The following is a 125,170-nucleotide window of genomic DNA, read 5'->3' as shown; positions in this document are numbered from 1 at the left end:
GAGTGTATTGCATGGCAACTGCATTCACACTTCTCTTTAATAAAAGATCCTAGCAGATGGACCCACTATTAATGTGTGTCCCCCAGATTTGCATATTTCATATTCATGCCAAGATGGCACTAAGCACACACGGGATGAACAAGGCTGATATAAACACAATTGCACCAGATAAATGCAGTGATCAAAGGGTATTGTCCCAGCATCCCCGTTAGGAATCCAGTTTAATATTAGTTATTAATATTGCTAAACTCCTACTGGAGTCAAATTAAGGTCTTCCAAATACAGTCGGACAGGGCTCTTAGGTACTACAAGCCGATGAATATGTTATGAATTCCTGAGAGAGAGGGCTAAGAAACAGCATTTGCATCTGAGCTGTGAAGAATCCAATGCTGGAAATGTGCAGACCTCAAGGTTTGGTCCAGCGTGCTGTGTAATTAGCACTCACTTGAAATTCCAATCTTATCCAAGATCTGTACCTGAGTTTCTCAGAATTCAAGTGCAATCACATCCAGGCAGAAGACAAGCCTATCTGTAATATCTTATCAAATATTAGGCATTACAAAGTGATATTCTGGAGCCCAAAATATATTTGATCCCATTGTTCTAGCCCATTAATCAAACACCACGCTGCACATACTAATAGGGTCAAACATTAGGAAATATTTATGAATGAGCATTGTTGTGACTGCAAAAATTAAACACAGCAGGTTTTAAATACACAAGATCTCAAAAAGGAAAATTTGATTATCTCCTATATATCTGGTGCCAAATTCAGAGTGAATTTTAAGTGAATCGTAGGTAGTCTGTGCTTGAGTAATTTACACCTTCTTCCAGCTCCCTTCAGCGTGTAAATTATACCTGCTTCCACCTATATTGAATCTGACCCATTGCAGCGAGGACACTAATGAAATGATGTAGCACCAGATAATGCAGTTTCAGAGCAGCAGGGGACTGTGTGCACGCAAGGCGATGGTACCTGGGGTGTACAAAGCTCAAACCCATGTATGATGTCCCTGTACTATGTTCTGCATCTGCAGCTCTCAGTGGAAAAAACCCATTGCTTACCCGTGTGAGCACTAGCGCGACGGTATTTCCACTCTTCTGCATGCTGGGTGGAATCTGGACGTGGTAAAGTCCTCCCTGGATGCTGGGAGTTTTGTCCCTTACATCAATGGGGACAGAATTTTGCTTGCTAGATCCAAAGGCAAGGCAGTGGCATAAGGTATACAGTAGCCCCACAAGCTGTGGTTTTGTCAAGAATAAATCATGTCAAACCAATCTAATTTTCCTGTGACAGGGCAGCAGGTCTCCGAGAGGGGAGAAGCTGGAGATGTGATAGATCTTGACTGCAGTAAGGCTTTTGACACTGTTTCATATGGCATTCCCAGGAGCAAGGTGGGGGAATACGGTGGAGGTGAAATGCTGTAAGGTACCAAACTGGCTGGGAAAGCATACTGAAAAACTATCGGCTGTTTGTTGTCGAAGTGGAAGGATGGCTTGAGTACGGCGCTGCAGGGGTCTGTGCGGGGTCTGGTATTATTCAATATTTTCATTAGTGACTTGGGTAATGGAATATGGAGTAGACTTATTGCATCTGCTGACAATACCAAGCTGAGAGGGGCTGCAAGTGCTCTCAGAGAACAGGAGAAAGATTCAAAAATCATAACAAACCGAAGAAACAGGCTGGAAAGAATAGATTGACATTCGAAAAGGACAAGAGCAAAGCAGAATGCACGAGAACCATCAAAACGTGTGTCAGGAAATGGCTGCATTGGCAGCATTTCTAAGGAAAAGGGGTAATATCGTGGGCAAGAATTTGTGAGCCAACTGTGGTACCCTGGTGTGAGAAAAGCAAAGCTGCCACCGCGGTACGTAAAGAGAGTGTGGTATGGTACACTGCTCCCGTCTGTACGGAGCGTTGGGGAGGAGCGGTTTTAGTCCTCAGACTTTCAAAGAACTGCGGTCGATTACTTAAGGCTGATGAAAATACAGTAATAATCTCCCCAAATGTAAAAGATGCTACAAAAGTAATAAACTGTTGCCCACATCTATTGGGGTAAGACAGAAGTAAGTGGGATTAAACTGCAGCAAATACAATTGGGGTTAGACTTTGGGGAAAATATTCCATCTATAAGAACAGCCAGCACAGACCGTCTGGGGAGCTTGTGGAATCTCCTTAAAAACCTCCAGGGATGAACAGGTAGGAGGAACTCCTGTCAAAAGCGGTTTAGGCAGGGTTGATCCTACCCTGGGGGAAGGAGCTGGACTAGGTGACCTCTCAGGATCCCTTTTCCTCTTATTCCCTGTGGCTCTCTGTGTATTTCGCGTGGCGGTGATAATGTGAGAGCGGAGAGCTTGATTCTGCATATTGGGTAAACATTTTACATTTAAATTGTGAGGTCTTGTTTACTTGTCAGTCTGTTGTTGTTTCAGTTTAAATCTTACTAATTTAAGTTGAATACTGAATTATAAATTACAGTGATGGGTGTATGAGAAATATCTGAGGAGACAGATACTGAAACCTATTAATCTATCGATCACATTGATTGGAGTGTTTGATTTAGAATAGCGTACTCCTATTTTTCAATATGTTTTAAAAGACTCTTTTAAAAACAACTTTGTTTTATCACAGTGCAAGAGTTCTCCTACTCTCTGATAGGTGTGTATCCTTTAGCAGGCACACAGAAAAAATTTATGTTGGCATATACAAAAGACACAGGATGAGACCTTGCGCTACCACAATAAAAGGAAACCATTGGTTTTTTAAATGAAGTCGGGCAGCGGTCTGGCTGCCAATTAATGGAACACATTACTGTTAAGTGATAGCTTTAAAAAAAGTTCCCGAGTTCTCATAATGGTTCTTGCTCCCCTTTCCTCCAAGCATTACACCGACTGCTCGTTTACGGGAAGCGGGATACAGTAGCTCAGGGCCCGGCAATGAATGAGGATCCTGTACTGTAACTGTAAGGGGGGGATCCACGACAGCAGAATGTAATTCCACAAATTAATTTGTTCAAGACCCAGGGGTTAGCGCTAATTTTGCACTAAGTACCAAGAGAGCTTTAATGACCGCAAATAGCAAACGCTTCAATTTTTACTTCGTCCCACTCGGAAGCCAAAACTGCCAGGTTTACAGTGCCCTCTAGTATCGCGCCGGAGCATTAGCTTGCATGTGCCACCTGCTGAACTGCCACATCGCAGAGGCATTGCTCACGACAGCAGATTCTTCCTTCAGTACTTTTGCAGCGTAACTGTCCCCGCTGTGAGAGCGGGAGCCGCGCTCGGAGCATCGCCTGCCTCTGCGGGCAGGCAGGCAAGGTTCCCGGCTCCTACCCTTACGCACCACCGGTTTAGGATAAAAATGCATGTGAAGATAAAAATGCATGCTCTGCTTAGAGGGTTGCAGTGACCAGGCTGCTTGGAGGAATGATGTTCAATAGTTTGTGGCAATTTGGCACAATTATTAATAATATTAATAATAATTTGCCTTAAAATGGTACTTTGCAGCTGTTGCTGCATAACCGCTAACTAGCAAAATGCACACTGGTGAAGGAGAGGGAAGGACAAAGGAGAAAAACCTGAGTCATATGAAACCCATTAGACATTACCCGGTACCACATCCTAGCCAGCTGAGGTCACTTAACGCAAGGACTTCTCAGAGCTGCGACCTTCAGCCTCGCATGGATTTCTCCATGGAGCAGATGCAGGAAAATTCCTTGGTGGAATAAGACATGGCACCTGCTGTAAGAGCAGGCATATTTATAAAGCACCTCTAAAGATTTCCAGCTGCTGAAGTAGCCTTTGGAGGCTGCCTGTCTAATGCTGAGCCGATGTTGTGCGGTGTTATTGCTGCTCTGAACGGCGCTGGGGGAAAGGCACCGTTCCCAGGGAGTCGTGGAGGCGGAAGGAAATGTTAAACTCCTGCTTGCCTCCAAAACAGAGCGGTGCCGCGCCCGGGAGTTCTCCCCCAGAAAACCCTTTTCACAGGAGTTGAACTTATAGTTATACTGATTTGTAGGAAAGCTGCCCAGATTGTGGTTATTCTAAGAAATCTTGCCAGTTCCTGGCAGTGAATTAGTTGGTTCAGACGATGCCCATGTTACCCGGAGATTTTTCCTATGGGGAGAACCACTTGACTAGTGAACTCTAGCAGGTGCAATCAAGCTGTTGGCACATGGAAATTATTAAGTTACATTAACTAAGCAAATTTAAAAATGGTTAACATCCATTTTCAGATTTTTCACATCGCTTTATGTGGCTGCCATTGAGAAATTGTTATGGACAAAAAGTGGTATAAAGATGGAGCTCTTCTAGTACCTGTCACAACTGGCGTACACACTTTCCTTTGAAATACATAATGATAGGAGAAATCTTCCTGTCAACTTAGGCATCAATGTGTAGTTACTTCAGTTCCTGGGTTATAGCTGCTGAAGACACATGAGCTACCCTTTCCTGACTGCACCGAAGAGACCAAAATCCGGTTTATAGTAACTATTGCTATTTTTTGAGACAATAAATGATTCTTCCTGCTTTTAAACCATGTCTGAGGGTATAACAGAAATCAAAAATGAAAATATTGTAAGGAATAATAATCAGTGTGTCTAAAGGACAGGGAGAGGTTAGGAAAAGTGTTAGTAAAATAATAGTAAAAGTAGGAAGTGTAAAAGGTAAAGAGGAATCATGAGATGAAACCATTGGTATGTATCTAAGGGCTGAACTGCATCTTATTATTCTTACTGACTTTCAGAAATCAGCCATTTCAGAGTTTTCTCTCTTTTGTATTGTAGGTCTGTGTGGTACATACAAATGTATTTATTTTTCCAAGTGTCACTGCTGAACAGCAGGACAGAAGATGTATGGGCATAACCTGCATCCCAAACAAGTATCGTCCCTTCACACCCCCCCAAACTCGTAGTGTGCTAACCATTTCTGAAGCACAGGACGGAAACGTTGTTGTATCTAGGCAGATTCTTTTTCATCAAAATATTTTCATGCCCTCTCATGTACTATGCATTCAGTGTAAACGCTGAACTTTCATTATTGCCAGTGTGATTTCCGCACATGGAGCCACAAGAGTCTGGAATAAGAGGTCTAGAGCCCTTCTGCTTTAAATTCTAACTCCTGCAACTACTGTGCTAGAAATGAAGAGCTATCTCATTGTATATGCAATATGTAAGTAGTTTGACAAGGATGTCTCTTTACAGCTTAAGTGTCAGCTCTGAATAGATGGATTGGGGGTCTTGAAAGACACACTACACATCTCTGCATCATCGTTCGTAAAAACTTCAGTAAGTATCTTAAATTCCTTGCACAGCAATAGAAGCAACTGCCTCAGCTTCTCAAGGGCACTATACCTTTGATAATGAATATATTTAAACAAAAGGGGGAAAAAAACCTTTGCTGAATATAATAGAATGCAGCTTTCTACTTTCATATTTCATGGGACATGAAGGTTCATCATTTATTGAAAATGAGATGTGGACCATCAGTAACATCCTGTCTAGTTTTCATTTTCAGAGTAAAATGCCTTTCCAGTAAAATTACAAGAAACTGTTTTTCTCAGACGAAACCCTTGTGTTCAAGCTGTGTTGCAGTATTCTCTAGACTATTTTCTCCCTTTTGCTGTGCTCTTTGTTATAGCTTGTTTTGCCAGCTAAGAAACTTCTTTTGCAAATCCATTTTCTCCTTTATATTTAAAAATTATATGCTCCGTGTGGGCAAATTTCCATAAGCCTTCAGGACTTCAGATTTACTGTTATTCCTCACTGGCCAACAGACAAATTAATTTGATTACAGCTCAACCCTCAAGAGAGAATTTTGAAGGAGGCAGAGTCCAATCAAGGAATACCTGGGGTCAGCTAACGAGCAAATGCCCCCTCGGTAGTATATTCCCCCTCTTTCATGAGCTGAACTCACTGTACGTGAGCAACATCTCCAGCTGCAGATGTCACAGGACATCTTCACTGCAGTAGGAGGACCAAGACGTGTGCTGCCGGAGGGGTCCTAGCTACAGTAACGGGCACTGCGGAACACACCCCGCAGGGGTATCGGGGGTCAGTGAGCTGATGTGAATGAGGCAACTGAGTGTCAAGCCCCAGGCACAAGCACCCAAGGAAGAGGGCTAAAAGTGGCACCTGATCTCATCCCATGGCAACCAACTGATGCCAAACAATAGTAGGGACTGGGGGCTGAATGAGGGGTGGAAATGGCAAATAGCATTTTCTAGCAACAGAAAAAACAGGAAAACTCTCATCTGTTTCTGAGGCAGTTCTCTCACCTGCAGTACTTCTCTGACATCCAAGCTGAATTGTGCGATGGATGCATTCCCAGAGGATGAGGATGAGAGCATCAAATCAATGGGCTGCACCCGCATCACCTTGCAATGTGGTATTTGCAGCTCTCACAAACTAACAGGACCGCTGGGTCAGTGGCTTGAGGACAGATCTCAATGGAAACCTTTTGTGCTGCAAAACATTGTTTGGGTGGCTCATAAGCTCTGTTTCCTTAGAATCAATATTGGATTAATGCAGTGGTATTAGATTGGAGGCACCATGCTCTGGGAGATGCTAGCTGTAAGATGAGATATGGAACTGAAGTGTACTTGTAATACCTACTTGTAATATTTTAACAATTCAGCAACAACTTGGTAAGGCAGGTTATTAGCCGGACTGCGTGAAGCAATTCTAGCCAGGGTAACTGAGTTCTCTCACTATGAACCTTGCCCTGCATTTTTATTTCTGTATAATATTCCTGACTTGAGTCCTTGCATGGTGTTGCCATGTATTATTAAAATCCCACTATTTTCCACTCCAGAAATGGCTGCATTTAGGTTTAGCTTAACTTTCAGTGGAGAGGTTAATCTGCAAAAATGCTATATAAATGCAAACTATTAATTACTACTTTTGTATTTTTAAGCTGAGAACCCACGGCTGCAGGGATAAAGTTGGTGCATTGGCTCACCAAGTTACTAAATACTCATACTCTCCCGTTGGAAGAGCAATTTGTTCTCCCTCTTTTCTCTTTTTCTTTTCCTTTTTTTTTTTCCCCCAGAAAAAATGCAATGATCAGATTTTTTATTCTTTTTCTCATTGTGAATGGTCTCCTAAACACTGAAAGATGGCTTGGGGGTTTGTTCAAAAGATTAGCATCTCTTCTCAGAGCTGGTCCCCAACTGTACTCACATTTATGAATCCATACAAAGAACCCTGAAGAATAATATATAACCTGATGATGCAACAAGCCAGGAGACAAAAAAAATAGCCCATTAAGAGGACAAAGCTAATCAATACTAATAGCAAAGACTAAGATTTTAAAAGCCTCTCAATGAAGTCAGGCACAATCTTACCAGTCAGTCAATGAAAAATGAAGTGTGCCTGGGGGGAGGCTGGGGGGCAAGTCAGAGAGAGAGAGGAGACCCTTTTTTAGGAGAGCCTGGGATGGGTTAGTTCCCCAGGATGGTGCAGCATGTCCTGGCTGCAGCTGGGTGAGGTGGAGGGGGTAAAATGCTTGAAGGGGTAAAATGCTGACGGCACATGGGAGAGATCAGTTTGGGCTCCTCCTTAGTTCCTCCTGCCTCTCCTTCTCCTTAACTCTTCCAGGTGCAGTTAGGATCCGAGCAGCAGGATTACAGACCCTGTGTCAATGCATCTGTGCTCAGCCTTCCTCTCCCGCTCCCCGACCTGCTCACTTTTCAGGACGGGAGGTATTGTGGTTTCATTCCCTACCTGGTAATAACTAATCCACCCGGGAAACTGGCAGGTTAAAGTGGTTCCTTCTCACTGCTCATCCCCACGAGGAAGGTTGTGGATTCAGTATTTCCCGGTTGTGGAAAAGACATTTCAGATGGTCTTTTTTTTGCTTATTTTGACTATATTTGTTTGTTTGGCTTCCAGAATTCTTTGAAAACTTTCCTAGCCCCTTCTTGCTCTAGTTAGGCTCTTTGGTACATTCCCTTTCATGCCATTGAAAGCTCATCTGGTGTTCCCAAAAGGCAAAACCCACGGACTTCCCTTCACCAGTCATGCCAATCCTTCACTCAAGCCTGCCGCAGTGCCCCATCCACCTTGCATCTCCCGCCCTGTCCTCAAGTCCAGTTTAGATCGTACGGATTTTCTTCTGTGTAGCATCTCTAAAATGCAGCTTCTGATATCCATCCACATCGACGAAATTCAGGCCTAGACTTAATCTTGTGGTTTGTATTCCTGTGTGTTGATAACGCCAACATCCTTTCTCTTGGCCGTGGCTGACGCAGCCTTGTCCTCCTGTGCTCTTACAGAAGTTGATGGTAGAAGTGTTTTCCTACCTTTCTTTGCACCCTTTCTCTGACTTCCCAGTATATCCCCATGACGGAATTCCTCCATGAGTGTTTGAGAAACCACCTCATGCTCTTTCAAATCCCTCCTACTCGCTCATTTTCTATCCCGCTCCTGCCCACCACGCTGACCGGTTGCCTTGTATCCTCTCTGCTGTGTATTGCACTCCCGCTCTCTCTCCTTCTCCCGCTGGAGGTAATCCCCACCCCGCACCACCCTCTGCCTCTCCAGCCCTGCTAGACAACTGCTGGCCCTGTGACCCACCACATCCTTCCCTCCCGCCCTGCAGTCCGGGCAAGCTGATGGACAGGAGGGAGAGCAGCGTCCTCCCGCAGGGATGGGCTTCCAAACACAGCCGCCACGTCAGCCAGCCCAGCTGCACCCAGAGGAGATCGGGTAAGCAAGTCCTCAACTCTCAGAGGTAACTGAGAGCTCCGAGCATCTCTTCGCCCTGTGTTTGTGTGGTGCACGGCAGAGCAGAGCCCAGGTCTAAAGGCATGGGCACTACAGAATTAGTATCAATAAGGTAAAATGGCAACCAAAGCTTCCCACCCTGTGCGCCAGCACCGGCGGCGAGCTGCCGGCGAAGAAGAGGAAGGTTGCTCAGCTGCTGCAGTTCTGCCAGTCCCTGGCCCCTCTACGGAAACTGCTCCAAAGGCAGCAAATCACTTCAGCTAGGACTGAAGGCAGCAGCGGTGCTTTGGGGCTGCGCTGGGATCATCAGGGTGGTTAATATTCAGCAGGCATATGGCTAAAAAGACAGCGCATGCTAAGAAAAAAAAGCAACAAAACCCAACACTGCACATAGCTCTTTCTGTCGGGGATGTTAACAGTGACGATGTTTTTTGTACAACTGGTATCCATTAAGACCGGAACCACTGCTCTGCCGTGTCTCCCTGAGGTCATCGTGGAGTTGTGAACACAGTCCTGAGTAACATGGGCCATATGTAAGCCCAGGAATTAGAGATTAAATGCTTTTTACTGCTTTACTGGTCCTCCAAAGATGACTTCTCTACTTTGGCACAAAATATTCCGGTCAAGCTGACATCGTGGCTTTGGACAGGGGTCCAAAATAAATGGTGCTAAACAGTACCTAAGTATTATACAGATATATATTTTGCAAGAAATCTTATTTAATTCATTAAAAAAAATCAGAACTCAAGGAACTCTTTGAAAAGGCCCTCAACTGGAGATAAAGGCTGTCTGTCATCATAAATACAATGTAGCTGTAAAAGGAATTTTCAATGTATATAGAGACTCTGTAGTCCAAAATGTGTTATCAGGCAGAAAACCCAAATCCCTGTAAAGGGCCACCTCTTGCTATAATGCAGGTCTTTTTTGTAATAGAGTCAGCTCTGATATAGGACTATTGCTGCACTGCAAGCTGTAATAAATATTAATGTGTCAAACTGTACACCATCTCTATTTCAGGATGGAGGCAAAAGACAGCCTTACAGAGGATGAGTCGCAGCCCTGGAAGGGAGCTAGTGCATTCCCAGGGCTTTTGGCAAGGAATTTTTCTCTTTGCAGTGATTGCATCCTGCATTTCTCTAAAGAATCACCAAAACCTCCATTTTACTCTGTAAGAAAGGCATGAAACCTGCCTGTGCTTGGGGCTACGCCTTGGGGGAGTGATAGTTGCACTTCATGCTGCGTTCATTGAAAATCTGCCCTCGTGCCAGTCCAGCATTTTGTAATGCAACCCCCCAAGGTCATTCCCTACCAACTGACAAGTCGTATGTTACAAGCCCAACATACACCACCTTGCAAAGAGATGCTGATATTTATATTGCATTTGTTTCTCATAGTGCAATTACCCTACAAAGAAAACTGAACATGTATATAGTTGTGTGTCTGTGTACATATCTTATAACCTAATCCTTTCATTTTCTTGCCTGCATCATGACACTGTATTAAATATCTTACCTAAGCACGTCTATGAGTAGTATTACTAGACCAAACATTGGAAAGTATACTTGTCTTTAGACATAATATTATTCTAAACATAGGATATAAATGTAAATAAATATTATACTAAATATTTATGTTTACTATCCCGTGCAACAATAGTTTATCAAATATTTACTAGCTTACTTACCTGTGCTCTTGTGGGTATAGCTTGTGGGCATATGCTACGGAGTGTTTTTGTGGTTGATTAAAATGCATTTGTATGTATATCTGCAATGTTTGGGAGGCCTAGTTAAACAGCCACTTACAGAAGCAAGCAGAGAATGGTACTCCTTTTAAAAAAATGAAGCTTCTTGTTACAGATTCTGCAACATCCCTTATACGAGCTCTTATTAGCATTATGCTAGGTACCAGTGGAGCAGCAGGTTATTTTTAAAGTGTTGGGATGCCACACACAGTGTTACTCTGCAAAAAAACGAAAGGAAAAGCAGCCTCCATTTGTAATGATCATTAGTTTCAGCTCACAACATGTTGCTGAGAGAGAACAATTTTCCTTTCACAGAAATGTGTGTTTCTGTCTGGGAATAATCCTGTTAGGTTAGGAGACAGGAGAGAATTGGAAGAATACCCCGATGTTTTCTTCAGCAGAAGATGGGGTAACATTGAGATGGGATGACGATCCCACTCTCCTGTATCACAGGCTGAAGAGGAAAGGGGATTCATACACTTCCACTGCAAGAGGATTCAGGCAGCATTTAGTGTTTATTCCATCCTTGTTAAACTTACTGTTTGCAGCAGCAAACGCTGTTACTACTGTTCACCAAACATACATTCCAGCAGAAGCAATTTGCCTGCAATTAGTCAGCAACGAAACTCAGTTCTCAGGCAATCTCAGGTGGCAGCAATCACAGCTCCTACTCCCCCTGTTCTCTCTCTAAGCAAAGTCTCATATTCTCATGATGCAAAAGGACTGCATTTGCCAACAGGAGATGACCAGCCCTACTTTTTGAAAAGTTTTCTTATAAGACTCCCAACAGAAATTACTGCTTTGGTTCAAATTTAATGGTAAAAAGGTACTTTAAAACCTTGTTCATGAAGCTCATTGCTAGCTAAGTTATTCACAGAAATACAACAGGAATGAGGAAGAAGCACAAGTCTTTGCTTTTTATGGTAGATTGTAAGCAAATAACCTTAAAGGCAATAGGTTGATGCGGTTGCAATTTCATTAATTTCAAAGAAATTAGCTTTTCTGGGTCAAATTATAACCTGATGGCAGGTTGTTATGCTGGAGAAAACCTGGCCAAGCACTCCACAACCACGTAGTATCAGCCAGCAGGGCTGAGGGAGGTGAACTTTGTAAGGAAGAAGAGGCTTTAATGAACATGAGAAAAAAGACCTCAAAAGTAAGCCATTAAGTGCTTTTTCATCCCAACTAAGTTCATTGTGAAGGGTGGTTGGGAAAAGGGGTAATATGAGAGTTTCTTATTGAAAAAAATATTGATTGTTAGGAATCAATAGCATTAAAAAGCTGTGTCTTAAGCACCAAGCTTTGAAGGACTCCACAAGCTTTTCCGTTCCCTGTCTGTTCTCCTGCCAGAACTTTGATAGCTTTAGCCTGCAAACCAGCAAATGCAGTGATTTGATGGTGCCCAAGATATATTAAAAAAATTAAGGTGTCAAGCATGAATTTTATTACATCTGCAATCAGATGTACTTCCTTCAGTCAGCTCATTTGCAAGTAAGTCCAGCTGTTCTCAGTGGAAAGGACTCTTCCAAGGAAATTGCTGTAAAATTTAATGGGAAGATTTTCCTTGGTGCTTTGTTGTAAATATTGTTTTCCTAATAGGCTTGTAAAGGGCTTTGCTTTTTTATTCAATGGGCAAGAGAAGATCTGTATTTTTTCAGGCATTAGAAAATGAATAGGTCAGTGATAGAGCTCATAAAACTTACAAAAATATTCTCATTGTCTAGCAACAGAAAGAGCTTTAATAACTTGAAGGAGAGGAAGTTTTGGAAGATTTTTTTGGTCTGCGTAGTTTTTTGTTTACATATGAAGGGCTATTTTTTAACTGACACATCAGACAGAGTTTGATCAATATGCCTTATTGGGTTTCTTCTGTCTAGAATCAGGTACGACAGCCAGAGAGGGGCACCAGATTGCAGACTTCAGAGTGTGATCCTTCATTTCAATATTGCAGTATAACATCCCACAAAGGCCAAAATATTACACCATGAACTCACGGTACTGCAGTGCTTTAGTTTACTGTCACAGAATCCTGTTTGGGCTTTAAGCAAATGATGAACATTAGAAACTTTTTTATCTCCTTGCTACTGTGTCCAGAGAGCATCTCCTTCCTTTTTACCAGCTAGGCAAAGCTTAGATGTGTTTTTCCTATCTTCCAGCAATCTTTTCAGCAACATTTTCAATCTGTGTGCTTCTGTCACTCCGGGAGAACAGTGCCTAAAATAACACAGTGAGATTTGTAATTATTGACATTATTTTAAGATGCAATGCTGAAGCATTAAATATAACAAAATGAAACTATTTTGAGGGGGACTGTTGAGACATGAATGATAGCAAATACTGTTATTGTGGATTTATTTTCACCCAAGCAAAAATCAGACTCCTTCTCCAATGGTAAAATATGACCTGGCTCTTGCAGAGAGAGTAATTTGCTAATTTGTTTAACGTTGTTATCTATGCAGGAAAGCCTTGCAAGAAAAAGAATTTGGAATGGATCAAAAGTGCAGGTTGGTTTTGGGGAGAGAATTAAGCCACTTTTTATTCTTTAAGACAGTGATCATATTCCTTTTTTGGCAGCTGTGAATACTGAGGAGAAAACAACTCATCCTGGTCAAAAGCTGTGTTATCATTGCTATATTGGTTTGCAATGCAAGAGGGAAACTAATTTCCTATCAACAAAAACCTTCTGCTGAGGCAGTGGAAGTCCTTCTACTAGTACAGTTTATTTGAAGAATGGGAATGAGCTATACAGTAGGAGAAATATCCTTTTGCTAGTATACTCATATAGCTACCTTGGCAAATCCTCATGGTTTAGAATCCCATCTCCTATGTCTGCAAATAGCAAGAGTTAGCTGGCACAGTTTGGAACAGTTCTCCAAAATAGTGTAGCAGAGAAAGTTATAGAGGAAATATCTGCTGAACATATATGTTCCTGTGTACGGGCTTCAGAACAGATTGATAAACCTGTTAAGAGATGATTAATCAAAAGGGTTTGGATCAGGAAATGACAAGGGAGTCAGAGCTAGCTGCAGAGGAGTGTAAAAAGATTAGGTCTCTGTAGGAGAAGAATGTCTTTCATAGAAGCAATTAGAAAATGAACATCAGACGCATATGATTAACAAGGAAGGAGAGAAGGGCTAGAACAATGTAAAGTTCATACTTGGAGTGAACCTATATACGTGTGTTTTATTTGTATACCTTGTTTGGTTTTGGTTAAGTCACTGCCTCTAGAATGAAGATGTGATTTTCATCTCAAGGTAGTTCCTGCGGTTACAATGTTTGGGGCTTTTTGCTGTTGTATGAATTAATCTGCTGGGTCTCCCCAGCAGGAGTGGAAGGCAAAAGCAGGGGACACAGGAATAGAAAAGGTCTTCTTGTCCAGGCAGTGCCCAGTGCTTGCCTCTCCTTTTTCTAATCCATATGGGCAATATCCAAAAGGGAGTGACCCAAAGTCACAGTGGGGACTGTGGATAAACGGCATCACTTGCATGAGAAAGCTGTGAATAGCTCTGGGGCACCACAGTCTGTTCATTCATTGAAGTTCTTTGTATGCCTCTTTTCCAGCTTATATTTAAAACTTACACCTGACATATAGAAACTTTACAGGTGTCTGGGTCACATTTCAGCTAGTACCTGGTAAGAGAAACAAGCACAAATGCACCTTTTAGCTCCATAACAGAGCAACAGCTGTCCTGACTGCTCCCCACATTAAGTGCATTTATGGTTTATGAGCTGTGATCCATCAGGGAGGTGCATGACAGCTTCTAGAGAAAGCTTTCTTGGTCTCTTAAGGATTCCCGCAAGCATTATTCAGCCATCAAATTCACAGCCTCTGTATCAGCACTTACCGATGTATTTGGCTTAAGCAAAGAAGAGCATATATAGAAGTCTGGCTCTGTTTAAAATAGTAGATGTGTTTGAGACAGGAGTCTGGGATCCAATATTGTACTGTTTGAGAACAAGCAGGTTCTACCTTGCATCTAAATGTTTTAGGTTTTTTTCTCCTTCAGCTTCGCACTGAACTCAGAAGGTGACCAGAATTAATCCCGTGTCTTAAGTATAAAAATAGCTCATGGATCTTTGGAGGCTGGAGTGCTCCAAACCCTCAGGATAATAGTTTCCATTCTCTGTGGGCTTCAAAAAGCAGAAGGAATCTTTCCATGATGTGATAGGAATCCTCACGAGAGTACAAGAGAGCGTCTTCACCACAGGAGGTCACGGGAGGTTTGCTTTAGGGACCTGACTGGCAGCCCCTACTTTTCACAAAACATCTGTCCCTCCGATACCTGAAGTTTTCATTTGCATCTGGTGTCTTGAACCAGTTCCCTGTGACACCTCGTAGGCTGAGCTACCCAGGGAAATGGCACTTATATGCTGTTCCTTTTGTCCAGCAGGAAATGCCTTGTGTCCGTAAACAAATTACCTTCCAGCAGTTTATCTCACCACTTACAGGGAAATAACTGAACAGCTTTAGAATGAAAACAAGATTGCTTGGCACCACTCTTGTCCACTCCTTTTGCATTTCTTGCTGCAGTTCAGAAGAGATACAGCCAGGTACCTGCAAACAGCTTAGCCCCGCACACGATCAATAGCAGAAAAGATAAATCTGCTGCAATTGACTACAGGCTGTACTGTCACTAAGTGACGATGAAAAATGATCGCCACTTGAATACACTGCATTTTTATCTTTAAATCTTTCAATAGAAGCAGTGTCAATAACAGAGCACTAAATAATCTCTAGATAGAGGGAAAATCTTTCTTTCTTTCTTTTTTTTTTGAGACGGAAGATGGATGTAACTTTTTTTGGAGACCTTAAATACTGAAGTATGGAATTAAACCTGCAAAATCCAGGATGTGATTGTCAGTTTAGAAAATCTCTGTTTCGTTTTAGGAAAGACTGGCTGGATTCTGCTTGAAAACGTAGCTCAATTCCACAGCGTGAATGCACCAGGGTAACTGTAAGTGGAATATGCAGAAATAAAATAAATAAGTATTTTTTTTCTCATGTTCCTTTGGGGATAATATATCCCTCTGAATTGGATACATCTGCCAGAGATGGCCTTTCTTTACTTTAAAATATCTCTGACCTTTCCCTGAGCTAACTGGACACAGTTTACCATACTGGCCCAAGTATAAAGCAACATCTTTTTCAGATAATAGCCTTTGGAAAAAATCCAATCTGTTCTGTATCTGCTGACCATGCCACACACGGCTCTGGTCCTTCCCTTCCCATGGACACTGTCAGCTGGCACGCCAGTGCAGCAGCAGGCCAGCACCTACAACGCACGCTCCTTCATGCTGCTTTTGGGTCTGCTGCTCTTGGTGGAGCAACACCCAAACGGGGCAGATACTCGCTGGGGATGGTGGTAGCAATCCGGCCCCACTGTGTGTGCATATGCTCGTGTTTCTGTCCTGACAAAATGAAGGCAGTCTTTTATTTGAAGCCAATTTATTTCCACATCATATGGTGCCTCCACTGTCTCCAAGTATTGATGTCCCTTTTATCCCATATTATGAGACAGCAAGAAACACACTAGAATGCCTTTGGCAACACCAAATTGATTAACTTTTTTTTTTGCTCAGCAGGACATTTTCCATAGCAATTTCTGTGGGAGTAGAAGCTTCTGGGTAAATCCAGTCTGGTGGCAATTTGAGCAATGCTGGTTGTGTCCTGCTAACCTGTAGAGTGCTGCAGTGACTCTGGGATGCTCTGCGCAGTTTTCGGATGTGTGCCTTATATGTGGAGCCCACTCCAGAGGAAATGCTCTTTTGGTTGCCGACTCTGTGAACTGAGTTCAGTTTAGCTGCCCTACAGATTCCAGAAATAGGGTCTTGAAGGAAGCAGCAGGGCTGTAGAAAGGCTTATCGATTTAAAAGTCCCTTTGTATGTACTCCAAGTTTGGTTCAGGCGCTTTCTTGAATAAAGGTCAAGATGAAGTACTGAATTTCTGAAATGCTGAAGTTCTGAATATCCCAGAACTTTGATTTATTCTGCCCGTTTTGTCTGGATTTCTGTTAAAAAGCATGGTTGTCTGTCCTTCTTAATGGATTGATGAACAGTACTGAGTATGAAACAGCTTGAAAGAAAATACTGATCTATGCAGTTGCTAGAACTGCTTGACTTGTCTGGAAAACTGCAGGTTTCCATGCCCTCATTCAGCCTTATGCATATTTGACTATATTTATTTTTGTTGTTGGCCTCTCTCTTTTACAGCTGGAAAAGAAATGAAAGAAGGCATGCAAGAAAAGCTAAAAAGTGAAAAATAAGACCTTGTTGTTTCAGGATAGCTGGTGCTTTAAGGGGAGATCAGCCCAGTTTCATCTGTTAAAAATCCTGCTGAGACTGATTGGTTTAAGGAGAGGTGATTATAAAAGCCAGCAAGTAGCTTAATTAGGATGGAGAGTTATGAGAAGTAGCTTGGCTTTTGTAAGAAGTACTGGAGCAAATGACTCTTGGCAACTGGCTGGTGGAATGGGGAAAGCTAAGCTCAGGAGTTAGCCAGGATGCTGCATTCGTATTTAGAAGGAATAAAGCTGAAGATTGCCAAAATCATGCCTGAATCTGGTTCAGGTCAGGCCTTATTGTCCTGAGATTACACTTTTCTCAAATAATGTTTACTAATCAGAACACTTTGAACTTGTCTCAGTGATTGTTACTGTGTCAGGTTTTTTAAAGAGCCTGGGGAAAAGCAACCTCTGCTTTTCCAAGCTGCATGTTAGAGTTTGCTCCTGGCAGGAAGAAATACCATATATCGTACCATGAACTCCATCATATTTACTGTCATAACAGCGGATACACTGCCATCTAAAACTTTCATGTGCCTGTTCAATGAAGAGCAATAGCTAGTGGATGTGCTCAACCATGTATTGAATAACCATCATGTTTCAAGCTTCCCCTTGCCTGCTGCAAAATCCTACCTCTGCAAGAAACTGGTAAGGAGAAGAATTCAAGCATTATATATTCAAGCAAATTCTGCTGACTGCTGCTAGGCAGTGAAGCTGGAATATTTGTGCCAAATCCTGGTCTTTCATGATAATGGAAGCGGAATTTTCCCTAGAGCAAACCAGTGTCAGAGAGAAAACCCAGGGGACAAGACAGAACATTTGAAAATACAGCCCAGGCATTAAAAAAGGCAAATAGGCTTTAACTAGTTAAATTACAGAATACACAAATATCCCAGAGTTATGTAAAAGCCTGATCCTGCAGTCTTTGGATAGGGAAGACAATGAGTTTAACTGACTCTAATACTGCAGAATCATCAATATATTCAAGAAGAAGCAACTGGGTCATTCTGTCTCAGCCACTTGCATGTTGCAGAACTACTTGTCTGTTCCTGCTACTATTTCATCCCTGCTAATGTCTTATTTAACCTGCTCAGGATAGTTGTCATTTTGCAAATGTGCAAAATATATTAAATTTTAACGGCGTAACTTAAAAATACATGTATTTGTGCTGATTTTTCAAAGTGACTAGGATCTGAATGTATAGGGCAACAGAACACGACTCAAAGCCCAATTTAAAGAAAGTATGTTTTGAGCAGGCATCAACAGATAGACTGAAAAGCAAGGCAAAAGCATAGGTTTTTTTTAGATGTTGAGTGGACTAAATGCAATGTGAATTTATCTGCAAACCATCTGTGATTTCTGGTATTTTTTGATGCCTTCACAGGTCTAATTTTAAGCAGTTATGTAGCCTTTAAATAATGATATTTTCTTCCCATTCGGTTTTACATCAGATTCCGCACTTGATCACTGAATGTATAAAGAAAAGAAGTGGCTGAGTATACTTCTCTGCAGATTGCACACATACAGAATAAAACAGCAGCCTTTTATTTTTGCAAGTAAAATTTGACATATTTTGGGACAGAATTCCGCATGCATAAAATAACACCATGAGTTTTGCTGGGTACGGTTTACTTTTTGTATTTTGCTTTACACTTCTCATGTAAATTCAGTGCTGGGATAAGGTGTTAAGTTGACTTCCCCAGGGACCGAAACTCCAGAAGCAGCACAGCATAACAGCAGATCTCTCTGAATTATCTTAAAACTGATATCAAGAGTGCCAGTTTCATCAGACACGGGGGAATTGAAGAGTCATAATCCATCCAGTCCTTAGTGGTTCTGCAGACAAATCTGTTACGTGCTGGATTTTCTGTGTGTGATGTGGACACTTTATAACCGAAAACTGAAACAAAACACTCTAGATAAGGAACTGAATAGCCACAGGAAAATTGTAGTTCCTACAGTTACAGTGACCCCCTAAGGGGACTGGGAGGCCTCCAGGTCTGTTTTCCACCCACCATCATGTGGGGGAAGATCCTTTCCAATGTGAGCCAGGTCGCCTGAGAGCCTGAAACAATACTAAGTGAACTCTATTCATCCCACAGGAAATCTGATGATAACTACATCATTGTCAGCTCAGTTCATTATTTCACTGTTTCTTCTGGCAGGAGTGTTCAGATAAGATTTTCGCTCACTATTGTTGGATATAGTGGGAGATTCTGATTCAGGGAACAATAGGAGAGAAATAGCACGGAAGATCAAGGCTCCCCCCCATCTGAAAATGTCTTGCCATTCCTACCTTGTCTAAAAGGAGGCAGGGCGCATTCCCTCCTTTTGGCAGAAGCCTCAAACATGAGTCAATAACCCCCCAGCTTCTCTTCTGTTTCAATAATGCATCATGTAGTAAACTCTGTGGCTAACTAAAGGCTGCAAACCTGAAAGAAATTAATGGGAATGTAAAAACAGCAAGAATATCTTACCAACTGCACTATTGAGCATCCCAATTATTTGAACAACAAAAAAATCAGTTTATTATATTTATCTGAAGGGCTGTCAAGAATGCAGCAATGAAGTATGAAGAAATGAAGAGGCCTCGCTGATGAATATCAGTCCAGCTTGCCACAGAATAAATACCAGCATTTATCTATCTCAGAGGAAGAAAAAGATCATTTCTTATGATGTCAGTTATTCCAAATGTTGAGTCCTGTCCAGACATTTCATGAGAGATTATCTGCACTTGGTATGAAACCCAATAGTCACCATTAGTTGTCTCTCCTGACAACAAAATTAATTTCTCTTAAATGAGAATGCATTTCTAATTGGGCACTTTCTTCCCTAACAAATTGTTTACAGTACCTCTGCAAGGATTCTTAACATCCCTTTTCTTTGATGTTGCTGATTAATTACAGCCCACTTGCTTCTTAGTAGCTGCAATTTGAGTAATATTGCCATAACATACTTTGCTGTGAAAGGTTCATCTTAATTACATGCTCCCCAGTCAAGTTTCTGCTTCAGAAGAGAACTGTACTGCTCTTGTCAAGCTGCATGTGATGCCAGGTTGGATTGTTACTTTTTTTTCCCCCTTTCTCTCCAAGTGAGTTCAGGGCTTATGTATGTTACGAGACTGACAGCACCCAAAATGAAATTCTCTCTTTAGCCACAGAACAGATCCAGAACTGGCAGTTCATTGCAGTTGTCTCTATTCCATCTCTTAGTCTATCTACAGGGCACAGTGCAGCAGTGTGTGCAGATAACTGGGCTAGCTGTACTATCACCGTGTTAGCACAGTGGTCTGCCAGAGCTAATTAGCAGTGCTGAGAGGCAGGGTTTATTAGTCTGGTCAGAATGCTGAACTAACAGAGCAGGCTGCTTCCAGGACTGCAGTTGCTGTTTGCATCTCTTTACATGACACTGCGTTGTGCAATGTGGATGTAACCCATATGCTTTAAATGTCATCTTTTTTTGGAGGGAGATCACTAGGTCCTTGAACTTCTGGTGGAAAGGATAAAAGATGTCAGTTCTGATGCTTGCTCAGATGTGGATAAGTGTCCATATTGGGCCACCCAAATAATTTTGCAGGAGTCCACTCAACAACTGTCAGTAAGATTTCTGGATGTTTTGAACATCAGCTGGATTCTTGCTTTTATGTTTTACTAGTGATATTAAGGCAGAAAAATTTTTATTGGTACCTTGGAGATATCCTGGTTTCACGTATTTTATATCCATAATGCCCACTTGCAATGTACCTATAATGAAGATGAAATTAGCATACTGCCTTGGTTTGGGCAAGCTGCCACTTAAGGAATATTGCTTAAAAGAAAGCAGTGAGCAACTTAGGCAAGGCAGTGCCCTACAAATGAGCACACCAAATTATGCAGTCTTTTCCTTCTAGATGTGGCAAAACAGGAGGAGGAGTAATAAGAGGAACAGGAACTCCTGCTCTCTTCTTTAGCCGTTATCTTTAGGTGTTGAAGCAGAGTTTGCCTTAACTCCCCACGGAGCCAACGGAGTTCTTAGTGCTCTGAATTGCCCGTTGTCTGTTCAGGAGAACTTGGCTCCTCATTTATGCAACGAAAAGCAGATCCCTGGAGCAAAAATGTGAATGCCCTCCTTTGAGTTTCTAAGCCAAAGCTATGCTGTGCTCTTTGTTCTTTAGGGGCAAGTTCCAAATGGTTCCTTACACATTTGTGGGTTTGTTTTCAGGCCACTGTTTTGTCGTTACAGTTTAAAAATAGTAAAACAACTGTCAAGCCCTTTTACTGTTCCAGGTAGGATGTAAAATCAGAAATCCTTGGACTTGGGCACCACAATGATGGGGATCTTGGAGATAGTTAAAATAAATGCGACATTAAAAGCTGAAAAGATATGTTTAAAAATAATAAATCTTACATCAGAGAGGAAGAAATGGAAAAGAATCATCCTATTCCAAGGGATAATATACAAAATAAGTTAGACATCTGCAGCGTGCATCCAGAGTTGGAACTTTGCAGTGAGAGGAAAAAAGAATAATGCCGTGCAGGAATGATCTTCCAGCCTACAAGAATTCCCTTAAAATAACACAGAGCCTTCCTGACCAATCTATTATAGTCCAAAGAAAGGTATTTTATGTCTAACATAACTAATATTATAGGTCCATAAACAGCTTAAGCTGCCAGTCTGGCTGAGATAGTCCTGTCCTTCCTGCCTCTGGCTGCTATTCTTTGATTCAGTGCTTTTTTACATAAAGGACTATTCTTATCTTGTTCATATTTGCCTTACTAAGTGTGCTCAGTCCATTGCTGATTCTTTGAAGTACACCACTATATATTTTCCTGTTTATGTAGACTGAACTACATTGCTTCGGACTATATTGCTTCCAGGTTTGCTTTTATTCCGTGCTTAGGTACAACAGCATTACTAAGCTCAAGAGAAGTAGAACCGCAGCCTTTTCATTTTCTCATTCTTCATGCTAAGTAACAGGGTTTCACTTATCAATACCTTGCACGTTGTCTGAGAACATTTAATTGATCGGATGCAATTTTCAGAATCCGTCGCATGATAGACAGAAAAGTGTCGCTGAGCGGAGGGCACAGCCTCGCTTCACTTGGCCACTGACACATCTGCCGGTCCTGTCATATTCATTTCCATTTTACATATTAAATAAAAAGCATCCCTGACTAAAGAATCTGATTCTGTGGATTGTGCCTACTGAATTTAATTAATACCTTTATGAAAGAGGTTGTTATTTCCTTTAGAAGTTGAGAAGACAAAAAGCCTAGCCCTGTACTGCAATTCACTCTGTGTGGAGTGACTATTGGCCTGCACAGCGCTTCATTTATTTTAGCTCTGTTTATTTTAGCTGCACTCTAAGGGTGAAAGGAGCTGGCGGTGGCATCGGAAACACAAGCAGCTCCTACAAAATCCGACTAGCGCTGCTTAGTGCTATGACAGCAGTCTCAAACTTTGCAGCTTTGCAAACATTCGGTAACGAAGGCCTGTTGATGTCAGCAGTAATCACGACGGAGACATGAACTGTAACGTGGGGCCCAACCTTAAAATCTGAGTTCAGTCTGTCCATGAGCATAAGGCTTATAGAAGTATTCTTGCCTGCTTAAAGCTAAGCACAGTTGCAGCAGGACGGGGGCCCTGGATTCCTATTTTAAATAGTTTTATTTCTGGCTCTATGCCTGGAAAAATCCATATAGAGCATCCAGAGGAGGGAATATGCCCTGTACTATGAGCAGAGAAAGACGCACACCACAGGAAAATAGAAGGAAAGAGGCCATTTGACTGGAAAAAATTATTCTGAGGAAGGAAAGAGGTATTTCAGAGATGCACGTGCCAGTGCTCATTTCTTTTGCCTCTGGCTCCCGCCCGGGGCCGGGCAGAGATCTCCTGCCACAGGCGGTGGGCGCAGGGCGCGCGGGGCTGACCCGCCTTTGCTGAAGGAATCCCTGAGGTTAGAAAAAGAGGCTCAAAGGCTTAAAAGTGACCTGTTGTGCCGCTCAACCGGCCCCCCGCCCGGGGCAGCCCCTGACGGAAGCGCCATTTCCCGCCGCTCGCTCCCGCCCCCCTCAGAGCCCGGACTACATTTCCCAGCCTGCCCCGGGCCGCCGCGGCCTCGCCGCGCTCCTCACGGCCCGCCGGGCGGAGGCCGGGCCCGGCCGGCCAAGATGGCGGAGGGGGTGCTGAGCCCTGGGGTGAACCTGGAGGCCTTCTCCCAGGCCATCGCCGCTATCCAGGCGCTGCGCTCCAGCGTGACGCGGGTCTTCGACTGCCTGAAGGATGGGATGCGGAACAAGGAGACCCTGGAGGGCCGCGAGAAGGGCTTCGTGGCCGCCTTCCAGGAGAGCCTGCACTCCGTCAGCCGCGACCTGGGGTGAGCAGCCGGCCCTGAGGGGGCTTCCCCCCTCCGCGTCGGTGTGCAGCCGGGCCGCCGGCCCCGGCCCGGCGGTGGCGGCGCGGTGGGGAGAGGGGTCCCGGGGTTCCCCGGGCCTGCCCCCTCGGAGGCGCCCGCCGGTGCCGTTTCCACGCCCGGAGAAAGTTTTAGGCGAATAAATGCGAAAACGCTCCGGTTTATTCCATCGTGCGCGTTACCCCTCCGTGGTGTTTCATTCCAGAGCCTCCGAAGGGATGAGTGCTGCTCATAACGTTTACCTGGGTTTTGTTTTAAAAAAGGAGCTGTCGGTGGGATTGCCTTGGCAAGCTGAATGCGTTTGGCTGTAGGGAGATTTTTCTCTGTTTTCTGAAGTATTTAAAAAAAAAAAAATCACTTTCTAGGCTCTGACTATTTAGTAGCTTCCAAGTGGTTCAAGAATGACCATTTTATTACCAAAACTTGGAAGGCTGGAAAGTTCGTACAGGGTAAGTACAGTTGTTTAGTGCCAGCAGGTGTGTTTCACGGAAATAGAGACAAACTGTGGATCCTGTGGACTCTTGGGTTCAGTTGTATCCTCTTGGCAGCCCTCAGGGCTGTCCAGGGAGGTGTCCAAGGGCAGGGCCAGCGCGTAACCACCCTTTCCCAGCACATCTTCTGGCCTCCTGGGATTTAGGGTTCAGGGTCTTTTGTGCAAGAATTTGTTTCTTGCTGATTAGTTCTGATTGTGGTAATATAATTTGTTACCTACTTCTTCCCTTCTATTGGGAAAGATGGTAGATAATCGTTCTTACGAATGATGTTGTACACAGCTTTATAGACTTCTGTTGTACCCCTTTGGTTTTTATTTTTTTCAAGTTGAGGAGGCTTCATGGTTCCCTGCATGGAAGCTGTGCGGTTCCTTTCATTACCCTTCTTGTCTTGCTCTGGAGCTTTTTAAAGAATTATCTAGTATAACCCCAAAATCTTGTTCCCAAACAATAATAGATAGCAATTGTCTCTGACCTATCTTGTCTCGTGTGCGGTACTTTACACTCCTCTACGTTGCAGTTTATCATCCAGTATTTCAGTGCTGTGAAGTTCTTGTGCGATTCTTTGCAGTCAGTCCCTGTCCTTACTACCTTACCTGAGAGTAGCTTCGTCATCAAACTTCACCAGTTCCTTTTTCACCATCTCTTCCACATCATTAGTGGATATGCTTATCAGTGCTTTGGTGATCATTTCTTTCCTGATTCCTTGCAAGATAACTTTTTAAAAATATTTTGGAGTATATTTAATTTGTCTTTTTTGAAACATAACTGCCCCAAAATATTGTAATTTATATAGCATTTAAGTGTTACATATTCTGTGACATGTTTGGGAAGCACAGATTTCGAGTAGCAAGGGAATACTCCAAGGTGGATTGAAGTTAATGATATCAGTGGACTTGGCTCACGTCATGAAAGTATTGACTGGGATCCCTGTTCAACAAATCATTAGTTGTTATGTCTGTTCACATTTATTTTATTGTATTCTTTTGTCAAGAAATATTAAGCACATTCGTGAGTGTTCACAGCACCACAGGCTTAGAAAGAATGTAGGCCATGGCAACTTGAAGGAATGATGATTGATAAAGGAGAATTTTGTGGTAGTAAAGTGGGGAAGTCTCTTAACTGTCAGTTCCCTGATGGTTGGCGTTTATTTTCGTAACCTTCATTAAATGCAAATTGAGATATTTGGGATTTTTCTTTACAGAGATTTTCAGAAATCACCCTTTGAAGGGTCTGAATTGGTGCTTTTAATCTAGTGGAAGTTCTGAAGTTCAGAGTAGGATGTAACATTCAGAAGTCAAAAGGAAAGGCATCTGATTAGTCATGTCACTTGAAAAACTGCATTTTATATCTGTGCAAAGTAGCCAGTCTTTCTTCTACAGCTGATTAATGCAAGTTTTAAAAATTGCTTAACTTTTGTTATTATTTAATGTAGTGTTTGACAAATGAGATATGAAGCAATAATAGATCATTTCACAGTGAGCTTTTTTCGTGGGAAAAGAGTGCTTATTATGCTTTAGTTGAGTATTTTATACACATCTACAAATGTACAAATTGCTTGTGGAAAACAGAAGATGCTTCCTTGCCCGGAGAACTTGGAATGTGTATACTTGCTGAGAATAGTCACGGACTTTGCAGGACCATCTCCAGCCTTAGGACTAATGCCAGTTTTTCTGTATATTTATATGAGGGCAATTTTAATTTCTAGACCTTTAATGAAATGATAAGGCAGCTGCCTGCTTGATGGGTAAAAAAATATTTCTAGTATTGCAGCCAATGCTTAAGTCAGAATTTTGAAGTTTCTGAGGGTGTGCATTGCTCAGGAGATGCCTTGAATTCTGGAAGTGCTTGTGGACAGGACCCACCATAATTTGACTCTTTCCAGGTTGTCTTACAAAGACTCTTGACTTGTACTTTCTCTCCTTAGAAGCACGGAGCTTAACGACTAACAGACCACTTTAAATTGTTTGGGTAATGACAGTGATTAAGTTGTGTTTTTTTTTTTTTTAATCAAATTGAGCAGGTATTTAAAACTCACATAAATATTAAATTAGAGTTCGCGCATGATTGCTGTCCCTGCAGGAGGATTGTACATCTCAGATATCTGTATCTGCAGATCTGACTTTAAAAAAATGCCATTCTGTTTTCTTTCAGTGAACTGGAGCGTCTGAGCAACCTAGTTGGTAAACCATCTGAGAATCATCCCCTGCACAATAGTGGACTGTTGAGCCTAGATCCTGTTCAGGACAAAACACCTCTTTACAGCCAACTTCTTCAAGCCTACAAATGGTCAAATAAGGTAACAGAATGTAATTTAGTTGTGTATTCCTACAGAATGTTTGATTTGTGATACGGTAGACATCTGAGTGTTTGAGACTGTCAAAATCGCTGAGTTTGTTATAAAGTTGAGGAGCATAATATGTACCTAAATGTGCTTTTAAGGTTAATTGTTCTTTAATTGAGAGGAGACTTTTCTGCGATACCGAGGTGTGCCCTTGTTTGTCGAAGGGGGTGTTAACTCCCAAGCAGAATAATCATAGAATCATAGAATGGTTTGGGTTGGAAGGGACCTTAAAGATCACCTAGTTCCAACCCCCCTGCCATGGGCAGGGACACCTTCCACTAGAGCAGGTTGCTCAAAGCCCCATCCAACCTGGCCTTGAACGCTTCCAGGGATGGGGCACCCACAACTTCTCTGGACAACGTCACCACCCTCATAGTGAAGAATTCCTTCCTTATATCTAATCTAAATCTACCCTCTTTCAGTTTAAAGCCATTACCCCTTGTCCTATTACTACATGCCCTTGTAAAAAGTCCCTCTCCAGCTTTCTTGTAGGCCCCCTTCAAGTACTGGAAGGCTGCTATAAGGTCTCCCTGGAGCCTTCTCTTCTTCAGGCTGAACAACCTCAACTCTTTCAGCCTGTCTTCGTAGGAGAGGTGCTCCAGCCCTCTGATCATCTTCGTGGCCCTCCTCTGGACTTACTCCAACAGGTCCATGTCCTTTTTATGTTGGGTGTCCCAGAGCTGAACACAGTACTCCAGGTGGGGTCTCACGAAAGCGGAGTAGAGGGGGAGAATCACCTCCCTCGATCTGCTGGTCACTCTTCTTTTGGTGCAGCCCACGATATGGTTGGCTCTCTGGGCTGCAAACGCACATTGTCAGGTCATGTTGAGCTTCTCATCAACCAACACCCCCAAGTCCTTCTCCTCAGGGCTGCTCTCAATCCATTCTCCACCCAGCCTGTAGTTGTGCTTGGGATTGCCCTGACTCATGTGCAGGACCTTGCACTTGACCTTGTTGAACTTCATGAGGTTCACACGGGCCCACCTCTCAAGCCTGTCAGGGTCCCTCTGGACGGCATCCCTTCCCTCCAGCGTGTCGACCGCACCGCACAGCTTCGTGTCCTCGGCAAACTTGCTGAGAGTGCACTCGATCCCCCTGTCCGTGTCACCGGCAAAGATGGTAAACAGCGCCGGTCCCAATACCCACCCCTGAGGAACGCCACTTGTCGCGCCCCGCTCTCCACTTGGACATCGAGCCATTGACCACAACTCTTTGAGTCCAACCATCCCATGTTAGCTGTTTAACATCTTACGTAGATATAAAATAAAAGTATATTGTGTCCTTGCATCTGGCAGTAAACACAGTAGCAGAGGGCAGTGGGATATTAGAACAGAGAATCAAGAGCTTATGTCACCTCCAAACCTATTTCTAGGAAAGAAACGTATAGGGAGGTTGTCATCATCAGAAACCTTGATGCCTTTCCATACCATTTGCTGCTGCTAAAAAACATTTGCACCTGGTCTCAGAAGTAACTTTGTATTCAACAGCTTTGGCATACCTAGTGTTTTCAGATTGTATATATTGCACTGAATTTTAAGTGAGGTTTAAAACAAAAAAAAAAAGGGGGCAAATAATGTTAATGCAGTTTTTTACATTTTTAAAAAATTGTTTTTGTTGAAAGAATCTTCTTTCTCATGAGCATAATTCAGTTCCATAAACCTGTATGCTGACTATATCTAGAGACAGAAATTGGATGGGTATCTTTCCTTCTTTGCTCTGAACGTAGTCTACTTGTGGGTCAAAAATATTCCTTTCCTCACATCTGATTTTATTAAATAAGTAAACATTGCATCAAAGTAAACATTGCGTTATTGCGATTATTACTGGTCTCTGTTCGAGCACCATATGTTTCAGATTGCCTGTTCCCATCCTGAGTTTTTTGAGCATACTTATTACTTTTTAGAGAAATATTTAAATGAATACGTATTTAAAAGCTTTCTTAAAATTATCTTTGAAATACTAGTGAGCTGTTACAAAATCTAAAAGATGGATTCAGTTCTGTTACGGTAATTGTTACTAGTGAGAGATTCCAGAGTTGTAGCTTTTAACGACCTTATACAAGACAGCAGGAGTAAGCAAGAATAATAAATCTGAAAATATTTAGGGCATTAAAAGCAACAATTCCACTTTAAATTATTTATTGTGATACATGAGTAAGGAAGACTTTCAGACTACACAAGTACTTCACAGGCAAATTCTTGTTATACATTGAGCCAACCAATCTAATATTACTCAGATTTAAAATAGAATATTACAATAATGTTTGTATGAATACCACAATAATGTTTGTACAGTCACTTTTCAGAATACAAATATGTGTTAACATCTTCTAAAATCAGTAGAATTCAGCATTGACAGAAATTTGGTATGGTTGGAAAATGGGGAACAGGAAGGATTTTTAAGTAGAGATTTATTGATTGAGAAAACGCTTCATGTTTGCTTGTGTTTCTTGCTCTTAGCAGCAGATTATTGGCACTGAAGAAAAAATAATTCATTTGCTACTTTCAAAAAAAATAAAACCATCTAACATTTATACATGAAAACTTCTAAACTTGTAATGCAGTTAAGTCTTCAGTGATTTAATTACTTCTTTAGGTCATTATCAAAGTAAACTCAGCTGGAAATGAAATAGCTTTGGCAGAGTGGTTCTAATGGAGTTTTTTATTAACTTAGAGTGTTACGGAGCTTTGAAGAGCAGTTTTTTGTAATCCTGGATTCTGATTTCAGAAGGCAGAAAGTTTTACCGTCCTGTGCACTCATATACACAGTGAAACGTTCCAGGAGAAAACCAGTGGTTTTTTTCTTTTATCATACCATATATTATTTATGGTTTATGTCTTTGACTTCTGTTTTACAGCTAAAATAAAAGATACTGTTTAAGTTGTAGAAAGTAGCTATTTAAAAACCTAATGGTTCTTCTGAACTTTACTAGCATCCTTTCTAGGGTTTGCAATAACCAGCAGGCATGGATAGGTCGCCCCTGTTTCTAACAGCAGATGAGTTGCCTGTGTGAGGGTATTAGCTGCTGGATTTACCATTAGCAGCAAAGACCTTATTGATGCTCGTGTATATTGCTGCTTAATTCTTCATTGCTAAATGCGCTTCTTGAATAAGTGTTATTTCATTACAACTTTTGGCCGCCTTCTATTCTTGTTATGTGTGTCTGGTGTTTTCTGTTGCTTCGAAGCGAGGATTTAGATGTGGTGATGTGTCAATACACTTTATGTCTGTCCGCATTTAATTTTTAATTTGTGACCCCTTTGTGGCTTGCTTGCTTGTATTTTTGATGAGCTGAGATAAGGGCATTTTCCTATCTCTTTGATTGTTCATGCGTTACTGATGGCATGAATAGCCACATGGCTGCCAGGGGAGGATAGGTGGAGTAGAGTTTTGGGGCTATGGTGCCATTCAAAAACAGCATTCAGGAAATATAGGAAAAATGAGTACACAGACTGTGTTGCATGTTTCAATGCATTCTGTTTATTTTTAAAACATGGGGAGGCTGGTAGTAGTAGCTTGTAGGACAAGAATGAGTAAGGTAGGTAGTAATAACTGGGCTATCACATGAGACGTAAATTATTGTTCAATATATCAAAGCACTATACATAGTACTATATATTTAAAAAAAAAAAAAGCTTTGCTGCATTATTTTTAATCTAAAACTGAAAGAACAATTAGAGGCCTGAAATGGTAATTCTTAAAAAAACCCAAACCAAAAAAACCCCAGCATTTCAAACGTTATCCTATGTAATAGTCTGTTTGTTTAAAAGCTGAGATTTTTAGTTGGTCCATTTATATCAGTGTTTCTGCTTTAGAAACTATAGCCTCAGCCAGTTTTTGGAGAATATAATGACAGTAACCTTCCAAATACCATAAACCACATGAAGTTCTTTAAAGCATACTACTACCAAATCGGTTCTTTTTTTTTAGTGTATGATACTTAAGCAGTTTTGTAAATCTGGAGGTGGATCACATCTATCTGTGTGACTCTTACTTTTTCTGCCAAAATTGGTTGCACAAGGAATAGCTTGTTTAGTTTTGTTTTTTTAAATTTCAGGTGAGGCTGTATTAATCATCATTCCTTGTGGTTCATGAGATACTGGATGTTAGAACAGTTATTTGTTTATACTTGCAGCTTTGTTTTGATGCTGGGTCAAGCAAATGCCCAATTTTGATCTGGTCTTGGATGCATGGACAAGCTTTTTGGATTAAGTAGCAGTGCTGGGTGAGAAGTGTAGTGAAGATCATACTCACAGGCATAAATAGAAAATTTTGTTTAAATTATGAATATTAACATAGGAGATTAGACTTACCTTTTCAACTTGTTTTATTTACCACATTTAATATGTGTACTTGCGACTGGTTATGTATTGTGAGGAGACTCAGTTTTAGGTGCAAATTTACTGACTTAACTCTTTGGCTTAGTGCAGTAGAGGTTAATTGTATTTAATTGTGATTTCAGAGATATTTGCCCCAAACCTTATTTTACTGCTTCTGTGAGTCTCAACGCTAGTTCCTTTGTTTCTAAGTATCTTGAGTTTCTGCTCCAGGGGTATAGAAAAGTACAATGGGAAAAGGTAAAACTTTCCTTACAGAAGTGTGTTATCTTGGCAGCGCTTGTTATTTATTAGCACCTGCTATCCTGATATTTACTTACTGTAGTTTACCCAATAGTTTTGCAGATGGTAAAGTTGTCCATATAATGGAAGCAGCTGTTTGGGAACACGACAGCTTGTCAAATGCATTAATTACATACACATGCAGCTGTAAAGGAACTTTACTTTTCTAGGTGTTTAATAGAGCTCACAAGCTATAGCTGAAAAACACAGGAAGTTTAAGTTGATCTTATTGCAAGCAAGAGCTAAATGGTTTTTCTTCTGTGCTTTAGCTTCTTTTATGTATCAGTAGAAATCGTACAAGTAAATTACTTTGACTGTAGGGTGCGTGGAGGCATATAGTAGCCATGGAACAGTATTTAGGTCTACTTGATAAATTTTTTTCCCCTTCCTCTTCAATTTTATTTAAGAAAAGAGGTTTTCTTCATTACAATTGATGTGCTGTTTCCCAGAAGGATCTATATGTGCCCTCTAATGTAATACTGAAGATACAATATTAGATAAGACAAAAAAGAGCTATCATTCTTTATGGATAATGTAGATAAAGTATTATTGGTAAGTTAGGAAGTTTGTAGAAATCAGTAGTGGGTTTTTTTGGTTGGTTTTTTTTTTTTTTTTAATGTGGACTGTCTCTGTCTAGTAATTGTAGTTGATTTCTGGTTTTAGTAACTATGTACATCTCAGCTGTTGAATTTTTTGTAATATGGTGGTTGTGTCTGAGCAGCTGAAATCCAAGGTGACAGTAGCAGTCAGAAAGGTTTCTGGTTTGCACGTGCGTGGCCTGATACTACTTGGAACAGTCAGGACTGGACCTGCAGGGTGCTACTGTCTTACCTCTCGTTACCAGGTGCTTGCTGCTTGAATTATATTGGAATTCACAGGAAACCACACAGGGGAGAATGCATTTGCTATAAGTTTAGACAAAAGGAATTGTTAAAAGTCGCTCACTAAATTAGACCGAAATACTGATAAAGTTTTGATTTTTAAAAAAAGATGTGACCTCACGTTTGTGACAGAGCACTGGAAGAACTCACTTCTGTTCTCTTCAGGACATGTCCATAGCAAGTACCCTTACGCTGGCCTTCCTTGTTCCTGGGTGCTTCTCGTTTTCCACAGTAGATGAGATGTGATCTCATGAATAAGCATCATTTACTAAGCAACTGCATGTGTCTTGATACTTGTTCTCAATACTGGGTGACAAAGGGGTTTTGTGGGGGGAAAAATACTTTATGATGATGTGATTAAACCAATATTATATACTTATCCATGTATGAAATGTTTAATAAAGCTTGTGATGGCGTGGTTGCCTGATCCAGCTATAGTAATGCTGGCAGTCAGGATAGATGCAGATTTTTGGAATCCGGGAGTTTGAACTCATTCTTTGGGTGGTATGAACTTTTGTTTTCCATCTGCTGCTTTGGTGAGGTTATTTATCGCCTGTAGTATGTATTTGTTCATCCTCTTTGCCCTTGGCAAAGCATTTGTGTACCCTAGCCCTGTGCATGCCCGAGGCAGTGCCTGTTAAGGTGTTTCCATTGACGACAGTGGAACAGAAAATATACAGCGTATTGTATGTCCACTGAGCAAGGCAAATGCATTTATAGGGCACATTTCCCCTCTCTTAATGGGGTGCTGTCAAATAGTTCATGCCCAACATTTGAGCTTTAATCACTGGTAGAGATTTTTTGTTTATTTGCTTTTGTTTGTTTATTTGAAGAGTATATGTGAAATGGACCAACCACCAAACCACACTATAGAATTACTCTCTCTGCCAGACTTGAGAAACATTGACTTTGTTGGATAGCAGCAAACTATCTTCCCTGAGTTGCTGAGTGATAGCAGTATTAGAGTTTACTGGCTCAAGTGAAAATACTGTCTTCTATCAGTCATCTTTCTTCCCCCTCCCCCCCCCCCCTTTGCAGTAAAGAGTTTGTTTTCAGACTTTCAAATAATATTATTAACAGCAGTAGAAGTGGGGGAAATTTGGAACAATTGTAGTCTTGAGCAGGTGATGTTACTTTAATTTTTTTCCTTGACTTTAACTTCACTGAATGCAGTGTTGTATGCTTTACTGTTTTCAGAGTTGCATTTGTCCGTTTACTATATTCCAATTCCAGTTCCTTAGTTTGAACCTGTGTGGGTAGGTGTATGTGAGTGGTGGTGGTATTATTTTATCATCATGAGACGATACTTAAAAAACGTGATAACTGTGTGTTTGGGAAGGCTGTTACCTACCCCTTCAAGCAGAAAGCAAAAAATCAACTTTTCTGATTGGGTGACTCTCTGAGTGAGTAGTATTTAGATCAAATTATTTAATTTACTCATCTGTGAAAAGAAGATTGTGGCAACTTGCATAAACTTTACAATATCAGTGTATTGTAAATATTCCAAGTGAACAAAGCTGGACAGGAGTTGTCATAAATTTATTTAAAAGTAATATGCTGGCAAATACAAAATGAAAAAGAATTACTGTTGATCTGCATGTTGAAATACACTAAAAATATTTGGATTTAAATTTGTTACTTCATAGCTTCCTCTTGTTTTTACATAAATTGAAAATCGAACTGTTGAGATAATTACCATTAATGAGTTAAAATGATTTTCTGTCACATGATAGAAGAGAAAAAGAATATATAGTTTTTGTTTATTAAATTATTTTGATGTGTTCTCTGATAAATTATTTGTATAAATTGTGTTTGTTGTAGGTCTCAAAAACAGAAATCAATAGAGCCTGTAGAGAAAGTCGAGACTTGTTACGACTGCCCTTGGTAGTTTAGTATTGATTAGACACAAATATTGAGTTTAATGACAATAAATGACATTAAATGTTAACCATAATAGTAGAGGAACACTGTTGAAGTAATTTTTTTTTTTGTTCAACTTGACTGTAAAACGAAGTATTCATTCCAAGGAACATTAATTTTAAATTTTGGATGCGCTCAAACATTTTAATTCAATGTAGTTTTACAGTAGCATGGACAATGTAACTGAATTACTATGTTGGCAGTTCTTTGGAATTTCAGGCAGATGGCCAAGATTTTGTCCTTTCAGGACTTTTTTTCTACAAAAGTGCGGTGTTGTAATATTGTGACTTACTGTTGCATGGAGATCCAGCTTATTCTGCTGAGATTTCATCCACCCAAATTGGGAAATATTTTCTTTTCAAGTATACTGTAATATTAGTGAAAGATGTGTAGCACTGAGGAAAACTGTATCATCTGCTTGCCTAATGCTTCTGGAGGTTGCTTTTGAAGATCCCCTGTGCTTGCTGGGGTAAAAGTGGGAAGGTTAGTGGTGCAGCTTCAAATACTGGTGTTCTCAGTGAGCAGGAGCTCTAAAGAAGTTATTTAAAGAAAAGATTTGAAGTGACCAAAATCCCTTGGTTTGCTCACAGAAGGGAAGAAATGAAAAAATAAAATAAGATTTTAATTGAAGCAAAGTGACAAGTCCCTACAAGGATATCTCTGTTGCACTCTGAAGAGCACATTTTAATCTGCTTTGTAAGAGCAGGATCAGTGCTTCATAGAGGGAGCTGGAGTGGAAAGGCTCTTGCAGATTATCGGCTGTGGACTCCTTTCCTCTGCAGATAAGCCATGGGCGTTTATATTCCTGTCACGGGAGAAATGAGTGGTGCACGAACTGGTGTTTTCTTGTACACGGGGCACAAAATAGGAGCTGGGCCACTTGGATTCTATTCTTGCATTTCTTATTAATTTTTGTTGTAACCTTGAACAGGATGCATGATTTTTCTATGCCTCACTTTTCTTATGGATAAAATAGGATAATAATACTTACCCTACTTCTTGGGAGAGTTTCTAGTCTAAATGTGTCTCAAGTGCATTGGTTCTTTGGACAGAAATGCTTTGTAGATGCCAAGTATTATACAGCTAGTGACTAATGTTGTTTGCCTGGCAGTCTGGAAATTGCCCTTTATGGGCTTTTAATTTTGTGCGATTTTAGGCAAATGTTTTAGTGAAATGCCCTTGCTGTTCGGAATTACATTAATGTTCGGTTTTGTGTGTGTTTTGTTTTTTTTTTTAAATATGACTAGGAAACAGGTGGTTACCTCTTTGTGTCCAACTGCCATGGTTATTAATTATTGCTCAGTTATCTGCCTGGAGAATACCAAGTTTTATTACTGCAGAGTAGATTTTTAGTGAGCAACTATTCAGGGGTGGCAAATTCAGGTAGTGTGCTAATTATCCTTGATATTACAGTGCTGCGGGACAAAGCACTGGAAAATCTATGAGGAGGAAAAAAGAGCTTGTACCAAAATGTAAGGGAGGGCAGGAATTGCAATAGTCTATGTATACTTTACTGGGAAAGGGAAAAGGTGGGACAAGAAATTTTTCTGAGGGTCTCCGAGCTATGCAATGATAGTTTAATTAAAAAAAAAAAGTGAGAGGGAAAAATAGTAAAAATAGTGAAAACCATAATGAAAACAGGGAAGCTTGTAATAATAGCAACAGTAGAAGTAAAGGCAGAATCACCAACTACTGTATGTTGGGTGGGTTTTATTCTCCCTAGAGATCCTGCCTAAAGCAGCTTCTGGGGGCGTTGGAGATGGGTAACACCAGTGTCGTGGTTTAACCCCAGCCAGCAACTAAGCCCCACGCAGCCCCTCACTCACTCCCCCCTGGTGGGATGGGAGAGAGAATCAGAAGAGTAAAAGTGAGAAAACTCATGGGTTGAAATAAAGACAGTTTAATAGGTAAAGCGAAAGCTGCACGTGCAAGCAAAGCAAAACAAGGAATTCATTCCCTCCTTCCCATCGGCAGGCAGGTGTTCAGCCATCTCCAGGAAAGCAGGGCTCCATCACACGTAACGGTTACTTGGGAAGACAAACGCCATCACTCCAAACGTCCCCCCCTTTCTTCTTCTTCCCCCAGCTTTATATGCTGAGCATGATGTCATATGGTATGGAATATCCCTTGGGTGAGTTGGGGTCAGCTGTCCCGGCTGTGCACCCCCAGCCTGCTCGCTGGTGGGGTGGGGTGAGAAGCAGAAAAGGCCTTGACTCTGTGTAAGCGCTGCTCAGCAGTAATGAAAACATCCCTGTGTTATCAACCCTGTTTCCAGCACAAACCCAAAACATAGTCCTGTATGGGCTACTCTGAAGAAAATTAACTCTACCCCAGCCAAACCCAGCACAATCAGTTATGTCCATCTTCTTTTTGGAGGGTGCATCTTACCTCCTCTGCTGCGAGTCCCTGGAATCTGCAGCTCTTGGACTCTTGTGTTTCTTTGTCTTTGATTCCCATGCTGGTTTTGAACAAAAGTCCAACCTAGGGCTATCCTAACTATTTTATTGTTACCATATGTAACTATGAAAGTGTTTTTGACACCTAATAATTGGAACAAAAGGAAATGAAAATCACCAGTTTCTTTTTTCTTTGCACTACCGGAAGGATGCTATGGCATGTGAGAATTTGCCACATTTGCCACCTTTTGCCGGTATAATTCCCTTGAAGGTTAGTTGAATTTCATTGACATTTTAGTAGACAGTTTAGTTTCTTACTTCAGGAAGAGAAGAGTGATGATGAACCCCTTTGTTGCTTAAAAAAAATGAGAAATAATTAGCCTTTGATTTGGGCTTGTTTGTTACGTAGTTGGATGTTTTGTATCTGTGATCTTCCCAGAGTTATAATAGTAATAATTCACACTAGGATGCTATTGTGAAATAAGGTTATATGTGTCCAAACAGAATTTGCTTTTCTTACTGAATTTTGCGAGAATATTTTGTTTCAAATCTGAAGCAGCCTGAGAGCATGATACGGTGTTTTTCTGTTGTTGTGCCTGGTGTTTGTTGTTATTCATCAGTATTTTTCAAGGCTCTGATCAAAATAATGCTGTAAGCTGTACCAGTCTCACTTTTCCTAATTATGGGAAGTGATATATCAATACACACTATTATAAATCACAGCCCCCTTGTCAGCTGGTGGGAATTATTTAATGCTTTGCAACACCTTTATTTGCTAATGAGTGGGTTTTTTTTCCCTGTTTCTTTGAGAAGTATTAATGTTCTAGCTGTTAGCCTATTTCAGGATGGAAATGATTGATGTTGCTCTATTTTAACCAAAACACTTCTGCCCACTCCCAGTTCTTCCTCCCCTAACTCCTTTTTTTTCCTCTGCAAGAACTCTTCATACAGTTCATGTTGGATGGCTGGATTATGTAATTTGTAAGTCAGTGATCGCTTTCCCTTTCTAAGCTGTATAATGTGGTCATCAAACCAAATTGGTTAAAACTGTATTTGTAATAATAACAGACTTTGAATCAAACTAAGCCATGTGCAGGCACAGAAATGCAGTGTGTAGCTGAACAAGTTATGGTACAACCATTAGGTCGGAAGAAAAGTCTTTGCTTTTAGAAGTTGAGAAATACAACAAAGTATAACTGGAAATCCATGTTGTCTAGGGATTAATTGAAGAATATGTAGGACTGCAGAACAAGAAGATCATTGTAAGAAACCCTCAGACCCAGCACTCCTTTGAATTTCATATTTGCCTGCAATCTCAGCTCTCGGTGGCTCAGACTGGCTTGCTGCCAGTGATGAAAGCCTGACTTATCTTCCAGTGGGTGGTGGCCACCATGAAAGCACAGAGGATGTTTTCAGAGACTCAAAGTTGCGTCTCGCTTTCTTTGAGGCAAATTAAAGATGTTTGTAAAGCGTTTGGGGACCTTCATATGAAGGACATTCAAGGAATATGAACACTAATATAAAATAACTGATACAGGTGATAAGCATCCTATTGGTATTCTTTATATGGAAAAGATTTTTTTATAGCTTCTAGAGGAAATCAAATAAAATGGAAAATTTAATGATGTCACCCTGTTGCTCTCTACTATTGTTGTTGTCAGGTCTTTTTGTGTGACTGTTATTTGATTTTTTTAATGCAGAAGTGCGCTCCTCTCTCTAATCTTTTTTGGAGTTCTCTTTTGGAGTTACTAAAGTTGGCCCCCTCAGACAGTTCACAGGGTAATTTAATTGTTTGAATTACATATAAGCAATACTCAATTCTTCCTCATTCTATCTTAATCAGATACTGTTGCTAACTGGGCTACAAAACATGGAAATCGCCTAAAAGTTAATAAAATGCAAAATAGTCTGTGTAAGGAGCTATATGTAATCAAAGTGCAGTTCAGACCACTGGTTTGCTACTGCTTCATGGAAACGTACATTTGGCAAAAATGTGGGAACAGTTTTATATTCCGCAGTAGTTAATACAGAGCCTCTGATGTTGAAGGCATGTAACCCAGAAGGTCTATAGTGATTCTTGAAATCTCTTGCCTCTTGGGATCAATGCATACTGATTTTTATTTTCCTGTGAGGAAAGAATAATCCTGCCCTACAGGAGTGGTGTTGTATTGTGGCTCTGATGCTGTGATAATTGAAGAATGTGAATAAGGAATTACAGACCATGACATCAGTACCGTTACTGTTCACATCTGTGCCTGGTTTTTGGTTTTAACATAGGTATAGGTGTATTGTAAAAGATGTGCAGTTGATCTCAGATGACCTTTCAGAGTGAATTTGCTCTTTCCAAAATATTCCTGTTAATAAAATAAAATTTTTCTTGATAATTTGAAGCAAGTTGTCTGTTCTCCCCAAAGTTGTAAGATTTCACTAATAACATTAAGGAAGTCCACACTTTGCAGTAGATGTGGTCATTTTACATTCTTCTGAAAATGTTTTTGCAGGTGAACTTTGTTTCAGATTTGGCTGGATATCTGACCCAGCTTTTAGGAATACTTGAATTTGGTGTTCTGCTTTCTGCAGGAGCTCTGATGAATGACCCTTCTATAGAAAACCAAGACTTTGCTTCTGTTGTAAACTGCTGCCTCTTGAGAAATGGGTGTGGGTTTTTTTCCTTCCCCCAGCCCCCTATAATTATGTTCTTCTGTCTTGGGTCAGCTGGGAGTAGAAATGTGGAAAAACAATATTCTAAACGTGGTGCTAAGAATGTATATGTAACTTTATGGCTGACTGTCAGGCTTGTTCGGTAGTTGCAGAAACGTATCTTGGCTCTCCTAGAACTTTGAATAGTGTCCCAGTCGGGCAGGTTTGGAGGTTGATGGGAGAATAGAGATGAGAATATGAACATTGCACTCAGAGCTACTTCACTCCTCACTCCATTTGTTGTTGGTACATCTCCTTGGTGTGAGCTAGCATTTAAATCAATTAGAGTTGTAAAATCCTGAAGTTCTGGAGATCAAGATGACTTATCAGTACATGTTATCACTTTCTCTGCCGATACAAGATTAGCCCAAGCATGTATAGCAGTTCATTTTATAATTTTAAATCCTGAATGTAAGGCTTCCACTTGCACAAGAAACAAAAAACATGAATAAAATCTTTTAGCCACTGACATTTGTTCAGTATACCTAGAAAAAGATGTCCTCTGAGTTAATAAAAGAAGATTTAATGAAAGCTGATTGATGCTACCAAGTGCTAGTCTTTCACATTTTTGATCTTTTTGCAGAAAGATCAAAAGTTTATGTATCCTGAGCAGCAGTTACCTTGTTGTGCTCTTTTGTAAGGTTGTTGGCTTAGTGTGAAGCATTGAATCATGCTCTGGTGCTCCACTGAGTTTGCTGAGAACTCGAGTACTTAAGTTTAATGCCTAAAACTAGACCGTGTGAGTAATCTGAAAACTGATACGGCGCATGACTGCAGTTGCACGCTTGCCTGGTGTCTTAGTGAGTTAAAAATGCATTTCTTGGAGCGTGCATTTTTTACATGCTCATGAATTGGCTTGTTCCCAGATACCTCTTCTGCAAAAGCACATGTACTGACAAGCTGACAGTAACAACTAATGTACTTATTGGGTAGAATTAATATATAACATTATTATTAAAAGTAACAAACATGTTGAAATGCCAGGGATATTTTCAAGATTACTTTAGATTTGATTGGAAAGCAGAGTATCATGGCTACATCTTACAGCATGTAATAAAATCACAGGGGTCTTTGATGTTCAGAGATGCGCTTTGGAACAAATAGTTCTATTCAAAACCAGCACCAGTCTTGATTAATTTGGTTGTTGTATTTGGATTCTCTAAGCTGTAACTGGCAGCGACATAGCATAAAGGGTGCTCTGTATACTGCATGGGCCATTAGACACAAAGGAATTACATCTAGATGTGACATTTTACAGTCTATTCTAAAATAGATGTATTTACTTCTCATTATATGAAACTGCAATTCCTGTGGAAATCGATATTGAAAATACCCACTAAAAGCCTCCTAGGATCTGCAAGCATGCACAAAAAGGAGCTGTATGCATGTACTGTTACTCGCAAGTGGTGGGTTAAAGTGAATTATTTTCATCTTTTCATGTCAAGAGCAATTGAGTGTATTTTCCTTATTGCAACATCCTGTAACTGGTACAGAAGATGCAGAGAATGTGGACTAGAGCAGAAAGAGTCTTCAGGTGTCTTTAAACTGTTTTAAGCTGCCCATGGTTTGAAAATATTCAAGAATCTGTGATATGAGCTGTTTGACATTTTTCCTATTCCAAATGCTCAAAGGAATAAATCTACATAAAGAGTGTTAAAAAAATGAGAGAGTCTTTGCGACAATGTCTGGAATCTCAGAATGTTACTTTATTTCTCTTTTGGCTGACCACCACGATAAAACAGCTGAATCAAATACGTTCTTTTATGTATAAAATATATTTTTTGGGTCTTGACGGCTTGTTTCCAGTTTTAGTCTAATTCAGTTTGAAACAGCTGTTGCTAATCTCTGCAAAACAGTTTTTTGATGGAAATCATGACATTCTCAACTACTGCAGTGTTACTGGGCTCTATCTCATTTCAGAAGTTGGCTTTTCTCTATGTTAAAAGAATTCTTCATTCAGAGAAAATGTCACTTTTGTATCAGATAAGCTGCAGTTAAAAGAATAATAGCTGCCTCCTCCCCCCAAGGTTATCTCTCAATGAGTTGGATATATGTTTCTCTTCCTACATGACTTTTAAGAAAAAACATTACTGTGTGTTTTACCATTAGTTAGATTTTTATTCTAATGTTCCCTGCCCTACCCATATGCTTTCAGTTGGGTTCTATTTAGAGTTTTCTCTGCAGTTGTCTCTGCACTCAGATTTAACGAGTTCTCTGGCTTGCCTTATGGTTCAGTTTTACTCTGGAGTCAAATCTTGTATTTTCAGAATTTTCAATGTAGCATTTTCAGTTTGCTCAGTGCTATCTTTTTTTTTTCTTTTTTTTTTTTCCCCTCCTCTTGGTTGGCTGCACTGCTTGGTGCCTCTTCCAAAGCTGTTTGTAGAAATTTCATAGATCACAGAGGCGATCAAGTCTGTAAGCTCTCTTGTGCCTGATAAAGCTAACCTTTTATTTCCAATTTCCTGGTTCCTTTTGGATAACCTAGCATATAATACGGAGTGAAGTTAATGACTTTCTGCATAAAAGAACTTTGCTATCTACTTGACTGTGTGAACACAAGTGTACGATGATACCGTGTGTGGACATTTCAAAACATTTCTGATGGGGAGGCTGAAGGTTTCAGGAGTGGCCGTGTTGCCAAGTTTATAGTGGGACTGGAGAGACTCTGGAGTTGTGCATCCTCTTCTTTCCTCTGTCCTTAGCTTGCTGGATGAGGTTTCACAAGTCACTTTGTTATGCATGTCTCTGTTTTCCCGTCTATAAAATGGAGATTGTGCTAGAGAGCGAGTACTCTGAGAAATCTGAGACACACACTGCAAACGAGTAGGATCACTAGTGGTTGCTGATCGCGCTTCTGAGCCCACTGTGGATGAATACCATCCTGAAGCCTCTTTTGGCTTATTTTCTTAAAGCACAATTTATCAGCTGACATAAAACTAACATCTAACACGACACAAAAGCTTTACTACTTAAAGAGCTGTTAAATATGTTTTCAGTTCCAAATTCAGCATTTTGCCTGGCAAATATTTTGGAGTGTTTATTGTTTTCCTTGCAGATTTTTTTTCCCACAGTCTAAAGAACCTGACTTGGGGCTGCGATAGGATTAAGTGAGATTACTGGCATCTTCTTTCCATTCCTCTTGTGTACCTTGTATGAATACATCCTAATAACTATTGATACTGCATTCATCCTGCAAGAAGCAAAGACCTTTAGTGTCTGCTGATGCTGCAGTTTTGAGATTGTGTTTTTCTTGCAAGTAAAATCAATTGAGACAAATCTTGGTAACTTTTACAGCAAAATAAAATGACTATGCCAGGCAGCCATTGGAAGTTTTTTAAGTATGGGTGTGCTCTTAGATCACATATACAGGGTTGTTCCAGCAGAATTGATTGGTTGATCTACTAGATTTAAAGGTCAACTGTAATCACATTTCAGGAAGATTGAAGAAGATACAAAATTGCTGCTATGCTTTTCTGGGTCGTGTACCTGCTTCTGGTGCTCTTTTCTTTTCCCCTGTACATCTTAATTTACTCAGCTAAAGCATCAATACGTAAAGGGCACAAGTCAATGTGCTTGGTTTCTCCTGTCGATGAGGGAGCTAGTTAGTTGTATTTCCTCCAAGCCAATACCTTCCCTCTGGAAGACCTGAAGCAGAGAGGAGGCGTCTACTACACTCTACAGAAATGGAAGAAACAAATCTTTTTTTCAGGGGAAGGCGGTGAGGAAAGCTGCAGTCTAGCTGTCTTGTTAAATGATCCGTTCAGTTGCTAGAGTTGACGCATCCAAGGGATGATATTGTCTGTTCAAAGCACGGTACAGATGGAAGAGAGAGACGGCGTAACCCTCTTAATGGGTGGAGACCTTTGATTGTGGGGAATCAAAAGAACGTCTCATTAGTAGTGTTTTATGTGGCAGCTTGGTATTATACAAATGTCCATAGAGACCAAGTGCCTTTGGAATATTGTGTTTTGTAAATATGGTATTTTAAAGTCATATTTCCATGTACTAGGCAACCATATCTGCATACAGAGGTGAATAAATTCCTTATTAATTTTTTGCAACAACCCAAATGAGACAACTGCTTTGCCATAGCAGATTGCATGGACTAAAAGCAACAGGGACATGAAACATTCACCTGCTCAGATACAATTCATTTTCCCTGCATCAAAGCAAAAGGAGTCCTGAAATAAAAAAGGGGTTGATGGGGAAAAAGATGATTTAAGTTGATAAACCAAACCAGATTATTCTTCAAGATTTTTCCCTCATGAACCATATTATTGCTATATTAATTTGATAGGACTTGTTCATTGTTAAGTTTTGCTCTTTTCTGGTACTGATAAACTTGCTGTCCTTCTGTGTGGATCTGCCATAGAGCAACAGAGGAGAAAAAGTGTTTAAAATGGAATAGACTTTAATGGCATGGGAAACTGTTCCTGAATCAGAGAATACTGCATTGGAAATGCTTTTAGCTAATCTTCAGACAAATTTCAAAGTGACTTTATGATTTTGTGTGGCTAGTAAATGCATATTTGATGATGGTCATGCTATAGTAAGGGGTTTGTTGTGTTAACATTACACGGAAAGATGACTCTTTTTAAGAGTCGCTATCCCCAAAAAAGTCTGTTATAGTGAATGTTAACTATTTTACAAAGGTTATTTGTAGTAGAACTCCCAGAGTCTAAATTAACTCGGAGAGTGCTGTCCTTAGTGCATTTTTGTATGTGCTAACTTGCAAAATGTAGTAATTCCCAGATGTGTAGAAATCAAGAGTCTGTGGCTTTTCTGTAAGCATCCATGACCTGCTTTTAAAATAGACACTGACATACAGCAGTGGCTGAAGACTCTGCTTGAGTGGACGGAGAAGACATTTATTGTGCATTTATTTAAGGTGGCCTTTTTCAGAGATTCTTGCTCTGATGGCCATCTAACTTTAGTATGTGTTTTGCTTTGTCAGCCACAATGTGAAGTCTGGGAAACTAATGTCCCATGTTTGCTATGCTTATGGTAAATATGGAAAGAAAATTTTTTTAAATAAATAACGGACCAGGCAAAGTTTTCAGAGGCTTGCATGATCAAATCAGAGTAGCAGCAAATCCTCTGTGATTTTCCCAGTGGCTGATGAAGTCAAACAGTGCCTTGACTGACTGATTTGGTTTTTGTTTTCTTGCAAGTGGCTTAAATCTGTTGGTTGTTTTGGGTTGTTTTGTTTTGGTTTGTTTTGGTTTTTTTAACCCTTGATGATGTCTGCCTTCATTAAAAGGGTACTTATGGAAACAATTTTCTGAAGCGCAGAAGTAGTGCATGTATGGTACTGGAAATGTGATTGCTCTTTTCGTGTGTGCAGTTGCATGTCATCCTGATCAGTAGGTTAGAAAGACATTATTGCAAGGACTTCAAAGAGATTCAAAACAAGAATACACAATACATTCATGAAGCTTCCAGGTTACAGGGAATTGTCAAGTTATAAAAGAATGCCTCTGCGTGGAAGAAAGTTTGTGTAAAAAAATTGTCAGCAGGAATATTACAGTGTCGTGCAAACTTTATGCCTTTTTCCTCTCTTGTTTTCCCTTCAAATCACAGGGCTCTAGCATCCCTCCTTCCTTCAGCTTGGTAATTGTAGCAGTGGATTGCTGTTTTGAATGAAAACAGTTTAATATAGGATCCGTTAGTTGCCAATGTAAAAACCTATTAGAAAAGGGGAAGAAAAATCCCTTTATTATCAAGAGTATTTAAGCAAAGTAGGTATTTAATCAATCTCAATAGTTTGCTTTGTTGAGGAGAGCAATACCAGTAGCAGCAGTCATGGCAGGCAAAATGCTGTGAATATACATGCTGGTAATTAGTTTTCAGGTTCTGTTTTAATTCTTGTTGTACAATGTACTCATCAGGCTTAAGTCCAGAAGAAGAGAAATGTATTTTGAAAGCGTCTTCCTTAAAATGAACTTCCTTTAATTTCTTACTTGATTATTACTTTAAAGAACAATAATATTTGATTGCTTACTGAGAGCAATAATAAACTTGTGCTTTCATGTTTCTTTTACAAGTGAAACACAAGTGCAGTCAGTTGTGTTTTAATGCTGACTTCTTTCATAACACTGCTGAGCTTATGCCTTCATCAGTGTTCAGACAGTGCGCTATCCCTGCACTTCGGAAATCCTTCAAACCAATTTATTCTGCTTTTTTTATTTTTTTTGAACTCCAGTTGCTTCCAGTTGTCATCTGTAACAACATGTGTATGTTGGTGTATTTACTTACAACAAATTGAACTTTTCTCATCTTCAGCAGGATTTATGGTGGAATTTGCATTCCAGAAGTTGTTGCAGCAGGGAAACATTTGGATTTCAGGAAACACTGATAGGTAATGTTATTGAGTAAACAATACCTGGAGATTGCTTTAATCAAATTCCTGAACTATGGAAAGTTTGAATGTGGAAAATATTTCACAGAGGCATGGGGGGGCTGGTGCTTTGGCAAAAGTTTTCTGGCTCTAAACCATATTGTAAAACTGCATGCTGAGGCCTTTGGTTCCACTGCCTTATACCAGCATCAGCAATTGTGTCAGTGAGTTTTGATTTAAGAAAAATAAGAGATATTCTACAGTAAAACACTCATTTTAATGGATTTTTTTAAAATTAAAATGGTCTTGTTGCTAAAACAGATAATATGTCAGCATAATCTGTAGCTGAATAGCATCACCTTTCATGGTGTGCAGGGCAAGATGATACTTCCTCTGTTAACTCCAGCTACAGACCTTGCCCTTTAAACAACCTGGTTTATCGTAGGAAAGTTGCAGAGGAAGAAGAATCTTACACTTGGCTTTAAACCTAGCTTTTCGTCTATGCTCTGATTCCCTAGAGAGCATATATATATTTTAAGAGGTTCCTGTGGTCAAAGAGTTTGTAATGATTTGGCCTTTCTGAAAAGTTGCAGGTTAGATTTTTAGATTATTGGAAGTCCTTGCATGACTGATATATTGCTTAGTCATGGTGGCCTTGAAATGTTGTACTTAAAGAAACAAATTAGTTTGAGCTCCTTATGCATTTGTCAAGAAGTCCTTCACCTGTTCGTCGTGTTTATGTGAGCACGTGCCCTGCGAGTCCATTGCCTCTGAGTATGTCCTCAAGGTCTGAAACAGGACTTCCATTTCAGAACAGCCAGCTTCTTGTCTGCTCCAGCATGTAGTTGGAAACTTCCCTTAGCAAATTTTGGTTTTGTTCCACAAATTAAATAAGTCTGCCAGAAAGAAAAACAAAAAATAAAAACCCCACAGCTTGGTAATGCTGCCCAATTGCAGTCTGTGCCATCTCCATGGTGTTGAGCCTTCATTACGCAGCTTGCACTCAACACACTTTTATTTAAAGCAGAGCTAAAAGTGGAACTAAATAGCTGACGTTCATAGCCGTTTGGTGTGATGCAGAATTACTGGGAGGGGGACGGGACAGGAAGAGGAACACTGCTAGTGCCAGGTGGATTAGGCTCATTTATTTGTACAGAACTATGCAGGAGTGTCCGAAAAAAAACTACATTGGACCATGCTTTATCACGGAATGTAAGCTTACTGAACTAGGAAATTTTATTTTGTTTTACTCTTGTTAAGTTTTGCTTTGTTTTATACCCTGAAATGATGCAATTCCGTTTGCTGTGGCTGTTGCAACAACGAGACAAACTATTGCTACTACGTTATTGCAGCATCCCTGTGCCGATTGCTTTTCATGGAGCCATCTCCATATTGCAGAGCCATCTGTTTTCCTTACTGCCCAAGCATTAGGCTCAGTAGTATAAATTACTAACTGCTTCGTGGCTTTCAATTGTTCCTGTTTGTTTAGTGTGCGAGCAGCAAGTCTTCAGCTCTTTCAGCACCATTTATAAGTTTTCCTTGCTCTTTTTTCTTTTTTTTTTTTTTTTCCCCCCTAATGCCTCAGGCAAAAACTATAGTTGAGTGAATTGTTGGTCGTTCATGTTGCTGAATTATTGGCTTGATAAAATAAACTGGGAAGTAGGTAGGTAGGGTCCTCATTTACAAAAGTTTTTGTAGCTAGAGAAGTGATAGAAACAAGTTAAAAAATCATGGTTTGCGAAAAGCAGTATTTTTGCTCCCCCACCGCCCCAGTTTCCTTAAATGTACACCAGTTTGTCATATTGCTGGTGGTATGATCTCATACAGAAAGATCCTTTTGGGCTGTGTAAGTACGTGCACTGCTGAAGAGTTAAGGATACTTTTGGAAAATGTAATGCTGAATTTATCAGCTTGTGCCTGTTTCAAAACCTAATTATAAGGTAACGATTGTGTAGTTTCTTTTAATGTAATTTCCTTGTCTATCTTTAAGACCAAAAAGATGCAGGTGTTTTGTTTTTTTTTTTTCTTATATGTATAATATGTTTTTACATTCTCAATTCACTGTTGAGGCTAAACTAGTCACGTCCAACAGGGCTCTGATGTTCTGAACCCACTGTAGCTGCAGCGATGGGCATGGTGGCATGCTGAGCTCCATAAGATGTTTGCTTCTGGGCAGCTCAAAACTGTTGGAGGAGAAGGGGTTGCTTTGGTTTGTGAGGTGAGAAAGGTAAGAATAAGTGAGAATATAGGGTACAGCATTTTGTGGCTGTTCAGGACTGGCAAGTTTTGGAGGGTGGCAGACCATGTATATTGGATGCATTGTGATTTTATAGGAAGAAGTTGATAAGATGAGGTGGATACCAGTTCATAATAGCGTGGTACTGAAATTTTGGTACGATGGAAACTGTAGGGAAGTCAGTGCCAGCTGGACTTTGGAGTTTTCCCACCCACGTTAGAGGAGTGGTTTTGATAATATACCATGAAATGAATTGTTCAGCAAGGAAAACATTTCTGCCCTCTCTATGTTTCAGATACTATGTCAGATAGCTCGAATGTAGCTGAAGGCTTTGAGTCTCTGTAGCATCTGAAGCCTCGTAAGCTGCTGCTGCTATTTCAGTCAGGCTGTGAGGTACGGCAGCGTTGCGCGGGGCAGCCTCTGCCGCGGCGTGCCGTGCGTGGGGTGGTTCTGCCGTTCGCTGTGGGCTCCCTTCTGGGGAGCTGTGAGCTGGGTGGTAGAGGTGTGGGGAAGGAGAACCTCCTCAGAGCCTCCCCAGCTTTTTTTAAGAGACTAAGTAATATTGTGATTATATATTTTTTTTTTTTTCTCTCAGTAATGGGAAGCATTCAGAAAAAGAGAAAAAGGCCAGTAGTGTCCATTTGTTCTGATCAATATATCCTCAGGGCTTGTTGGCAGCGTGGCCTTCAGTAGTTGAAACAATCACAGAAGTTTGTCTTATGGTTTGAGGGAGGAAACACAGCTCTTAGTCAGATGAAGCTGTATAGAAGAATCTTCTATTCCAATCCAGTGTTATTACCTTGCTTGTAGCACTGTGGTCATTAGTGCTCTTAATTTGCCTTCCAGTAAATATTCCAGATAAGCCACTGTGGCCAGCCACATTAACTTTCGATTTATTTTTCTTATGATGGCCACCTGAAGCAATAGATTGATGTCTGCAATTTTTACTTCATTAATAATGAAGTCCACAAAGCAGTGAGAGGAGTGTCTGTTTACTTGATCCCTTAAACTGGGCTACTGATGAACTTCTGGTTTTTGATCCGGTAAGATTTTCGTAGTGATTATCAAGATATAGCAATAAGGTATATCCAGATTTAGATGAGGAGCTGAAATGTCTGTGGGTTAGATGGTAGACATTTAAGTGGTAATTGGGTTATTGAAGAGTGCCTGCAAGACAGCCGATGCATGAAAAGTCAAATGTATGTCAGTCTCCTTTGAAATCCATAAAAATAAATCATTTAGTTTTCCCGTGGTTTTAACTGTGTCCCACAGGAACTTAAAAATGGCTCCGTCTCAAAGTCTTAAAATTCTTCTGATAACATCAGTGCAAATTCCTAGCTAAATAAAGAAACTGTAGTGTTTATAATTTGCAAAAAGTATTTTTCAAATTCTATTGTGGCAATTAGTGTTAGGAGTGCTGTAGAGCTTGTGTGGGTGCGGACGTTTTGTGCTGAATACAGTGACAGCTGCAAGTCTGGTCTTCAGAAACCCAGGTTTGGCCCTAAGTATCATTCTCTTTCCCCTCTATTCCTATTTTGAGTCCAGTAAAGAGAAGCATATGTTTTCTTGCATCAGCTACGTTGGTGTTACCTTGTGAAGCATGACAAGGTTATGTGTTTGTATGGCAAAAGAGGAAATCTCAAATTGTGTTTGAGCTATCTTAGACCTGCTTTTTTTTCCGTGATGAATTAAAGATTTCCATGATATACATGGTTAAATTCCATTCATGTAGGTATGCGTGTGTTGATGCTACATTGCTGCTCCTGAAATTGGTACTGTTATATTATTAATATTGCAGATCATGCCAAGAAGGTGTCTTGCATTTAATATAGAACATAAGAAGGTTTGCCTACCCCGTATGAAAATCTCAAATTGGAACTGAAAATGCTATAAAAATTTAAAAGGGACAAGGTCAGCCTGAAAATCGCCTATTTTAAAAAGCAGAAAATAATCTATTTTTAACAACAAACTTCCTTACCTGTTAGTACCTGTATTAATAACGTTTTCAGTTATTAAAGCTTGAAAATAGTTTTAAGCATTATTTTAATGTAAAACTACTTCGTTACCATTTGTCTACGTGCCTGTTAATTTTGGGTTTTCTAGTTGAGAGACGTGAGAACTGATCAAAAGCATTTGGGTTCCTATGCTCCTTCTGTATGATCAAACAAGTTCAATTTATTTCACTCATAAAAGAAAAGATAACGGATGACTCGCTTGCTTTGTACCAACATCTTTATTGAGAGGGAAAAAGTGGATAAGAGGGTTCTTCATTATAGCAAGCAAAGACAAAAAAAATTCGGTAATTGGAAATAGAAGTTTAACAAATTCAGACTACAGCTGAGGTGCACGGTTTAAACACTCTTGGTAATTAAGCACTGTAACAATTGGAGAGGAATAGTACGGGACTCGCCTTCCTTGGAAGACTTGAAAGGTGAGCACACGCATATTCTGTTTTTTCTAACTACGTTTGTTAAATTTGAAACACAAAAGTGACTTGAATTAGGGAAGAGGCAAGACTAAATGTTCACAAAGGTTATTTTAGATTGACTTAATATTTCCTAGGAAGCTTGTGGAAAGGATCGACTCCAACCATCCAGGCTCTTAACCATAACGTAACTTTTTTTTTTTTTTCCCCTCTCTTCTTTTCTCCTTTGCCTGTGCCGTGATCACTAACTATATGCCTTCTAATTTGAGGACTCAAAATGAGAAGGGTCTGCATCCATGAGAACATGCCGTCCTCCAGAGCATAGAATTTAATTTGGAAGTTCAAGAATCTCAGTTTTTAACTTATTTTCAGAGAATAGATGGCAAGATGTGCTTCAGTTCCAATTAATGGCTGATCAAGACAGAAAGTAATGGTGAACTGCTACCGACTAATCCTTTATTTCAAGTGATAGAAGTGGGGGTAGAGATTCCAACCTTGCCATGATCTGGCTTAAAGCCTTTTCTGGCTGCTTCGAAGACTTGCTGAGCACCTGACTGCAGTTATTAGCTATAGGAAGTCTACTATAAGTATAGTAAGTAGTAAAAACATTTAGTGTTCTTAAAAATCTGAGATTCCTCAGATCCACACCTAGCATGAGTGGAATAAGAATTGTGAAGGTAAATTTAACAGTATTTGTAAAGAAGCATGATAAAGGAGAATATAGAAGACATCTGAGAAGATAAGTGTGGATATTGTGTGAAATACTGTAAATAACATTCTGTGCATGAAAATGGGTGCTGAATACCTGCCTCTTCATCCACGCGATCCTGCAGACTATGGTAACTTGAGGTCCTGTGGAAAGAAGCGCGTAATCAAAGTCTGAATCCTTACCACAAGCAGACTGATTTAGATTGCATAGGCAATATGAATTCAAGCATTTCCTAGTTACTGAATTCTTCATTTGTAACCTTAACCATTTTAATATAACTTTTTTAGCATATGTAACAATACAGGAAAAAACACTACTTTTCTCCTCCTGCATGTTAGCCTTTGAATATGAAACGTTTCTTGGGTCAGCACAAAACCTAAGATCTCACTGTAAGCAGTGTGTTATAAATACTTAGATAAATACAATAAAAAGCTTTTGGAGAGGGTTTCTTCCTTTTGGTTCCAGTGAGAGAGGGGTAAATAAAATAATTGATGTGCCCTGTTAGCTGTCGACCAAGTTTCATGTGGCATGTCTTTCCTTTGGCATGCATATAGCAGCAGCGCATTTTAGCACCTCGCCTACAGCATCCACCTCCTGACAGCAAAACTTGCCAATAGAAAAGCATTCAGCACTTCATTATTTCTACAACCTGAGTGCATTTGCAAATTAATTGATGTGTGGGAGGAAAGGCATCTGCTATTGTAGAAGACCTTAACTGTTGCAGCAAAACTAGAAATAAACTGGTTAGCTGTAGTGAGCTGATACGCTGTTGCAGGTGTTGAAGCCTCTCAAGTGGCATCTTGTCCATTTTTCTTCTGTCTTTGATATTTTTTGAAAACAAACCAAACGGCTCACTGAATTGTGAAAATGGAAACAAACAGCATGATAAAGATAATACCATATGTAATTATATATGGGTAGTTAGCAAGTAGTTTCATATTTCTTGCTGGCTCAGCACCAAAAGAGAGTTTTAATTAGGCCTATAATGAATGACTGGGAGCGTTTTAAAGGCTATTAATCTTGTGGTGTAATTGAGTTAATTATAATATCATTATAAGCTCCCATGAAAATAATATGAAGTGTATTCCATTTGTTTTACTCCTAAAGATATTTCTGAGGTCCCCCAGCTCAAATTTCTGAAATGCTCCTTTTGGAAGTCTTCAGCGCTGACAGAGAAAACTGTAAAACCGCTTTACGTGCCGTTCCACCAAACGTTCCTGTCCGGTGCCTCACCCTGTTCCTGGTCTTGAGTGTTCTAAGCTGCTGCTTTACCTGTAACCTGCGGGTAACTTCTTGCAATGGAGTGTGTCTTTTTTAGCTTTCATTGCACAGTGTAGTATTTCCTTGTTTTTCTGGTTTCTGATCGGTTAGCTTACCCGAGCGCGGCAGATGAGAGTAAGAATATGTGATCTATTTTCAGAAATAAAGATTACAGCAGCTTTCGAACTGTTACTCTTTGTGCTGTGGTAAAAAAATGTGTAGCAAAAGAGGTGTTTTTGCAAAGCATATGGCTTTTACACTAGTTCAGACTACAGTAAGTTTTGGATTTGGTTGTAAAACATTTCTGTGCTTTTTGCACTCTCTAGTCAGAGTGTGACATCTTCAACAGATGGACAGATAAACTTTCCATAATCCATGTCTTTCCTTTCAGAAGAGGAGATGAGATTCTCATTTGTAAAAGTTGTTGAGGAAAACCTCATCTGTATAAGTCTGTTGTATGCTTAGATGTCGGGGTGTGAAAATTTGATGGATACGCAGCTAAGCACTGGAGTTACTGATATTTTTGGGCCTGTCTTTTTGCAGATGCAAAGTCAGCCCTGCTTTTGTATGTACTTCAAGCCTTATTAGAGCATTTGCTTTATCTATTTTCAGAACCGTATGCTTAATCGTGGAACAAGCGTGTTGCTCAAATCCACCTTCTCTGTGTTTTGGTTGATATACTGTCTTGTTTGCTTCTTGTAATCCTGCATTATCAGGATTGTTTTGATTTAGTATTTTTAAATTCTACAATCAAGAGTTGTTTCCAACCTTAATTAACCCTGCTGGGATGGTAGAAATGCCTTTTTTTCTTTCAGTAACTTTGCTGGTCACACTTCCATATTTTCCATCCTTTTGACTATTACAGATTTTGTAAATAGTTTAGAAATGCCAGCTTGTGATGTATGGGCTTCTTTAACATTTCTTTGATTTATGTGCACTGTGCTGAAAAAAAGCAGAGGAAGCATATTATTCTGGAAAAAATGTTGCCAGTCTTCAGTTTTTTCCATCTTAGTTAAAAGCTATACTTTTATCAATCAAACCTGATAGATTCTTTTTTCATTCCTAAAAACATTCATAACTTAACTCTTTGAAGTCTAAAGAAATAATTTGACTAAGATTTTTGTAAATGTCTACCTATTGTTTGGATGTCTAACTTGAAATATCTTTTAAACTGATTTTTCAAAAGTCGGCTTTGTCATGCATTGACAGCTTGGTCATCTAAAAGTAGAGGCTTTCAAAAATCACTAAGGGTAGGGAGTTTATTTATTTAAAATAAAGTTTGGCCATATGTTGCTGTTACCAATAGTGCATTGCACAAACTGATGTAGTAAAACACATTTTGGTCTCTAGCAGTATGGAGTGAGATGATTTCTCTACCTTGTATACAAATGACAAGGATTGCAGACTTATGATTATCCAGCTTCTCATATAAGTGTCCCAATTAAATGCAGAGAACTAATTTTTCTGAAGTCTGGTGTTCTGTTTCAGACAGAATGCCTGAAAGTCCATGTTGTTAGCCATAAATGGCTATTCTGAAGGGGTTTTGGGGGGGGGGGGGGGGAAGTAGTAATTGAGTTTTAATTTAGAGTTCTTAGTTAATGCATAATATTGTTTTAGCTGGAGAAAATTTTCAGTGAAACTTCTCAGAGAAGGACGAGCTCGCACTGCTGGTAGTGATCGGCAGGATTGACTTCTGTCTCCCAGAAGTCAATGAGGGGTTGAAGGCAGGATTCAGATACGTATATCATTAGTTTTTGAACACAGAAGAGTTGAGTAAGGGCAGAAAAGCTCTTTTTTAATTGCCTTGTTAGGGAAAAAAAAGTTTCAGGTTTTGTTGACCATTACATTTCGGCATTCAATTTGCAAGTACAGTGGTTACGGTCATCTTTTCCAACAAGTATTCTAAAGATGTCCGTTCAGTGTTGAATGCAGTATGTTTTAAAGGGGGAAAATGATGTGTTTCTTTTTGATACTCATCCTCTAGAATGCAGTTGATCTCTAACTTCTAGCCACCTATGGTGATTCTAGGGTTTGTCTGTGCAAAAATCTGCGTTGTTACAAGGGAGGGTGGGAACTTAAACCTCTTTCTTTAACCACTTATAACAGTGACCTGTATTGGTTGCTCTTATTCGGGTATGAATGCTTTCTGTGGGTTACTTTATACTTTATTGGAAGGAGTATAAATTAATCCGATCATTAATATTCTGAAGCTATAGTAGGAATATTCATATAGGGAAATAAGCCACATACATTCTGTTCCAGATCTAACTGTCCTGCTTCGAGCTTTAATTGGTTGTCCTTGCTAGTGGGCTGGAAATTAGCATTCTCAGTAGCATTGCTTCGGGATGCCTGCTAGATGTAAAGAAAGAGGAGATTAGCAGAAGTAACCATTTAAGGAAGAATTCTTTCCTAATTTGGCAAGTTCAGCTCAAACAGTTTAAACCGTATTCATGCAACCTGTTCTGCTGGCACGGTGGTGTGATAACCTCTAGTAGAAGAGACCGGTGATGTCTGGTATAGCTTTGCAGGGTGTATCTGTCTGCCCATGGCATACCTGCCTCAGGATGAACTGTGTGCTGGAGTTCCGATCTTGGAGTACAACTTCCCCTTTGGGAAGGCCACGGGAGACTGAGTAAAGCCAGGTTTCCGTATGCTGGCAGAAGGACCCACGGCTAGGCTAATAGCTACTGCCTGACACTCAGTATGGATATTTGCTAGTCTAGATGTATTGTGCATTTTAATTATTGTGCGAGTGACCAAAGCTAAGGAAAGGCATTTAACAGAAGTTAAAATAATTAAATTTAATGAGTTAGAAAAAAAATAATTTAGCAGCACAAGTACCAGCTGGGGACATTACTGATACATTGCTTATCCGCTAATAGATTTCCATCTCTGTTCTTTGACCGTCTTTCTCCCCTTTGTCTGATGGTACAACTGGACTAGTTGGATTTACATAAGCTGCACCTTGTAGACATTTTATTGAAGAGTATTTGTTTCTTTATTCATCTGAAAAAGTAGTTTGTTTGCTATAGTGGTAAAGTCCAACCACAGTCCTGCAAATTATGGCATGCTGCTAGACAATTTGAAGAGTGTTTCTGTAGCTGATTCCAGCCCTTTATTCTACCACTCCAGTTTTAAAGTATCTTCACATTTCTTATATAAGCATCTGAGCATCCCCTGTCACCAAGGCAGCAGGCCATTCTTTATACCGACATAGCTGCCACCTGAGCCCCTGACACCAAAGATTTAGTCTAGGGCTTTAGAAAATATTAATTTTAGCGTGAGAGCCATGTCTTCAGTTCAAAGTTCTGGTGGCTGTTTAAGGGAGCACAGCAGCACTGGGGGAAGGTACTAATTGTGTCCTTATTCAGTTTTGAGTTTTAATGATGACTTTTCCCTGCTACAGATTATTTGTCCTATGCAAAGATAATACTTTTGTCAAAAAGGAATTCAGATTTTCTGTCAAATATTGATCAAGTGCACTTGATCAATAATCAATAAAGTCTTTAGACTTTAATGAAATCCATTAAATGAACACAAAAGTGTGAATATATCACGTAGAGTGACACTAAGACCATTTCTGTATTAGTGGACAACCTCCATACCAACTACTACCCTTGAGCTCAAGGTTACTTGAAAATACTACTGTTTGTTACTGCACGAGGTTTTATTTTGACGCTTAGATGCAGAATGCAACGTAACAATTTTACTCTGCTTTTTGTGATTCTGTTATGTGTCTGGGTTATAGTTGCAGATCCAAGGAAATGCCAGTTCATTTAGTTATCTTTCAGGAATATATATGTTCAAGCCCTTCAGAGCACCTGGAAGTATTTATGAACATCTTAAGCATAAAATAGTGTTATTCTTCTGAAGAGGTAAATAAGGTAGTGTGTAGCCTCAGATTATTACTTTGCCTCTTTATCCATTTCAAATACTAGATGTCTTTAAACCTCAGAGCCTGTTGGCTGTGTACTGTCCCTTTGTGTTAACATTATCCAAAAAGCAAGAATATGTCACTGATGTAACTATTAAATGGATTCCAGAACACTTTTAAAAAAAAAAAAAAACAAAACAAAACCTAAAACCTGGAGGAGGAATACTGGCTTTTGCAGAGACTTAGAACAGCGCAGATAATTTTATTGGCAGCAAGGATGCAGATGCTGAAGTTTTGACCAACTCCTTGAAGAAAGTGCCACCAGATTTGCTATCTCTGCATGGTAAAAAGCCAAAGACTTGCAAGCAGTATTGGAGTGAGGGAACATTGATGCAGTCATTCATCAGCAGAACTTCAATGTTTTCGAAAGAAAAGTATGGGAAGAACACACTTTAAGGCTGAAATCTGACAATAATTAAAACATTGCTCTCAGCAAAAATAGGAATTCAAAGACAATGCAATAAAAGATGTAGTGAAGACAAGACGTTAAAAGAAACAGGGATATGTATCAATGCATTTCCTACTATTGTATCTTTATATATATAGTCTAAACTTGTTTTTCAATGCCCTAGCCTTGGGGGGAGGAGGAGAGACTTAAGGGAGAAGCAAGATTGCCTGTGCAGGGGCATGTGCAGGTAGATGTCCTCAGAATGCTCCGTATCTCCTGGTTTATTGACCAGGGTGAGGCAATGGCACTGTGCATCTCAATGCAATGCAAATAAGAGCAGTTGCATGCGAGAGGTTTTTAACAGAAGTGCAAGCTCATTAGTTTCACAGTTTAGTTGGATCAGGGTGTTTAGGAAAAGATGCAATAACTTTTGTAGAGGGTTTAAAAAAGAACGGAATGGGAGTAGCCTTTGTTCCCATCATGGAAAGGTATTTGTTGTTTAAATATTCTTGTAAACTGGAAAGTGTTTGGGGGGCATAAATGCTTTAAAAAAATAGAACAAAGTGTACTAATTAAATTGTAAACTAAAGCAAAGGCACAGTGTCTAGCTTTCCTATTAATTGAAAAGCCTACAACCCAGTTCCACAAGAGGAAAACCAATGACTAAATAAATTGGAGACTGCTCTTTTGGTTTATTGATGCTGGTTTGGCCAAGTCAAGAATGCAGCTATCCTAAAATGATCAAATATTGTTTGGAGAAAAAGAGAATTTCCAAACTGGCCTCATTATCTGAGAGAAGCTTAAAAATATCAATTAAGGTAGTGTAATTTCTCTCTTGCCTGCTTTAGTCTGCAGAGATGAAACTGTGGGAGTGTCCTGCTTGCTTGCTCATTGCTTTTTTCAAAAGAACGACTAGAGTTTTATCATAATAGACAAATGCCTTGTTAGCTGCAAGGGAGAAATAATTTAATGATGAGGGGCAAAGTACTGTGCATCTTAAAAGGAGGCAAATGTGCATGCATTCACCAGTATTACACTGAACTCGGAAAGTTCCATGATGGGCAAGTATCTGTCAGCCACTTCTGTAAAACTCCATTTCTTGGAGGAATGGAAATAAACATTTTTTTTTTATATATTACCTATATCTGAGAAAATCCTTTTCTGTTTATGTAGGTGGTCTCTAAGTATTTACATGAGAATGGAAAAAATATCACAACAGGGTAATGTGATCACAAGGAAAAGTCATTCTTCTAATTTCACTGTTAAAGAAAACCTATTGGTGCTTAAAAAGCTTTAAATAATGGTAATATGTAAATTTAATGTGCAACTGTGAGTTGACATGATCAATTGTTAATGCTCCAAGTAATTGGTTTTTTCTTTTTTTCTCCCCTGATTCCTACCTTCTTCCTACCCAACCAATTTTTGCAACTTTAAATGGCTTTGTAAGTAAGTGGAGTGTAATGGCTTGTTTGGTCAGCAGTCAGCACATGTAAAATCTCCAGCCCATGAATTATGTAAACAAAAGACCTTTAGTCCCAGCATGATTCTAATGATGAAGCTTTAATTTTAAAAGTTTTAAATTAGCACTGTGTACGTGTTTGTTGTTTCATAACATACACTGTAGAGTAATCCTATAGGCCAAAATATAATCTGTCACGATACGGTCAGTACATTTCTGTTGAACGAAGGGGCCTTACTGCATTGTTCTGGTTTAAGACCTTTGGCTGTAGCAAGAGTTCTCTGTCTGCTCCAAACCTTAAAGATCATCTGCAGAAGACCATGTCATCTTTCAGGGGGGTTGGAGGTGTTCTTTTTTGTTTGTTTCGATTGTTTTAGTGGGTGTGTTGCCTTGTTTCTCATAAGAAGAGAGTCACCAGGGTAGAATAAATAAAAGATACTAAGTGATTAACTTTTAAAAAAATATTAATGCTTTCGGGACTAAATCCTGTCTGTATTTCTCTAATACATGCTCTCTGTTCAAATAGTTCATGTGAAAACCAAAGACATCTTATGTGAATGAAGAAATTGCCCTCCTTAAAATTACAACTGTGAGAAGAGTGACTCTAAAGTGCTATCTCTGTTATGATGTATTTCACTTTGTGAGGAAGATTGAGAGCCGTTAATATATGAATGTAGTTTTCATATACTCGCGAACACTGTGAAAATGTGAATTATGGCACCAGTAAAACATTAGTGATAATCTTTTCTTCTAGAAAATACAGGCCATGTTGCCATTAACATAGAAAAATAATGAATTTCAAAAATAATGAAATTTTAAAATAATCCAAGTTCTGTTTTTATTTACCTTCAGGTAGAGCTTTTGTACGTACTGAAGTATTATTTTCAGTAATTTTCCTACATCCTTGAGAACTAGAGTCTCTTGATTTTAAAATGTGGAATTCACACATCTACTTGGAACCACAGTTTTAAGAAAAATATCAGCTATCATGAGACTCATCATAAAACTGTACAAGTTGGCTCTGGTGTATATCCTAGCTGCTAAGTGTTATAAATTGATTTTTTTGTTGTTGTTGTTTTTTATTTCTTGGTTTTCTGAAATAGATTTGATATTTCATCTGCATGTATTGGGAAAAAAGATCAATCTTGTTGAAATTTTACGGAGGAATATTTCATTAGGAAGTAAAGAGCTTAGCTTCACATAAACCAGTTGGAATTCCCCAAAGCTGAAAGACATGGATGCTTGCTGTAATAAAGCCTCTGAATGACGGGGAATTCCTTAGCGACTGATAAAGAAATGATTTGCAATACTACCTGGTGCTGCACCAATACTCAAGTTCAGGGAGTGTTTAGCATATTTTGTGGATAAAGCTATTGCTGTTTACCATTCTGCTGGTTAAAATGAGCACAGTTGTCAAAAGCAGATGGAAGGTCATTGGGAATACACTTACAGAAGGCAGTCGTGACCATCCACAAGTGCCCAATCTTGGCTGCGTTGGGTCGTGGGGTCTCTTAGACCTGCATGGGCCACCCCTCTGTAGACATTGAAACACACAGCATCTCTGCTGGGTCAAACCAAAGGCTCATGTAGCCCCATATCTCATCTCCAGCAGTAGCTATAAGCACATGCCTTTATACAATGTTCTCCCCGATGTTCTTCCAGCCATCAGCAGTCTCTGGCTCAGGGACTTCTTGAGCTAAATACGGTTTCTGTGTGTTTATTAACCCTCAAAGGGTTTGTGTCCCACGAGCTCATCTCAGCTTCCCTGCGTGAGCCTTTTAGCACCCTTAATATCCTCTGACAGTACATTTCATGTGGCTTCCCTAAGGTGAAGATAATATGTTAGGAAATGGCATTCTTTTGTTAGTAAACAAAAATTTTGAGGGGATTGGTACGTTTTTAGCTGAGATTTGCTGTCATGGCCGATGCTGGCAGACAAAGGTGTTTATTTTGCAAGAGGAAAAACGATCTGAATGGTACGTTTATTGTCCATCAGGACTGTTGAATCTTCCGGCTATAGTTTTGATGCTAGTAGTACTGCTTTGGCACTATTTTCAGTCTTGTTTCTGTTCCTCAGAACAAATGATTAAGAAACAGTTTCCTAATCTCTTCAGTTAACACCCCTCCACCCCCAAAAAGGAATGCATTCTGTGCAATACAGTATGTGATACTTTAATAATGTATAAATCAAGCTGGACAGAAGCTGCCTGTCAGTTTTATTAACTTTGACCTTTTCTCCTGTTATAAGAATGATTTGGTAAATATTTAATGGCCCTTATAGATTTTGACAGTTGGATCTGCATTCCTGGGAGCAAAGGTAGATCATAAAGAAATACTTGCAATTAGTAAAAACAGCTTAATCACTGGGAGTGAGCTTTCAAGGACAGAATTGTTTTTTAGAATATATTTATTTTTAATTCCATTTTTTTTTTTTTATGCCTGACCACTAAATGTCAGACTAGCTGGGAGGTTATGAAATGTTTTTAAAAGGTTGCATTTAAAATTCATTTATGATTAGCACCTGTGATTACCTCCATCTCTGAGCAAGTGTCCAAATGATGTTATTTACTTGAAATACCTGCCAGTGTCATTTTGCGCAGTGAACATAAGTGAATGGTGTCAACAGCACAAGATGGCTAAAGGAGGGCTGCTCGTAATAAGATGCAAGAAGAAAAGGGAAAGGCGTGTTCCTGGAGTCAGAAGGGTCTTCTGCCAGAGCTGTCTTTCCCTTTAATTCCCTGCATATTGCACTCACTGCAAATTCTGGTAGTGAAGATTGAAAACTAAGCCCCTGACACTTTGAAACATTGCCTTTCAAACGTGTACTGTCCATTGCTCTCATTGATTATTTTTTTTTCATTTCAGAAATCTGTCGGAGAAAAACAAATTTGAGCAAAATTCATTGGTCTAAGCGGAGCTGTTGGGGCAATACAATCCCCCCCCTTCCCTGGCGGAGCGCGGTTCTCTTTCCATTAGGAATGCGATATGTCTTCGTGTTGTGCCACAGCCGAGATCACGTGGCAAAGCGGCCAAGTAAATCAGGAGCCCGTTAAAAAGCCTTATGGATGCTCTGAGCGTTGACATTTGAGTCAAATTGGCTCACGGGATAGCTTCACTCATTTTAATAGCCATTTTCAAGAAGATGACTTTAGCAAGCTTTGTTTCCCTCGTTTTCAGTCAGTACCCTGCAGAATAGCTTTGCCTAAGACCACTTTATTTTCTGAACATTTGTAAGTCATAGTTTCCTAACTGTAACCTTTTGTTATATGCAGATCGTGGGATTAGAGTTTTTAATGCGTTAAACAGTTCACCTTTTTCAGAACAAATCTTTAGATAATGAGCACACTGATGTGGGGACTAGAATATGGAAGGAAATGGCATTTGTCTGACACTGAATCTTGCGCCTTTCTTCCACCACCTTCTCTTCAAAAATGGGGAACGAAGAATGTAAATTGAAAGTGTTTAGAGGTGAGCTTGTGACTTGTTGCACTTGAAGCTGGTTTCAGGACTGACACACTGTAGCTGTTCTTAAATCTGTGAGCAGTGGGAATGCACTCAAAATCTTGCAGATTCATGTTGTGTCCTTCATAAATTTGTCTGTCTTTGGCGAGAAAAATAAAAGGTTAGAGGAGAAAGCTACTGAATGTGAACCTTTCTGTTGCAATGCTATGGAGACATGCTAGCAGGTATTTTAAAGGCTAGATTTTTTTTTACAGTGGTAGAAACTTCTTTGTGAATGTTTTGTGGTTTTATGTTTAAGAAAAAAAATATGAGTGTTATTTCTAAAAAGTGGGTTTATATAGTGAAAGGGTTGCATCTTTCTTCCTCGTATCTTCTTCCAAAAAGTAAGAATGCTTGATCCCTTGAGAGGAGAAATAGTCTTAACATTTAAAAGCAAGCCCAAGTTTCAGGAGAGTTGGGATTTGAGAGGAATCTTCGATTCATCATCTTACTTGCCCTGTAGCATGATTTCCTTGTAACACCTATTTCACATTAGACTCTTTTTATATGCTTTTCTTCGTAGCATCTTCCATCCAAGCAATATATATGAAATACCATACATTAACTTACTGACTGGCTATAATTTGAATCAGATGGTACAGATAATAGAGGTCTGACATAGATAGAGTACTGCAGTGGTATGTATTTTAATATATATGTTTTTTATTATCCAGTTGCAGTACCATGCCGGGCTAGCATCTGGCCTTTTGAATCAGCAGTCTTTGAAACGTTCAGCCAACCAGATGGGAGTATCTGCAAAACGCAGACCAAAAGCCCAGCCAACAACTCTTGTCTTACCTCCTCAGTAAGTAATGGAATATTTTGAAGAGTTGGGGGGGGAGGGGGGGATTTTTTTTTAAACTTTTTATTGTAATTATTATTTTTTTTAAATCATTATAATAGCAGCTTTGTGCTTGCATTTTTGTTTCATACAAGATGAATTATTCTTGTTGGATGGGTGGGGTACCCTGTAGAATCAATATTTTCTTTCTTCTGTTTATGGAGGCACTGTGACAACAGAAAAGTTGCAAGGGTTCTTCTTTATAGCAGGTCATAAAAGTTTTTGCAACACGAGATTGTCATTGAGGAATGATGTTCCCCTGATTAGTATGACTTGGAGCTTCAAGTAGGACTTTTCTGAAGGTCCTAAAAGGCTGAAGCCAAAAAGTCTTTGGTGTGAGTACTTTCTTGACAAACGTCTGTTCTGAGTCCATCTGTTCACCATATGTTAATTTTGCATTGGATCTAAACCTCTTTTACAGGTGACAAGCAATTATGAGGACACTTAGAAACTGTTTGAGGACATAGAGCATCAACACTTGAGGCAGTCTGTGTACTGATGCCAAAAACACAGAGATGTCCACAACTAAGCTTATAAATTAATACGCTGCTTAAAATATTTAGTTACATATAAGAAAATTATTATTATGTAGAAAATGAAGTGCTAAGCAATTATTCATTGTACTGAGGAATCTTGTAGCTTGTGGAAACTGCCTGTCACTGATGTATAAACACTATGCTACTAAAAACTTCATAGTTGTAATAAAAGTCCCTCTTGTCACCAGAGTCCACAGGCCTAAGTTGATGAAGGAAACAGGGGAAGTTTAGAGTTTTTTCCTTATATGAAATGAGAAAAAAATCAGAGTGAACAGATCCTTCCCCTTGTGTATTAACTTTAAAGGGCTGCTAGTTCAAGAATCCGTAAAATGTTCTATTGTTTTACTGATACATCGGATGAAGAAGAATGGTTAGAAGGGCAGCTCTAGCAGAACTAGAGGTTTGAAAACCAGATTTTGTTTCTCTTATATCTGTGAAAGAACAGCGGTATATTGTGGTAAATTGGCTAATTAGTTTTCTTCCGTTGTTGGGGTATCGGGTTTATCTGGAGCTTAAAATGGGCTTCTCCAAGAAGTCTATAAACTAGAGTGCTGTGATACCAGTTGTCACAAGTTTTATTCAGAGATCTTAAAATATTTTGGTGTGTTGTTTTGGTTTTTTTAGTCATGGCTTCTCCAGTTACTAGAAATATGTGTAGTGAGAGAGAAAGAGCTAGTTTCTATTTTTGCATAGAAAAGTCTGTACTTAAACAGTTGCAGCTGTATAAATCTTAATATGAGGTATGTAATATACACATTTAAAAGGATTGTATGTCTTTTTATCTGCTGGTGATTTTTCCTTCAGTGATGCATTTACCTAGAATTTGCAAATAGAATGAAATTTTAGTGTGGTAACTGAACTTTAGCTAATAGTTGAATTATGTTTCAGTATCTTATTACTACTTCAAGCATTATTCACAGGAAAAATGTTTATGCTGAGCTGGCCCTTTATCTGTCCCTGGTTTCCTCCTCTCTGGCTTCTCTTTGACCTTCCCATATTTGTCCTTATTTGCTATCTTGGTGTGTCTTAAGAAGAGAATAGTAGTTATATTAAGTCAAATGAAATACCTGTTGAGCTCAATATCATGTCTCCAACACAAGGCAGAAGTGGATTATGAAAAGACTTATGAAAATAGGCTTATGAAAAGTATTTAAAAAAAAAAAAGTATGGCAAATGGATTTTAATATCTTGATTTTGCTGTAGTTTCATGCAAATAATGATGAATCATGCTGTGATTTCCCCCCCCCTTCTTTCTCTTTGATCTCTCTAAAATGCAAAGGAAGAAAACATCCAGGTGCAAAACTACATGTCTCCTTGAAAGGGCATACTGCTTACTGATTTTCCCATGGCAACTCAGGGAATTTTTTTTTTTAGCTTTATTGATTAGTCAGGTAAGGGGTAACTATTTCTTTGTCTTTTTTTGCTTTAATGTATGCTATTAAAATTAAGTTCAGTGACAAGTCTTTGAGCTGAGTAACAATGTGCTATGAGTCAAGTATGTATTAAATGTTGTTCAGAACAACTATATTATCTAGAGGTTTTCTTAAACATAAGTAGTTAAAACCGGCTATATGCCAAAATGTCATTTTAGGAGAGCAGATTGGAGCAAATAGCAACACTGCAGTAATCCTTTTCAGCCAGCAAAGGAATGCAGGAAACGCTGTTTCTCAGGAGGTAACATAGGTGATGATTTGGATGAAGAATATTCTAAAAACTGTTTTATTTTTTGCAGATTTTGCATATGCATAGTTTGAGATTAAACATGTCTTAATTTGAGTTAAAGGTAGCATTAGAGAGCATGTTATTGATCTATTTATTTATTTATGTTCCTGTTCCTTGAAGAAACTGCATGGGTAACTTTTGCAATTGCACATTACATTCTTAATGGCAATGATGTGAGCTGAGCAATTATCTTGCTAATCCATATCTTTGGTCTTTACTGCTATGGTGAGACTTGAGTTTTATTCCACAGACTGAACATATCCAAATGGTCTCGTCTCATAAGGGTGGTGATACAAAACTTGATTCTTGTGCTGCATCAACTCATTGTTCTCTTGAGCCCTTAGTCTCTCTCCCTGCTCTGCTTTTTCTTCCTCTTTCCTCTCCAAAATGGCTTTAAAAAAAAAACAAAAAAAAACCAAAAAAAAAACAACACAAAAAAAAAAACAAACCAAAAAAAAACCCCAAAAAAACCCAAACCACCAAACCAAACCCGAAACCTTCTCAGCCTGTCTTGGAGGCTCAGCCATCTCTTCCTACCTTATGCTCACAGAAGGAGCCAGAGAAAGGGTTTCGCTAATGGCAAAGCTGATTCTTGGTGGGGCCAGTCATTTGTCCCTTGCTAGCCTTAGGCCATCTTTTGATATGCTCTGGTTTGGAAGTGAGAAGCTCTCGTTTTTCACTAGTAGATATCTGAAACAGCAGCAGCCATTTTGAATTAAGAAGTTATTTTTTAAAATTGAAGGTCTTTGTCCTATGCAACCACTATCACTAAAATTTTTGTTTTCTCTCTGTTTTTATTATCTGAGGGCTTCTAAGGGTGCTGAACAGTTTTGAAGAGAGGCCTTTTAGTGTTCAGTTTTGCTTTTCAGTATTGGTTTTCACTGGCTCTGAAAGTGCAGAAAAGAATACTAGGTTGATACGCGTCTCATTTCTAGCCAAATATATCTCTATGAGAAAATGACTAACTGCTGGCTTCTTTCTCTCCCTGCTTTGTCCCTCCTTCTGTCTTCTATTAACAAGACATCTCCCTGTACTTGCTAATAGATGCGTTCCCTCACATGCTTCTCATCTGGCTGCTGGTTCCTTCCTTCTGTTAAAGAATCTCAAAGCAGTGTTTGCTGAAGTGCTGAAAGCTGTCAGCTCCTTCCCAGTGACTAGGAAAGCATATACATGCAACCCTTCTGAAAACCAGGATGGCTGCTTCTGGTTTGAAATAAATAAAAAAATACGATAAGGAATGATGGCTCTTAAGTTGGTGTGTTTTTTTTCCTTTCCTTGTGAAATGTAGTAATTAACACAGTTAATTAATCTTGTATTATTTTGCTTGGCACCACATCTCAAAAGCAAATTCCTCGTTATGAAGTTGGCTCCACGAACCCGCGGGAGCCGAGCGCTGTGCCCCAAAGAGTCTGGAGTGGCTGAGGGCAGTGAGCCCCCAGGTAGTCCCTGCCCATGGACCACCCTGCTGAGAGCCCAACAGACTTTGGTTCATCACTGCCTAGCTGGAAAATGACAGCAGTGAGTTACTGTGAGATGAGGAGGAAGAAAGAAAAGAGGAAGCCCAGGATGTTAACTGTATTCTTGCAGTTGTGTTCATTGGCACACACAAGAGAGTCAGTTAGTTTTAATGGGAATTTTTAGCGATCTCAGCTGAAAACCTTGTGACTTTGATAGCTCTGTTGTGTGGGCCTTTCTCAGTGCTCCCAGATTAATCACCTGTCTTCTCTGTCTGGACGGAAATTGCCAGTGCAAGAACTTGCTCACCACAAAAGGTGCTGAGACTCTTGCCCTTTATGGTGCCTTTTAGGGTCATTTGTTGTGACATTTGCGGGTTTGGGGAAATAAGCACACTATAAACAATAAACAACTGGAAGTCTCGTTCTTGTTTGACAACTTCAGGCTCAATGGACAGAGAGGCTTCAGTTTTTTGAGGCTAAAATTTTTCGGTTTAGGGCTCCTCAGCTTGTCTTGTGAATCTCTCGTGCTCTGATGTGTGCTCTAACCTGACAGTGAAAACATTGTAATAGATTGAGTAAAAATCTCTGTGAATTGTACTCTATTGCAAGGAGCAGACCAGCAAAATTACTTTTCCTTTATTTAAAAAAAAAAAAAGACAGTGCTGCCCATGATACAGTTTTAGATAAATGAGCAACAAAAAGCTGTGAAGATAATTTTTCTTTTAGGAGATAATAAGAACTTGAGGATAGACTGCTGGGCAGAGACTCAAGAGGGCCAGGTTGTTTCTCCTGCTTGTTCTGGGTGAGGTGGAGGAGGTCTCTCTTCTGCTCTCTACACCTCAGAATCCATCTGGATTCTTCTAGAGAAGATGGGTATATTCAAAAGAAGTCCATACTTGCTCCATCCTTTGGAGCGACATTAGCAAAAGATGCTCTTTAGTGAGTGGTCTCTTTTAAAAGCTTAATTTACTGGCTCAGCAGGTATCTGTTCATTTGGATTTGGAAAATAAATTTATAGATATCCCAAACTCTGTGTTTACTGTAGCTTGATTCAATACCAGCATAGTCAAAGCGTTGTTCTTTCATAATATTGATGCTCTATTGGTTTTAATGATTCTGTCATATAAGTAGTACTGTAAGGTTCTAGGGTATTTGTTCAAGAGCTTTCTTCAGGACACACAAGTTGAGTCTCGTGGAAGGAATTTAATTTAAAATAGTCAGTGATGTAGTATTCCAAAAAAAGTTAGTATTTTTAACAGTTAACTGAAAGGTATGTGTATATATATAAACTATACACCCAGTCATCAGATGTGCCAGAATAAATTATTTGGAACTTAACTTGTGTAATTATCATTTTCACATTAAGAAAAATCCTGATGAGCCCTTTGCCAAGAGTTTTTGGAGGAAAGGTTTTTTTCAGCTTTTTGTTTTATAAACAGCATCTAATTGCTTCCTAGGTTCAGGGATTTTCATTATGAAAGAAAGAGGCAGATTATTCTAAAGATAATGGCAAAGCATGCTTAAGCCAATAAATGTTCATAGGTTTTATATTTTTTTAAGACCATATGTTTAGATTATGCTTATCTAGTCTGACCTCCCAGCCGGGGATTCATACTTTGAAACCAAGAATCCAATGTACCAGTGAAGTGTGACACCTGGTATATAAGCTGTGGGGAATGTGGTTATTTAGCATGGAAGTGTTGTTACTGCAGTAATCCCATTCAGTATTATGAGCTGTTCTCTAACATTTGGGCCTCTTCTTAGAAGTATTCAAGAGTAGAAGAGCGAAGTGTGTGGCTGTATTTTCCGTTTTGAGAAAAGTCATTAGAAGTTCTTTGTGCAGTTCTAAAATTCTTCTTTCCCCCTACTGGCAAAGCTGCATTAAGTATCAATATTCATTAAATACCACAGAGATGATAATGTAATAAAGCAATAATCCTCAGGCCCACATCTGTACTTCTCTCCAGAAGAGCTGAGGTTGAGAATATAATTAAAGATTAAAACTGTTTGCATTCTGGAACATGGAGATATCTTTTTGTACATGATGGGGAATTGTATTAATAAGGAAGAGATCAGTTTCCAATAACTTTCAATACTAGGTGCTCATTTAATATCCCTGTTCATGTTTAAGTTTCTCACGGTATTCCTTTAGCTTGACTTTAGCAAGACAGTGCAACAGGAACTGTAAAAGAATGTGTTGCTGAAATATGTGACTCTCTTGCTCCGCAAATTAATCCCTTTTTATATGAAGAAAAAAGATTAAAAATTAGTTCTTTATATTGTAAGACAATAATATTTACATGAATAAGCTTAATTATTTTGCAGCCATGTACCATGTAGATGGAACATTAATTTTAGTATTTGGTATCTTGTGCACAGTTTGGATCACATTGTTGTACTGTTTTCTTTTTATTTTTAGTAAATTTATGAACACCTGTTCTGCAGATGTTTTATGAAGCTGTTTTAGTGTAAGTTGCAATGTATTGCCATACAGTGAGATTGCATTTATCCTTAACTGGTATACTGACTTTAGTGTGTTCAGAGTTTATGTGCACATCTTGCAGGATCTTTTGATACTCAAGTCTCTAATATTTCACGTGGTTCAACTAAACAGAAAGGCTCTTTAAAACTTTCTATATTGTATTTCATCAGCTTGTTAAGTAACTCTTACTTTCCCTTAAAGAATCTTAGCCAATTGGTGCTTTGCTCTTTTTTTTTTTTTTTTCCTGCCCATGTGTATGGTTTTGTTGTATAGGGTCAATCTTTTTAAATACTTCTTTGTCTTGCTTTTTGATAAGCTCCATAATTTTGCACAGAAGGTCCAAAATACTGGCTTTGCCCCCTCAAATATTGGTATTTTAACTACCAAAGCTCGTCTAGCTAGGTAGAGTACTAGTTCTTAGTAACCTCTGGTGAAAAGGATTGTGTCCATTAACAGGTGGTTTTGTGAGCATTTGTCCATTCCCTATTGTAAACTCCATGCTGTGCATTTCAGGGGTTAGTATTCCATTCTTTTCTAAATATAGTGATGGTGGAGTGGTATGATGTAATGATGCTCTTGCATGGTATGCATTCCCCTAAATTTTTTCAAAGGAATACAAATAGTGTTTATGTAGTACTTAGTTTCTTTAAAGGAAGACTACAGAATAATATGAACCTATTCAAACTGCCGCCTACAACACTGCTTCAGAGAATAGCACTGTCCCCAAGTGAATTTTTCAAACCGTGTAGAATATAATAGAGCATAACGAGCAAACAGGAAACCATTATTTTGACAGCTTTGTTACAGGAAGATAAGTCCTGAGAAATTCAAATCATAATGAATTTTAGCAGCTATTGAAAATATGATACTTTTAAGTTATTTTAAGATACAGACATGTTTTGGTTTGGTTTGGATTTTTCTTCAGGTTTCCCTTCTGCCTGCCAAGCAGAGATGACAACAGTTGCTTTTAGACAAGTTGTTTTGGGGAAATGGGACTGGACCCTGTTAGAGAAAGAATACACCTTTCATTTTAAGTTTAATGAGACCCTTGGGTACTTCTAGTTTCCTTGAATACAGTAAGTATTAAAGTTGTATCCTAGGGCATGGGAGGAGAAGTTATAATTACATAATCCTAATTTCTTCATTTTCTTCTCAACAGTGTTTCCCCACCACTGAAAGCTCAGAAATCTGGTTGTCTGGATTACTACAAAGAACGTTGCCACCACAGTATTAGAAATTCTGATTTAAGTTACCCTTAAACTCAATGGCAACATTTCATAGACAGCTTGGAGCTGATCTGGTTCTTTTCAGATTCAGTAGCTGGGACACTCTGATCCCAACGCTGGGGAAGCGTCTGCCATGATTGAACCCATATTGTATTACAAATTACGAGGGAAAATTCCTTGGTGATAACACATCATTAAACTTTATTGGACTGAGTTTTATCAAGAGAACAGCTGTGCATGTGGGTGTCACGTCATTCTTTCTGGTTTTCGAATGTAACACAAGCGAGTTAACTAGTCCTTGTCATTTGGATGAAAGATGATTCTAAGCTTTTAAAGAGAGATTATGGTTTTTTTTCCCCTAATGGCCCATGTCAACAGCAGTGACAAGCAGTTAGTAGAGCTCAGTGGCCGGCTGTTCTCAGGCGCAGAGCAGTGATGGGCCTGCCGTTGCTTTATCCTGTTTCTTTTTGTGTGTCTTGTTTAAATACTGGGGGAAAAAGCAGTCTGCTATTAAATGTAATAGCAATCTGTCTCTTCTAGGTATGTGGTATTTACTGTTTAGCACTCAATATAATTTAACTGGAAAGAAAAAAATCCAAAGTACTGTTTTGATTCATGAGGGGCTTTATTAGATAACTCCAACGAGATCAAATCCAATAACTTACCGGGGATATAACATTGATTAGTCATCTTACTGTTTGTAGCCAAAGATACTTTACCAACTCTACTCCAAAAAAAGAGAGAAGGGGTAATCCAGTTGAACTTACCATTTCAGTATAAGAGGTAAATTTTAAAATAAGATGCTGTTAATTTGTTTTATGTCTCTGCTCTGTTTTCACTGCTGTTCACTCGAGTTTTCTATCATGTTAACTTTGGAATCACACATGTGTTTTGTAACGTGTTTAGATACCAAAGATACAGAGGCAGGCAGATGATTCTCCCCCCCCTTCTTTCTTTCATTGTTTGGTCTGTGGGGCTCTTGAGGTCAGTCGATTGTCCTTTTCTGTGTTTTATTAAGGATGTATGCAGTTTCTTTAGTTAAGGACAATTTTGAATAGCGGACCAACGCAGATTTAATGAGAATTTGAAATCTGAGGAAAAAATGTGATCTGCTTTTAAAGTTTGTAGATGATAAAAATGTACTGTAGCACTCAGTCCTACAACAGAGAGCTACTGGGACCCATAGCCCACTTCTGCATCTCCGACTTCTAAATTTTTGTATGACATATTGTAATACAATGTAAATCCAATTGTCTTTTACACTGTAAACTTGATCACTCCAACAGTATTAAACCAGCATTCAGACAATAGGAGAAACCGTCTTACAGTATTAATATATTTTGGATTTTCATTTATGTTTATCTCCGATGAGTAGAAGTGTTGGAGTCCCAGGTAGCGCTGTATGGCTTGAGGAGTTGGGTAGGATCCAAACTAGACTCTTATGCTGGTAAGAGGGAGCAGTTCCATAATAAATTGTGGTTTTTAGCAGATTTGGTCCCAGTACATGTGACATGAAGAGCGGTAGGGTGGGGAGGCACTTCCCTGCTCTGTGCTCTTTGCCCTCCTGCAGTAGTCAGTAGGTGGGTCATAGCTTCTGTGGAAGCTCACTAAGTGTTGCCAGAGGTCTAGTAGTCATTTGGGTACGCTCCGCGTTGCCACTGCTTGGGCACAACATGACTTTTTGTGGAAGTTTCTTGGGTTTTGTTTTGTGATTTTTGTAACAGCTGCCATTCTTGAGTCTGGTGATACGTCGTAACTCAGTACTGAGTCAACACCTTTGCTGTTCTATGCATCTTTAGAAATGATTAATTTAAAAATTTTAATCTTGATCTAATCTTCTAATATGTTGATATCTGACAGCAGGGTTTCTGTAATAATCTTCTGTGTTTTGTTATACCAGATCAATGCTTTTTTTGGCTATAGTTACATGCTGAATTTCATTTCATTCCACTAAGTACTATACAGCTGCGTATTTTCTTACAAAGTAATTACAAAAAAACAGCAGGCATTGATCAACACAGATTGTCCAAAGAAAAGATTTTGACTAAAACCAAATGTTCCTTATGATATTCATTAACAGGATAATAATTTTTATCCATACAAGTACAAGAGACAAGGATCTTGGATGTTGCTTTAGCCCTAGTAAATTGCTGAAATCTGCATTAGTTGTGTGGTAAAACTTTACGGTGTATTTTAACACCAAGGAAAAGTCTGTTTCATTTATTCACTTTTCAACAAATATTCTAATCAACCACTGTGGAAAGAGAGTGCATGTAATTAAGGTTTCATCATTTCTTTACAGTGTATAGAGCTTCGCTTACTAGTGTGTTGTGAGCTGTTATGGACTGATAGCCTTAGCTCAAATGGCTTTGTAGTGAACACCTCTGTGAAGATCTGTCTTGAAGACGTTAGCCAAAAGAGGCCTGGGGCTGACTGCTGTTGATATTTTGGTGTCATATTCCACAAACTAATCCCGCAAATAGGATTGCTCCGAGTGTGATGTGCAGCCCTGTGTGACTGAGCACAGTGATTTGCAATAATTCCCATCTACTTTGCTGAAGATGAGCTGGAACGCTCCATAGCTGGGAGATGAAAACGCTGTATCTCTTTGGAAACCTTGGGCTGCGTATCGGCCTTGATCTGCATGTTCATTTTCTGGAATATGCACCCATCCGGAGCAGCGTGTAGCCCTTAGTGAATGTCAGTGTTACTGGGGATTGCAGCTCCCTTGTAAAAGAGCAAATTTCTGACTCTTTGATGTATGTTTGCCTTAAAGGTAATGTTTGTGTGAGAACCGTGCCATTAAAAGGTGGCAATTAATTAAAAGTTGTTCCACAGTCCCAACCGTTAGAAGATGCCCTTGCAGCATTCAGAGCAGAACACTAATACTGCACTGTAGGGAATCCCTGTACTTTCAGTAAAAAAGAAAGTTAAGGATGAAGATTTTAATGTGTAATTAAAGACTGCAAATACTAGTTTAACTGCTTGTTTCTGTGTCAAAAAAAAAGGAAGAAAGGAACACACGCTACCAGTGGTTGGACTAATTAGACAGTGAAGAACAAGCTAGATAAGAGAGGAAATTTGTATGAACTTAATAATGATATCAAAGCTTTTGCCAAAGCTGTGATTTTATTATATGATTGCTTTAACTCCCCCCCCTTTTTTTTTTTTTTTGCTTGACTGTTTGGGGGAGGGGGATTAGAGGCTGCTTTACTGCAGCAGACAATCAATCTGAAAAGAATAAATTAAAACTGCCGCTTGCCAGATTCAGAAACGCATTACAGCAAGTGTCTCCATCTGCATTGGTTGTATATTCCCTTGTCAAAGATGACGAGCAAAAAAAGCAGAGCCATAATAAGGTGGAGGGAGAAGGTCTCTCTATTTTGGTGGCTTAGCAAGAACGGCATTATTGCGTAATCATATTGTATAATGTGATGCGATATGAATGTATCGTGAATGTATTTATTAATAACTTTATTTCTGTACTTCTACATGATTCCAAGTAGCCTTTAGCTATTTGAGAGGAAAACTAAACAGCTATACTGTGAGGGGGGATGAAAGTACTTTCAAATATGAAACCTGTACTGTTAAGGAGAAGGAAGTTCTAGGTGTTTCACAGTAAGAAAACTTTGAAACCTAAGTCGTACATGAAAATAAAGGCAATTAGAAAGCTCCCTGTAGTTTTGACAGTAACTATGAAGAGGGAAAGTGTTCCCAAGTAATGAACTGCTGGTGGGGATTTACCTGGGGGCTAAATTGCTTCCCTGAGGACCACAGTGGATGGTGGGCTGGCCGTGCTGCAGCGCTGCCTCGAGCGGCTGTATTCAGCACCCATCAACCGACTGGACTTTTGAGTTTGAGACTGTTAAATGCCCTTTCTAACTAGAAAGGATACTGAGTAGGAGAACTGCTTTGCTCTGCTTTCTTTACTTCATGTGAAAAATAACTGTTATTATTTTTTAATTTCACTTGAGGGCATTCTCTGGGTATTCATGTGTTTACAAGGAACCCTATGGATGGGTTAAATGAAAAAAGCTTGGGTAGGAAATTCTAGCTGATGCCTTCATAGAGTTTTCGTCTAAACACAATCTTCATTTGTAATGATTTGAAGTATTTTGGTACAATTATTTTGCTTGTGCCATTTTCCCAACTGCCAGTGGGAAAAAATAAATAAAATGCCACCATTAGAAGTTTTACTGGGTGAAGTGGCTTGGTTTTCATCCCTTTATAGGGATATTTTCATTCCTGATGGTTTAATTTTGCAGAGCACTCCCTCTTTGCTGTATAGGTTTTACCTAATAAAGTCTTAGCACTGTCTTTGTAATTTCAGTAATGTTACTCAGTAGTATGTGTATATCATTTTGAAAACAAATGTACTAATAGTGTAACACATTTCTAATTAGATATAGATACATTTGCCTCATTATTTTAGTTTATTCCTCTGATTCTTACTTTTGCATGGGTAACATAGGGAGTAAAACACTGTGGACGGGGAAGACCTTGTTAACATTGGCAGACTTAATTTTGATTTTTTTCTGTGGCTGCATGAAATCTCTTTATTGTCTGTGAGTCATGGCCAGGGGAATCCTGTGTTAAGTCCTCTAATTTTAGCAACCAAAAGCATCTCCATGCAGCAATTTTTGCATTGAAATTAAATTTTTATTTTGTGTTTTTTCAGGATTGTTCTTACAAATTTTATTTTGGGAAAGAAAGTAATAGTTTGGCACAGAGATCATAGTAAAGTAGTTAATCGCTTATTTAACCTTTGCTAGGTTTACTTGGACACCTTGAATGAAATGAAATAAAGATTACATTCTGTGTATGATCATTGTGCTCCATCATTGCCTATATTACTTTGTTTCCATCCCTCACCGAATATGATTGTGGAATAGTGTTCAGCCTTTTCATTCTGTACCACATGTGTTTAAAAGCACTTAAAGATACAGAGATTCCTGAATAAGTTGTTGCAGAGTAAATGACTGATTTTTTGAGTAGTTCTGTGCCTCGGTTTCCCCACGTGAACTGTGTGAATTGTATCATCTGGGAATTGTGCAGGAGTGCTGAGAGTGACTCGAGTAATATTTGTACAAAGCTGGGATAAGAGAATGCATTAACTATAAAGCAGATGCTTTCATCCAGGGGAAGAGTCTGGATTTTTGTCTTTTGTTGTCAATTGTTCAAGACCAGTTAATTTTTTACAAAATTCAAAGTCCAGGAGTGACACGTTGTGAAGAATGAATGACTGTATCATCCCTACTTACAAGACCTAAAAGGAAGCTCTAACTATCCACTGTCAGTGTTCATTCTGGTAAATGAATGGTGATATATTATTCTGTATCCTTTGTGTTCTTGCCTTTAGGTGTTCATTTCGGTGATGGAAGACAAAGTGCAGACACATGAAATAATTACACAGCGAGCTTGGCTGGAGCCTGTCAGTCTGTGTCAAGCTCCCTAGACTTCTTGAATCTCTAAATTGTTGAGCTCTTTGCTGATTGTTGCATTCAGTGTTTGGTGTTAAAATCAAATGTGCTCTAGAAGTGGCAAAAAAAACCCCCTACTGTTTTGATGTATTTTAAGTCAAAATTTAATGGTTGTGTCCAAAATAGCACTATAAAACTGAGCTCCCCTCAAGCCAAAACCCAGGCTTTTCTACTTTCCTATTTTACATGCAGAACCTTCTTTCATTTTGGCTTTTGCATTTTGACAGTTGCTCAGCAAAGATGATGTTTTTGCTCATGACAAATTTGTATGTGCCTTGTAGACAGGTCTTGTAAAAGAGCCTTTTGTGAAGGACTGAAAGACAAATCAAACTTGGATCTAAATTTGGGGCTAATCAGCTACATGGCAGACTCATAGTTTGAAGAATCATAGTCATATCTAACAGTACTTTTCCTTCATTATAAATAATACCTAAGTTTAAACATTTATTGCTTTTTAATTTTTTTTTATTGTTCAATTTTAAGTTTAAGTTAAGAAAAGAAGGTATTAGGCTGATTAGCGGAATGTCGCTGTGGTGTATTGTTAGTAAGTAACCCATACATTTGAAAGTTCAGGAAATTAATTCCTGGTTGATAATCATTGGTTTGGTGTTTCAGTTACTGAAGTGCGATCTGTCCACTGAGCATGCTGAATAGACTCCGTAGTTGTAATTCCTCCAGCTGTTCTCCTGTGTGTTTATTCTTCAGGTACCGCCTCTGCTAACCCTCTGCCTGCTGCAGCTTTTTGTATTTTCTAGTCAAGAAGGCATTAATGGAGAAGTCTGCTGTGGCAGTGGGTGCTCCAGACTCTTGACTTGGAATTCTCTTTGATTTCTAATTGGAGATTGGGTTGGAAGGGACCTCGGGGGGTCATCTAGTCTAGCCTCCCGTTCAAAGATGGTCTCTTGTCACAAACAGATCAGATTAGCCGTGGTGTTGCCTGGCTGAATCCGGAAAACCTCCAGGGATGGAAGACTACACTTGTAGCTATCATCAAAGCAGTTCACCTGCTTCTAGAGGTCCAGTTAGTGCTGTTCGTGTTTAAACAGGTCTGCTGAAAACCCACATCTTAAAAATAACCCTGTTCTAAGGAGGGTTTGAGGAGGGGTGGCTGATGGGGAGAGAAAGCAGATATTTTTGGAGAATCTACATTAAGTAGTAATGTAGATTATAGTAGCCTGTTTAAAAAACGGACAGTGAGAAGCAGATGACTTAACTAAAAGGAGGGCTACAAGGAGGAGAGCTTGGGATTTAAAATAATATTTATATGAATTTTTTAAATTTAAAATTTGGCTTAAAAGCAGTTTTTATGTTGATGCTTGCATGATCCTTTCTGCATTGAAAGTTGTTCTTCATTTAAACAAAAGGTTACTTCGTCAACAATGTTATTTTACAGCGTAACAATGATAAGCAAATTTCATGCTATCTAATCTTAGGTATTTCTAAGGAAGTGAAATGGATTTCTTGACATGGCAGAGCAATGGTGGCTCTTGTATGCCACTTGTAAAATGAGCTTGTTGACAGAAAATGCCAGGTAGAACTATTTTAACATGTGATTATGCTTTTAAAATGAAAATTTATTTTCAGTGCAAAGATAGCAACTTTAACACCACAGACAGAAAATCAATTATAATTTTTGTTAGTACAGCTAAAATATTATCTGCTGCTACTAATTTCTTTTTGTTGTTCCACAATTGCTGTCTTCCCTCTGTTTTTTATTAAGTCACCGATGGGGATAGAAATTCTGATATTGAAGCCTGAGTGTTGTAATATCCTTCTTTCTCTCCTGCTATGTACTTCTGTCTGCAGTACCATGGTTGAATCATCTGTTTCTATGCTTGTATGTATTTAAGCCACTTAATTTTTATTGCGTCTTAGGCATCATCCTCCACCAGCAAGCTCTTATGCAAGTGAACCACTGTTTGGTTTTGCTATTAATTGCTTTGTTGAAGTGTAAGTATGTACTGGATCTTAAAAGATCTGCATTTTGCAGATCTCTCGAATACCTTCTGCTGAAGTTCTTCTCCACACATCTTAAAATGCTGATGTATACAAGCTACATAGAGAACCTGGTTGTTGAACGGTCCTTAGTTTTCAGGTTGTTTCAAGTATTTCCTTATCTGTTAACTTGTTCTGATTGGTTGTTTCAGAGAATTTCAAGAAAGAGGTTTTCTCCCTCATATAACATCTGTCCAAATAGTTGACTCCCTTCACTTTCAAATCCTAAATAAGTAGTTCATTTCCATCTCCTGAGTATGAAGGGTAGGATATATTAGGGAAAGTTCAGCTCTGATTTGAGCATAGAGCCTCTCCAGATGTGTCAGTTAGCACTGATGCAGTGTGGCACACAGGGATGGAAAGTGCTCCTTGACTGCTCTGTGATACCGTGAAATGTATGTACACACATGTATTTAAGCTAATGTTTTAGGGTTTGGGGTTTTTTTTAAGCCCTTGAGGAGAGTAAAATGAGCCCTGTGTTTTGTTTGCCCATATTTTGTGTCTTTTGCTGTTGCTGACTTCTCACTAGTTGCAGCTTACGAAGAAGTCTATTTTCAGTATAATGGGATGGGTTGCAGAAAGACAGTCAAAGCAGCAAACCTCTCGGTAGTGCAGCTGAGGATGTAACTATAACTACGTTTGATTTGTTTTCAGTTAGACTTTCTTTTTCGGCTTTCCCATCTTCATGCAATGTTGGTCTCATGTCTTTTGCCAAGTATAATACAATCAACGGCTAATATTTTTGTCTCCTTTTTAAAAATACCTATAAAATGCTATTAAGAATGTGCCTGACTTACTAGATCAATGCAATTGTATTTTGTGTTTGTGTTTTTAATCTACAGAAAAATTGATGATTGCAATTAGGCAAAAAAGCGAAGGATAATTAAGTGATTAGACAGAAGTCAAATAGAAATGCATGTCAATGCAACGAATAGTGAATGCAAAGTGAGCATGAATGGAGAGTTCCCTTGAAACATTTGCAAATTCACTGATGTTTGGAAATACAACTGCAGGACAATCTTTTGAGGTGATAGATAACATTTGGTAATATTTTATCTGTTTCTGTAGGGCATCAGCTTCAACTGGTTGACTTTCAGTAGCTACATGTTAGCTAATTAATCATATAATTTGCTGTCATGTTACTAGGTGAACCTGTATCCTGATAGCAGCATGGATTTGAGATAATGGTTTCCTAATGATCGAAATAGCTTTAATAGCCCTGGCCCTCATGGTTGACTTCAGCTTTCCTCTGGTTGCTTTTAGAAAAATAAGGTTACTCCTAATGAAGGTTCTGTCTGCTAATACAGATAGTTTGCAGCTGTATGTATTAAGATGACTGAGTCCCATTCTCTTCTTTATACAGTACGTTTTTAATTGAAACACCATTCTACAATAATACAATGGTGTATAGTGTACATGTGTTTGATATCAAACTATTCTGTAGCTTCTACTCTGTGATGAAGCAGAGATTTTTTTTTTTTTTTAATTGGGTATAGTTTGGTTGTTTATGCTATCATCAGACCTTTTCCTAGGAAAATATAGAGCTTTCTGTTGGGTGGAATACTTCAGAAGATTTGCCTAGAGAGTTTTTAATCAAAAAATTACTGAACTTTTTTACACAAGAAATCTTTAAGCTGGACAGTGTAACTGTATAATGTGAACGGCCATCTCAAGAGAAGGAAAAATATAAACAGTAAGTATAAAACAAAAAACCCAAAAGTAACCTTGCCTTAAAATACACTATCATTTATCTCCATATTTAAAATTTTGTCTGTGTGCAGGGAATGTCTTTAGTCAGTGCAAAAATCTAATTAAATCTTCTCATGGTAGTGATTCATAGCTGACCCTCTCTTTATTGGAGCGTCTTATTAGAATAATAAACCACTCCCTGCTGAGAGACACTGTCATTGACAGACAGGCGAGACACTTTGGCTGCTGATTAGAAAAGGTTGATCAGGCTGGTATTGTCTTCAGAGTCTGCAAGAAATCTTTTATTGTCCCTTCTGTAGCAGAACTTTTGAGATGCTGTTTGGCAGTCCAAGTTCTTGCTTGTGACCATGTACGGTCCTGTCCAGCGTTGGATTATTTCATGCCACTCGTTCACATTACAGAGAGCAGTCTGTCTTTTTTCTTTTTTTTTTCTTTTTTTAATTAAAGACTGTGAATGCATACAGACTTATCCTTTTTTAATCTCTACCTGTTTACTATTAGAAATTACCTGACAATTTGGAATTTCTTTAGTTTGGGTAACCAACTTGACATGCCTTAAAGGAGCTTGCTTTTTACCAGTTTCAGCCTGATATTTGTGAAGTGGATGCTCAGAATTAGGGAATCGTATCTAGGAGCAAAGCTTGGCAGTGTTAGCAATCATGTTTGTATTTATCTAAGGAGATCTTCATTCCTTGTTTTTCACTTAGGCAGTTTTCTCTGTGTACAGAGAATACAACAGAATTGTATTATTTTTTAATAGGCTGAACATTTCTCCCTGATAGCGGTGGACACAGTAGTTCTAAAGTGGTTATTCTACTTTAGATATATTTGGCATGAAAGCTGGTTTATGTTTTACTTCTTAGGGAAGGTCTGCAGGTAATGTAAAGCGATGCAGGTACAAGAATGTACTTATGAACAGAACTGTATTTCCTTACCGTGGTACTACTTTGGCTTTAGTCCAGGTCTCAGCCCTGCGAAGTACTTTAAACTCTGCTCTGCCTGTTCTGCGCAGTGGAGGAACACAGGCAAAGCAGAGACTCCAGTGTTTGAAAAGCCACAGTGAACATAAAGCCTGTCTGATCTCCGCCGTGGTTGCACGCTGATCCTTGTGTGCGAGGGGAAATAACATCAGAGGGGAAAGAACCTGATTACAAGAGTGGGAAAATGGCCAAAAGGGTGTAGCGAATTTCTGCAGTCGCTTTGCTTGAGGGGTCTGGACTGTATTTGGCAAGCCCAGAGAAACTGCCATGATGAGCCCTTTCCTTTAACCGACTCTGTTGTTTACTTCTGCTAGTGGTGCTGGTGTTTAAAGAGAAAATTTTTTCAGACAATTTGCTTAAGGGAATTAGCCCTCCTCCCCCACACTGACTTTCAGTGGAAGCCACGCAATTAATTTCCATGAGCCCTATAAAAGTCCCAACCTAAGGAACAGCTTGTCATGTTGGAGGAAGAAGTGATGAAAGTGTATTTTTTAGAAAATAATATTTTGAAGGGCTTCTCTCTCCAAAATGTTTGTACCGGGAGAGTCTTGAGTTTATAATGTCTAATTGTACTTGTTATATGCCGTTTTCGTACTGGAGTGTAAAGATGACCTTGAAGGAGTCTTTTGATAAACCTCTGAGTTTTAAGATAGATTTTTCATCCCTGTAGTATCACAGGCAGATCGAAATACTTGATCAGAGCATAATCCTGAAGAGAAAAAACTTCAGGACTAATTATGAAATTCCCTCCAGAAAACTTAAAGTAGGTGATCACAAAAGTTGAAATGGGTATTTGATAGAAGTTGGTGTAATAAATTGCACTGGGCTGTACAAGCGATCATTTGTTACAGTATTTCATCTTTTCTGTTTTTTTTCTTCACCTTTACTTCCCTATTAATTACAGAAGAACAAATTGATCTTAAGTGTCCTTAAAGGCTGATATCAAGTATCCTAAGTACCCTTAGAACTAGTGCTATTAAGACTTCTCTGTTTTTGCCATAGTGTATAATTTTTAATAAAGCACTAGATCTTGAAGTGGATGCTCCTTTTGAGTGGCTGCTTGAAGTCTGTTGGTGAGGCCTAAAATTTGAGTCTTTACTTCCTAGTCCTATGTATTCCAACATCTTGTTCTATTAGAATAATATAATTCTAAAGGAAGAAATTAGAAATATAATAATTCATCACTGTGAGGACTTGAATGAAATGACAGAGGCCATATTTTTAATGCCTTCACGTCTATGATGGGTTTTTTTTTGGTTGTGCTTTTTCGCTTGCCTGATTTGCTCCTTCAGGGCACTTCTGTTGTTATCAAAGTGTGCTTAGATGTTAGCTTGGTTACAAGCTTTAGAAATCTGCTTGTGAAATACAAGAGTCCAGTGCAGATTCTAAGGTAATAGATAGCACCAAGTCTTAGCTTGGATGTGTGAGAATTAAACCATTTTGCATAAAAGTTGAGTATCTTATCCCAGTAGCTTTTAACAGGTCATGAAACATTAGATATGATAGAATCAATAACTGTACAACACAACACACCCTACGTGCATTAAATAAGGAAATAAATAATGACGCTCTGGTACGCATGCTGGCGCCTGCATTAGATGCTGACATGGCAGGGACAATAAGCTATTGTGTTTTTAGCTGAAGTTAAAAGAAACATATGGTAAGGATGAGACAGGTTTTCAGAGTACTGAGCCATTGCAAATTTAAGGAATGTTTTAAAACCATATGATACTGCCTGCAAACCATCGGAGTGTGATTTAAGTAGGGGACACTTTTTTAAAAGCAGTAAATGTCAGGGCTTTGCTAATTTAACCGATACAAACAAAACCTGTCTTATGAAATGGTCCGCTCTGCTCTCCTGCTTTGATATGTTAGCCATTCCCCAGAGGGTTATATCCTTAATCCTGTCTTCCTCCCATCCTCTGGAATTTGTGTTGCCTTCAAAAAGTTCTGGGACTTGATGTGTCTAACATAAATGATCACTAAGATCTCTTCCTTCCAGCAGTGCTAGTTACATGGTCAAGCGTAGTGTATAAAAAGGTCTAACTGTGCAAAACATAGTAGGTTTCCTATTCATCAATCTCTCCACCCGAAGGTAAAATCTTGCTGGTTTTGATAGGTATAGAATACATAATAGGTATCATGCATCATCCGTTGCTTTTCATAAAAGGAGGTAAGTACTGTAATTTCTGCTCTGTTGAGGGAGAAATAAAGCACAAAGAAGGGAAGTGAGAAGACTTTGCTATTGAAGTAATTCTTCAACAGCAGAGCTGAAAATAACATGTTATAAAATACTGAATTCTGGCTTTAGAAGGCTGAATTCAGGAGTGGCAGCATGGAGTCACGTGCAGCGTCAGGACCCCATCAGGCAGCCAGTCCACACAATGGGACCTTTCCCATCTGCAGGGAGCCCCATTTACTTTGTCTGGGAATCTGGCTGGGCCGGTGGGCTGAAAATCAGCCCAGTCCGTTCATCTTTTCTAGAAGCAGGACTGAACTTGATGCGTTATTTTGAGGCCTTTGTCAAAGCACTGTCTGGTGTTTACTGAACATCAGCATGTCACTCTTCAATCCTTTCTCCCTCGCCGCATGACTAGTGAGTGCAGGAGAGGTGGTTTTACCTTACAGACCCAAGCAACCTCAGATGAACTCTGCTGAACCACAGGTGGTGGAAAGAGTGGGGATTATTCATCTCTGAAACCCCGTGGGGGAAAACTGTGCGTAGTTTGTGCAAACATTTTTTTTTTTATTTTTTATTTTTTTTTAAAAAGGTCGGTTGGATCTCTTGGCTTGAATTTCTCCTGAGGACTTTAGGCACAGCTTTACTGTATGGAAACATGTATGTGCGTGTGCAAATTTAGGCTAACAGGTGGGGCACAAATTGCCTGACAAGTTAGGAGTAATTCAAGAACCACCTTTGTAGATAAACACTGATGTAATAATTCTGATTCTCGTCCAGGCCCCTGAAAATTACTGTTGTTAACATTTATTGTTGGGCTGTGGAGCAACATCTAGTTTCATGAAGAAGTGGAAATATAAACAATACATATGTGCTGTGAAGTGTTGCTTCTGAAATTCTATTACTACTGAGGCTGCATAGTTAAAGAGGGCTGTTTTTCCTCTCGAGGTACGTATAAAGGAGTTAATGTTTTCCATAAAGCACAGACTAGTAACAGGCTCAGACAAGATCCTGGTGATGACTGTAAAGTAGATGCATGCTTGTTTTGTTAACCAGCTTTCACACGTTCTAATATCCATATTCCTCTCTTGATTACTGCTGTGAATTAAAGGCATTCTGAAGAGCGTTCCATATAAGTACGAAGAAAGCTATTTCAACAACATAATAAAATATCTATGGGGATTTGACTGCAAGGTCTCTATTTGTAACTTAAAGTTTTCCTTATTAAAGTTACGCTTTTTAAGGTGGTGCACTTGAATTTGATATTGCGAACAGGTGTCTTTTTGCTCTGTCTTAAAAAACAAACGATGCGCTGACAAAATGGCTGATTTCAGTGTGTTTAAAGACGTGTTCATATTTAACTTAAATGTGCAGATGTCCAGTGACTTGGTACTTCTGCTCTTTCAGGGCTTTCCTGTGTCTCTTCTCTGCTCTTTGTTTCCTTTCCTCTGCTTGCTTTGCCAGAGCTTCTAAGTCAGGTTCGTTCTCCTTGGCTTATCGGTGACCCTCACCAATTGCTCTTAAGCTTGATAAATACAATTTTTCTAAGGCTTTCATCTTTTGATCCCAGGAGCAGGTTTGCATTTCATAAGCAGTCAGCATGAGAACCTGCGTGCATTCGTAGCGTCACTGTCAGCTCATACCTTTGAGGACATTCCTTGCAGGTTTATATCACGTTTCTTATCAATGGGTTCACAGTAGCACTGAAGAATTCAGAATTGTGTTTGTTGTATAAACAATACAGTATAAGTCACACATTTTACCACAAAACAACGTTTTATTATTGTAACAGAATGACCCCAGTGTACAGTATTCCTGCCCCATGATGCATGGTCCCAGCAGGAATTGTGCTGGCGCACAGTGTATGCAGCCACACAGGGAGCTGAATCATGAAACTGGTTTAGATTTAAACTAATGCATTTTTCTTCTTTTTTTTTTTTTTTTAAAGCCAGATCAGTTGTGTGATCCAGCTCTCCCAGCACAGTACAGTTGAGGGGGCTGTGCGCTGCAGCATGCGGGAGGGGATGTGTCAGTGCCTTATGGCACTATTGGTGCTGAAGACTGAAAATTGTTGAATCACAGCCTCAGGTTTCTAAATGTCTTTGTAAATCCAACCCTTAAACACTCTGTCTTGGCTTCTAGAGAACTGTCCAAATGACTTCACATGCATCCCTAAGTGCTGTACCAGGTTTGGCCTTTTGTGAGTGAGAAGTGCAGATGGTTAAGTGTTTGATACAGCTACATGTGCATATGCTTTTGAAGCAGACCACCCTGTGTTTATATGTAAACACTTCTAGACTATTTAGGCACATAACTTAATCTTTTGCATCCACTCAATAATAAAACGTAATTCCTCTATGACCGAAATAACATCCCTAGCAAGGTGGAAAACAAGCTAACTTGCAAGAATAAATGGAAATCTGCCTTCTTTCAGGTTTGGCGTTGAATCTTTCAGCGCTTTCGGATGCGTATTGTCTCACTTCTCCACTGCAGGGTGGGGTGGAGTTGGGCATGAATCTTAGCGAATTTGTTCCTTAGGACCTTTGTCCAAGGTCTCTTAGCAAATTTGTTCCTTACAATCTGTGCATTCTGGCTTGCTTCTTCCCGCACCTGTGGATTCGTAATACCAAGACACTCCAGTGCTGAAACTCCCTCTTGCTGATCATAGCCCCAGGACTGAAGAGCTGTGTATAACTCGAGAGACTCAGATTTGCCCCTTCTGCCCTCAACTTAACCTCATGGTAGTTAGAAGTCAGTTAGTTATTTGAAAGAGGTAATGTTTTTCCTTTATAATGTGTCATGAATAAAGATTTCACAGCAGGAACGGAGGCATTGAAGGAGGAGCAGAAGACCGAGTTAGCGTGCAGATGAGAAGGGAACAGAAGGAAACAAGACGAGCCAGGAGGAGCCTGGCTGGAGTCTTCCACCAACAGAAACTTGGAAATTGGGTGAGAAGAGAGAGGAAACCACTTAAGCAGTTTGTTCAGAAAGGACAAGAGGACAGTGTTAACAACTCTAGATGACAGCATGGCAAGGAAGTTTATAGCTGGAGGAGAAGTTGGTGAAAACAAGCAAGTGATTTTAGTACTGGAGCCAGGAAACATGAGCATTTTTGTAGAGGTTCTAGAGAAGAAAAGAGCAAGAGCCTGAACTAACAATAAAAAACCCCAACAAAACCTGTGGAATTTGGGGGAAAAGGCAGAGACTTCCAGGATTGATGTACAGATGTCACGGATTGTGCCAGCTGTCTAATTTAGTCTTGAGACTTGAAGTCGCTCTCTCAGCGTGAGAGTTGTTGAATTTCTTTTCACGCTCTTTATTGCCTATCCAAGCAGGAAGCATCATCTCACAAAACTGGCAGAGGTCACTGTTTTAATAACTATTGTTAATTGATGCTTCTGAAAATCCTTCTATCAACTTGAATTTGCTACCTGCAGAGACTTGCTCAGCAGGTAGCTGACTCAAATTAAAGCTTTAATTCATTGATTAATAAATCACACTAGAACTGTGACTACCTTGTATGTTTTAAAATACAATAGTTCTCTAATCAGGTTGCCTGAAAATTATTTAGTCTCTGTGTAAAATCTATACTATTTAAAATCCTGCCCCTGCTAAAAGCTTTAAGTTACATATTGAGCCTGGTTCTGCAGAAAATAGCTGTTCCATGATGCCTTTATTAGCGAACACTACATATGCTAGCAAGAGTCTGCAGGGCCAGCCCATGCTTCTGAAACACCAGGCATGTGAAAAGAAATTATTAGCTGTGTTGAAAATAGTAACTGAAAGCCAAAAAAAAAATCCGGGAGCAAATAAATACTGTGCTAGTAAGTGAGAGAATGTGTGGAGAGTTTCTCCTATTGCTGTCCAGAATATCATTAATCCAGATTCAACAGAATCATAGAGTTTCTCTTCATCTCATATGTGGTGTTTTCCACTGAGTGTAAAGGAAAGATTACGCTCTTTTATATTGCAAATGTGTATTTTTTTCTCTCTGTCTCCCCAGGATCGTTTAGCAAAATTTTCTTTCTTCCAAAAGACCACCTCAGAAAATTATTATTAATACTTTTGTTTCTAATCTTTAAATTGTTGTATTGAGTGGAAAAAATGAACAGCATGCAAGTTAAACACTGTGTGGGATAAATGCTATTTAAATCTTGTCTAAGCTGTTAAACATCACACTAACATTGGATGGCTGGATCTAATCCAGTAAAAATAAAAAAAAAATAAAAGAGAGGTCACATTAGAGAACTAAGCCATCTGTCCAGTGTGGAATTGAAAGGCATTTATAATGAATTACTTTTCTATATTACTGTCTTTTGGGGGGCCTTTGTGTGAATCAAAGAGATGTTACAAGACTGTTCATCTACAAAGATGGTTCCTGAATTATTTCTACCTTGTCAACCTGATGTTTTAGTATGAAACTTCTCATTTAGCATTTTGCATAACTAATTAGTCCTTTATAAACAGTATTTTCTAACTGGCTTCAAAAGTGTCTTCTGTCCCAGGCATTGTTCCTCTAATACGGACTGAAGTATTTATGTATATGCTTATTAGCAAAATGGCAGAGAGATTTTCAAAGAATATTTCTGTTGCTTTATTCTAGTGTTGATTTTTCTGCATGTTCATAACAAGAATTCATTTGGAATATAACATTTCGAATTAATTTTAGTCTTTGCTAATGTTCATGAAGTAGATTGTTGTGTGTTGACTTTTGCAATATTAATATAGCATGTTTGTAGAACAAGTATTTACTACATTAAAATGAAGATAACGATTTATAGTGTTGACAGGCTTGGAGAGCATCTGATGTCAGGTCTGATCTTAACGGCTGGTTCTGTTGCCCATTCAGATGCATACCCCTGATATACTATTTATCATTTTTAAAATAAAGATTTTCTGTCAAAAATATAATTCTAAAACCTCCTTAAAAATTATGAATCTGTGTCATGAAGGAAGAAGGATGAGAAAAAATGGGAGGGGGAAGTTGGTACAAACCTGCTATTAAAGCTTCTTTAAAAATCCTCCCTCTGACCAGTAAAATTACATTAGCAAAATTGCATTAGTATTTGGTATGATTTAATGATCGGAAGTCTTGTTGCTTGAGTCTGTTGTTCTTTTCTGATTAGGATGCATACAGGTCTGGATTGTAATGCAGATATTGATGAAGTTACTTGAAGCTTTTTTTAATAGAATGGGACTAACTTGGGATGTTGCGATTATAAGGTGTTAATGTATTGCCTTTTGAGGCCTAGAAGAATAAGAAAGGTGAAATTCTGCCTATAGAGAGTTTAAATACTGTGCTGTAATTTAATATGTAGACTACTGGGTATGATCTTTTGCAGTTGTTGGCGATCTGTCTTCAGACCTTTTTGAGCATCCTTTGCATGATAGCGAAACTGTGGGGAGGGAGTTTGTCTAGACACTATTCAACCCTTTGGAGGTGGAATAATGCCTGTTGTAGCACAAGAGGGGAAGCTGCTACCATATAATTTCAGCTCGTATTTAATTCTGAGAATACCATTAATTTTTTTTCTTAAGATTAAGATATGCCAAATGTTTGAGCAAATCTATTTCCATTTGCTTTGCGTTATTTCTCGTGGGCTTGTAAATGCTCATTCCAACCAGCATCTTTTATAAGTAGGAGAAAACTGAGATGTGGTAAGTACGATAAAAGTTAGAAGTGCTTATTGGCAAAGTAAAATTAGACTTTTCTCCATCCTTAAGTGCTACGCTTTTCTGAGACTGTGTAAGGGGTTCTGTAACATAAATAGGAACTATAATATTTTTGAGCTAAAACAGATTGGACAGAGATGTGTAAATTGTGACTCTGCTTATTTTGGCACTAAATTAATGTATTTCAGTTCTGTAAAATAAGTTCCAGACAGCAGCTTTTTCTCTGACCCCGTTTCCAGACAGCCTCAGGAGTGCACTTTATCTTGTCTTTATCATGTGTTCTTCAGTTTTCTCTAAAGTCGTCACCAGTTACACTTTTACATTACTTTGCTGCATCTGATTTATCATATCCATCCCTTCGCAAGATGTTTTACCAGATGTCCTCTCTGAAGGGCATATCTATAGAAGAATTTTGCCTTAGATTAGGTTGTTTGTCATTTTATATTGGAGGCCGCCATGTAGTCAGGCTAATTTAGTAATTATATATGCATCTTTGAAGAATCCTTCTGTTCGGATGAATCCTCAGGAAACCTTGATGTCTACTTGAAAAAAGGCAAAGGGGCAAAACAATGATATGTACATCAATGCTCTTTTATCATACTGGTCTTGGATTTTCTCTGACATCTTCTTGACTGAGAAGAGAAAGAAAAGGCTACCTGTGTGCATGGTCCTGATATTGCTGAGCCTTGCCAAAGTAAAACATTGTATTTCCTTAAGTATGTGGTTTTAATTTTCTTTTTTTTGTCAACTGACTTATGAAGAGTGGTGCAAAATTAACAGGCTTCTAAGCCCAAGGTATCTTAGTAACTCATCTTTAAGTTCTTTCAGGAGCTGGTTAATACAAATTAGAAGATTTCTGGTTTGCTGTGTGTGTGATTTCACTTAAAGGGAAGATTCTTCACAAGCTCCCTATGAATTCCCTGTTCTGCCTTATACTGCTCAAACAATTTTTGCATTTAAAAAATAATTGGATCTCAGAAGGAGTTGAAGAATTGGTTACCTCCAACCAGCTTGGATCACATTTTCAAAGAATAAATGTACATGTCCCCTGGGATTTTTCAGAAGGACCTAAGCAGACTAAATGCCTGAGTCCAGCTGTTGTTTATATGATTTAAAATTATTTGAATTTTCCTTCCTTAATGCATATAGACTGTGTCAGTGTGTAAGCAGCCCTTGTTTTATGCAACTTCGTATTTTCATTGTTTTTAACTTACTTATTGCCCAAAGCTTGGAAAATTAGAAAACTTAAGTTATGCAATAATCTGCATCATAGTGTGCAAGGCTATAAGACATGTTCTTAACCACATACTAATCAAGAAACCCAGAATCTCTCCTTGCCTGTTTCTCAATCAGTCATCTCTATTCATGCACAAGTGATAGCTTAATTTATTTGCGGAGCCTGGAGTAATTGCATTTATGAAACAGTATAAACTCTCATGCTGTATAAAAAAAAGTATGAGATTCAGTAATGTTTAAAATTAGTTAGGTGCGTACTGTCGATGTGTAGCTTACTCATCCTGAAGCGCTGTCTTATGCGTCTCCTCTTTTACCGTGCTAAGGAAGTTCTTGGCTTATGGATGTTTTGACTTTGCTTATCAGCAAGCAAGCTGTTAATGAGTCATTCAAGTGAATGGGGAAACTTTTTTCTGCACAAGAAGTGCGGATTAGGATTTTTATGCAAAATTGTCATAACTAATTCCACTCTTTCGTTACTTTTAAAAGTGGGCTGACTTTACCAGCTGTGTAAGCGTAGCTTTCTTGATTTTATTTTTTTTTTCTGATTATTTTTAATCGCTTGCAAAATAGCAATTGGAGCATAGCACCTCATTGGTTTTCGGGGGGGGGTGTTTAGCAACATTAACATTAGAACTGAATAACTTTGAAGAGCAAGAATTCAACATTTTTTGCCTTTATTTAAGCAGGCTAAAGGGAAATAATTAGATTTTTCAGTTTTACTATCAACTGGGGCAACCGGTTTTTCCAAAACCTTTTTTTCAGAGCACGTATGTGGGCTAGCATGAAAACAGTTTTATCAATAAATTCATTCATGGATCTGATCGAGTTGCAGAGTTTGTAGATGCATACGATAACAAGGCAGCAGTCCTCTCCCTCTTTCTGGGTACTTCAGGAGAACTGAAAGTAGTGCCAGAGGACAGATTAGTGCACAGATGATACCGACTGTCTTGTAAACTCTGCTAAAGCAAATACTGTGCATTTTAATGTGTCCAGAGGAATGGCTGAAGGATGTGAGACATACCCATGGGATGGGGTGATATGTCCTGGGAAACAAGGTCTCTGAAAGGAAGTTTTTCCTGTTAATGGATGTCAGCTCTTAATATGATACCAGGGAACCAAGACAAATGTATGCTGGCTCGCTATGGCCTGCGTAAGCAGAGGGGTTATACCCAGCAGAAAGGATGTTAGTTTACCTCTGCGTTTGATCACCCCAGAGAAACTCCTGGAATGTACTACCCAATTTCAGAGTCACCAGTGCATGAAATAAATTGGAAAGATTCAGGAAAAAAACCCCTAAGAATAGTCTGAAGACTGAGAAAACCTCTATCTGTTTAGGTTATCAAAGAGAGGGTAAGGAGGTGACAACCTAAGAATTCATATGCTAGAAGAGTAATTTTGATAATGTATCCTTCAACCCCCTGAGGCAAAAATATAGAAGTATGATGGCAAGAGTTTGAGGCTGACAGGTTTGGACTAAAAATTAAGCGAGTGCATGTTTTTAAGGGCAGAGTAATTAATTTTCAAAACAACTTTCATAGGGCTTTGGTGTGTTTCCTTTTATCAATAACTTTTTGAATTATGCTTCCATGCATTTTTGAAGAATATGCAGGTATCAAAGAGAAATTAATTCGGGAAAGTCCTGTGGACATTGTTAAAAAGGAGTAATAATCTGAGTCTATGGCAACGAGCGTGAGTGTTAATTCTGCTGTTTTGGTTTGTTCGGTAGATATGTTGATGATGTGATCAATCGCATTGATAGGATGTTCCCTGAAATGTCTATCCAGCTATCCCGGCCAAATGGAACCTCAGCAATGCTTTTGGTAAGTTGGATCATTTAATCCCTTAAGATGGATTTCTTAAGGGATTGAATTACTGTTCCTAAAATGCAGGTTATTAAAGATTTTTTTTTTTCAGAAACATACTGTTCTTCATTTGTCACAGCAATGTAGGATCTTTCTTGCTCTTAGGCAAATGAGTGATAAAAAGAATTTCACCTTTAAACGAAAGATCTATTACTTCTTATTGTTAAATGTGATTGTAGAAATACGAGCGCAAACTCGAATATTCACTGTGTTTTTCAGCAGTCTTGGCAATGTGTGAGTCTTAATCATGATAATTAAGAAGGAAAAGAGTGGTGGGAGGAAGAAAAGAAGAAGGAAACCAATATGATTTAAATTTGTTCAAATTGTTCTTGGGTCAGTGAATTTCTGTTATATGATGAAGTCAAGAATTTGCCTTTGAAGTAAATGAGCAGTAAAGGCTGGATTAGAGATGAGCAAGTCCAATACATTCGATTTATTTCTGCCTGACCAAGCAAGATTTCATTCCAGAAGAACCTATTGTTCACATCAATTTTCTCAGGCAGCTGTTGTGCTTATAGCAAGAGAAGTCTTTAAAGCTTTTACTTTAAGACAGCAACATGGAAGCGGAGTCTGTAGCGTAGCAGTTGGATGCTGATTTTCCTCTAGTAGGGTGAAAGACAGAAGTCACATCTTCTGACAGATTTTAAATAAAACTAGAAAATATGCTGTATAGACAGGTGAAGAATTGAGACCAGATCAGTCTTTTCCATCTCAGATTTCTCATGGCACTTCCTCTTATTTTTTCCTTTCTCACGTAAGCTATTGCAAAAGGCTTGGGTGTAGTGTACGTGTGAGTATATTTCTTGTTTCAAAGTAAACGGTAAAATGAATCTAAAAATCAGATACTTTATCAAAACAGAATTGTTGAGTCAATGTAAGTTAATGTTAGGGTCACTCCTTAGATTTTATATTGTTTTTAGAGTTTGTTGACTTTAAAACACTATTATGGTTAGATTTTTGCCTATATTTTTCAAAGATTCTGTTAATTTCTCTATAGTAAGTATGGCTGTGATTATGTTTAGTTTTAATTAATCAACTGTCTAACATCCCATTATTAACTTTCTTTGAACAGCCCCAAATTTGCAAGAGATTAACTGAGTCAGAGGTTAAAATAAACAGCTGGCATTAAAACATTTAATCTGCAATTGTTGGATTCACCAAGTGGAACAATATATTCCAGAAAAGAATTGAATTAATCATTGCAGTCTTAAGAAGCTATAAGTCTTGGAAGCTTTTGCATTTCCTCTTGAGCTGACTTTATATTTAACTGTTTTCCTATAGAAAAATGTCTGGTTTTACTTCCTTACTTTGAAACCCTTTCCATTCTCTTAAAGCATATGGTAAGTGCCTTCCACTTCTAACGGCTTTTTGAGGTCAGAAAATAGATGACGCTTTTCAAGGTTCAGGCGCAATTGGGAAATTAGGTAAATTATCTTGAATGTGACTGATAAGGAATAAGGTAGGGCGGAGGGGTGGTAACTGTAAAAGAAGCCCGTTTTACAAGCAGTAGTAACTTACTGAATTCCACGTTGCAGTCGCTCTCTAAATCAAGGCCATTATTGTTGCTACAAGATAGCAGCCCTGTATTGAACCAGTGGTATGCATTATTTTCCTTGGATCAGAGATCAGAAAGCTTGTTTTTAAAGTATTTTTATATGTGATTGTGTGACGGGTTTATAATTTTTTTCTTTTAGGCAGGTTTTCCCTCTTTCCCATCTGTCTCAGTTGACGTTGCCAATATGGCACTTTCCATCTGGCCCTGACTGCTACAAAAGCTTTTGCTGTTTTCAGCCACAAATCATTCAGTGAAAGGTGCTGCAGGACGGGCAGTGTGAAGAGCACCTCCCCCAGAAGGAGGGAGGTTTCTTCAGTACTTGTGATTTCTCACTCTGAACTTATCCCAAGTTAGATTTGGAGTTGCTCCCTTGCAGCAGCATAGTTTACCACAATACCAAAGGATTCAGATAATGCTTATTTTATATAAAAATAGTTCACAACCGTACTGTTTGCCCAGAGTTAATTAACTAACTGTATAACCTTTTTCATCCTTGGACTGTTCGTATCAGACCTGCCATTGCTTATGAAGGTCTTTGACGCAGAGGTCTAGTTGTTATGTTAAAACATCTTTAAACACAATTATTCCATTTACCAGAAAAAACATGTATTCATCTTCAAAGGCACTGGTAAGCACTATACATGTTTTAAGAATGTGCAAATGATTGGAAGGAGATGGGGAAGAAGGGGAAGGGAGTGCCTGTGAGATTCTTTGAAACTTCAGAAGAGCTGGAGACTTTGCCAAACAAATCATCTTCAGGAAAAACACCTAATAGGGAAAGTTTCATGCCCAGACTCTACAACTTCATGTGCACATGAATTCATGTCCTTAGCTGTAGAGGTGGGACTTTCACGGTCTTAAGATTCATCCGATGTTTCAAGAGGAATAATTAGCAGCCATGTGAGCCTGCTGGTCAAACTCTTCTGGCGAGTAATGTCTGTGTTTAAGCTCCCTAACCAGAGTACAGCTTTCACATAAGCTGAGAACTTTAAGCAACGAGAAGAATAAACTATTCCTGAGAGCATAAATGCTGAGTCTTGAAAGGTTGCTAACTCCTAGTCCTTTGAGGTTACTATTTCCTCCAGACAATAAGGAGGGTTTTTTTTATACTTTAGATTTATACACAGCAATTGTACCTCATTAGTCTGGATTTATGCTACACAGGCCAAACACATAAATAATTGAAACCTTTCAGAGCTGTGTGAAATCCTCAACTGATTTTAAAAGCAGTTTATCATGGCATTTCAAGGTGCTGTTTAATCCCAATCTTCACTAGTGATTTTTCAATTAATCTTTTAATCACACTATGCATAAAAAAACACTAAACATAGAATTATATCAGCTTTAATAACAATGCTATGCAAAATTAATTTCCAGCAGCAGCAGAGGGAACTGCGGACTCCTTAAGGTTTTTGTGAGATTTTGTTGGTCAAATGCCAGGAATTGTAAATAGGTAAACCTCATCTCATATGTTAAGAAAACATGAATTGATTTTTTTTAATTAATGAAAAATACCTAGATTTTTGCTTGTTTTGAATAATTAGTTGTATTCCTAGGTATACATTATTTTTTCTAATAAGATAACTTGATGGTGTGATTATTATATAATTGTTTGTGTTATCAAAATTCAGAATATTTTTTTCAGTGTGAAACACTTAATTCCTGTGTACAATTCATTCATTCATTAATATCAGAAATATTTTAGAAAACGGTAAACGTTAGCCCCACTTTTCCAGTTCACAAATATAACTTCCTTAGCCAGTCCTAGTCAGGTGTAGAAACTTATTTTCTTGTCTTCATCTGGGAACTACTTTGTCTTTAAAATCATTTGTCTCCCCAGTGTTTGTAAAGCTATATAAAAGCACTGCTATAGAAGTTACAAACACTGGGTAAAGATTTTTACAGATAACTGAATAGTTTTCTGTAATTTAAACTGTTTCTAGAGGATAATGATATGTATAACTAACTTCCAATTTGAAAAATTGAATTGTTTCTGCCAAACCAAAGCTCATGGCAGAAATAATGATTTCTTCTTTTCATATTATCTTAGAAATTTTTGATGATAAATTAATCTTATAAATTTATACTGATGCCTAGATTTTTACTAGGTCTTTCATATAAAAATATGAAACATGTTTTTATACAATTTTATTCATTCTTCATAAAATCAGACACATTTGCATTTCAACTTTCAAGTCTTGTTCTCAGCATTTTAAACAGTCTGATTGTATGGAAGTGGGCTGTATTAATTGCAAATAGGCTAGACATCTGTTCACTAAAACTGAATAATTTCTTGTGTCTCATTTTTGTTTATCAGTGTTTTACATAAAATCGTTATTATTTTCTGTTGGAAAAATGGATTCTGAAATTTATTAATTGCCCAATAACAAAGGCCACCAAACTGATTTTTGTTCAAGAGGCTCTGGTCTTGAAGAACTGGGGGGGGGGAATTTCTTAGGTGATTTGAAATTAGTATTGATATCATACTTGATTGGAAACAATTTAATGCTGTTATTTTCAAAACAATGTCTTTTCCCTAAAAATGCTTGGCAGTGTAAGTGTTCCTCCTTACCAGTCTGGTGGTCCATTGGGAAACTAGTGCAAAGTAGGCACTGGATGGAGGCAGGCACGTTTGTGGTAGGGATATAGATTTGATGATCATGTTTGGTGGCTTAGGCACCTAATTTTAGGCACATATGATGAACATTAATTTAGGGATTTACTCTGTTGGAGACACTAGCTAGGTTTTGGTGTTTGATGGAGGTACTGGGATGTTTAAGGATCTCTTGTGTAAGCTGGATCTTGAGGAATCACCTCTGAGCTCATAGTGAGACCGTTGAATGTGGTGGCTTCACAGTTTGTCTCTTAAGATTGAGAACCAACATTTAAAAAGCATTAAGCCAACTTTTGAGGTCACATATGTGGAGGAAGAATGTCTTGAATCAGCAAAGTATATGAGCAGGAGGTGGCAAGTAAATTGTAAATTATTCTCTGTCTAATATAAGAATGACGAAGATGAGGAAGGGTCTTTTGATGGGAAAGTGAGCAAGAGTAGAAAAAGTAGAGGAAGACCAAGAAATTTCCTCAGCTTTGCTCCTTCCACAGGATTCCTGTGCCCCAGGGTTGCTGTCCAGTCCCAAAGGCTCACAGGTCTGTGTTGATATTCCCGTAGATTTATATTCTGCAAGATCAGACATCTTTTTCATCCCTGTAAAATTCCTGGTGTGCTATAATTTAGAATGGAAAAAGAGACAGAATCCATTTCGTTATCTGTAGAAATGCTGGACTAGGGTGACCCTTCCCTAAGTGTGACTGGCCACTGGCAAAATCTGTCTTTTAACCTTTGAACAATATTCTGTGCCGGTTTATTCACTTTATTAAGAGAATATGCCATGTTACCGAGGGAGAGGATCACCAGCTCATCCCTAATATGGCAAAATCATTTTAAGTCCTTCATTTATGTTGACTTTTTATCATGCACTATTGCAATTAGGTTAGATTAATGAAAGGTAAATTCCAGCCCTTACATAAAAAAAGAAATCCTTGTAAAGAACCTAATTAGTATGTTTGTTTATTTAGACTCTAATGGCTTAATTGCATCTTATCTTGCTATTTACAAATAGGCATCATTAAAGAATAATGAGCATGTGAGGGAGAGCGCAGCATTCATACCAGCAGCAGAGGAGACATAGGAAAAAAAATAACTAGTTGAAAGTCTGGGTGGGTTTTTTTACTTTATTTTTAATATAAAACCTTATTTTTCACTTGAGAGATATATATATGATTTCCAGGCATTGTACTGATTAGTAAGGTAGATACACAAGTGGGAGGACAAGCTTATGGCTGGGTATATGGCAAGGAGCAGGTGTCTGGACTTTTGCTGGAAATACGTACAGCTTGGGTACATCTCTGGTTTGTATGTTGCCTTATTGTTTTCTAAGGTGAATAAAAATACAAACTTGTGCTCCTTTTGATACAAGCAGGGAGGTACCCATGTTAACTGAAAATAATGTTTTCTTTCTTTTAGCTCTGCATTGCAGAGCATCTGCAGCTCAAATCAGCAGCAAATTCCCTGGGATGCTGAGAGGAAATCTGGAGCTTTGGGAATTTTTTGCAAAGTGTTGGAGCTTGGTGTTGTCAGCATGCATTTTCCTAATATCAAACTTTTAAATAAATTTGGAGAAAGAATGTTTGTTAATGCATTTTTTAAAATTGTTTGTAAAAGGGCTTTTCATTTGGTATCAGTTTCAGTGAGGAGGCAAAATTAAAGGGGGGGATTTCAAGCTATTTCCTCCAGGCAGAATTCTGGCATGGTAAATTAATTTTGATCCTTTTCATTTCGTAAACTAATTTTGACCCCAATTCTGACTTATTTGGAGAGGGACTTATTTCTTTTCCAATCATAAGTGATGTTAAATGGGAACTTTTTTATCAGTCTTACAAGAAATTATCTAAGCCATTCTGACTGATTATTCTGTTTCCCTCTCCCCCTTTCTTGGCATACAGTGTCTGTCATATGCTCTTTGAGAATTTATCTTGCTGATAGACAAAATATTTTTAAAACTGGGGTATTTCAAGAAGATTTTTATTTTATGTATCTTTGTCAGAAAAGCTGCATAATATTGCAGATTTCAATCAGCTGCCTGTCCTACCTTCTTCTGGAGCTTGCCATTTTAGGAAGCAGGGGATTTATGAATAACTCAAGTGTCTGAATTTAGTATACTTTAGTTAAAAGGAAGTTAGAAGTACATTGTTATTACGCAGACCAAAACAGAAGCTACAGAAATATTTAAGTTGCAACTGTTCCATTTTCAGCTCATAGAACTTTGGGGCATATTTTTTCATTCATATTAATTGAATTTTAAAGTGACCTTGCACACGTATTGATTTGAATTAAAATTTTCTACATCAAGAAAGAGTTGGCTTATATCCTTCAGGCGAAATATTAAAAAGCCAAGTGCTGTCTTAACAGGATATCGACAGAAGAAGTTGAAATTTAATAGGAAAAGTTAGCTTAGAAAGGAAATTGTTGCCTTTTTGTCACAATTGAAAGGTATCTTTTCTGTATAATGAAAGAAGTTTTGGTTGGTATCTGTGGAAATGCAGGGACATTTTAGTGCCCATTAAATAGGGACCATCTGGGTCAGTCTTGACCTCCAGAAGGAGAGATCTGCACTACTGGAGCTTAGGGTAGAACTATCAAATTACGTTTTTACCAGAGCCATTAGTTTTTTATTACCTTCTTTCAGGTAATCTGTAGGGACACAGTTGTATGACTATAGGTGTAAATTACACTCCATACATATATCTTTTCTGAACATGGATTCCAGTTAGCTAAGTTGAGCAGGCATTGAAAGAAAATGGTTTGCTGGAAAACATGATTTGTAAAATACGGTTGAGATGAACATCAAGTCCTGAAAACAGTTATACGTCTTGATTATTAGAGGAAAAAATAAAGGGTATCCCATTTATTGTGTACAACACGGAATGTGCTTTACCCTGAAAATAGCTGTGGAGCATACTTTTGGCTTCCAAATCTAACAGCATCCTCCAGTCTAGTGACAGGCTGTTCATTCTTTGTACTACTAGCCTCATTCTTTCAATGCTGTTAAAATGATGAACTATAATTTCTTTGAGCTACGCTTAGTTTTACAAAATTTCTACTTCTGTCAGACTTAACTGATGACACGGTCCTACAAAAATCATCTGAAAGTCCCGATCTCTCTTCCAGCCAGCGTAAAATCTACAGGAATCCCATGTCAAAAAAACAGTGGCACAAAATAGGAAAGTTTTCTATTTCAGTGCCAGAGCACTGTAAGAGCTAATTCAGACAACCTAGCACTAATCCGGCCAAAGCTGCAGTGTATTCGATCGTTCATTTGTATTACCACGATGCCTGGGTGCCCCTACTCCCGAGAGGACCCCCCTGCACAAACTGTTGTCTAGGTTGAGATTGCAACACTAATGCCTTCCTCAGGGGGCTCACAGTCTTAGGTACCCATCTAAGGATGGGGTTACACAGCTCCTTATGCATGTGGGAGACAGTGTAACCCTGCTTGTTCGACCTTCAAGCAAGTGGGTGATCGAGGCTACTGTTCCGGACCCGTCTGCAGAATTTGACCTTTCAGTATTGCGTGATGGATGATAGCTGGGGTCTGGGTAGCTGTGACGGATTCTGAAAGTGTGGTGTGAATCATTGGAAGGGTGTGAAAACAGATGATCTGGGAAGGAGCAATGAGCTAATGCAGAAGCATTTTGAAAGCATTTGTGCAGGTAAATCTTGTGGGGAGGTTTGAGGCCAGCAATATGTATATTCAAGCAAGCTGGAGTGCCGAACATGGGATTTTTCAGCTTGTTACGTTCCACTGTTTACTCAGGATTTTCAGGAACATCCCACACAGGCTTCAAATCAACTTCATCCAATTTTTTTTCCACCTGGCAGCAATGTGAGTTATCATGAATGCAGAATGTAAGGGAAGAGGAAAGAAGTGAGCATCCCCTAAAGTGTGTGAAGGCGATGGAAGTAGAAAATATTACACATAAAGCTGGGTCTGGGTGTTTGTGGGGCAGCCTTTTTGCTCTTAGTGGTAATTAAGATTTCTTTTCTTGTTGTTTAAAATTTTTTTTCCTCCTTTTAATTCTACTGTATATGGTTGATGGCTAGTGTGAAGTTGTAAGAGTCAGTTCTCTCAGCAGACCTATATCCTAGCGAAGTGCCAGTCTTACTAAGGTAGAAAAATAAATAAAAACCTGTTAACTCTAAGTGTGCTGACAACTTTTTTCAAAGTGACTCCATTTCCTCATCTTAGCAGTTATGACAAAACTGTCTTTCTGATTCTAGTGGATGATCAGCATCATAGATCAGGCACCTCTGGGTCATGATTTTGTATTTTTAACTTAATTGATACGGTGGTAGGTGCTGAAATAACTCTGCCAATTTCCTTTATTTGCAGACTAACTAGGTCTTATTACAAAGTGTCCCAGCAAGATACTACATTTAGCCCAAATTCACAATACCTGATACCGTGATATGGTTGCCTGAGAACACTAGGCAGTTCCATACATGTTCAGAAAATCCCAATCTATTGTAAGAAGGTAGGAACCAGAAAAAGCTCTTCATGGTATGTTCATGGCTCAGGCCTTGGTACAAGCTACCCTACTTCAGCCTGTAACGTTTTTCTTCAAAACTTTACCCATTCTTCTGACCTGCTTTTCCTCTTCGTGTTCTTACAAAACTATACCTAGCAGCCTGCCTTCTTGAAGTCTTATCTTTTTTTTCCCTTCTCATTACCCTTCCTCTCTCTTGCTGTCAACTTGTGCTTCCCCCTTGTTTAGACTCTTCTGTCCTAGAGTTGCTTTCTCCATGTCCCATGCCAAAGAATTGTCATCAGTTCTTTTCAGGATTTGTAACTCTGTCCTGTTATATAGTGATATAATAAGCAGCATTTAGAGTAGTTTGGGTAACTGTTCTGCAGAGTTGTGTATCGTCATTCCATTCCTACCACCCATTCCTAGGTTTCCTCTCCTAACCCTCCTTCAGCAACATGGTCCCTGCATCAGCTTTGAGGTGGAGTCTTTGTTCCAGATTTTCTGTCTTCCTCCTTGGAGGGGGAAAGCATCTTGGCACTTCAGAGTTGATTTGCCTGTTAATCTCTTAGTTTGGTCAGCATCAGGTTGAGGTTACTCGTGTTGAAACAAGGTGGTAGGTAGGAGTCATTAGCAGGAGTTAAAAAGGAAAAACATGTAACAAATCAATAAAGATGCATATTGACTGATTTCTTTGGGTGTGGATTTGTCTGCTGAAGTTAGCAGTAAAAACACAATTGTTCTAGCCTGTGTTAATCTATATTGGACGAAATGTTGGAACTCAGACAATGGAAAATGAGCCGCTGCTGGTTGGGAAATATTAAAATGAACTAATTGTTCCTTTTTTACTTCAGTTTCATGCTTTTGTGGGTGAGGAGAAACTCTGTCATAATCTCTGTATAACAAAACACAAAGACGGAATAACTGTTAGGCATACTTCTTAACAATATTGAAGTGCAAGTTCATCTTTGAAATGTAAATTGATTTTTAGATTAAAATGCCTTCATTATTACATTTTTGTCAATAATATAATTTAGGCTTATTTCTGTTGTTATACTCTGACTGACCCTATATATTTTCCTTGATACTAGTTTTATTCTTTACACTTTACCGCTTTCACAGAAGAAAATTAAACCTTTGTAAATGTAACACTTTTACTTTTTAGCTGTAGTTCTCTTTTAAATAATTTTACATTTTTATTGGACCTAAAGTGTTTTCTATTAAACTCATGGCATGCTTTTAAAAGCTAGCATTAGATGAGTCCGATTCTTCTTTCAAATTATTTTTCTCTAAGGGGACTTGTATTGGAGAATATCAGATACGTTGAAAATAATCACATTTGCTCATTGTTTTTGACAAGTTATTGAGTTGTGGTGTTAATAAAATTGAGAGTGTTGCTTGGCAGTGTCATGTCTACACAAGGGAATTCTGTGAATTCATACATTTTCAGTTGCAAATGAATGTTTGTTCTGCACTTTATAGTCTATCTCTTCCTCATAACACATACAGTGGTTTTAGATCTTTTATTTTGGTCTGTCTATAAAATATTGAAAACTGAAATTGCATCAACTTAAGCTGTTAACTTGATGGTCTTGTGAATTCAGACACCATCGACTCTCCTTCAGCTTGTTTTTGTCCTTCTCTTGTTCTTCGCAGGTTACCTTAGGAAAAGTGTTAAAAGTGATAGTGGTGATGCGGAGCCTCTTCATTGACCGGACAATAGTAAAAGGCTACAATGAAAATGTCTATACTGAAGATGGCAAGGTAGGTTATTGTATATCCAGCAACATTAAATTTTATTTTTACCTGGTATTTAAATGACAGAGAACAGGAATCCCATCACAAGTATACTAGAAACATAAAACTGTCAAAAGACACTGTGGTTTAAATTTATCATGCTTTGCTTGGATTTTTCATACCCAAATGTCTGACTTCTTTCTAAGCTCTGAAGCCCTTGCTTGAATTTCTAATTTATCACCTTAGACCCCAGTTGCCTCGTTAATAGTGTCTGCTGAGAAAACGTTTTTTCAGTGTACCAGCATATCAATAGCCCAAGATTTAGGCTTCTCTTTTCTGAGAGCCATTGGGAAATCTTGGGCTAGTTTTGTGCTCAACTTGATAAACGCAACTGTGAGAATCATTGGTAGGGAGTCCTCAATAATTTGCTTGTCAGTAATAGCACATCTTGAACAGGAGCTATTAAAGCAAGTGTTACCTGTTTCCACAAGTGATTTGCTTTATGAACAATTCACCCTGCTTGAACCCTCAAATTTCATCTGACTGCACACACTCCATATGGCTCTCTCTAGCGCATCAGGAGATGTTAATGGGACCTGACGGCCTTCAGCTCAGCTTGTTTCTCTTTTCGGGGTGGAATGGTCTCTCTTACCGAGACATCCGCCAGGACTCTCCTTTGCCAGTAACAGTACTAAATACTTCCATGTTTCACATTTTCTCTCTGGAGCTTTCTCTTCTGATTATGAAGCCTATTAAAATAAAAAGTTCATTATATCAAGATGAGTACTTGGCACCCATAGGCCATGTTATAATGAGGCAAGACTTCTTTTCCTTTCAAAAGCGATAACTGTGTTTTAGCACACAGAAGCACGTTGTGTACTGACCCAGAGTTCAGCGGCTCTGAGTCTGAACCTCTGTTCTCTAGAAAAGGCCAGGAGCTGATCGGCTGAAGGAAATAGCACAGCTGTATTTCCCAGGTGAGAGATTCTCACTCGGAGGGCGGGGGATTGGCCTAAGAAGGAGTAAAACAAAAATTGCCTGATTTTGATTTGCATTATTCAAATATGCAGGTTTAAATACCACTTTGCTGCAGAAGCAGCTGCACTATACTCCCTGTATATTAGCATATAAATACAGACTTACAGCACCAGCCCCTCTTCACCCCAAGTTCTGCTCGGGAGTGAAATGATAGTCTGCCTAAAGAGCACTGACAGTGCTTGATGGATTCCTGTGTCACACTTCATCTGGGTGTGCTCATTTTCTCTGATGAATCCAGTTTCCTTTGAAGCTCCCTTGAAATATAATAATGCTATATATGCTGAAAAGCTAAGTAAGAGAGTTCCTTTCTGAAACTCGGCATCTGGCGTTGGGCTTCTGTTTAGCTCACGGTTAACTCTCTTGAGAGCCGTATGCCGTTTCTCTGTCATCGTTTGCTGCGAGGGGGAGAGCGGGACTCACCGGGGCCAGCTTTGGGCACGGGGCACTAACCTTTGTCTGCTGTCAGCGGGGAGCAGTTCAGCTTCTCCAGAGCCTCGGTGCTAACACCTGGCTTATTTTCTTGCTTTAAGCCAGTCTGCAGGGGAGTCTGTTTTCTACCGATTTAGCTTTCTGTGTCCACAGCTAGGCTATGTGACTGCTCCCGCAAGGCTGCATGAACCTGTGACCTTTACGTGGCAGTTTGCTATTCCATTGGGCCATCCCAGCGCTTTCGCAAACCTGAAGGAATTAGGTATAAATAGGAACATTTTGTTTGACTTAAGTAGAATTGGAGTTGCAGCCACTTAAATCATGAGTAAATTTGGCTTGGAAGATTGAATAAGTGCGTAGCTTGCTAGTTTTGCCAACTGGAGCACATATTGACAAACAGTGGGCTCCCTCTTTTTCACTAATTAACTACGCTGGTAATTGGAGAATAAGAATAAGATTGTGCTCTTGCAATGATTCGCTTTACTTACTGTGCCTGCTGGGAATGAGCGATTACAGTCAATTGCAAACATAGTCCATTCCAATTCCTTCTCTGTCACAACAGATGCTGTTGGGAAAGTACCCCAGTGAGGTTTCACCGTACTATTGTAGCTTCTCAGTTTCTAGCCTGATAGGGGGGAAAAATGCACTAGCATTCAGAAGAGACAGAGAAGAGTATGAAAAAGGAGAAGATCAGCGAGTATCTTCTTTATTAAATAACAAAAATACGGAGAACCCTCAGGCTCACAGTAGGAGGTGATCGTTTTTCCAGTGAGCAGTTTACTCAGTAACTGTTGGTATAGGGGTTTGCTTATGTATTCCTAGGAAGCATTTAATATTTGTAAACAGCAGCGATAAGGTTAACTAGGTTGTATCATACAATATGGCAATTTTGAAGCTCCTGTCTTTTCTGTAAGCTATGTTGAAGAAGGGACACTGGATAAGTTGTGCTTCTTTACACTTAAATAGCTGAATGAAGGTCTGTTGAGTTATTGTCCTAACTGCACAAGTCAGAAGATCCTTTAAGTAACAAAAGTGGAATTCAGTGAGGGGGCTTTCTCCAAGTAGAGCAGGGTTTGGGGCAGCAAAATATATTCAACAGTATTCAACAAAGAAGAAACGGCCATCATCAGGAGACTGAATGATCACCCAGACAATAAGTGAAAAACAGACTGTGCGCAGAAGAGGCCAATGATTTGCTTGTGGATCAGTGGAATCGTCATTTATCTCTGAAAGTACAACTCTTTTAGCAAATTTTGCATTACTGGGAAGAAAAAGGGAAGAGGTGAGTGCAAACAGCAGAGGCATTGATAGTCTTCTGGTCCATTAGTCAGGCAAATCTAGAAATAAAACAAATATGGGTGATGCTCATAGTTGTGGAACTGTGCATGGTGGCATACTAGCGGTTACACAGGAAAGCTGACAGTGCATTATCCAGGTTGTTTTAGCTTACTGTGTGCTTGTACGTTGTACTGTGTAGGTTGACAGGTACTTACGTGAAAGCCTCACGTGGTTTCTGCTGTACTGAAGTCTAGTGAAACTCCCTCTTAGAGATTTAAATACTTTCAAAATTAAGGTGAAAAAATGGAAGTCTTAAGCTTGCAGCGAGTAAAATAAGACACTACATTCTGGGGTTTTATTTTCAAGCTTTGCTTATACGGATGAAGAATCATTGCATTTCTTAAGTGTTTCACGTACTTCTCTCGTGAATTATTCACAAACCCTGCAGAATATGTCTTTGCCAGGTTGCCATCTGCATAACTTAGACATTTTTGGTGACACTTTGCAAAAACAATAGGTGAGATCTGGCAGCCTGTGTCATGTCGTGGGTTCTGGATGCTGATCACTCTGCAGTCTCTCTTGCTTACTGTACTAACCCACTGCGTCCACCACATACTGATGCATTTTAATGAGCCCTGTGGTTTTAGTGATGGCACCGTGCCACCCTTAATTTCAAACTCTGACATACTCATTGTGCACTGGAATTTAACCATGGATAGTAATTAATTACTAGTGTTGTCCTGATTCCTGAATAAATGAAGCTATGCAGCTCACCCTTGCAGGGCAGGCTTATTTTCAGCTGAGCCATTAGTAGCCCTAGTCTGCCTATAAAAATAAAAACGTATTGGGATTTTTTGGCATAGTGATACCCTGCTTTTCTTTGGATGCAGAGACCAAGAACCACCTTGACAGGGCGTATTTAGAGTGGGTACTTAACATCGCTGCCTAGCCAAATTCCTATTTTTGCATCTGTTAGACTTAACTAAAGAAACATAAGTGTCTCTGTTGAATTATCATGTTAAGGAACTTGGGTTATGTTAATGCTATGGCTTCATTAATTACCCCATATCAATAAGAAAAGGCAGCTTTTAGCCTCCTAGCATAAGAGAGGAGAAGAAATAGTAGTATCAAAGGAGAGCTTCAAAGACAGGCAGAGCCGTCTCTCGGGTAATTTCTGATCCCTGCATTCTTCCCACTTCAAAGCTGGATGTGTGTGTGTTTGGGTGAAAGGGGGGTTGAATCCGATTTCTCTAATAAGTGTTGGCACTGGACCTGTTTGATATTAGATGCAGGGAACATTCTGATTTGTTATCGCCTTTGAAATCGTTCAGACGACCTTCAGAAAATGGCCTCTTGTTACTTATGCTGGGGGTGGGTGGGGAGAGTGGGGCATTGGGAAAAAAAGCCCCAGTTTAATTCACATGCAGAGGATGCCCTGAAGTTGTGCTTTCAGCAGTTTTTTAGTTACAAATGTGTGTCTTGATTGAAAGTGAAAAGTTGAAGAATAATAGACCTATAACGATGCATTCTTTAATCCGCCTCTGCCTTAATCCTCTGTTTCAGGGAGAAAGGTGGGCAGTCATTTAGGATGTATGCATGTGGTTTGGGGAGGTTGGTAGCTTTTTCTTTTTCTTTTTTTTTTTTTTTTTTTAACTTGGATAACATCATGTCTGTAAGACAGACACTCATTACTTTTTCAGCTTTTCAATTTTCATGCCAACTAATGAACATTCAGAACCTGTTGAATTCATCTTAATGCAGCATCTGAAGTGGACTTTTTTTTTTTTTGATCTTGAGTCTAACTAGAGAGGATCACGTACCTGGTTTGATCACTAGAGATTAGCAAAACCATATACACATTCTAATTATAGCAACTCTGTCTGCAGTCAAAGAAAGCCTTAAATTACATGAAAACAGTTTTTTAAAAAATATGCATTAATTTTTTATTTTCAAATGTAGGCTTTTCTAATATGGAAATGCGATGCTTCCTTCCCGACAGACACAGGTCTGTTATTACACTTAAATCAAGCTCAGGTCTAAGTCCAGGCTGAACTGCTGCTTGTGGAGTATGAGTGTCGTTGGTGTTCACACAGGTTCTTGATCCCACCCTAGGAGCCAATAAGTGTAAAAAGGTTTGTAGGTACATGCCTCAGGGTACTTCTGTCTTGTCTAACCTGGAAAAGGCATGGAGACATCAGCTGCCTTTTGCCTCACGGCAAGGTCAGCAGTACTAAGCCATGAAACATCTATCCTGAAGTGATTTTTAAAGTCTTTAACATTGCCTCCTGTCCAGACTGAGGTTTGGGGACTTAAGAGTCACTTCTGTACCAGTATTTAGAAGTGGGCCACTTAACAGTGTTACTCCTAAAAGAATGGGGACTTTTAGCATTCTGAACATTTTTAGCAATGGGAATTAATTGCTTGGGTTCAGCATCCTTCCCCCTCTCCTCCTTCACCCCCCTTGAGTGTGTTTTACTCACTTCATATGACTTCCGTCATTTCAGACTCTAACTTTTGTGCCTTTTAAAAGACTTGTAATTTCAGCTAGGACTTATGGGCACATAAGACATAATTAAAATAATCAGTTGTACCTTATAGTAAAGGAGATAAACCGCCATTGTGGGAAAACGTGTGTCCAACCATGTTATCAAGCACTAGAGGAGCTATACCTGCTTCATAAATTCACTCAAAAAATTATTTTCTTTTGTCTAGACTAAGATTCCTGAGGTTAATGCTGTATCAGACACCTTTCCTGTGACAAGTTTTGTGCATATGGAATTGTTGAGTACAGTGCGATCTGTAGGAAAAAAGCGATTTGCAAGTCTGGGATTGATGGAGGTTCCTCTTGTTTTTCCCTGCTGCTTTTCCTTGACAGAATACAAGATATTCCACAGGGCCGGGCTAAAAGAACGTTCACATGTCAGTTGAAATTGTTTAACATGTGAGCCATTTGGTTGTTTAACAAGGACAGCCTTTCCTTCTGGTTTCTGGGGCTAATAAAACTTATTTCAGTTTTGTTCTTTCAGTTTGTATATAGTTGAGCACACATTTAAGTCATGGATGTGTGCAGTTATCTACAACCTTAAATCTCTTTCAGTGTGATTTTTGTCTGCAAATGTAAATGCAGTTTCCTAAGGGATGTTTTATTTAGCCCCAGTAGACCAGTGCTTTGGCTTAATTCAGCTAAACGTTCTTTGTCGTTTGTAACTGAATCACTTATTCAGACACAAGACAAGCATAAACTTAGTAAAAATGCCCTCATTTTAGAAACAGACTGAAGCTGATGAATATTTGCATAGATCAGCCACAACCCCATACAAATGAAGACGTTGCTGTTTTTAAAGAGAACGCATTAATTCAACAGGTCTTGTACATACAGTTTTTTTAATTGAAACTGTGATGAATTATGTTCATTCTTCATTGCAATACAAAGGAAATCTTACATCATTAACTCCCTTTCTTGGATTGCAAGAGGTAAAGGCAATGGTTCAGAATAGTGAACTGAGAAATATGTCTCCATAGATCTGTTTGCCTGCTCTTTTAATTTGGACAGCCGCTTAGCTTCTTTTTCTCCGTAATCACGTGTGGTAATATATAACTCTTTTTTTCCTACTGTAGCTTGACATATGGTCTAAATCCAACTATCAAGTTTTTCAAAAGGTAAGTCTTACATCATTTCTCGGTACATAATGCATGTAGGAGATATGCGGAGTTTATTTTAAATATCTAGGCCGTTATATAAAAGAATTCATAATTTATTCCTTTGTCATCACAACTTGCAGATAGTAAACAATAATCTGTAATAATGGAAAACTGTGAGTAGAAAAGGAGATCGCTTCTGCTGTTATTTAATTTGGATTTATTTCCCATCACAGTTCTAGTCCGTGGTTTGGGATAGGAAATTGGAGATTATACTACTCTAGCCTTAAAATTTCATGAGGAGTCTTCAAGCACTCTTTTTTTAGTTTAAATCTTTTGGGGGAGGAAGGACTGTTTCAGGTTCGTTTGGATTTTGTTTTGTTGTTTTCATTGGTTTTAGTTGCCCCCCTCTCCTGAGGGCTTGAGTTTCATAAATCCGTAGAACTCACTTTCCAAAATGAGTTTGGAAATTTCTTCCATGATGTTATTTTGCTGGCTTCTCTTCCCATGATGGTGTAAGCAAAAGGAGTAACTTACTGAAATGAATGCCATTCCAGAAAGTGAGAAAAGACCGATGAGAGAATGGGAGCAATAAGTATAAAACTCCTAAGGTTAAAGTGCATTTTGGAAGGATCTATATCTCGCTATTTTCCAGGCAGGGAAGAGAAGATTTCTCTTTGAAGGCCTCTTGTCAAAATGCTGTAGGTTCAGATTGATCCGGGTTTAAATTCCTTACTTACCTTCAAGCCACAGTTTCCTTACCTTCAAGCCACAGTTCAAGGAGCTTGAGTCTCCAGCTAGTGCGCTAGCTTCCTTTCATCTACTTCTGTAGTTTGTGTAACAAATGGGGGTCAGGGACTCGAAAGGGCATAAAAGCAGGGGTCAAAAGTATGGCATATTGGCTGTATTTGTGCATCTTCCTTCCAAGATTTCAGATGCAGTCAGAAGGGAAGACGTTTGACCTATGATATTAACCTGCTAGAGATCAAAGGACAGCTTTTGGGGAGGTTGGTTGCTCTCCCTGTCTGCCTAGCATTAAAGCAAAATTTTGCTGCAGTTGATTCTTTACCCCAGAGATTAGTGGATTAAATATTCTTTCTTTTTCCTTGCTCCTCAAAAATATTTAGTGTCAAGTAGGGTAATACAGCGGGAAGTAAAACAGCATATATCTGAGTAACTTGTTTATCAGTATGCTTTAAAGTAATTTTTGCAATGGAATAATTTTAAGGTTCTGTAATTAAGTGCATCATCTCAATTTCCCTGTGTGTGTGTTTGGTTATAAGCTCTTTTGGGCATAAGATTGTCTTCCTGGATGTTTTGGTTTAGAATAACTTGGAAGGGTTAAGTCATATTGCCATAATTTGTGCCAAGTAATAATAAATCGTGAGGTCTTGATTATATAATTTTAATTGTCAATATGCAAGGTTACAGAGTGGAGTAAATGTACAGATTGCTTAGAAGTCCAAGTTAAGGGCTCGGGGAGCATAAACGTGTAGAGTAAATTTCTCTTTGGGTCCAGGTGATGGCCTTCAGACCGAAAGTGGAGGTGGTCAGTGAGAAAATATGAAATGCCCCTCAGCCTGTGTGGCTGCGTTATGGATAAATAAGAATCTTTATTCTCTTCCTAATTCTCTAAAATAATGCGATGTGACCTGAATATTAAGTTCCTGTTCTCCAGTTCCCTCTCTGTAAATAATACCAAATGCATTAATATTTACCAAAAAAAAACCCCAAAAAACCCAGAAAGAAAAGACTGCAGGAGAAAGGGTTGCCTGTAACCAGTTGAACAGCTGTCTGCATTTTTTGTAGTAGTTTTATACATTCTGTTCCCAGCTCTGTCACTGTGACACCTTGGGCAACTTAACCTCTCTTTGGATCACTTTTCCTCACCCCTTGGCTGGGGTAGTACTTGCTGACTTCACAGGAGCTATTGCTGAATTGGTTGCATGGTGATCTCAGATTCTTGCATGAAAAATGTGATAAAAATGCAAGGTGATGGTACTTTCTAATCAATAGATTCTGTACTATTGAGCTGATGGTTAAAGAAGTTAAGGCTAGGACCTAAGTCAAGTTTTCAAACAGTTGATAGAAAATGCTGAACCTCAGCATTTTTTAAGTTTTCTCTCTGTGGTGCTGTGCTTGGTTTGGTTTTCTCTTTATTCTCTGAAGGTGCACTTGTATCCATTTATAATACCCAGGAACAGTGATGTAGCAGTAGCAAAATAAAGGAAATAGATAAAATAGTGTGAGAGAAACTATTATACCGTTACTAGTAGTTTCTGTACTGCAGGATCTTCAGAACAAATGTTTTCATGCCATTAAAAAATAATCAGTAAATGTGTCAGGGCACATCTGAATGTTCCTGAAACGTGTTTCTCATGGCGGTCGCCAGTAACGCGACGAGGAAGTGCTCTGCTGAGAAGGAAAAACACGGACGAGTGACTGCTCCCACCGAGGAGGCTGGGTAGCCCTTTCAGCTCTACCGCGTTTCATGCTGTAAAATCAGTCATCCCTCTGAAGGGCAGGGCCGTTTCTCTTTAAAAGCTGGACCCACTCTGTCTTCAATGATAATATAACAACATCTGGAGCTCACAAGATACCTGCCAGGGGTAGCTGCAGGCCTGTCAAATTCTCACAGGCTTGCAGCATGACTTTCTAGGTTAAGACCAGAGACCTCTGATCTTCAATCCAACCCTGTCAAACAAAGCTAAATTTGTCCTGACTTTTTGTTTGCAAACGTTGGCTGTGTCAGCAAGCCTTTTCTCTCTCCTTCTTATTAGGCAGGATACCCGAGTGTGTATAATTTGATGGGGAACGGCTCCCGGAGGGCCCATTACTGGTAAAGTGTACAGTCATTTTCTAAGTTCCCTGGAGACTCCTTGAATCTGGTCCTGGGGTGAATGAGCTTTATAGGCATTGAATCCACCAGCAGGGTTAGATTCAGAGAATGGAGCTGGGAAATAAGAGAGGGAAGGCTGAAAGGGCAAAAGCACAAGGAGCAAAGAAAAGGTTTTTCAGACTTCCGTGTTGGTTTGACATTTAAACTCCACAGGAGCCGCAACTGTTTTGATCTTAAACCTCCTTATTTTAACACCTTGCATCTCTTGATCCACTAGCGCAAGAGGAGGAACAAAACAGGAAATAAGGAAATATTTTGGGGCTTAAATCTTGGCGGGACGAAGAGTGTACATGAGGGCTGCATAATTCCAAGTCATTGTGCAGAGGATTAAAAAAATAGGTATCGTAGAGAATGGAGCAATATTCGTAACTTTGCATTCAAAAAAGAGGCAAAAATATAGAATAGTGGAACTGCTATGAGTGGATCAAAATGGGAGATGGTATCAAACATTAACTGTTTCATTTATCAGGCTGCTCAGTTAAGAGCAGCATAGCTGGTTTTGCTGTGTAATATGATCGGTTTGGCTGTTTAAGTCTTATGCATAGGCTTTAACCCCATATATTTCAATCTGATCTCGGAGTCCCATTCTTGTTTTCACCTAAATGGTCTACCAATTTTAGCGTGCCACAAACTGTTTTTGTTTTGGCTTGACATGCTTCTTCCCAAGGCAGGTTTTAACCTAAACTTTGAAAGCTCTTTTGCCTATCCGGCTGTTTGCGAGCTGTGTGATCCCAAAGTGATGGAACTCGGGAGCACAATTTTCACCACTACAAGGGCACATAAGTATTGTAATGTATGAAGATGTATTCTTGTCAATAATCTCAGAATAAAATCACATGCAGGATGAATGCATGCATGAGACAAATATTGGGCTATTGGTGATGTCTGTTCAAGGAGAGGAGATGGACTGTTCCAGGGTCACCTGCATGATCAGTACTTGGCTCTGTTCAAAGACCTGCTTAGGCGAAATAAAATCTCTATGACCCAGTCCAAATAACCAGAACAAGTGAAATAAAAACTTAAACACCCTGCGAGCTCTAAAAACAAGTGTCAAATCCTACGCTTCAGAAAAGCCTACTGATTGGGAGTGGGGAAGGATGTGTAAAGGATTTGTGTGGAGTTCCTTGGTGCCTGTTCGTAGAGGCACCATCTATCATCCTTCCAAGCGCCTCTCGGGCACCGGGTTCTACGCACCAGATTCCCTCCAGAGAGACTCAAACATAGTCCCGGAGAGAAGACTGAGTAATGGGTATCCTTGGAAATGAACAAACTTGTGTGGTTTTCCGCACTATAAAAGGTCTAAACACTAATGAAATAACTTCCTTTTTTCTTTTTTTTCTTTTAGTGCTGTGATCATCCTCCAGAACTCATTGTTACAGGCTACTGTTAAGGCCATGAACTTAGCAGGGTTTAAAAAAAAAATTAAAAAACTTCCAGGGGATTTAGAGAATCCCTTTATATTAGATAGAGTTGTCAGTGCCATACTTGAGGGAATAAACCAATAAGTAAGTGGCAAGGAAAGTTATGACTATTAAAGGAAGTTTTGCACCTACTTTTGAAAAGCGTATTTACTGGCAGTGAGATAAAATACTAGAAGAGAGAGACAGCTTCTATAATTTAGTTGTGTGATGTTTGTATTTTTATGTTTTAGCTTTTATGCCAGGTATAGTTTCATACACCTATGGAACGTACCTAGTCTATGGTGGAGCAAAGCTATACCATAAGTCTTCGCTCTTGTATTTCTCATTCCAGTTAGAGGAAGTACTTGTTCAGCTTTCTCAACCTGTGAATTGTAGAATGCCTTTTTTTTTTTCCTCTCCTTTTCTCCAATGAATTCTCAGCTTTGGGAATGCTACATGACAAGTGTCGTCAAGGCCCAATAATGCCATTTTTCGGATGTGTCACTGTCGTGGTTTAACCCCAGCCAGCAACTAAGCCCCACGCAGCCCCTCGCTCACTCCCCCCTGGTGGGATGGGGGAGAGAATCAGAAGAGTAAAAGTGAGAAAACTCGTGGGTTGAGATAAAGACAGTTTAATAGGTAAAGCAAAAGCCACACACACAAGCAAAGCAAAACAAGGAATTAATTCCCTACTTCCTATCGGCAGGCAGGTGTTCAGCCATCTCCAGGAAAGCAGGGCTCCATCACGTGTAACCGTTACTTGGGAAGACAAACGCCATTACTTCAAACGTCCCCCCTTCGTTCTTCCTCCCCCAGCTTTATGGCTTTATGTGCTGAGCATGATGTCATATGGTATGGAATATCCCTTGGGTGAGTTGGGGTCAGCTGTCCCAGCTGTGCCCCCTCCCAATTCCTTGTGCACCTGGCAGAGCATGGAAAGCTGAAAAGTCCTTGACTAGCGTAAACACTACTTAGCAACAACTAAAACATCAGTGTGTTATCAACATTCTTCTCATACTAAACCCAAAACACAGCACTATACCGGCTACTGTGAAGAAAATTAACTCTATCCCAGCCGAAACCAGGACAATCACCTTTGGAAAGCACATTTCAGCAGAGCAGTACTATCAAGTGGGTAAAGAAATGCTGTAGAAATGACTGGTGTTGGCTCGGTTGAGACAAATAACAGGGGTTTTGTTTTCTGCTCATCACTGGGTGTTGGTCTCATGAGCTATTTGTAACTTGACTGAGCAGGCAAGCTGAGCAGCCGGCTGCGAGAGGGAAGTCGGGAGTCCACGTCTCCCCACCCTGCCCCAGAGCAGAGCAGCGGCGGGGGCGCAGCAGGTAGTTTTTTGCAGTGGGCCGGTACCCAGACAGCCCTCCTCGCTTGCTGGGGCCTGGTTGTTCACCAAGAGTGACAAGTACGTAGGATTTAATTTGCACAAAGTCGCAATCAAGATTAGGTTTGATCCAGTATGAGTCTATTTTGTATTCCTGATGTATACAGTGCCCTAGACAAGGAGCAGAGATGCATTTAAGAAGTACATGGTTATAGTCAACTTTAATTTGGAAGCGAAAAGGAGAAAAAAAAAATCTCAGGCGGTATACTTAAGTATTAACAAGAAGGGAAGTTTTCTTGTCCAAATTGAGTCTCTTTGCAGGAATTTTTTTTTTCCATGTAACTGAAGTCTCTTTTGGTCTGCTCAAAATGCTTAGTTAAACAATAGCTATTTTATTTAGCAAAATTGTGCTTCGGGAGATTGCCTTGTCTTGCCTTTTTTTCGGACAAAAATTCCAAGTGCTTTTCTATATATGAATCGTGAAATATTGAGCTTTTCTGCAAGATCTCTTGAAAATCTATTTCAAGGTCCAGAGCAACAGCTATCCCAATCAATGTGTGCTCTTCTGAATATGTTCCCTTATAAAAAGAGGTAGAGAAATTAGAAAGTGACCAATAAATTAGATAGCAGTAGGTAAGGTAGAGCAATAAAAGTGAAGTTAATAAAATAAAACCCTGAAATGTACAAAATGTCATCCTACACCCAGAATAAATTAGTTTGTGATTCCAACTTGGCTGGAAGAAAAAGTGTGTCCCTTAAGTGAGCTGGCGCATATGCAGTTTGTTTTGCTTTGCTTTGGTGCGAAATCGTATTGCCATTAGTAAAGCTGGGTATTGATCTTTTTTTTTTCCTCCTCTTTTTTTTTTCTCCCCCCCCCCCCCCCTTTTTTTAATCTTGGGCAGTTTGTCCTTTCTCTCATCATCTCTGTTATCTTGGGGGCGTTTAATTCTTCCTTCACTCCCATGCACTGGCCAGTTTATCATTTGTCCAGCTCTTTTCTTTTTGACATCATGTTCTTTGCTGGGTTGGGGGGGGGGGGGGTGTCATCCCCTACTCCTCTTCCTCAGATTTGATACCCACTTTGATCTTTTTTAGAAGCACTTTATCAGCATTTGCTTATGGTAGAAATCGCCCCCTTTTTGTTCAGAAAACGTTATTAGTGTTCTAGCAATGCTGGGATGGCTTTTTATCTCCCTGTGGAATCTCATTAGCTTTACATTACAATAGGAACAGCATATGTGCAACTTTGCCAAAGTGGCCAGTCAATTTAAATTTGTTAATGGCAGTATTTTTTTAAGCAACTTTCTTCAGTGCCAAGAGAAAACAACTTTGTTGTTCAAGAAAAAAAATACAGTTTGTTAGAAGTAGAAACATAGCAGAAGGAGAGCGGCTGCTCATAAATATCTTCAGAACGTCCTATTCTTTGACATGTCTGGTATTATCCTATAAAAGCATCATCTTAAAAGAAAAAAATTCACATAGCTACTAGGGCTTGGATTACAGTCATTTCTAAAAGTTACATGAGATGTGTTTAAAAGAAATGACTGATTTGAGTTACGCGGTGCTATAATGCACTGTTAATCACATTATTTCTAATTTTTTTTTTTAATATGGTAACATGTAAATGGCTTAAGCAGGTTGAGGTCCCTTTTGTGAATATTTTTGCAATGTGCACAGTCCCAAAAGTTTTTCCTTCCAAATGTCAAGATCTCATGTCCGTATTCACGCTGAATGGAGCCGCTTTTGGAGTTAGGCATGTGCACAAATGATGGGGAGCAGAATCTGTTTCTAAAATTGTAGTATAACTTAAAACTGGATTCAGTGTAGGACAGACTGATTTGATGTAGTGTTCTGCGGAGGAAGTTTGTATGGTGTGAATTAGAGCCTGTCTATACATGGATTTATTCAGGGAGGTGAATCTGTAGATGTATTCCTGAATAGCTTCAGGCACGAGCCTCTCTTTCTCCAGTGAAAGTTCTGAGTGCTTCAGCACCATTCACATTGCAGAATTAGACTAAATACAAATCAGGAACAAGTGGAGTTTGCTGGGAATAGCAATTGTAATTTCGGTTCACACTTTATCTTACTCAAAATTTACTATAGTACACAGACAAGCCCTGGGAAATATGTAGACAAGCCCTGAGAAGAGCGCTACTTCTCCATGTTAAAACTAGAAAATACAATTTAATCACTAACTAGACAGTCACATAGTTTGTTGGATGCTTTGATGTTACTGATGAGGACTGTTAATAGATGTGAAAGAGCTCTCATGGTTGTGTTGTCTTGAGTTCTTTAATAGTCTAGCCCAAAGAATTTTGCCAATAATTTCTGCATTAAGTCTAGAACTTCTGAGAAAAAGCAGGCTGTTGACTGTGCTAATAACTTAGGAAGCTGCCAGGCTGTGTACTGTTAGTGAATTGTATCATAGCTGTCAGAAAGTGCCCCCTTCCAGAATAATTTAAAAAACGGTTGTGATTTAAAAAAAAAAAAAAAAATCCATCAAAGCGTTGGTTGGTTTTCCTGATTTATTTCTTTAATTATTCTTGTTATTATAAATATACATTTTATATGTATTCTGTCTAGCTGTAATTCCCAGATGTAAGATATTGTTACGGCTCTGTCTGGGAAATTAAAAAGCTTTCTATCAGAAATCTTTTACTAGTGCAAGTATTTATAAACCATAATCATATTAATTGATTCCTGGTTTCAGAGGAAATGAAACTGAGAGCTCGATTCCTATTTGTTCAACGTAAGCAACCTGAAATAGGACTACAAGAGTTAAACATTTTAAGTTTTCCCATTAAAAAATGGAGAGAAGCATACTCATTTTTCCGTTAAAATGTATTTTCAAATCACAGTATTTTATCCTGGTGTTTTGTTGTGTTTTGTTTTGTTTTGTTTTTTAATAAAACAGACCAAAACCAAACCTTTGGCTTTTTTGGAAGTCATAACCTCTATTCTAATCAGTTAGTCTTCCAGAAGTATTTAATTTAGCTACATCATTGACAATGTTTTTTCTTTTGTTGAGCAAATCGGCATAGGTTAAGAGAATATATGTCTATAAAAAATGACCAAAGCAAAAAATGGGAACATAGAACAAGAAAACTAAAGCGCTTTCCTCTTTCCTTAAGTGACTTTGCTTCTGTCTGATTCACAGAATAATGGGTTTTCAATCACAGAAGCACAGATTCTGCTCTTATGCTGTAGATATTTGCTATGGATGCTTTTATCTTATATGGTACAGAAGATTTTTTTTTTTTTCCTTTTTACAGCTGGGTTGGTAGCCCAAAATGGGAAGCGAAGCATGTTAGTTTAGTATTGTTCCATTTGGCATAGAGCTGGATGCCTTCCTCATCACTTGGCTCACATTAGCCACCAGTCTAGATTCTTTTACCGGAACTATTAGCTTTTATCATGTTTTTGAACTTCCAGAGGTGTGTTTGATTTTACTGTATGCATACGAAGTTATTTATCACGATTGCTTCAGCTGATTCTTGTATGAAGTTGGCAGAGGGAATGGAAGCTAGCTGGCAAAAGCTACCCAAAATTACTTTGAGAATGTCTTCACAGTCATTTAATCCATGGCTTGCTACTTCCCCATGGAATTTATACTGTTTTCCTGCAGATTAACACTGCTTGGTCTGAAATACAGAATGACTAAGCGTATATTCTCCTTTTGTCTGATACAGGTGACAGATCATGCGACCACTGCTCTATTGCACTACCAGCTGCCTCAAATGCCAGATGTGGTAGTCAGATCTTTCATGGTAAGTGTATTGGAAAATACATTTTTTCCAGATAGACTTCCAGATAGACTGATGCAGTTGTAATTTCCCCCTATTTAAACAAGCTAGACAGTAGAGAATGACTGTAATTCTTTGTATCTGATAGCTGGACAAGGATGAAGAGCTCATTCTCATTACCCTGGGATAATTGGTGTTGGAAGACTGAGCTGCATATGGTTCTTCTGTCACTGGTCTCAATACTTGCTTGATGATTCCTATTTGCAAAGCTACTCTGGATCATCTCTAAAGACAGCAGGAAAAACTCTCAACCAAAATCTTTGCTATGGTCCAGCCCTTTCACGCTGTTCACACTGTGCCAGGAGTTGAGTTCTGTATGTAGAAAGTCTGCTCCATGGGAAGTTCCCCAGTAAGAGGAAACACCCAGGCAGTGTGTTCCAGCTGAGGCAGCTTGCTTGTCAGCTTTCCCACTATGGGAAGTGATGAGAGTTATTTGGAGAATGATGAGAGGGAGGAACGTGATCGGGAAGAGTCCATTTTGCTGTATCCATGTTCAGCCCCAACTTTCATCCTAAGGAAGTGCATGTACTCACCCAGCACAACAGCAGGTGGTTTTGGGAATCGAGGAAATGCTTACTGAAGTATTCTGCTGTTTTCTTACTGAAGAAAATTAATCAAATACTGCTCTACCTTGATACGCAGATTTAAGTTTATTACCTTTAATTCTGCTTGTATTTAGAATTTATTTGGGAAATAAACTTGTATATAAACAGCCCTATTAATCAGAGGATGAGCACAAGGGTTTATGATTCAGAATTTCTTCTACCAAGATGTGTTTTGGCAGTGGAGACTCTTGCTGTTCTCTCTGCTGCAGCCTCCCAAAGGAGGCTTTTGAGAGAGTTTTCTCTGCTCTTCAGACTTTTTCCTTCACTTAACTTCCATTATGTTACCCCTTCCCTGGAGCAATGTAACCGAGACTTTTAAAAACAGACATCTAATTTTGCCACTCACAATCTTTAGGCGTGTACAGTAGCATTGGGTCTTTTATGTCTTTAGTTTCCACTGTGTAATTTCAGATCAGTCAGACTCCCTTACCTGCTGTGCCGGTTTGTTTATTTCGTAAAAAGGCCACTAAGGTGAGAGATTTGCAAAGGTCTCTTCTCTTGGAGTGCATCTTAAAATAATAGGTTTTGAAAGGTGAAAGCAACTCTTACTGGTCAAATCCATGTTTCAACATGTTTCTGAAAATTAATGTTTAATAGAATGGGTAGCACGTTTGTTTAAGCCAGGGACCTGCCTTATTGATTTGATAAAACACTACTAAAACTTTTAACAAAGCAAAACCAGATGTACACCAGAAGTGTCAATATATTGGTCCTTTCACATGTCAGTTGTGCAATCCACATGACAGGATGTAGTGAAGCCCTAACTTTCTGATGGGAATGAAGAATGCATTTTTTTCTTCTTTCAACAGATGTCTCAAGTGCACAATTTAACTTCATTTACCTATTTTTGTATTATGGTTCAGAAAATTCGATTTCTCTGTAGTGCAAGCAAAGCCCATCCAAGCTGAAGTAAATAACAGCAATTTACTTGTAGTGTTCTGTTGCCCTTGTCCCCGTATTTACTGCTAAACCCAGAGAAGATCTAGTTCTTTTGGAGGAGAGTTATTGACGGCCAAAGATTTGGTTGCTATAGAGAAGGCTCTGATGAAGATGGAAGGATTCGTTTCAATAAACTCGTCTGACCTCTTCTTCAGTGAACAATTTTCTCTTATCGATGTAATTCAATAGGACTTTAAATGACAAGATTCATGTGCATCCTTCACAGTATAAATCTGCTGGTCTAGGTGGTTTTTAGTGTACCTCCTTGAGTTGGGAATTGAGTTATGTAATGCTCATTGCTATGTATGACGATGGGAACAATCCTCTTTAGAGGCAGGAGCACCTGAACTTACTCTGTGTTGTTCAGCACTAGCCTTTTATACATATATTTATCAGTGTAATCAGATTAAAAACGGTACAGTATTTTTATGACCAATGAGTATTGATCTTAAAATTGCATTAGAGAGGAAGTCAGTTAGCTTGCTGTGGAAGTCCTTATATCTTCAGCTATGAAGAGTTCAGACCGTTGCAGTATGATTGCAGCAGGGGTGTGATAGATGATCATAGGAAGAGACAAACCAATATTCGGTTGAAGAAGGTACCCATCAAGAACAATTATATTCCAGTAAAAATATGAGGAACGTTACAATACTTGCCTTCCATCATGATTCTCTAGCTGCAAATACCTCCTGCTCAGAGTGCTTGAATTTCTATTAACGAATTTGCTTAAGTGACTAAAAAAGCAAAAGATGATTAATAAAGTGGGAATTCAGCTATACAGTGACCTTGTAATCCTCGGCATGTTTCTGTTTGTAAAATCGCTGTATACCTCACTGGGGCCTCGCCAAAGTACATTCTCTGTCCTTGCTATCACTGTTCGACAAGAATGATGACAAAGGGGAACATCCATATCCAGTTTTCTTAATTTCTCTCCCTATTCCTTTTAGACCTGGTTAAGAAGTTACATAAAGCTGTTCCAGGCTCCATGCCAGCGCTGCGGAAAGTTTCTGCAGGATGGCCTGCCACCCACGTGGAGGGATTTCCGAACACTTGAAGCTTTTCATGACACTTGCAGGCAATAGTAGCCCAGCCCAGCCGTTGGTACGCGAGGAGCGAACAATCTGTCGGGTTCGGAAGAGAGCTGATGGTTTAATAGGTGGTTCCATTTCTGAACCTTTCATCCTGTACTAAGTAGTGAGGTCACACTAATGCATTTGACCATTTAAAAGCCATCAGTCTGCAAGGTACATGTGAGACTAATGTATTTTGAAGAAGACTGTAAGAAGCTGTGTGTGATCGCTTGATGCTTCTGAGCTGAAATGATATGTCTGGGGAGATCTGACAGTAATAATCATTATTCTAAACCTTAATGAAAATATCTGTGTACATTTTGCGTTTTGTGACAGAATTTGCAATGTTGAAGACTTTTATAAGCTTGAAATAAATTTTATATTCCAGAATTTGTGCTATTTATTTCATTATTTGGTCAACAAAATCCTTGGTTTTGGTGTGGATTTTTCAACGCTGCTCTTTTCTTTACTGGAAACATTTAAACACGCATGCTGATATGATGGGTGGGTTTGTTGTTGCAAGGCTGCTTATCTGAGTGCTGGTCTTTTTCTGGAAGAGACTATGGCGTTGATTAAACATGGAACTTCAAAGGTGTATGACAGCTTGGAAGATGCAATATACTTTCTAGGGTGGGGGGAAACATGTTTCCCTTTACTAAAATTTTGATGAAAAATGTTAGCAAAATCTGCATGTATTAAGTGGTTAGAAAACGTGTGATGAGCAGCGACAGTGTGTATAATTCGTCATGTTTTAGGACTGAAAGTGGTAAAGTAATTCAGCCCTGAAGCACAGCTTCTGCAGCACAGACACATACAGCATGTTTCCTAAATGATTTAAAATTTACGTGCAACACGCCAGGGAAGAGTTAGATCCCTCCCAGTAATGGTTGCGCTTGGAATGGGTGGGAATGTTCAGCTCCTACGAGCCCCAGCCATTTTTCCTTCACCCAAAGACTGGGAAGGTCCCTGGTCCTGTCCCAGCTGAATGCTCGCTGGCCTGGGGCTGTGGCGGGTCAAGTGCCTTCCCTGGCATTTTTTTGAGGAGGGTACGTTTCATCTGTCATCTCCTGATAGCCGATTTGATTAATTCAACTGTCATTCCCGCTAGCGCACCCTTGTTTCCTTTACAAGCCACAAAGGCTTCGATGATAAGCCTGCTTTTGGGAGCTGGTAAGGGGAGGTCCGGAGAAGCTTTGTCACTGGGTTAATTTTCAAATAAATCGACATTAAGGTGTAGTGCTGCAGACTAATCTCTGAGGTTCTTTCTGCCTGCGTGAAAAGCTTCTGTTGCAGAAAGAAAAGATGCCCCTCTCGGAGGCTTTGGTGGTGGCAAGGTTTGGTTTGGTTTTCAGCAAGGAATGTGGAGTGAAGTTAATCACGTTTAATAAAAAAAAGGGGGCGGGGAAAAAAAAACAGGGCAGGAAGGGGAGGGATTCTTTTTTTTTTTGCAGCTGATTGAAATAAGGTGTTCAGAGATTTTTGAAGCACTTGTTTTAATTTAATTTGAACCTACAACATTTATGAAACAGCCCATTTCATTGCTGTGGAAACTGAAAAATGAAGAAACTTGAGTATCGCTCTGTACTTGCGTGTGCAATACTAAATTAACTGTGTTAGCCGGTAACATAAAAGGCTGAGCTCCCAAAGACAACAGCTCCTTCCTGCAAGGACAGCGTGTGATGTGGGAATTTCAGCTTTCTAGGTACAGAAATCCGTGCAAGACTGTCTCGTAGAAAAGAGAGAGAAACTTGAAAGAAAATACATGTTTATGACTTCCTTTGGAGGCACAACATGGTGTATGAAGAATGAGCATATATTGGTTTGAGGATGTTGGTAAGTGAGATTTTCTATTTTTCAACTTTTTTTCTTTTTTTTCTTTCCTCCCAGTCACCAAACAGAAACATGGCCATAGCAGTGGGATAATGGCCATCTCAAATCCAGCTGCAGTTGAATTACCTAATGAAAACTTGTCGTGCTATTATTTGACCCAAGTAGCCTTCTCGGTACAAAGATCACCCAAGACAGAACGATGTGTGCATCTTGAGAGAGTGCCTTGGAAATAAGCGGCCCTGCTATCCGTCCCGTTACTGTACTAATTAGAAGGCCTGGGTTTCTGATAGTGTAAGCATTTTTTTGTTGTTGTTAATAAAAAGGTCATAATGTGGTATCCAACCTGCTTCAGGAGCCGCTGTCTGCTCCATTCTGTTTATACTTAAATAGTGGTGTAGAAAGCAAATCCTAAAGTTCACAGAAGTAGTATATGTGGATTCATGTCTTGGCACTTGGAGATAATTAGTTGCGGGAAACAGCATCAGCCAGTCTGTGTGTTAATTGAGCCTGAAATTTTAAACCTGTAATTGGCGAGTCTGATAGTCATAAAATTCACTGTAGGTACCTCAGTACAAAAATCATTGTCTTACAGAAGTGCAACGCAAACCTGTTTGTCACGTTCCTTCCCTCAGAAAACTGCAGTAGGAGGGAATCTTCTGCCTTGTCGAGGCCCCGGGAGAGCCAGTGATTTCTATCCCTGCAAGCCTTTGAGTGCAACCGGTTGGAATATTTCCATTTGGGGGAGTGGAATTCAGCCTTCTGAATTGTTCTAAAGCTCATGAGTTTCAGCGTGTGCTTGTCTCTGCTGCTTGTCCTGGAGGTGTGAACGCGGGTGGCCAGTGCCTGACGATCCCTGGGATGCGGATTTCCAAGTCAAGCAGAAACTCGCTCCAGGTTTGGAATGTGAGGAATAGAAACCAGGGGATCGCTTTTAACTAAAAAGCCATTCTCACAATACAGCATTTTGGTGTTCATCCTCAGCTTTGTAGCTTGGTTACTGGACGACATTATTTTTCTTTCCTACCCTTAGTTAAAAGGGGTGGGTGACGAAAAGCAGTTTAATTGCAGGATGAGCGACCTTGCTTTTTTTTTTAATCATTGGAGTTTGTTGCCGCTTTTAAAACAGCTCAGATCTTTAAGGCAAACAGCAAGAACCACGATCCCTGAAGAGTGGTTGGCTCTCACCTCCTCTAGAGCATCTTCTAGAACGGCATTGCTCCTAATACTTATCTCTGCAAGGCAAGCGCCACTGCAGAATCAGTAGCAGCCAAATTTAACAGAGAGAGAGAGAGTAAAGGAAACTGATCTCCATGCAGAAACAGTGCTGCTTTTACTGGCTCAGGTTGTACGTGTTACAGAGCTGCATCATTCCAGCATTGTTGTTTATAGCGCAACGATACATTAGTCTCACCTAATCCTGCAGGGAGAGTCCTTGCCTCACCCTGGTTACTATCATCTCGGGATCCCTACCCTAATCAGAACACGCGCTCCTCTATTGCATCCCTGATGGGAAGAAATCCCATTTTATTTTCCCATGTGCAAACCCCACCTACTGTGCTTGCGGCGCTTGCAAGCGCTAAAGGTTACAAAATCCATCTTTTTGCTAAGAAGGCAACTTAATTAATGTGAAAGTTTCTCTGGTGAAGGGAACCCGCAGCAGATATGCAGTGCGTATTGCAGCCGGGTCCCCTCTTCCCTCCCAGCACCCCTCCCCAAACCACTTTAATTTCTCTGCCAATATTGGACAAATGTAACAGGCTGACTTTTTAATTTTCTACTCCCAGGTCTCCCTTGTCCCCTCATGCATTTTTCATCACAGCTTATGGCTCCCTCCCTGCCTGCCCTGTGAACAATATTGATCGACTGATTAAGCCATCAAGCCATGGCAAACAACTTTAATTTTCTAACCAAACCCTTTTAGTTCTCTTCCCTTTCTTGTGTATTTGTTACCTTCTTAGGAAGTTTTTAATGTCTACTTGGAAACAAATACATTCTTTTAATTAGTCCCTAGGTTAATTGGGAGCTACGCACCACCGAGAGCAATCCACATCAAGATATTAACCCATAAAATGTAAAAAGAGAGAGCGGGAAGTGCTAGGAACGGTCCCCTGTTCCAAACCCAGAATCATTCCTGCCCAAGCTTTTGCAGAAGGGCTTAAAGAAGACTTAGGCTGCTTGCCTTTTCTCTTTGGTCTCTCCCAATAGCCTTAAATTCTAAATTAAACAGCCTAGGTCATACCTACAGCACTTGGCTCTGGGTACCAGGCTGTGCTTCTGCGAGTTCTTGGACCACAAATTAACCTTCTCAGCTAAACCCACCGAAGGCTCATCAGGTTTCATACAAACCGCTGCCTGCACGCTCTGAAAACCGTAAGAGTTTCTGCAAGTATACGTGAGACCCGGTTTGTCTTGTGGAACATTTTTAAGCGATGATGATGATAAAGTGAAAGGAGATTCACCTGACCTGGATCCCAGGGCTGGCAGGTGGGTAAAAGCATCTTTCTTGCAAACTCGGTACGTGTGGTTTCAGTGAGGCTTGTCCGAATCGCTCTGTGGGTTTGCAAATTGCTTTTCAAGGTAAAAATGCAGCTTAAATATCAGGATATTTGTCTCTTAGAGCTCTGCATTGTGCCGTGGTGCTGCAGTCCTGTCTTAGGTGCTGGTCCTTTAGGTAGCACTGAGCCGCGAGAAAACAAGTGGTGACCTGTAGCGTGTGTCGAGGATCCTCATTTCGAGCGTTGGCTCGACTGCTTGTTCTAATGTCTCCAGATCTGTGAATTACGAAGACGAGCAAAACCTTCCAGAGGAACCGGGCCAGTGTCGATGGAGGGTTTGCACACAGGCAGTGCCAGGACCAGGCAGCTTTACACCCCTGTAACTGCCCTGTGACCAGTCTTCCTACTAGTATTTAGCTGGGAATCGGTTGCTCCTTGCTCCAAAACACGCAAAGAGCCGAGCCCCCGGAGGTGGGAGATGCGGCTCCCCGTGCTCACAGCGCAGTGGTTAAGCGGGAGGCTCGGCCGTCTGACTCGGTGGCTGTGACCCACCGCTGCGTGGAAACCTGAAATGTTTCTGTCGCCGTCCGCACCTCTGCCTGTGTGACCTCAGTACAGACTCACGCTATGGATTTACTTCAACTACATGCAAGGGTGACAGATCAACCTCAAAGCTGGCTCTCAATGCAGGTTTCGTCAGTGAATTTAATACCTTAAGCCATGTCCCGGTCTCCCTTCCCCCGGCTCCGTCTGGAACTGGCTCCTCCATCAGGTCTGGACCTCACAGCCCATGCTGAAATCTCCAGTTCCCCCAGTTTATCACGAACGCACCATTGCTAGGCAGGGCTTTTGTTCTCCTAAACTCACCTGGTGTCCTTCAGAAGAGGAGGTTTTTCTGCAAGGGGGAGTGTCAGCTTCAGCCGGGCTCCTTCACAGCAGAAGGAGCTGTTTTGCCCGTGGTCACGCGTTGGTCGGAGCAGCCGGGGCGCGGATGGAGTTGGCTGTTTTGTGAGCAACAGCCCCGGAACAAAGCTGGCTTGGAGTCGCCGGGGTTTGTGTCGCCTCTCTTGCTTTGAGGGACTCTGATTTCAATAGCAGATAATTAGTTCCTATAAAGACGGGTATGTGTCGTGAGCTTGTTAGAATTTTTGAGGTCGTCTTTTTTCCTTCCCTTTTAGAACCAAGTGATCAAAACAAGAGACATCTCCAGATGTGCTCCTTGTAACAGGAGGAGAGCGGTGAACCCTCTGGGAGGTCAGGGGTGTACGCCTTTGCAACAACCGGGGCTTTTTTTATCATCTGGCATTTTATCCTCTGTAAAGCTCAACAGTGGCACTAATACCTGATTACCAGGTTTGTGCAGTAAAAATGAAAGAGGATTAAAAAAAAATGAAGTATGGCATAGGAACGTAAATGGTCTTCTATTGTACGTTGAATTGTGAGAACCCAGGGACAGCTGAGCAGTTCTCATTTTATTTACTTTTTTGTGTTAATAAGGAGGCTAATTTAAAATGAGAGTCCTTGTAGTTGGTAATAGAGGGGTTTGTGCTGATCAAAAAGTTGCTCTGAAAACCAGAGGGCTGGGATCAAGGACGGAGATGTTTTGTTATTCGGGCGCTGAGACCAGTCATTTGGGGTTTAAAGACGCCTGCGTGCACCACGCTCGGGTCTGTCGTCGTTCAGCATCCCCAACAAGTTCCTGCGAATCAGCTGAGGAATATTTCCAGAAAACAACAAATATGTGAAAAATATTAATGGTGAGATAATTTCGAATTCATGAGAACAAATATTTGCGTTGAGAACGTGATTGCTAAGGTTACACTCGTGAAACCGTAACGCAGGCTGGGATTTATGTACCCAGCTGCAGTTAACCCCTGGTACCAACATTTCAGCTACTGAGTTTTCACA

The 125,170-nt window shown here is 39.4% G+C and overlaps 1 protein-coding gene across 7 annotated transcripts; it reads left to right on the top strand.

Annotated features, from left to right (window-relative positions):
• The first annotated feature begins 22,860 nt into the window (after window positions 1–22,860).
• MED27 (mediator complex subunit 27) lies at window positions 22,861–119,327 on the top strand. 7 transcript variants are annotated; one of them, XM_075170589.1, is made up of 10 exons: window positions 22,861–23,104; window positions 25,786–25,930; window positions 44,777–44,849; window positions 61,415–61,545; window positions 81,941–82,008; window positions 89,984–90,077; window positions 100,417–100,524; window positions 106,861–106,902; window positions 116,210–116,287; window positions 118,815–119,327. In XM_075170589.1, the coding sequence occupies exons 1-10, from the start codon at window positions 22,899–22,901 to the stop codon at window positions 118,947–118,949; spliced, it is 1,080 nt and encodes a 359-aa protein (XP_075026690.1). In that variant the 5' UTR covers window positions 22,861–22,898; the 3' UTR covers window positions 118,950–119,327. The 7 variants fall into 7 exon arrangements, with proteins under 7 accessions (XP_075026690.1, XP_075026689.1, XP_075026691.1 ...); XM_075170588.1 differs by having other exon boundaries at window positions 44,774–44,849; XM_075170590.1 differs by lacking the exon at window positions 106,861–106,902 and having other exon boundaries at window positions 44,774–44,849.
• The last annotated feature ends 5,843 nt before the right edge of the window (window positions 119,328–125,170 follow it).

Source organism: Calonectris borealis, chromosome 21 (assembly GCF_964195595.1).
Source record: "Calonectris borealis chromosome 21, bCalBor7.hap1.2, whole genome shotgun sequence".
In the NCBI taxonomy this organism is placed as follows: domain Eukaryota; kingdom Metazoa; phylum Chordata; class Aves; order Procellariiformes; family Procellariidae; genus Calonectris; species Calonectris borealis.
The sequence above is the reverse complement of the archived record's forward strand: the minus strand, read 5'-3'. Positions and strand labels throughout refer to the sequence as shown.

Coding starts and splice junctions, on each gene's coding strand:
- MED27 (XM_075170588.1), top strand. CDS start 22,899: ATGGCGGAGGGGGTGCTGAGCCCTGGGGTGAACCTGGAGGCCTTCTCC. Junction 61,546..81,940: donor ACTCTTGTCTTACCTCCTCA/GTAAGTAATGGA, acceptor TTTTTTAAAAAG/GTCGGTTGGATCTCTTGGCT. Junction 82,009..89,983: donor GCTTTACTGTATGGAAACAT/GTATGTGCGTGT, acceptor TTTGTTCGGTAG/ATATGTTGATGATGTGATCA.